At 34.9% G+C, this 118,876-nt stretch overlaps 3 protein-coding genes, 1 non-coding gene and 1 pseudogene across 6 annotated transcripts; 2 read left to right on the forward strand and 3 right to left on the reverse strand.

Moving 5' to 3' along the window:
- The first annotated feature begins 3,933 nt into the window (after window positions 1-3,933).
- On the forward strand, window positions 3,934-7,298 carry LOC140987868 (UV-B-induced protein At3g17800, chloroplastic). Its single transcript, XM_073456584.1, has 3 exons — window positions 3,934-4,140; window positions 4,771-5,051; window positions 6,285-7,298. The coding sequence occupies exons 1-3, from the start codon at window positions 4,009-4,011 to the stop codon at window positions 7,093-7,095; spliced, it is 1,224 nt and encodes a 407-aa protein (XP_073312685.1). The 5' UTR covers window positions 3,934-4,008; the 3' UTR covers window positions 7,096-7,298.
- Window positions 7,299-48,793: 41,495 nt separating this feature from the next.
- Window positions 48,794-55,090, reverse strand: LOC140988806 (cellulose synthase-like protein D2). 3 transcript variants are annotated; one of them, XM_073457877.1, is made up of 4 exons: window positions 54,768-55,090; window positions 52,654-53,547; window positions 51,171-51,978; window positions 48,794-50,723 (listed from the first exon to the last, which is right to left on the reverse strand). In XM_073457877.1, the coding sequence occupies exons 2-4, from the start codon at window positions 53,544-53,546 to the stop codon at window positions 48,972-48,974; spliced, it is 3,453 nt and encodes a 1,150-aa protein (XP_073313978.1). In that variant the 5' UTR covers window position 53,547; window positions 54,768-55,090; the 3' UTR covers window positions 48,794-48,971. The 3 variants fall into 3 exon arrangements, with proteins under 3 accessions (XP_073313978.1, XP_073313977.1, XP_073313976.1); XM_073457876.1 differs by having other exon boundaries at window positions 54,762-55,090; XM_073457875.1 differs by lacking the exon at window positions 54,768-55,090 and adding an exon at window positions 54,034-54,231.
- Window positions 55,091-65,232: 10,142 nt separating this feature from the next.
- LOC140988423 (uncharacterized) lies at window positions 65,233-93,769 on the reverse strand (annotated as a pseudogene).
- An 800-nt stretch (window positions 93,770-94,569) lies between these two features.
- On the forward strand, window positions 94,570-94,678 carry LOC140989094 (small nucleolar RNA R71). The gene has a single exon (XR_012177438.1). It is a non-coding gene; the product is annotated as a small nucleolar RNA R71 (small nucleolar RNA).
- Window positions 94,679-108,434: 13,756 nt separating this feature from the next.
- LOC140988181 (uncharacterized) lies at window positions 108,435-114,027 on the reverse strand. Its single transcript, XM_073457156.1, has 5 exons — window positions 113,378-114,027; window positions 112,157-112,193; window positions 111,672-111,908; window positions 111,491-111,538; window positions 108,435-109,022 (listed from the first exon to the last, which is right to left on the reverse strand). The coding sequence occupies exons 1-5, from the start codon at window positions 113,695-113,697 to the stop codon at window positions 108,552-108,554; spliced, it is 1,113 nt and encodes a 370-aa protein (XP_073313257.1). The 5' UTR covers window positions 113,698-114,027; the 3' UTR covers window positions 108,435-108,551.
- Between the last annotated feature and the right edge of the window lie 4,849 nt (window positions 114,028-118,876).

A 118,876-nucleotide genomic window follows, 5' to 3' on the forward strand; every position in this document is an offset into this window, starting at 1 on the left:
GAATCGGGTCTGTCCGGACCCATAGAAGAGAACCCCGATCAACATCTTCCCGAAACCCGAACAACTAAAACCAAGAGACCGAGTTGATTCAAAGTCGACGAAGTCAGATTGAGAGAAGAGGGGCGGCCCTGGTATGAGGTCAAGACCTCCCATATAAGTCTCGATTTTGGACCATCCATTAGAGATGGGTCGGGTATGCCCCATGGTTATGAGCTGCTCATCCCTGATTGGACAGACAGAGCCTGAAGGATCGTGTGTTGGGCACCAAAGGTGCTTCAAATACAATATTCTCCAAGAGCTGCAATAGCTCGTGTTCTAAAAATGTTAACACCGATGAATTAAATCGAGTTTGGTTAAAGCACCAAGTGGAAAATACTCGAAGAAATCTTTCGAGAAGAAAGCTGCTATATTTGAAAGCCTTTTAACTTGTGTAATCTGAATAACTGAAAAGCAAGTGATCAGTTCTAACATATATCAGTTTAGTTTCTGATGAAAGCTGAACTTACAGATGCTCTGACTGATCAAAACAATTTGAAAACAATAGTTAAACAGTAAAATACAAAAGATATGTTTATGACTGTTCGGAGACTTCAACTGCTCATACGTTATCCTTTCTACATCCTCGGGTAGGATACACTAGAAGACTTTGATTTAAACAACTCTTTGTACAAACTCACCCAGCTTAGGACTTACGCTACTGTCTAACCTGAACTCCTAACCTAGACTGAAGGCAACACCTTTCAGCCAATACTTCTTTAACATCTCTGTGTCAAAGACTACATACACAAGTTTAATGTCTTTTTGCAAGACTATAATTGAGTGGTGGTGGTGAGTAAGTGTGTGTGAGAACTGAACAATGAATATACCAAAATGTTTTCTCACACACTGAGAGAAAAGAGCTTCTAAACTAAGCTGATATGACTTTTTGTATTCCCTCTCGGCTAATTGCTTCTTGTAAGCTGATAAGCAGTAAGCGCGCCCTCTCTTCTTTTTCTCACTTCTTCTCACTCTCCTCTGCATTTGTTGATGATCTTGGTTCGTATTTATAGCAGCAAGATGACCGTATACCAAGACTCATCACATGTGATTGTTGCAGATTTGAATGCATTCCTTGAACTTTGTGTCTCGACTTTTCCGATACTCATTCAGGAACCTCTCGACTTTAATCTTTGCTGCAACATCCATTATTGTACTATCCATAGTACAGATGCTTTACCCAGTACGCACAGTTGGATTCCATTAAATAAACTTGTCGTGTTCTGCAAACTGATTGATTCCTAACTGATGCTTTGAACTGGTCAGTTGAACTGGTTCGATGAAATCAGTTGACTCGTCAGATGAACTGATTTCACTGATTCAGTTGAACTGGTTAGTTGAACTCTTCATCAGCTGGTCGGGTTTTTGAAGGTCTTCAGCTGAATCACTTATCAACTGATCAATCAGTGGAACTGGTTCTTGATACATCAGTTGGACTGATTCAGTTTGGGTAATCAATTGGCACATTCAGTTTGTTCTTTGAAAGCTTCAATTTAGGCTCGATAACTGATCAGTTAGAAGGCTAATCAGTTTCAGCTTCCTGTGCACTAAAGTAAATCATTAGAAACAAAATAACAAGTTTTGTTATCATCAAAATCAAGATTACGAATATGAAATATTCCAACAGAGCCCATATTTCTCTCGTGGGTTTTCAAATTTTTTATGTTGACCAAATAGAAAAGGGTCTCAGGTTTCCTGTGATCGAACTCATCCAAACAACTTGTGACTATTTCCAAATATGTCCGAGCTAGTGAGTCTCAACTCTTTTAATTCCCTGTTAGTCCTAGAGGTTTTATTTAAGTATTTCCAGGTATCCATAGATATTGGGAGTCTTCTAAATTTATTCGGATAAAAAAGACCAAAAACGGGCCGATTTTATCTTTCTATTTACCCCGAATACTAATTCTTGAAGGGGGAAATCAGACTCTCATAAAGGTTGGACCAATAAGTATTTTTTTGTGAAGTCGACCAAGCCCTGGATTTGTAAAATTGATTGGGTTATGAACTTTATCGTTCCCGACATCTTGGCTGAGCCGACCCACGAAAACCACTTTTGTAAACCTAGAATACAAAGCCGACTTTCAAAACACATAGCATGATGATTTAATTTATGCTAACATCCAGATCACACAACATGACGACTTAGAGCAAACTCAAACGTCAAAATCACACAACATAACAATTTATAAGTGAGAGGATACAACACAAATTGTGAGGTTTGCAAAAGTGGTTTTTGGATTGAGTACAAGAAATTCACTCTCAAAATATTTTAAGTTTTTGAGTGAATTTGGGAATTAGAAACATGGGTTTCTTTCTCTGGTGCATTGAATATATCTCTATTTACACCCTGTGTAGACTCTTTACACTCTGTATTTCATACACTCACAACTACATGTGTATGCTTGTGCGCATATATATCTGATATGATCTTCAATGAGTGTATTTATCGGGCTCGAGAGCTTAACGGTCAAAATTTCTTGATATTTGTGTCATACTATATGTATTTTCTAATTAATGCTCTTGTATTATTCGTCCTTGTGTCATTAATTATTCTGATCAGATATGCAATTATGATCGCTGGATAACTATGAATTTGAATACCACTTTATGAGGAATTTTTGTGATATTTTTGATTCATTTTTCTTCTGATAGATGATAAGATTACAAGCCACTTGCTTTAGCATTGCAAGATGTCAAGCAACTTCTCTGATTCAAATCTTTGAATATACTTAGAGTTCTTCTAAGTGTTGTGACTTCTGAAGATTGTTTGGATTTGATGATCTTCTATGATATGACTTTGTCTTTGTACTTTGATCTTCATTATTCCTTCTTCTAGATAGACTCTAATATGTATTATTTTTTGAGTATGTTGCACTTGCGCTGCTTCACTTCTTTGTGCATTCTTCTTTTATTCTTTTGATCTTATTAATAAATTGATTTTTCTTTGAGTTTTTATTACTTCATGAGTTTATATCATTTGTACGAGTGATACGATATTGTCGATAGAATATTTTATATAAGAATCACTCGTGTTTTAGCAACTTTTGAGTACTCTGATTCTGATAGACTCTTTGATCTACCAGAGTATTGAGGCATTGAACTTGTTATCTGATATGATGTTTTGAGTTAAGCTGCCCTAATCTTCTTGTATATGCTTGCTGCTCTTGATATATTTCTTGAACCGTGATCTTCTCTTGTTTATACTGCTCCTGATTAACTATTTGCTTATCTGATAACTTGATCTCGGATCTGATCTTGTACACATTGCTCTTGTTAACTAATAACTTCTCTGATTACTTGATTTCTGATATACTATTATTAACTGGTAACTTCTCTGATTACTTGATCTTGGATATACTCTTGTACATACTGCTTTTTTGTTCTTTTGTCTCGATGTTCTTTGATTGTTTCTACATCAAATATGTTATCTCAAAATGTTTTGCGTATTTTCAACATTAAAAACATGATCTTATATAACGATCTTACAATTATCAACAAATATGAACTCGTTTTTACCTATCAATGCCAAAACAATGGCTCGACTCAAAGTATTATAATCCGAACTTTTGAGGAGGTGAGAAACAAGACTTAACCACGAGTGATCTCTGTTTTGAAGGAAATAAAGACTACTTGAATCCTCTAGAATCGAGGGTTTCACTTGATTGTTAGCAACTTGTCCACCATACCACGTTAGCAAACAAAATCCATATTGGGAAAAAAAGACATAGAATTGAAAGAAGTTTTTATTTTTGTAATAAGTCTCTACGTTGAATAGAAAAAGATTATCCTTATATACATGCTACATAATTTGCTGAGGAAGTAAAATGATTTGCTGACTGGACTTCGGTAGGACTTCTAATTCATATAATATGCTTAATAGATTTTTGAGACTGCTGCGTATATATAAAAAAAATAAAAGAAAAGGAAAAAGGCCATAAAATATCTGCTTAACAAATTGCGGTTTGTGAGATAATGAAGATGCAATTCGCCGCCGTAATATCAGAAGTATCGGCGGTTCTTCCGCCGGCCTGTGGATGCAGGTCTCCGGATTTCAAGCATTGCAGGTCCTCGTTCGACGCCAAATCATTACTTTCGTCCTCCAGAGTAAGCTTTCTATTCTTCTTTTCCAAATGTCCGTGGTCCATTCCCTATCGACTCGATATCTCGTTCGTTGGTGTACTTTTGCCTTGTCTTCTATTTTGGTGTGATATTCAGTAGCTGAGGAGATTATTCATATTTTGTTACTATATCTTCTCATGTTATTCTGACGATTTAAGGCAGGGGGACGATTTTCTTTGCACCTGATGCAGAAGCATGTCGAAATTGAATTTTCTGTGAATCATAGCAAACAATATTGCTCATATTTGCAAGGAATTACTTTCTTGATTTGGAAAAACACGTGCACAATGTTTGAACTGGATATTGAATTGTGAAAAGTGGTGCCGCATTTTTGTTTTCTTTTTAATGATTTGAAGAGTGGAGAATAGAATTACGGGATGACAATCAGTACCTGGTATGGACAATTGAAATATGTTTTTTCTTAAAAGAGAAGCCAAGTGTCTCACCCTATTTCAATGAAATAGATGCATGATATATGGCATGAACAATGAAATTGCTTGCAAAAATGGTAGCTTTATACAAAAAAAGCCCCTTAAATTATGTTAAATTCCACGGTGATTCTTGTATTATTTGCATGATTCCAAAGTTCCAGTCTAAAGTATGATTTGTTGGTAGAACTACCCCTGCCCTTTTTCTGGTCCCAAGCTAGAGTTTCCGTCAGAGAAGTTCAGAACTCGAAGGTTCATGGTGAGAACCTCTGAAAATTCAGGAGGTGATTTGATTCCTGTGGCTCCTCTTCAGCTCGAGTCCCCTATAGGCCAGCTTTTGACCCAAATTCTACAAACACATCCACATCTTCTTCTGGTAACTGTTGATCAGCAGCTTGAGAACCTCCAGAGTCAAAGGGATGCACAAAGAGAGATGATTACATCATCATCGCAAGATCTCCTTAACAAGTATCTGTTACTTCTCTATACTTCTGTTGTGTCAATCCTGATGCTTAACAAAATGATAGTATTTCCATTGTTTGTGCGTATAGCCTGCCACATGCTTGATCATAAATATTATTCAGTAAAGTTGGGTTTTGTTGCCAATGTTATGATTATGCTTCTCTTTATTCAACAATCAAAACGGATGTACTTAGACCATGTACGCACTGGCCTTTAACCTATTAGGCCTGCACATGTGTATCTGGTCTTACATTGGTCTATACATGTAAGGATGTAGATATCAGCATCCTGAATTGACAGGTTTAAGGGAGTTTGAAGAGTTACTTATCGAAAAGATAAGTTTAATGTTTCGTACACAGAAGTTATTAGTTGAAAACAGTAGAAAGAAAAATGTAACTCCCTAAGCGCACTTTCAATTGTCAATCTCCTGCAAAAAGCTGACTAGTAAAATCCTGTGTTACCGTTCTTAGCCTACGTACTCATTGATAGCCAGCCTGCTTTTGTTGATGAAACTCCCATTGGCCAATCTTGATAGTTAGTCTTGCTTACGTGATCAAACTGAGGGTGAACATCCATTTAATTTGAAGTTCAGATAGTCTTTCTGGGGACGAATGAAGTTCATTGGTAAGTTTAATGTTTCGCACATAAAATGCAAACGATGTATGGCTCCTACTAAGCTTCAAAAAATGAAGTTCAGATAGTCTTTCTGGGGAAGATTTTCAGGCTTATTTTGAAGTTGGTATATTATAGTTTCTTAATGTAGAAGTATCTGTAACACTTTTCATGATGTTCCACCCCTCATCATGCATGTGTAGGGTTTGCCAGGTTAACGTGTATATATGGCCTGCTAACTAGTGACTAGAGTTAACTGAAAACAATTGAGGGATGTTTGAGACGGGAATGAGAAAAGATAAACTGCTAGATATCAAGCAGGAATTTATGTCAAGGAAGTATATGGTAGAATGTCCAACACTCCTGAAATTTCCTGTATTATACAAATAAACTTCTTTCACTTTACACCTTTCGGTTGTTTCAGATTAATAACATTGAGCTTTGCATTTGACCTGGTGTGAAACTATCAACATTATGTAAAATGATAATAATTCTTGAGGCCTGTGTATCTTTTCTAGCTTTCCATTCAGAAGTTGTGGAAAAAGATAGTGCAAAGGATTCATGTGTCATATCTGTAACCATTATTGCTTATACTATGAGTTTGAGTACAATCTTTATTAATTTTAGGAGAATTGCTGAAGTAAAGGAGAAAGATAGGAGGAAAACACTGGAAGAAATCGTCTACTGCTTAATCGTGCAAAGATTTGTGGAGAATGATATTTCAATGAACCCCAAAATAACTACTTCATATCCTGCTGGAAGAGTGGATATTTGGCCAGATCAAGAAGAAAAGCTGGAATCTGTGCACTCTCGAGAGGCATTTGAGATGATAATTAGCCACCTGTCTCTTGTTCTTGGGGAGCGTGTTATAGATTCTGTAGATACAATAGTACAGATCAGTAAAATAAAGCTTGGCAAGCTTTATGCTGCTTCAATTATGTATGGGTATTTTCTAAGAAGAGTCGACGAACGTTACCAACTCGAGCAATCTATGAACACCCTTCCTGAAGGTTTTGGTGCAGGTATGGTAAAATCAGAACAGCCAGCATCAGAAAAGCAACTCTTGGATCCCGATTCATTATTAACCATCTATCCTGATGATGGTGATGGGGAACGCATTGTAGAATCTGGCACTGAAGAAAAAACATACAAATTGAGATCCTATGTGATGTATTTGGATGCAGAAACACTTCAGCGGTATGCAACCATAAGATCTAAAGAAGCACTATCTTTGATTGAAAAGCAAACACAGGCGTTGTTTGGAAGGCCTGATATTACGGTTACACAAAGTGGTACCCTTGATGCATCGAATGACGAAGTTGTTTCTCTATCATTTTCTGGACTGACATTGCTGATTCTGGAGGCTGTTACATTTGGATCATTTCTATGGGATACAGAAAGTTATGTTGAATCCAAGTACCCCTTCATTAACAGCTAGAGAGGTATTTTTTTATTTTCAAGATCTTTGGTGATTGCGGGTGTGGTAATTTTGGTGCTTTGAAGTCTGCAATGTCGGGAAATAGATGTATAGCTAATTCAGGCAGTTGTAATTTCTGAAAGTTTACAATGTTCATGATGGGGGAGACGAGTTTGATTTCAGCTATGGGCCGTCAATCTTTTTTATATTATTTTGCAAGTTTATCTTCGCTTTGGTGAAGTTACCGACATCTAATATCGATGTATGGAGCGTACCAGGAAAAAACGTCAATCTCACAAAATTAGTGACATCGGGGATTAAAAAAAATGATGAATAATGTAAAATGTGCTTTTCTTGAAATTCTGATTAAAAAGTAATTATTTAGATTGTGTTTGTCTACGTGGAAGATAAGATTTATTGGGAGAAAATTTAGGATAAATTCTAGAAAAATTCTCAACCAGAAACTTGATTTGTTGTCCAGTCGCAGAGCATCAGCAAATTTTAATTTGCAATCCCTCGCACACAGTGAAACTTATTTTCCACTCCTTGATAGACAGAGTTACACCTTTGCCCATTTAATTAATCATTCTTCTATCCTTTATCGTCCGTAGGTGGGGTGTTCAAATTTCGGATAAAACCGAAAAAATCGAAAATCCAAACCGAAAAACCGAACATCGAACCGAAAGTCGAATTTTGTAATCGGACATAAATGTTAAAACCGAAGTTTATTTGGTTCGGTTTTAGATTATATATGTCAAAACCGAAAAAATCGAAATTACATTAAATTAATAACTTTTTTATATTTTTACTTATATTATATATTTTGATATGATATTTAGTGAATGAAGAACTATTTTGAACAATTTTTAGTTGATTGTTATTTGTTTAATTAATTTAAACCTTATAATCAAATATTTTACTAAGAAAACGTGTAGAAAGTTAACATATTATATTTTACAATATATTTATATTATTAATTTAAATAATTATACCAAAATCGAATTAACCGACCGAAATAAACGAACTGAAGAAAAATGGTTCGGATATCGGATTATATATTTCTAAAACCGAAATAAAAAATCGAAAATCGAACCGAACCGACCGATGAACAACCCTAGTATTCACTCTTTCCTCTTTCCTCCCCCAATTTCCCCTAATTATTATTTTCTAAATTCACCTCTCCTCTTTCATTGAACACCCACACTTTTTTCTTTCATTTTTCGGAATGACCCACACTCCTTTTCTTAACTTGAGAACCCATGCGAGAAAACCCACGGCTAAAGAGCCCACCCACCAACGGCGTTTCTTCATGGAGATCTTGAAGAAGAAATTTATATGCTCCAGCCAGAAGGTTTTGCGAAAAAAGCCAAAGAGAACTTGGTTTGCAGGTTGAACAAATCTCTGTACGGTCTCAAACAGGCGCCGAGGTGTTGGTACAAGAGATTTGATTCCTATATCATAAGCTTTGGATACAACAGACTGAGTGCAGACCCTTGTACGTATTTCAAGAGGTCTGGTGATGGTTATATCATTTTGCTGTTGTATGTGGACGACATGTTGGTAGCAGGCCCCAACAAAGATCAGGTCCAAGGATTGAAGGCACAGTTGACTAGGGAATTTGATATGAAGGACTTGGGACCAGCAAACAAGATTCTAGGGATGCAAGTTCACCGAGACAGAAGTAACAGAAAGATTTGGCTTTCCCAGAAAAATTATTTGAAGAAAGTCTTGCAACGCTTCAACATGCAAGATAGTAAGCCAATTTCGACCCCTCTTCCTGTTAACTTCAAGTTATCCTCCGAGATGTGTCCTAGCAGTGAAGCAGAGAGGATGAAGATGTTTCGAGTACCATATGCATCAGCAGTGGGAAGTTTGATGTTCGCTATGATCTGTACAAGACCGGACATTGCTCAAGCAGTGGGAGCAGTTAGTCGGTATATGACGAATTCTGGAAGAGAGCATTGGAGCACTATCAAGAGGATCTTTAGATACATTAAGGGTACCTCAAATGCTGCATTATGTTATGGAGGAGCAGATTTTACACTCAGGGGCTATGTCGATTTAGATTATGCAGGTGATCCAGATAAGAGGAAATCTACTACTGGTTATGTGTTTACACTTGCAGGAGGAGCAGTAAGCTGAGTTTCAAAACTGCAGACAGTTGTGGTGTTATCTACAACGGAGGCAGAATACATGGCAGCTACTCAAGCTTACAAGGAGGCAATATGGATTAAAAGGTTATTGGAGGAGATCTAGCACAAACAAAAGAATATTCCTTTGTTTTGTGACAGTCAGAGTGCCTTGCACATCGCAAGGAATCCAGCCTTTCATTCCAGGACGAAACACATTGGAGTACAATTTCATATAGTGCGAGAAGTAGTAGAGGAAGGAAGCGTGGATATGCAGAAGATCCATACAAAGGATAACATAGCTGATTTTCTGACCAAGCCAGTGAACACTGATAAGTTTGAGTGGTGTAGATTCCCAAGTGGTCTGGCGGAAACGTAAGCAGCAGGGAATGGCAAGATTGAAAGGATATGTGGAGATGTGTTTGATTCTCAATCAAATCTCCAAGTGGGAGAAATGTCGGCAAGAATAGTTTTAAATGAGGTGGGGACAACACAAGTTACTATATTTTCGTTCGATTTCTTCATTTTTCTGTGGTTTGTGCTGTATTTTTATATTTTTGGTTGTTTCTTGTTGATTAATGGTAGTTTTTCAATTTGTATTATTTATTCTTCTAGTTGTGTTGTGTTCTCTTCACATTTGCAAGTTTATATGTGATTTGCTTGTGGTTTCTTGATGAAGTTTATCGTCGATTTGCCGCTGTTTTTAGTTGAATTTATTATTATTTTTTCGATTTGTCGCAATGTGCTAACCAACTTACTTTTCAGGACCTTCACTTGATGTAACAAAGGAAATGAATATATAAAAATCAAAAAATGGAAGGTTCTACTGTAACGTCCGAAAATCAGTCTATTACGAAAATCAGTCTACGTAAACTACATGAATGAAAATTATTTAAATTACTTGTTTATTTTATTCAATTAATTTTAAATGCTTAAATAATATATTTGATATGATTAAATGTTAAAATTGCATGATTTCATGAAATTAAGGATTTTATCCAGATATTCGATATTAGGCCGGGGAAAAGAGACCGGAGACGACCAAGATTAAAATATTTTTTGATAAATGTTTTTAAGGCTCGATAATATGTTTAAATAGGATTAAAATTTTCTAAAAATACTGGAGTCCAAATTATTTCACGAGTCGAGCTTATTTTATCTGGGAAGTTGATTTTAGTCAAATGAAAGACTTTTATGGACCCGAAAGTTATTATTTTTGAAATCGGTTTTTGTAAACTTTTATTTTATAATTAATTGGGCCTTAATGGATCTAATTTACCTAGGATTAATGGGCCTAATTATTCGTAAACCCAAATCTCAAAACCCTAACTTTTAAACCCTAGATTTCGAAAATTATAAAAACAAAACCTAGGGTTCTAAGACTCCTAGTGGCAGCCAAAACACACACAAAAGACACAACAAATTTTCAAAAAATTTGAGAGCAAAAAATCCAAGGTTTTCGTCGCCCGTTCGTTTTTTTTTCGAAACATGCGCCAACGATCGAATATTCGAGTGTTCTAAATGCAAAGACATGTTTCTAAACCTTTTTTTCACCATTCAAATCATATTATGCATGATTCACGTTTTTAGCATGAAAAATATATATTTTGAATTACTTGACGTTTAAAGGTTATTTTTTCAAATCCTTGACGTTTCTATGATTGTATGAGTCGTGTTATGAGTTCTAACGGGAACACTGACAATACAAGATGTTTAAGGAAGGGAAAAGTGTCGTGTAAGGGCATGATAAAGGCTGGACAGAGGCTAGAAGCGTGTGTGTGATTGGGACGATAGAACAAGGGTTTCTCTTGGGTTATAGGGGACGGCTACGGGCGACGGGACCAGGGGCTCAAATATGCTTGGTCACAACCCTGTGAGGGCTGTGTCCTAGGTCAAGGGAGAGTACTATCATGACTGGGCTCATGGACGCGCGAAGGAAGAAAGAGCCGCTGTCGTTGGAAGAGCTTTGGGGCTCGGTTGTGTGTAGGCTGTGTGCGTGGGAGTTAGACGGGCTCGATGGTGGCTCGGGTTTATAAGGGTCCAGGAGGGTAGGATAAGGTCTGGCCATGGTCTGGTCCACGACTGGCTCGATGGTGGCTCGGGTTTTGGAGGGGTGCGGTTTGGTTTGGGAGAGAAGGGTTCGGTTATGGCTAGAAAAAATAAGGGACTCGAACCGTGGTCCACGGGTGGATCGTGGTTCACAGAGGTATTTTAGCGATGAAAATCTTATGTTTAAAATTTGAGAAGAAAATATTAAGTTTGCAATTAATCCGGATTTAAAACGTTTCACGGTTTAGTTATTAAATAATTAAATCGAAAAGCTCGGGTTTACGTCTAAAAAAAATATTAGAAGTCAAATTTAAGCTTACATGATGGTTCGGGATAGGATTAAGTCAAGAAAAGTAAGAAAAAGTAAAAAATGGGAAAATATAATTTTTTATGATATATGCAAAGGCTGTACGATTTTCCCGAAAAATGCTATTTTACGATTTTTGGAAGAAAACGATATTTTTTTTATAAATAAAAGGAAAGAGAAAAATATTTTGAAGAATGTGTGTAACGCCCCAGATTCGACGACTGTCCTCATTGTTCCAATACGAGTCTTTCCAGCGTGCTTATGTCCTCACTCACACGCACCCTAGGAAACTTCCCAAGATGTCACCCATCCTAGAATTCCCCCAAGTCAAACATGCTTAACCTTGGAGTTCTTATGTGATGAACTACCAAAAAAAAGATGCATCTTATTGGTATGAGTAGTACATATCAAATCTTTTAAGCTCTCTTCAACTGTACAGTCCATTACATTGAACAATTTCGGACTTCCCATTCTTCCGGTGTAAGATCGGTTCATTCATGTTCCCTCCGCTTAGAAGCCTGCTAGGAGCCGCTCATTGTCCGTGCAACCTCATAGCACCGACGATCACCCCCCGCCCTCTTCGGTCACGGGCCTCAGATGCCCACCAGCTTCCGCTTCGTTCGTCCCCGAACCACACCGTACTAGGAGAGGTCGGCTCTGATACCAACTGAAACGTCTGTCCTTTTTATTGCTTAAAAGGTACTAGAAAATTTTTTTTTTACACTCAATTTTCGGCCTTATACTTATACCACATGAAAATATAAAATATTTTACCCCTTAAATAAACATCAACCAACTAGTATTTTAAAAATACAACCCATACTATAATCTCTCCAAAAACTTCTCGAAACATAAATAAAAAGTCGTAAAGTCCTTAACATAAATCATAAACATAATTGCGGAAAGCTAGAAGCGCTGATCCTCGGGTCGTGTGTACCTTCAGTCCAGTCAGGTCATCCATCAAGGCCTCCCATTTAATATCATAAACACCTGCATCAATCACACCTAGTGAGTCTAAAGACTCAACACACCATAATCTTGATAACAAGTAATACGTATAAAATCACATGCAACAGTGAAAAATACTTGTACTTAAAATATCGTTTTCATGAAGCTGCATAAATTTTAAACATGAACATTTTCGTAAACATTTTCATGACATGCAAACATAAACTTTAACCTCTTCCTTTTTCCTCAACATGACATAAAACCTTTAACATCATCATAAACATTTTCCTTTTCCTTTTCTTTTGTTGAATTCAGATAGTTAATTGTGACTTTCCTCAAACCTAAAAAGTCGAGGATCCATCTACATGTAACCACAATACTGGGCGGCGGGGATATCAACGACACTCTCACCCGTCAACTGAGCATTGGCCTATCCTCATCGAATAAAAATACGATCGTCGGGGCTCCCTCTGTGACCTTTTCCCATAAATGGGCTCCTTCTGGGGCTTTTCCCCTCACGATATTCCCATTCTTACTGTTACCTCATACCGTTACCTCATATCCTCATATTCGTAATAATGAAAACACGATCGTTGGGCTCCCACTGGGACTGTCACCCTCACGATATCTCCAACATCAATGAATTAATCACAATTACTTCACTTCCTTCAACGTTTACATTCTCATCACTTTATAAAAATCATGCATATAATTTTGTTTTTGAAACCAAGCATGCAACATGTCTTTTGAATGTCTTCCTTAAACCATAAAAATCCCATAGACATTTAAAAATCATAAATTAATCATGAACATTTCATAAACATTTAAAAATAATCATAATATCATAAAAACAGCATTTAGAGCACTGCCATGACGTTTACTAATTGTTAGGTGTAAAAAGACCGTTTTACCCCCGGACGTATAATTTTACGTTTTTGACTTTTTCTTAATTTTTTTGACTCTAACATGTCCCAAATAATTATTTAAGCCTACATGAATTTTCTCATATTTTTATTTAGCTTAAACCGAGAACTTTTAATTTAATCTTTAAATGTGATGTATTAACGTGTTTTAATCCCGAATTGAACCTAAACTTAATATAAAATTCCCAAATTTAAAACTTAGACTTTTAATAATTATTTAAGCTTAAATATAATTTTTCATAATTTTATAAAGCTTAAAACTAGGCTTTTCAATTAATTCGTTAATTAACGTTTCGTGCGGCGATTAAATCCTGAATAAATCCAAAACTCGTTATTTTGATCCCAAAATTTAAACATAACCTTTTTATGATTTATTCTACCCTTCCAAGTCATGAGCCACACCCGTGGACCCATGGATTCATTTTTAGCCTTTTAATTTTCGTTTTTGACCCCTAGACGAACACACCGAGCCATCTCCCGATTTACTCGAGCCATGCCCTAGCCACCTTGAACAGGGACCCCACTGACCAAGCCCAGCCCAGCCCAAAAAACCAGCCATGGCCCACTCAAAAACTTCCTGGAAGTCGACCTAAAATTCTGCACGTGTGTGTGTTGGTAGTGTCCTTGTTGCATTGGGACTCCTAGCCGCCTAGGACTCTACCAGCCCTTAACCACTGACCACCCATGACCCTAACCTTCCCTGGAACACGCCCAGACCATAACCCAGACCAACCCAAGCCCCTGGACGTGAGCAGCAAACCACTGAACCAGTGGAGCATCCTCACGCGTACATGCTTATCATGCTTCATCATGTTCCTACTCGACCAGCAACCAACCAGGCCGCACCAGCCTCTGCCCAGACCCTTGTGCACCTTCTTATGACCCTAAGGACCTACCCTAGCCCAGCCCCAAAGCCCCTGGTCGAGCCACAACCCCTGCACAATTTGCTGCCAACCTGCGCAACTTGATCACCTCAAGCTAGGACTCCTCCCCAACCCCTGGTCTCGAGTCCTAGCCCTCATGGGTCTCTTCCTAGGACCTAACCACGCCCCTAGCCAATCCCCAACCAGCCCTGGCCAGCCCCATGACCCATGCAAAACCAACGAGCCCCTAGAACCATAGCATGCACACAAGGCCATCCCCAAACTCACGGTTGTTCTTTGATTCTTTGCCTACGGTTTCCAGTGTATTTCCCTTCAACAATTATCATGATTTGGCTATAACCCATACCATATTAATACCCTATCCATGGCAGCCCCTTAACAACATAATATTCATGATTTTGGATCAAATACATGCCTTAAAAATTCACATATTATGCAAAAACGAAATTGTTTCATGATGCACTTGTTTTTCATGCAAAAACTCAATTAAATAAATACTATGGTGTGATAGATGATTGAAAGAAAGAATATGGTGTGCCTTTGCGTTTTAAACGCACGATTTAAACGTTGACGATTGAAGAACGACGACGAAGAGACGACGGCTTGAATTTTCCTAACAATTAACAATGCTTTCTTTGTTGTTTTCCCAAACTTTTTTCTTGAATTGGATGTGTGTGCCGTGACTTGAAGGGAGAGAAAAGAATTTGAAGATTTGTGGGGTGTGGGATTTTTTAGGAATTATGGGGTAGAATTACATATTATATAGTTAATTAAGTTACTAATTAAGCTTAGGCCCATTATTGGATTAATTAGGCCCAAATAATCTCATTAGTGCTTAATTAAAATATTAAAATTAATTTTGCTTGAATAAGTTTGTGAATTTATTAGCCGGGTTGCCAAAATGTTCGCGTTGTTTTTAAAAATCCAACACCGATAAAAACTACGCCCGTTGTATAAAATCATCTCAAAACCCCATATTTTCAAAAATAAGAAAAAGCATCACCCTTAATTTAAATAATTAAAAACAATTAACCAATAAAAACATTTCCTATTTTTCAGCCCTCGGTCTCCGTTCTTCGATCGCAACTCGAATAACCCTTAAAATTACATTTTAATGTAACCATGTAGAAAAATATATTTTAAACATGCAAATATGCACAACATATTTAATCCATGCAATTAAAACATTTAATTAAAATACAAAGGAATTTAATAATTGCATGCATGTGGTTTGCGTGGACCTTCAAAATTTTCGGGGCGCTACAATCTTCCTCCCTTAAATTGAATTTCGTCCCCGAAATTCGCTTATCCTTAATAACCCAAAGTTTAGACTTAGTTCTAGTATCCCAAAAATCCACGCTTCCACTACGCTACTCTGATAAAACTTAAACTCTAGAATGTCCTTACGACTCCTTGATTCCAATTAAATTTTCCTTCTAAATCCTTATTTTACAAATTGAAACTTAAAAAGACCCATAATAACTTAGTGTTGTTACTATTATAACATCGAATTTCAATTTTTCTTACGATTCCCAATATAAAAAGATGGATGACCATACTCATCGTATATTATTTTCCTTATTTTTATACCCAAAATGTTCATCAACCTATGAAATTTCAATCTTAAAATCCCAAACGCGTCCGCTAACACTTAGATTTTCAAGCCTAATATCGATTCGTTCTTAACAACCCTTGATTAACATTTCTTATAACCTTATAACCCAGATATCCCAATGTTCTTAATATTCTTAAAAGTCTAAATCATCGAGAATTCTTATCATTTAACTCATTCAATTCTCTCTTTTTGCTAAACTAGTCCCCAAATTCCAATTGCAAAATCAATTCTTAATTTTCTCAAAAATTATCCAATTGGTCATAAATTTCGAAAATCCTACGATTAACCCATAAGTTCTTGGCATTCTTAATTTCCTTCTACAGTTTTCCCATAACATAATTTCGATAATTTTAAACTTATTCACCCAAAAATCAATTCTCCTAAACAATCTTACATTTCATCAAACTTAAAATTCCAATTTATACATTTTATTACTTCCAAAGATAATCGCAGTCTTTGAATCATTATTACTTATGAGTAATTCCCAAAAATTAATTCGACTAGTAACCACGAATCATAAATATTTTTTTAGAAAATCTACATGTCCCAAAGAAATTCATAATATTCATTATTAACTTATGGCCCAAACAGTTGAATTTCAGTACTAAAACCCAAAAATCAATATAGTCCGATTCCACCACAAAGATAACATGCGTTGAAATCAAATAATTTCATATTTCATATCGTATCACGTATAAAAATTCTAAAACATATAAATCATATATCGTCATAATACTATTAAACATGTGACGTAAACATATAATTCATATAATTATGCAAGTAACATCATAAAATCATATAAAACGTGTAAACTTACAAGTTTGAGGCTTGACGACTCATCTTTCCGGCGCGGATGGTGGCACAACCCTTTACAGGACCTTTGCTCTGATACCAACTGTAACGCCCCAGATTCGACGACTGTCCTCACTGTACGAATACGAGTCTTTCCAGCGTGCTTATGTCCTCACTCACACGCACCCTAAGAAACTTTCCAGGAGGTCACCCATCCTAGAATTGCCCCAAATCAAGCACGCTTAACCTTGGAGTTCATATGTGATGAGCTACCGAAAATAAGATGCAGTGTTTAATTAAATCTTTTAAGCTCTCTTCAACTGTACAGTCCATTACATTGAACAATTTCGGAATCCCCCTCCTTCCGGTGTAAGATCGGTTCATTCATGTTCCCTCCGCCTAGAAGCCTGCCAGGAGCCGCTCATTGTCCGTGCAACCTCATGGCACCGACGATCACCCCCCGCCCTCTTCGGCCCCGGGCCTCACAATGTGAATTGACTGTGACACAGAGGATAACATGGAGATATCGTGAGGGAGAAGGCCCCAGAAGGAGCCCAACGATCTTATTTCCATATTTGGCCACGACCCAGTGACGAGAGTTGCTGACGCGCCTCCTCTAGGTACTTGGTGTACATAGACTGATCAGTCGACCAGAGGATGAATGATAAAAGATAAAAGATAGTCAATTTCAAAGATCAAACTTCACCCAAAATGATATATGATGAGGCAACGATTTATGATGTTATATGCTAAAATAATTTACGAGAATGATATATGCTTACGAGCTTTAACGCCAACGTATTTTATTAAAATATTTATTTCAAAGCTGCATGTGTCTGTATATGTATTATTTGCTACGTATGGTTAAAATGTGCCGAGTCATTAGACTTACTAAGTTTGAATGGTCGCAGGTGAGGATGAATTTGAGGGAGACGTTGACGCTTGAGTGGATCGGACCCGACAATACACTCTTGATGGACTTTTCTTTTCCGCATTAGTTTAAGATTTAAAATTTTAAAGTAAAGATTTTGAGATTTATTTATTTAAAGATTTTATGCTTTATTTTGAAATTTAGTCGCTGGATTATTTTAAAATTGACGTACGATTTTACGGTTGTCGATTTATGGATTTTTTTTTGTGCATTTGAGGTTTTTTTTAAATATTAATTTTTATGTTGAATGGTTTTGAAGTTAGAGGAAAATGTTTATATATATATAAAAATTTCATAGTATTTCTTTAAATTTTAAAGTTAAAAGTAAGAGACGTTTCATCTATACTCATAGAATTCAAAAATAAAAACATGTAAACTATGCAATTTGTGCTGTTTTTTTATTGTCGTTGCTTCCTCTTCGATTTATGCTGGTTTTTCATCGAACTGTGCTAGCCTGTCTTCGAATTATTCTTGTTTTTCTTCCATTTGTGGTGTTTGTTTAATTTACAGAGATTTCAACAAAATACCTATAGAACTAGTATTTTTTTATAACACATTATCATATATCTTTAATGTGTTAAATGGAGAGTATGGATTTCTATGGACTACTTTGCATTATGTTTTCTTCTATTTGTACTATTTTATGTGAATTATCTCTTTTGTGCATTTGGTTTTAATGAATAATTTTTTGTTCGACTAATTTTTTTCTTATGCTTTGCATTTTGTTTCTTTGTGGTGTTTTTGTGTTACTAAGTTCGATGATACATGTTGTTTGGACGAAGTTTAAAAGTTTATATTGTCTTAGGGAAGGACATTGTCGTCCCTTTCATATCATTCAAGTTTTTTATCTTCCTTGGTTTGTCGCAGAGAGCCAACCTACAAACCAAGACCTTGGAACAAAATCAATTTTTATCAGACTATTTTGCAGGGAAGCTTACCAAAGCCATGAGGAAGACGATATCTGAAATCTCTTGCTATTAGCTGAATCGGATGATGAATCGCAATTGGATGATTTTGTTAGAATGTTTATTTTGTTTGCGTTTAATTACATAGTATTTCCGATGAATACCTATTTGACACTCCGATTTGCATTTTCTATTGCATTTTCTTACATTGATTAGTTGCCGAATTTTTTTTGCATATTCACGGGGAGACTCTGCAGATAAATTTCTATACGATAAATACCAAGGGAAAACACATTACTCTTCTCGCAAACTCATGTCTAAATTTACTGAGTAAGAGTTAGGAAAACAAGTCCTCACCATAGTTTTTATATACCAAATACAAGGCAATAAAGATGTAATAATTGCCATGAAATAAGTTAAGTATATATCCGAGGAAAACCACATCACTCTTCATGCAAACTCATGTCTAAATTTAATGAGTAAGAGTTAGGAAAACAAGTTCTTATCATAATTTTTATCTACCAAACACAAGACGATAACGATATAATTTTTGGCACAAAATAGGCTACTTCCAGCATACATTCCTATACATTTAGCATATTTCGTATCCAAATTAGTATATAAACTGAGAATTTGAGCATATATTATGAGGAGAACCACTTTACTCTTCTTGCAAACTCTTATCTAAATTTAATGAGTTAAGAAAACAAGTTCTTACCATGATTTTTATCTACCAAATACAAGACAATAACGATATAATCATTGGTACAAAATAGGTTAATTCCTGCATACATTAATATAAATTTATCATAAGTCGTATCAAATTTGGTACATAAACTGAGAATTGGAGCATATATTTTGAGGAAACAACATCAGTCTTTTTGCAAACTCTTGGCTAAATTTAATTAGTAAGAGTTAGAAAAACAATTTTTTACTATGATTTTTATCTACGAAACACAAGACAATAACGATATTATTATTGGCACAAAGTAGGTAACTTCCAACATTCATTCACATAATATTAGCTATTTCGTATTCAGTTTGGTACATAAACGGAGAATTTGAGCATATATTTTTAGGAGAACTACATTACACTTCTTGCAAACTCATATCTAAATTTAATGAGTAAAAGTAAGGAAAACTTGTTTTTACTATTATGGTTTCTATCTACCAAACACTATGCAACAACAATATAATTATTTACACGGAATAGGTTAATTCGAGCATACATTAATAAAATTTAGCATATTTTGTATCCAATTTGGTACATAAACTGAGAATTTGAACATCATTCTTCTTGCAAACTCATGTCTAAATTTAATGAATAAGAGTTAGCAAAGAAAGTTCTTGCCATGCATTTTTATATATCAAACAAAAGGAAATAACGTTATAGTTATTGGCACAAAATATATTACTTGCAGCACACATTCATATTCATTTACCATATTTCGTATCCAATTTTGTGCATACACTAAGAATTTGGGAATACAATTCATATTCATTTACCATATTTCGTATCCAATTTTGTGCATACACTAAGAATTTGAGCATGTATTCCGAGGAAAACCATATCACTCTTCTTGCAAAGTTATGTCTAAATTTAATGAGTAAATGTTAGGAAAATTGGTTCTTACCATGGTTTTTATCTACCAAACACAAACAATAACAATATAAATATTGACACAAAATAGGCTACTTCCAGCATACATTCCTATAAATTCAGCATATTTCGTATCCAAATTAGTGCATAAACTGGGAATTTGAATATATATTCTGAGAGGAACCACATTACTCTTCTCGCAAACTCGTACCTAAATTTAATGATTTAGAGTTACGAAAACAAGTTCTTGCCATGGTTTTTATCTACCAAACACAAGACAATAACGATATAATTATTGGCACGAAATAGGTTAATTCTAGGATACATTAATATAAATTTAGCATATTGCTTATCAAAGTATATATTCTGAGGGAAACCATATCTCTCTTCTTGTAAACTCGTCTCTAAATTAAATGAGTAAGAGTTAGTAAAACAAGTTCTTACCATGGTTTTTATCTACCACACACAAGACAATAACGATATAATTATTGACAAAAAATAGGTTACTTCTAGCATACATTCATATAAATTTAGCGTATTTCGTATTCATTTTGGTACATAAACTGAGAATTGGAACATATATTTTGAGAAGAACCACATTACTCTTCTTGCAAAACGCATGTCTAAATTTAATGAGTAAGAGTTAGGAAAACAATTTCTTACCATGCTTTTTATCTACAAAACACAAGACAATAATGATGGTGGTTTCCCTAAGTATTTATGCTCATATTATCACGTTAAAAACAAAAATGCAAAAAAATTTAAAATGCAATTTTTTTTAATCAATGTAGCATGGATACCTTAAAAATTGCTTTTTTGAAGTATCGAATACGGATACGACACGGATACGAATTCGACACACGGATACGCGTGTCGGATACCTCAAAATCCGTGTCGTTGACTTTGTTTAGGGTTGACTAGCCAGATACGTTTTGGACACGGCGAGGACACGCCATGGATACGGTGTGGATACGTTTTTCGGATACCTTTGGGCAAAATTGCAAATATTTAAAAGTTTCAGGGGTTAATTAAAAAAAAATTTTCTAAGGACTACAAGAAAAATAATTTAAAATAAATTGGGCTGGACTTTTAAATCTCTAAATACTTTTGTCCGTCTCTTTCATTCTATTTCTACTCAATACTAAATTTATATAAATATAAATATAAATATATATAATATTTATATATATTTTAATGATTGTCGTATCTTAGCCGTATTGAGTCTTATATATTGAAATTTGACGCGTCGTCGTATCCGTATCGTATTCGATACGATACTCGTACACGTATCCATGCAACATAGGTTTTAATTTGTGTCGAAATTAATTTATTTTATGCCAAGCATTTAGTTGCTAGAGTCTTGTGTTTAGTAGACATAAAAACAATTGAACAAATCATATGTCACTCCTTCTTCTCTAGGGAATGATTCACTTAGAAGATGAACAGTGAAAATCGAGAGGAAAAGAGATTTACTGAATGTTCACTTCATATATTTATAGGCTTCGATCCAACTGTCGAAAAATTGATCAGTTAGCTATAACAATCAGTTTTCCTTTAAACATCAGCTTGCTTCAGTTCTAGTAAGGCTAAGTTGATCGGTTGTTCTCATGTATCAGTTTCCTTTACTAAAATTCAGTTTGGTTAGGATATAAATTCTTTCATAATTTCAAGAAATTTTTTAATCATCCAAAACATTAATTGATCCAACAGTTAAGAGATATAAGTTTGGGTCAAGACGATGTGGTTTCCTTCGAAATTTATGTTCATATTTTCATGTTATATACCAAATTGCAAATCAATTATACTGCAATTATTTAATTTATATCGAAATTAACTTATTTTATGTCAAGTATTTAGTTGCCAATGTCTTGTATTCAGTAGATAAAAAACATTATAAGAAGTAGTTTTTCTAAACCTTACTAATTGATAAGATATATAAGTTTGAGTCAAGATGATGGTGGTTTCTCTCAGAATTTATGCTCGTATTCTCACGTTATGTACCAAATTGCAAATAAATTATATTGTAATTGTTTTAATTTGTGCCTAAATTAACCTATTTTATGCTAAGAGTTAGTTGTTAGTGTCTTGTGTTTAGTAGATAAAACACATGATAAGAAATAGTTTTCCTAAACCTTACTCAATGATAAGACATATAAGTTTAGGTCAAGACTATGATTGTTTCCCTTAGAATTTATGCTTGTATTCTCACGTTGTTTACCAAATTACAAATAAATTATATTGCAATTGATTTAATTTGTGCCGAAATAAACCTATTTTATGTTTTATGCTAAGAATTTAGTTGTTAGTGTCTTGTGTTTAATAGATAAAATACACGATAAGAAATAGTCATCCTAGACATTACTCATTGATATTACATAACTTTGGGTCAAGACGATTGAGGTTTCCCTCGGAATTTATGCTCGTATTCTCACGTTATGTATCAAATTGCGAACAAATTATACCGTAATTGTTTTCATTTGTATCAAAACTAACCTATTTTATGCTAATAATTTAGCTGCTAGTGTCTCGTGTTTAGTAGATAAAATACATGATAAGAAGTAATTTTCTTAAACCTTATTAATTGATATGACATATAAGTTTGGGTCAAAACGATGGTGGTTTCCCTCGGAATTCATGCCCATATTCTCACGTTATGTACCAAATCACAAACAAATTATATTGCAATTGCTTTAATTTGTGCCGAAATTTACCTATTTTATGCCAAAAATTTAGTTGCTAGTGTCTTGTGTTTAGTAGATAAAAACTTGATAAGAAGTAGTTTGTCTAAACCTTACTCATTGACAAGACATATAATTTTCCTTTGATCAAGATGATGATGATTTATCTTGCCAATAATTGCATTGAAAGTGTCTTTTGTTTGGTAGATGAAAGTCATAGTAAGAATTTGTTTGCTAACTCATACTCATTAATTAGACATATGTGTTCGGGTCGAGACGATGGTGGTTCTTCTTGAAATATATGCTCATATTTCACGTTATCTACATAGGATATGATTATATTGTAATTGTGTTGTATTTGTGTCGTAATTCACCTATTTTGTGTCAATAATTACGTTGAAAGTGTCTTGTGTTTGGTAGATGAAAATACAATAAGAAATTGTTTTCCTAACTCATACTCATACTGGAATTGTGTCGTTTTTGTGCCGGAATCCACCTATTTGTGTCAATAATTAAGTTGAAAGTATCTTGTGTTTGGCGCCAATACTGAACACTATTAGAGTTTTAACAAACATAAAACATGAAAAGATACTAATCACCCAATTGCAAACAAGCAAATTGTATTATTAGAGCATTAGTTGCAAATATACAAATGATTCTGAAGGGAAATAAAATTTCCAAGTTTAAATGATATATTGATTTAAATTATTTCCCCAATATCCTTTTCCTTGTTGATTTGATTGATTATATATTTAATATGATTTTGCCTTTCTTAGATAATGAGACATTAATTCAAATATATTCGAAGATTTGTTATTTGTGATAGAAGATTGATGAGATATAGTATTAGTGTTTAAAAAGAGTTTATTCCTATTAAAACTCTTACCTTCCTTGTTATTTAGGTTTCTTTGTGGAGATAAAAGTCTACATTTATAAATAAGAGACCAAGGACATCATTGAAGCTCTCAATTCTCGATCACACATACACGCACTTGTGCACATTGAAGATTTCAGTGAAAATATTCTGCAAGGACGTTGCTGTTTCAAAGTGTGCTGTTTCGAGTGTTGCCTTGAATGTTGGGAACATCTGCAGACAACATCCGTAACGAAGTTGGCTGAAGATCGTTTTCGTGGATTCCCTTTTGGCATCACGTTTTTTTGCTTTCTTGTTTTAGTTTTTATTCTGGTTATGTGTTTTAGAAAACGTTTGTTTTCTCAACTTGTTGAGAAAATTGATTTTTGTTATAATCACTAGTGATAGGTTTTTTGTGTAAACGATTTGGTTTTCTAGTGATTAATTTTTGCCATAAGGCACCGCACAAGTATTTATACTTGTGCATATTTAATTTTGTCCATCGATTTATTTCAAGTCAATTTGTGTTATAAAAAGTTTCCACTGCATGAAGATGTTGTCCGAGATGTTGTAACATCTGGCACAATATTTATTTCTGACAAAACAAAAATTTACTACTTTTACTCTTATTCTGATATTTTCATTATTTATTGGTATCTGTCGGACAAAATAATCCTTACAAGTGGTATCAGAGCTAACTCTTGACATATTAAGTGCTGATTCTGGTTTGTGTTTTGTTTGACAGAATTATTTGAATGGACACATCACTAGCAAACGCAGCACTTCGACCACCAGTCCTAGATGGTACAAATTACAGCCTATGGAAGGTCAAAATCAGATACTACATAAAATCCATAGATGAACGGGCATGTTAGCGTGTCATCAATGGATGGACTTCACCAAGTGTGACAGATCAAGAAGGTGACAGCCTGCCAAAACCTGAAACTGACTGGACTGCTGATGAGGTGCAAAACTCGAACTACAACTCAAAGGCCTTAAATGCTATATTCACGTCGGTTGACATGAACATGCTCAACTTGATCACAAACTGTACGTCTGCTAAAAGTGCATGGGATATCCTCCAAAGTCACTGTGAAGGTTCTGAAAGTGTGCGGCGAACCAGATTAAGGATGCTCACTTCCAAATTCGAGATGATGAGAATGGAAGAATCTGAAAATATACTAGATTATGATCGTCGCCTACGGGAAATTTCTAATGAGGCGTTCAGTCTTGGAAATCCTATCTCAAATGAGCGTTTAGTCAGCAAGGTCCTTCGCTCTCTGCCTGAAAGATTTAACATAAAAATCTGTGCAATAGATGAGGCCAAGGACACTTCTCAGATGGCTTTGGAAGATCTTATCAGCTCACTTCGCACTTTCGAGATGAACACGGACAAGCAGAAGAAAGATAAGGGGAAGACAATTGTATTCCAAGTCTCGAATGACTCTTATGATGATCTTCTTCAAATATCCAAGGAAGTTAATGAATCAGATCTTTGTGAGGACTCTATCTCCTTTTACACAAAGAAATTCGAGGATTACCTGAAGAGAATCAGAGATAAAAAGAAGGATGCACAACCCACGAAATTTCCAAGTCTTCCTGCACCTGAAAGACCACAAAAATTCCCAGCCAAGCAAAAATTTCAACCAAAGAATGAAGGCAAGGGACAATACAATTCAAAGAGGTATGATTCGGTGCAGTGTAGAGAGTGCAAGGGCTTTGGACACTATGCCAATGAATGTGCTAACAGATTGCGGAAAAATAAAGGATATAATATGTCCTTAAGCGATGAAGAATCTGATGAGGAGGAGAAATCTAATGATGAAGATAATCACACCTCCTTGACTGCACTGCTGACAGAAAAACACTGCCTACAAGTGAACTCTTTAGATGTTGCCATAGGTGTTGCCACACCTGGTCGCAACATCTGCAAAAATTCAGTCTGCTTAAAATCTGCAACTTCTGAAAACCCCAATGCAGATGATGACTTGGATAATGATGGTGAAGAAATCACTCTTGATAGTGTCCAAAAGCTTTTATGAGGAGTTGTATGCCGATTGGACTAAAAAAAAACAAGCTTAACTCAACTCTCATGAAAGAAAACACCGAACTAAAAGCCGTGGTTGCCAAACTTGAAGTAATTCTGAGCAACAAGGACTTAGAGATGGGCAAGATCAAGGATGAGCTTCAAATAGCGACTGAAACATTGACAAAGTTCAACTCGAGCACGTCTAAACTTGAGTCCATACTTTTGATGGGAAGAGATGACAAGAAAGGCTTAGGTTTCAAAGACAGTGTGTTTGAAACTGGTGAATCATCAAAATCTCCTGTCTTTGTGAAAGGAAAAACTGAAACATTCACACCGCCACAAACTACATCTTCAACTAAAAGCTCTTCACCGAAAAGACAACATGCTACACATACTCCTAAGAAAAGAAAACGCAGGTATGTTTGCCATTACTGTTTTAAGGCTGGACATATCAGGCCATATTGTTTTAAACTCAGGGAAGACCGCATGAATCAAAAGGCGAGTCGGATGTTGCCCCGAATGTTGCACAACATTTCCCGCAACACCTGCAATCATCGACCTACAGTAAGACAAATTTGGGTCCCAAAGGTAAAAACTCACTGTAATGTTGTTTATACTTCACTGAAAACTAACACTGCAGGTCATTGGTACTTTGATAGTGGAAGCTCACGCCATATGATAGGATCACGAGAATATCTCATCGATTATGTTGATAAAAAAAGTGATAGAGTGACCTATGGAGGGGGAGCTAAAGGAAAAATTGTCGAGAAGGGCACTTTGAATGTTGAAGGACTACCTAAGCTCCACAATGTGCTTCATGTTTAAGGATTAAATTCGAATCTTATAAGCATAAGCCAATTGTGTGATAATAATCTACTTGTTAAGTTTGATAAACATAACTGTGAAGTTTTCAATGAAGCTAACAAATGCATTATGACAGGTACAAGGTCCCCAGACAATTGCTACCAAATAGGTGAAGAACTTTCATGCAAACATGTGCAAATCACCGAACTTGACCTGTGGCATCAAAAACTCGGACATGCAAATTTCAAAACCTTGAAGAACTTAAGTAAGTACGATGCAGTACGAGATATGCCTAATCTTTCATCTGGAATACCATACGTGTGCGGAGATTGTCAAAAAGGAAAGCAGACTCGCGTGTCGCACCCAGTGTTGCCAACATCTGGGACAACACGCTGTCTGGAATTACTACACATGGATCTTATGGGTCCTATGGAAGTTGAAAGCCTCGGAGGTAAAAAATATTCCTTTGTATGCGTTGATGATTTCTCACGTTTTTCATGGGTTAGATTTATTAGAGAGAAATCAGATATCTTCGATGTATTCACAAATTTGATCAAAAGAATCACCAACTTCCACAACTTGAAGGTAAGAAAGATCAGAACTGATCACGGTAAAGAATTTGAAAACATTTCATTTTCATCCTTCTGTAGCAGAAAAGGTATTTCACACGAATTTTCGGCACCAAAAACACCACAACAAAATGGCATTGCTGAACGTAAGAACAGAACTTTGCAAGAAATGGCAAAGGTGATGCTAGCTTCAAAGAATATCTCAAAGCGTTTTTGGGCAGAAGCCCTAAATACAGCATGCCATATTTCGAATAGGGTCTATTTAAAAAGTGGATCAACCATGACTTTTTATGAAATAATCATGGGAAGAAAGCCTAACCTTAAATATTTTCATGTTTTTGGCTGTGTGGGTTACACCTTGAATGACAGATATCAACTTGCTAAGTTTGATTCAAAGAGTGACAAGTGTTTATTTTTGGGTTATGCCACTAATAGTCGTGCTTATCGAATGTTTAACTTAAGAACTAGAACTATTATGTAATCTATTAATGTTGTTTTTGATGATTGTGCAGATCTCAGGAAGAAAACTGCTGAAGATGAAGTTGAAGACCTTCTGGAGAATCAAATGCCACTGGGAAATACAGATGTTGTCCCAGATGTTGCAACATCTGGCACAACATGTGAAAATGAAGTTACTAACTCTCAAGAAGATGATCACAGCGATGATGAGGCAGTAGATGATGGACCGAACATTCCAAGCAAAATTCAGAGGAACCATCCATCATCTCAAATAATTGGACATATGCAAGAAAACGTTCAAACCCGTGAGACAGAAAAAGTTGATTACCGAAAAATGGCTGGACTCATATGCATGAGCTCTTCATATTCACAGGTTAGATTTTCATGTTTTGTATCCAATGTCGAACCTAAAAATGTTGATGAAGCCTTAAAAGATGAATTTTGGATTAATGCAATGCATGATGAGCTTGAGAAATTTGTTCGAAATGTTGTTTGGACTTTGGTTCCACCTCCTGACCATGGGAATATAATTGGGACAAAATGAATTTTTAAAAATAAAACTGATGATTCGGGGAACATCATTCGAAACAAAGCAACGTTGGTCGCTCAAGGGTACACATAGGTTAAAGGAGTTGATTTTGATGAGACCTTTGAACCTGTTGCCCGTATTGAGTCAATCCGACTTTTGCTAGCCATTGCATGCTCTATGAAAATCAAACTGTTTCAAATGGATGTTAAAAGTGCATTTCTGAATGGTATCTTGTGTGAAGAAGTATAGGTTAGACAGCCTAAAGGATTCGAAGATCCACATAATCTTGATCATGTGTACAAGTTGAAAAAGGCTCTCTATGGCTTGAAGCAAGCACCCCGTGCTTGGTATGGAAGACTGACTGAATACCTACTCGAAATCGGATTCAAAAGAGGTGAGGTAGATAAGACTCTGTTTATTCAAAAATACAAATGTGAGATCCTTATTTGCCAAATCTATGTTGATGATATTATTATCGGGTCTTCATCCCAAAAGCATGCAAATGATTTTGTTGAATGCATGTCTACTACATTTGCAATGAGTATGGTTGGTGAATTACACTTCTTTCTTGGCTTACAAATCAGACAAATGCATGATGGCATCTTCTTGTGCCAAAGTAAGTACGCCAAAAATCTGATAAAGAAATTTGCTAATGAGAACACCAAGCACATGAATACACCCATGGGCTCAAATGAAAAATTATCCAAAGACGATGCTGCCGAAAATGTTGACAACACACTATATCGCAGCATCATAGGAAGTCTCTTGTACTTGACTGCTAGCCGACCTGACTTAATGTTTAGTGTTTGTTTGTGTGCTAGATACCAATCTAATCCTAAGATTTCTCACTTAAAGCCGTAAAACGTATCTTACGATACATACCCGGAACCATTGACTTAGGATTATGGTATACACGCGAAACCAACTCTAATCTAGTAGGGTTCTCAGATGCTGATTGGGCTGGGGATTTAGACGATAGAAAGAGTACTTCTGGAGGATGTTTTTATCTTGGAAATAATTTGATCGCATGGCATAGTAGAAAAGAGAACTGTGTGTCACTTTCAACTGCTGAATCTGAATATGTGGCAGCTGGAAGTGGTTGCACTCAACTTTTGTGGATGAATCAAATGAACGAAGATTATGGATTAAAGAGTGAACCCTTAGTTATGTACTGTGACAACTCTAGTGCGATTAACATTTCAAAAAATCCAGTACAACACTCTCGAACAAAGCACATTGACATAAGACATCATTTTATTCGAGATCTTGTAGAAAAAGGATTGATTCGAATGGAGTTTGTCGATACAAATAACCAACTGGCCGACATATTCACCAAAGCATTAGATTTTGAGAGGTTCTCCAATCTTAGGAAATCTCTCAGCATGTGTTCTGTTTAATCATTATTGGATGTTGTCTCAGATGTTACAACATCTCAGACAACATCTACCATGCATCTGCATCTTTAGAACTTAGACATACTGCATTGCATTCATATTGTGATATGCTGTGTTGAAACTGTGTAGCATAATTTTCTGATGCACTTACAATTCCTAGTTATCTTTTAAACATCACAACTCTACATACAAACTTAATCACAAAAGAATTGAAGAATGGTCACTTAACCGTAACCAATGTGACAAGTAATCCAAGAAAAATTTGAAAAGTTGTGATTAAAATCTTGGGTCTGTGATTAGAAGACAAGATGAAAAAAGCTGCCTAAAGTAGCCCAATGAAGGCTAGACTTTTAGTGCAGGAGCTACCCTTTTTAAATGTTAACACAGAAATAGAAGAAAATGGAAAAAGCTGCCTAGAAGAGTCCTTGGAAGACTGTTCTTCTAGTGTGGGAGCTGTCACTTCTATGTTCAGAAAGTTTACAAGTTAGTGTGAAGAAAAACTGAAAATTGGTTCTGGAATTGTAGGTGGTGTCAGAAGATGTTGCCAACATTTGTGACAACACCCCATCTGTACACATATCTCATATTTGTTTTCATGTTCTATTTAAGCTGCATTCTGTTATTAGGCATCCATAAGTCATGCATAAACATAACATAGTGAATATTGTTGGGTCATAAGGATATTCGTATTTTTTTAACAAATGAAAATTCTATAAAAATCCAATTTTTGCAGGAAATTGAAATCATGTGCTCTATAATGTTAAGTGGAGCTAAAATTCGATGTGAGTTTTATCTCTGGATTTTTTTTAAAGTAATTGCTCGTAATTATCAAGATAATTTTTGAAGATAGTAACGGTTAAATTTTGTATACCCGTTTCTTTTTACCGTTGGACTGAGTCAATTACTGATATTGCATGTTACCGTTGCACTGTAGGCTTATGTTTATCCGTTTTGATTTACATAGCCTAAATTATCATTATTGGCCTAATTGTTTCTCTAATTTCCTTGCTCGCAAATTTTTCTTCTACACTTTGCTTTTGAAAAGTTTTGTTTCTCACAATCTAAACAATGGCAGGAAAGGGTTTCGATCCCCAAGATATCCGCAGTCAAATGGGTCATACAGAGGATGTTGCCCCAACTCCCGCAACATCTGATGAAACAACCACAGCTCCGCATCTCCAAATCATCCCGGCTGTTCTAACCCCGGAACCGTTGGAGGTTATTGCTCCAGGAGAACCAGGGAACCCAGTAGATCTTGATAATCCTCCTATGTTCAGGTTTCCAAATCCACCACAACCACCAAAGAGATGATCAAAGAGACAAGCTGGGTATAACCCAGACCATACGCCTGGCAAATGTTTTCGATACAAGGGCCAGCCGTCCACTCGCCCATCATTGATTGATCCTCCTGAATCGTCAGGAGATGACTCGAATGATGGTGACTATGAATTTGTGGCTCGCAATAAGACTGTCCCTCCACCTAAGGACAGTAATACATCCAGTGAAGCCACTGAATCTGATGAGGACGCACCACATGTTCCTCCACCAAAGCCCTCACCGTCTACTGAAGAGGAAATCACGTTGGCCCAGTTTATGGCCAACTTGAGAAATCAAAGAGCTGACACTTTTGATGCTACCGGTGCACCCCAAGAATCGGGAGGTTCTACTGAATCTAGCAGTTCTACTGACAAGCCTTCTGAGGAAACTATGGTGTCGGAAGAACTGGGGTCTGATGAACAAGATGTTGCCGAGGATGTTGTACACATTGAGGACAGCACTGACCTCAGTGATTATGACTTGGAGACTGCCATCTCTACTAAATTCTACACTGAGCACGCAGTTGCTCAGTGGCCTCTTTATACAAATCACGACTTGATTGAAGAAAAGAACGTTGACACTGATGCCTTTGAGAAGCAAAATTTGATTGCTTTTCTGAAACACTGCTCTCTGCTCTCCACAGTCTCAGCAGTCTCACCGTTTAGCCGATGGCCTGTGTTAGAATTTTATTCAAACCTCTCACCTGGAGTAGGTAATGCACGATCTGCGAAATATGGGAAAGTGCTTGTTCGGAACAAAGTCCTTGAGTTCAGCCCGAAATCCATCAAATCTCATTATCAGACTCCTGCCGCGGATGAGGATGGTCTTGATCCAGACATTCATCTAGTTACGTCCACACTCACTGGGGGCCTTGTGACTCACTTTCCAAGTCATCCACAGAAGCTATTAGCTAGCAGCGAAGTTATCTTCATTCTACTCAGTGCTTCACAAGTTGTCTGTTCGAAATTGGACACCCTCTACCAATAACACTGTTGTCACTCGACACCAAGCAATAGTGTTGTACTCCATTGGAACACATAGGGGCTTTAACTTTGGGAAGTTAGTATTCAATACAGTGCTGCAGTATGCTGATGGTGGACTTAAAGCATCTAAGCTTCCATTCCCTAGTCTAATATATGGACTACTTATCTCACAAGGTTTTGTCAGGGATATAAATGAGCAATTATCTGACCTTGGTGAATCTTTCAAGATTGCTCCTGCATTACTCAAGGGAAATCGCAAGATTGACCTTCCTTGGTCTTCATCTCCTTCAGTATCACCGCCTTTTGCAGTACCTCCTGAACCCCCAATTACTCATGCTCCTCCACAGACCACTGATTTCATCAAGCTCACTGTTCCTGAAGTACAAGCACACATTGATCATGCTATGGCCAAGATTGAACAAGCCAAAGCTGACATTGCCTACTATGAAGATTTAGCTGCTCACTTCAAGTTACTTCTGGACGTAGGTATTGATCAAACAGCAGCTGGTCCATCTGGGACCAAAGAAAATGATAAGGAAGAAGAAACAGATGAAGGGGATGATGAGGATGGAAACTAAGTATCTTTATGTTTCCTTGGTTCCTTGTTCTGGTTTTGTTTTTTTGTCTTATTTTGCTGATGTAGCGGTTTGGGTTTCTTTCTGTCTTGATGAACTGTAAATGAAATGGTGCAGGTGTTGTCTTAAGTGTTGCCAACAATTCTAACAACACCCGTACTAACAATGTCTTATTCAGGGGGAGTAAATCTCTAACTCAGGGGGAGATGAATTGAGCATGTCAAGTATTAATGGTTTGATCTCATTTTGTCCAAGAAAGGCAAAAAGGGGGAGATTGAAGGGAAATAATATTTCCAAGTTTAAATGATATATTGTTTTAAATTATTTCCCCAATATACTTTTCCTTGTTGATTTGATTAAATAAATATTTAATATGATTTTGCCTTTCTTAGATAATGAGACATTAATTCAAATATATTCGAAGATTTGTTATTTGTGATAGAAGATTGATGAGATATAGTATTAGTGTTTAAAAAGAGTTTATTCCTATTAAAACTCTTACCTTCCTTGTGGTTTAGGTTTTCTTGTGGAGATAAAAGTCTACATCTATAAATAAGAGACCAAGGACATCATTGAAGCTCTCACTTCTCGATCACACATACACGCACTTGTGCACATTAAAGAATTCAGAGAAAATATTCTGCAACGACGTTGCTGTTTCGAAGTGTACTGTTTCGAGTGTTTCCTTGAATGTTGGGAACATCTGCAGACAACATCCGTAACGAAGTTGGCTGAAGATCGTTTTCGTGGATTCCCTTTTGGCATCACGTTTTTTTGCTTTCTTGTTTTAGTTTTTATTCTGGTCATGTGTTTTAGAAAGCGTTTGTTTTCTCAACTTGTTGAGAAAATTGATTTTTGTTATAATCACTAGTAATAGGTTTTTTGTATAAACGATTTGGTTTTCTAGTGATTAATTTTTGCCATAAGGCACCGCACAAGTATTTATATACTTGTGCATATTTAATTTTGTCCATCGATTTATTTCAAGTCAATTTGTGTTATAAAAAGTTTCCGCTGCATGAAGATGTTGTCCGAGATGTTGTAACATCTGGAACAACATTTAATTCTGACAAAACAAAAATTTACTACTTTTAGTCTTATTCTGATATTCTCATTATTTATTGGTATATGTCGGACGAAATAATCCTTACAGATTCAATGAACATTAGTTAGTCAAGCTAAATCTGAAAAATATCCACATACGTTCGTCAAGCTACATTTGAAAAAAGATACTAGATAAAATTATCCAAAACACCAACACATCTAAACATCATCTGATTTAAATAATAATAAGAGATTTTCAGAAAGCGTATTCCTCATGGCTTTGATATACATCCCTTTAAAATAACATGATAAAATTTTTGACTTCATTACGAGGTCTTGGTTTATCGGTTGGCTCTAATACAACAAACCAAGGACAATGGAGAACTCGAAAGATGTTAAAGGGATGACAATGTCTTTCCCAAAAACAAAGGAGGAGGAGGAGCCTTTGAAACTCTTTAATATCACATCAGCTCTAGCATTGTAGATTGAGAGTTTAACAACTTCAACCATTAACCCAAAGGAGTATTTATGATTCTTGTTTGTTGTCTCTCATTGAGTTTAGGTTCAAACTTGTTCATTACTTTTATAAAATAAGTAGAAGAACATCTTGGAATTTTATCTTTTCTGCTCAGCATATGAGCCTCATTTTCATCAAAATTTTTTTAACAATTTATGCATAAAAGAAAAAAAAAATTTAAACAATATCACAAAAACCAATTCTAATACAACATAAACTTTTAAATTACATACCTACAATATGTACTATCAAACTTAACAACATAAAAAACACCACAAAGAAACACAATGCATAACATATCAAAAAAATCGAACAAACATAAGATTATTCATTAAATATTAAATATACACAATAGTATGATATAAAAAAAACTACATGTATACCACTTTCCTATACGTCTTTTGTTAAAATTTCTATAAATTAAACAAACCAGCACATATCGAAGAAAAACTATAATAATTCGAAGACAGACCATCACATTTCGATGAGAAACCAACATAAATCGAAGAGAAACTAGCGAAAATAAAAAAAACTAGCACAAATCGAATACATAAACTACATAATTACTACACCAAAAAAAAAAATTATACATGCGTCTAAAAAACCAACGACACTATGAATTAGTATTGAAATTGATTATGGCGATTATCAATGTAGGTGGATGTAATAAAAGTGACCCAACAGTGGTTGCTCATTAAAATGCATTAATGATGATTTCATAAGAAAATAAATTGTCGATTTTGCGGTCTGAAGTAGTACTTCATTCTCAACACCAAGAAATAGGAAGAATTAATGGTACAAGTATTTGGTGTATAAGGTTGGGGTAGATTTGATACGCAAAAAGAAGTACCAAAAAGGTTGTCGCCCTCTATGGTGTTAAATTGGTATATGCATTATTGTTGTTTCTGTTACCTTAAAAATTGCTAAAAATCTTGCTTATAATAATTCCATTGGGTGTGTGATTTTTTTATTTATATGTTTTACCTGTTTTTATTTTTAGTCTACAACCTCCTATTTTTGGCTTGTATATGTTTATTTTCCTCGTTATTATATGCCGTGAAGGTCGTGGGAATCAAGTTGGTCGGCACATAGCGACAAATCGAACAAAGAATAATGCATTCAACAACAAAAAAAACAGCGGCAAATCTAAGATAAACTACAGAAAGAAACCACAAGAAAATCATACATAAAATTGCAAACGTGACGAGTACCTAACACAACTTGAAGAAAAACTAATATAAATAGAAGACTTGGGAAGTTGGTGAAAAATCTCCAATCAAAACATTTCTTTGGGTTTACTTCTTACCTACAAAATTGTGGTACTATGTCATACAAATTGTGGTACACTTAATGTGGAAATGTGGTACTAAAAAAGTAACCAGAACTTAACACAAAAAAAACGACGAGAAATCGGGAAAAAAAGTAACTTGGAGAAAAAAACTCACTGCCTTCGTCTCCGATGTTGCTTCGGCTCGTCCTTGTCGTCACATGTGGATGTGTTCTTTGGCGGTGGGTTTTCTCGCGTGGGTTCTCAAGTTAAGAGGAGAAGGAGTCGTGGTTTATTTCAAGAAAAGAAAGAAAAAAGAGTGGTTCTCGTCCAAAGAAGAAGTAAAGACGAGTTCAAAGAGAAGAAAGAGAGACGTTAAAGAAAAAATAATTATGGGGGAGGGAAAGGGAAGTGCAGATCGGGAAGAAGGGTAGAAGAAATGGAGAATGGTTCATTGAAGGGGTAAATGTGTAAATTGATCCATCAGGAAGTGGAAATAAGCTTTTGTGTGTGTCATGGACTGCAAATCAAAATTTGTTGATATAGGGATTGGACAACAAATCAAGTTTCTAGTTGGGGATTTTTCTACAATTTGAACAAAAATTTAATGGGGTAAGTCGTTCTTGCAGTTTAAGGAAGGAAATAATCAATTAATTTTCTCTTTCGTCGACAACTATTAAAAGGAAGAGTAGGTTTCTGATGAAACAGAGCAACCCGATCCATACCCGTGATGCGATCTCATAAGAAGTTTTGTATAAAATGAATAATAATTTAATTTAGCAAAATTTAAATCTTTATCGAAGGTTTTGACAATGTTTTTGTTGGGTGCAATAATTGTCTTTATTTGGTAGAGTGATCGAACCGTGGTGCTTGAGCTGCTGTGCGATTTAAAAGATTTGAGTTGCACAATTACCACCAGCTATAGCTTTTGGTAAAGCGGTAAGCACTCGGTCCAACAATTGGTATCAGAGCCAAGATCACGGGTTCGATTCTCATTGATTGCACAGAGTGTAATTATTGGGAGGGAGATTGTTGGGTGCAATAATTATTTTTGTTTGATAGAGTGATCGAACCGTGGTGCTTGAGCTGCCGTGCGATTTAAAAGATTTGAGTTGCGTCATTACCACCAGCGTAATTAACATCAGCTATAGCTTTTGGTAAAGCGACAAGAGCTCGATCTTATATTTTTTCTTGGTAGATTGATATATTAGCCACTTTTTTATGTTTAAGCTTGAAAATATTGAAACAACCAAGTCAGAAGTGGGTCATGATTAGAGATATCTTTGTTTTTGTATAAAGAAATCCCAAATTTCAATAAAACTCGAGTGGTATGGGCATTTGTTTGACTCGAGCTCCACGGTCCAACGAGGCTTCTTACCCGTTTATAGCAAATTTTGTAATAGTTTAATAAAATAAAGTAAGAAAAAATGAGTTTGTGAAACTTACAATTTCTTTTTTTAAATGCTCATATGACGTGACTTGCTTAATATTTTTTTAAAAAAAGCAAGTCACGTCATCTCAGTTGGCGTGATTTGCTTAATAATTTTTTTTAAAAGTAAGTCACGCCATTGAATAGGCGTGACTTGCTTAATTTTTTTTTTAAATAATTGCTGGACGCTCATGGTGGAAGAATTACAGTCAATAATACATTCATCTTTCTTTTCTTTTACAAAGAAGACGCTAAAAAAATTTTTAATTAAGGTTCACTTGTTAAAGTGATGTGATGTATCACCGATCAGTACTAACATGACGTGTTTTTTATCTGAAAATTTGCTTATATATCATTTGCATTCGTTTCAAATGTATTATTCTTGTGTTTCTATCATTCTTCATTTCTCTGGATTTAAATGTATCGTTAGTGTTCATTCCTGTGGATTTTCGTTCGATGTTTGATCAAGTAATTACACTTCAGCACATGAGGTTTGTATGCTTTAAATTAAGTTTGTCCTTCAATGTTTGATTAAAACTGTTAATTTATTTATTTGTCGTTATATATTTGCAGATAAAATTTTGATTTGAACTTCTATTTGAGGTAAGCGTTGATATAAATTAATTTACTTGAGTATTCGAATATAAATTATGAATTTATCATAATCTTACGTTTCAAATTTATGATTAAAATGCTCAATTATATGTTTCTATGTATTATTAGTTATTCTTATTATTAAAGATAACAACAATACTTAAAAGTATAATAATTATTATTTTTATTGTTTTATATAGGTAGCATATAAAAAAAATTAGTATAACAATTAATTTATTTTACACAAATAATATAAATGTTCTTATTATAAATATTGTTAATTTTGTTTTTAAGTACTTAAATACAAATAAATATTACAATTAATTTCATTTCTTATTATTTTATTTGACATGCGTAGTATCAAAACTTATTATTATAAAAATTATTATTTGTAAAATTATTGACTTATAAGATACAATTAAGAAATACAATTTTTGTATTTTAGAATAATAATCAATTTTTTTTTAGAAAATAATAATAATACTTATGTTTATAATTATTATTGATATTGTTGTTTTATACAGGTAGTATATAAAAAATTAAGTATTACAGTTTTTGTTATTTTACACAAGTAATATAAAATTTATTATTATAAATGTTGTATTTTTGTTCTTAACATATTAAACACAAAATCAGTTGTATAATTAATTTATTTTATTATTATTTTATTTCACATGTGTATAGTGAAAACTTATTATTATAAAAATATTATTTTATTATCATTAACTTGTAAGATACAAATAAGAAATATGATTCTTTATTTTAGAATAACAATAATACTTATAATTGTAATTATTATTGTCGTTGTTTTATTTAGGCATGTTATAAAAAAAATAAGTATTAAAGTTGATTGACTTTACACAAATAATATAAAATCTATTATTATAAATATTTTTTTGTTCTTAATTTATTAAATAAAAATAAGTAGTATGATTTTATTATTAACTTTATTCGTATTTATTATGACCATTTATTTATTTTACAGAATTAATATAAAATTTATTATTATAAAAAATTTATTAAAAACATATACATTTAAATGATTTTACTATTAATTTTTTTCCCTATTTAGTATGAAATTGATTATCATAATTATTTTTATTATTAATGATAATAGTAATATAGTAAAAAAAATTTAGCATTATCATCATTATTATTATAATTTATCCTAATAAAAATGAAATCATATGTAAATTAATTTTATAGTGTATTATTTTATGATATTCCACATTTTGTTATTCAATTGTAATTTTAAAAAAATTATTATCACCTTTTATTTTGTGTGACCTATTGAATTTTTTTTTATAAGAATGGACAATGTGCCGGTGCTTTTATTCGTAGGTGGTAATGTTATTATAGGATATCACACTGTAAAATATAGTACCACTGCGTTGAGGGCAAAACGAATACCAAGATCTATTAATTTTAATGAATTGAAGAAATAGTGTACCGTCTGACTAATATTGAAAGTTCAATTAAATTGTCAACAAAATATTCTTACATGGATAAGTCACATTGTGTAGAAGTGCATCTTGACATCACTGATGACAAAAATTTACAGTTTATGCTGGATTCTATTAACGAAATGTGGTGTATTGAATTGTATANATTAATGCTGGATTCTATTAACGAAATGCGGTGTATTGAATTGTATATCAAAACGGATTTCATTGAGCATAATGTACATGTCGATGTTCCTGAATCATACATTCCATGTATAACTAAAGGGTTCAATTCGATGAGATTTAATGATGAAGCTGATACTTCCGCTGCTACTTTTTTCGAACCAATAGATGAAAATCGATTTAATTCGGATGATTGGACTGGGGGATGGAATCGGTAATTACTAACATCATAGAAGAAAATGTTAGTTGGCCTATTTCCGCACGAGGATGGGATTTTGGTGCAAGAGGATGGTACTTAGTTGACACAAATCATGCAGGTTTCGATTGTTCACTGAGTGATCATCCTACTGGATCGGGTCATGTATTGATACTTTTCGTACCTGATGAACAAAGATCACGTGAGGCGCGCAACTTTGAAAAATAATAATGATAATGATAATGAAAATTTATCATAATAATGATAATAAAAATGAAAATAACAAAATTTTAATGAGGCGTGCAACTTTGAAAAAAAAGTTTAACATTTTTTTAAAAAACAATAATGATAATGAAAACTTATCATAATAAATGATTTTCAAATTTCTTTACAAAGATTAGTAATTACAAAAAATCACGTAATAATTAAAATTGTAAAAAAAATTAAATAACACGACAAAATTAGTCTAACATAAATAATAAGTTCATTTATAAATTTAATATTTAACATAAATAATTTATGTTAGCATACATATCTTAATATAAGTTGGAACAAAAATGTACTTGCGAAAACAAAAAAAAACAAATTAATAAAAATTTGCAAGAAGTGAAAAAATAAATTCAAATATTTATGAAAACTTACCGATGAAAAATATGAAAGAGATGAATGAAGTGAGACAATGAAGTATTCAATTTATAGAGAAAAATATATGATATTATAATGAATTCAAAATTATTAAAGCTATGTTGCAGCTTTTAATGCATGTACTGAGGCGTGCAACTTTGAAATAATTAAAGCAAGTCATTTGTATTATTATTATTATTTAAAAAAAAGGTAAATCCAAGTCACGTCTATTCAATTGGCGTGACTTACTTTTCAAAAAAATTATTAAGCAAGTCACGCCATATGAGATGGCGTGAGTTGCTTTTTTTTTCAAATATTAAGCAAGTCATGACGTCATCTGAGATAGCGTGACTTGCATTTAAAAAAAATAGTAAGTCACGCCTTTTGAAGAGGTGTGACACATTACTTTGACAAACTAATTTTTTCTTACTTTATTTTATTAAACTATTATAAAATTTGTTGTAAATGGTTAAAAAGCCCTATTTAACGCATATCGAGCTATTTTGAGCCTAGATGATAACAATGAATTGTTCTCTATATCTACAAGTGATCCTATTTTTTTGTTTTAATTTTGTTATATTAATTTAAATTTTTTATAACAATTTTTTTTATTTTAAATTCAAAATTTTGGATAAAAATTAAAGAAAATATTTTATTAGTTTTAAAATTTTTGAAAGTGGACAAGATAGTAACAAGAAAATGCATAAATTTACCAAAATAGATTTTTATTAAGTGAAAATATATTATTTTATAATTTTAAAGGGGTATTTTTGTTATTTTAAAAAAATTAATATGATATAAAAATTAATTATTTTAAGTGTCTCAAACTTAATAATATAATATGTATAGTTTATTGTTTAAATTATTATTAAATATATTTAAATTTTAAAAAAATTAAAACTACATAAAATTAAATGATATTTGATAGTCATGTAATTGTGACCTGGCCCAGACTCGAGGGAATGCAGCCCAATAGCTAGAACAAAGGACACATATTAAATCTAATTAAGATTAGAGTAGGGGTTTTATAAGCCATTTGGAGTCGAACTCATGACCCACTACTCGGGGAGGGAGAAAGCACAATAGGCCCAAGCATCCGAGCATGTTTTGGTAGATCACCCAAATTATGGGAGCACCAACTCGAAGGTGATAGAGCCCATGACGTCCATGCGTAACCGACCTGATCACCTTGGCTCAGATGTAATTCCTCGATAAAGAGCATGTCAAGCAATTTATTTCGGAATAATCTATCAGTTGTCTCGAACTCAAACAAGTATGACGGTGAATAAACTCCTATCCATATAAAAATTTGGAATAAATCTTATGTGATAAGGAAATAATCCCGAGGAAGTCTAGATATACAATTTAAATACATAAATTGCCAAGATAAGATAAGATCAACACAAGTGTGACAATCAAGATAACTTGCCATACTATTACTCTTACCATACAAGGTACCCAGTTCCGACTCTATAAATACCAGGTACTCTCTTTGGCTTGATTCATTCACTCATTGTTTTTATAACAATATTATATTCACACTCTTAAGTTTGCTCCCCGGATTGACTTAAGCTTTGAAAGGGCTAAACCAGAAACACTTCTGGTGCCCCCTAACATTTGTTCATCCGTGCAGGAGTCAGTTTTGCTATATTAGCTCGGCCATATCCAGATCGGTCATCTCCTGACTCGGACGTCTCTGCTCGGATAATAGTAAAACTACTAGGAACATGGAAGTATTTGGTTCACCAGACCAAACTCGAGCCACGTGAAATTTTTGACATCATCAATTGACATCGTCTTTGGAAAATTGAAGAAACAAGAGATAAGATGATGAGGGGTAGAGGAAGACGAGATGGTAGAAGAACCGTGGCCCAAATCGAGAAGGTGAAAATGAAAGGAATGTTGATCAAACTCGAAATCGCGAAAATAATGCCTCACTGCCTCCTCCGCCCAGTTTCGGTATGGCTTAGATCACCCAGTTGATCATTACCACTATAGAGCAAGTGTGGCACAACGACTAACCAAAAACCCTCCTCCGAGTCAAAATGATGTTACAGAGGAGATGAGAAGACTTAGAGAAGAAGTGCAATAATTACGGGAAGCTAGGGTAGGACCCCTCCACCTCTGCCGCGAGCATGAGAGTTTGTGGGTGTATCTACTGAGATTCAATGCAAAAGTGGTGGAAGTTCCCTCTGCCACACCAAATTTGTTGATCTATATTTTTATCCAAGGTTTATGGCTAGGGGACTTCTTCAATTCAATGGTGAAAAAACCTCCTATCAACTTCGAAGGCTTACTGTCCAAGTCGAAAAAATACATCAATATAAAGGAAGCACAGACAGCTCAGATGGAGGATCCCAAGAAAGCTCCCCGGCCACAAAGGGAAGCCCGACCATAAATCTTTGCAGCTTGGCCTACACAAGCCAACCCGACTTCTTTGCTCGGATAATTTGCTACAAATACTCAATTGAAAATGAGAAAATCCCGGGCTTTGGAAATTTGTGAAAAAAAGCATCTCATTCAGAGACCACGAAGAAGTGATAAGGGTACTCAAGCACCACCATTCGACAAGTACGGTGATTTCCAAAATGATTATGGCCATATCATTGATGAGTGCGAATATTTGGCAGAAGAAATAGAGCACATAATTCAAAGAGATTCGGGCTTGAAATATTGGCTCGCATCGTAGAAGATAATCGGCTGCCCAAGCAATCTAGGGGAGAAAAGAATTGTCGTGATTGGAGGACGCCATAATTCTCGAGGCAGAGACCCCAGGGCCCTGCCTAAAACAATCCTAGGCCACCAACCCACGCCCCACCTCCCACTCCAAGAGTTATAAATATAATTTCTGGATGAACTACTGATGAGGAATGCTGTACAGGGTACGCTGTTGAACCCGTTGGAATGATAAACTTGCCCTTCTCCATGGGCCAAGGACACGTGAGAAAGATCCGAATAATCAATTTTGGCGTAGTCTAAGCCCCTCTGTGTGCAATGTTATACTAGGTCGTCCCACCATGGCAAGCTTTATAGCGGTAGCCTCGGCCTTCCATTAAAAATTTAAGTTTTCGGTTGGGAACACTATCGAGGAAGTCAAGGACGATTAGAGAATAGCTCAAAATGCTATATGGAAGAAGTTCGAATGGAGCAAAAATGATCAAAACCGAGCATCCGAGCCAACAGAATCCAGGGGGATGCAATCACTTGAATTTGATCGAGGAGTATGCCCAAATAACTACTAAGGAAGAATGCGAGGAGACAATTATACTTGCTCCTTCTGGTGCAGTTCGAATAGCCAAAACTCTAGTCGAGCCCATAAAAGTTCGTTTGCTCAGATGGTTGTAAAGAAACATAGATATCTTTGCGTGGTCAGCCTCTAATCTCATTGGTGTCCGACCAAAAACCATGGAACATACCTTAAACGTCTTGATTGACGCCCAACCTGTAGCACCAAAGAGAATAAATTTTGTGCCGGAAAAAGACGTCTTCATAAGAGGGCAGGTGGGAGAATTATTGAAGCTGGCCATGTGAAGGAAATACAATTCCCAAGTTGGCTATCAAAAGTGGTACTCATGCTTAAGACTTCAGGAAAATGGAGAATGTGAATGGAATTTTGAGATCTTATCTGAGCCTGCCCGAAATATTGTTACCCCCTACCCGAATCGATCAGCTGGTCGATTCCACTGCTGGGCATAAACTGATGTGTTTTTTGGATGCCTGCCAAGGGTGCCATCAAATCCCTTTATCCTAGCAGGACAGAGCTAAAGTAAGTTTCATCACATTAGAGTGAACTTTTTGTTATGTTGTCATGCCTTTCAGGCTCAAAATGTTGGGGTCACGCATCAAAGGATCATGGACAATGTCCTTAGGAATTAATTTGGTCGCAATGTGGAGGTATATGTGGATGACATTCTGGTCAAGACAAGAACAGCCAAAGAGATGATCACCGGTTTGGAAGAAACCTTCTCTACTCTTTCGAAATTAACTCTTGAAGTTGAATTTGAGCAAATGCACATTTGGCGTGCAACTGGCAAATTCTTGGGCTAAATGATTACTCGAAGGGGTATTGAGCTAATACGGCAAAAATTCAGGCCTTGGTCACCATGGGATCTCCTAGAAATATTAAAGAAGTGCAAAATTTGACAGGCCGAATTGCAGCATTGTCCATATTTATTTCCCTATCGGATGATCGGGCCCTTCCCTTCTTCAAAATCCTACGAAAAGCGTATAATTTTGAATGGAGCCCAAAAAGTGAACAAACTTTCCAAGAGTTGAAGACTTATCTAGGTGAATTACCTGTCCTAAACAAGCCTACTTGGGGAAAAGTGTTATATGTTTATTTGGTTGTCACATCTCGAGCGGTCAGCTCGATCCTAGTTCGATAGGAAGGCTCGTATCATCAACCAATCTACTTTGTCAGTCATGCTCTGACGGGAGCTGAGCTTAATTACACTAATAAAAAAAAATTGACTCTAGATCTTGGAGTCATGACTCGAAAATTAAAGTCGTATTTCTGATCACCCTATCATTGTTGTAATGTTCAAAGTCAACCCACGTAAATCACATGCATGCAAATGATTTAAATTACTTAATTGTTTTATTTAATTTATTTTAAATACTTACTTGATGTATATTATATGATTGGAGCTCTAATTGCACGATTTCATGAGAATTTAAGATTTTATCCGAATATTCGATAATAGGATGGGGAAAAGAGACCGTGGACGACCAAGATAAAATATTTTCGATAAATATTTCTAAGGCTTATTAATATGATTAAAATTTTCTAAAAATGTTGGAGCTCAAATTATTTTACTAGACGAGCTCGATTTTATTCAAGAAGCCGGTTTTAGTCAAACGAGGGACTTTTAAAAGCCCAAAAATATTATTTTTGAAAAACAAATTTTGTAAAATTTTATTTTACAATTAAATAGGTATTATTGGGCCTAATTTACCTAAGATTAGAAGGCTCAATTATCCCTAAACAAAAAGCCCAAAAACCTTAAACCTTTGACATGCGATTTTCAAAAATTATAAAAGAAGACTTCTAGGGCTCCTTGGACACCATTCAGTCGAAATTCACACCACACACACAAAATTTCGAGATTTTGGGAGAGAAAATTCAGAGTCGTTCGTCTCCCGTTCGTCTCCCTTCGCAACCCACGCCAACGATCGCATATTCGAGCGTTTTAATACGCAAAGGCACGCTTCTAAATTCTTTTGATACACCATTCAAATCATAATATGCATTTTTTTTTACGTATTTTAGCACGAAAAATATTTGAATACAAATCGCTTAACGTTTTGATGATTATTTTTAAAGTTTCAATGATTTTACGACTCGGTTGTGAACGCTATGAATTCTAAGGGACATGTTGCCATCATAAGATGTTTAAAGGATGGAAAGAGTGTTGTTAGGCACGAAACGAGGGCTGGACAAGGGTGGAAGGGAGACGTGCATGGCTGATGGTTAGAGGCTAGGGTTTCATGAGTTTTGGCTCATGGTGGGCTCGGCCAAGGGGAGGCAGCACTGTGGACTGGGACCAAGCCCTGTGTGGTTGTGGCTTGGAGGGGTAGGAAGAGTCCTAGGCAGGCTGGAGAGTTGGCTCGACAAGGGGGACTCACACGCAAACCCTAGGGAAAACGAGGTCTTGCACGCGTGGCTATACGGGAAGGGGCAGGGTCGCGGGCTGGTTAGGGATGGTCCAGGGATGGCTAGGTGTGCATGGAGTCAGTGTCTATAACCGAGAAGAGTCCTAGCATGGCTAGACTCCTCATCGCGCAAGGAAGTGAGGGAAGGCTAGGAGTCTTGCGCCTGGGCTTTTGCGTGGGCTGGGGCTGGGTGTGCTGGTCTAGGTCGGTTTAGCTAGGGGTCAAGGGGGTACTGGTAAGGGTCTGGGCTTGGGTGGCTCGAGCATGGCTCGGGGTTTTTGGAAGAAACGTGACTAAGTTAGGGTTAGGGCTCGGGAGAGGCTTAGGAAGTAAGAAGGGTTCGAACCGTGGTCCACGGGGGTTGATCCATGGTTCGCGAGTGTAGTTTTAGGTACGAAAAATTTATGTTTAAAATTTGGGATTAAAATATTTGAGTTTGAATTAATTCGGTATTTAAACGCTGTACCATTTAGTAATTGATGAATTAAATCAAAAAGCTCGGGTTTACGTCTAAGAAAAATATAAGAAATTAATTTTAAGCTTATATGATGGTTTAGGATATGCTCGAGTCAATAAAGTAAGAAAACGTCAAAATCGAGAATTTTAGGCTCCAAGGGTAAAATGATCATTTTGCGTTCCGGATAGTACGAAAGGTATGGAAATGTCTCGAAAAATCATAACGCATGCTAAATGATATTTTAAAACATTTATGATGAAAATATGGGATTTTATGATTTATGCTAAAGCTGTGTAATTTTTACTGTTAAAATGCTATTTTATAAATTTGGAAAGGACTTGATATTTTATGAATAAAAAAGAAAGAAAAATATTTTGAAGGATATGAATTGACTGTGACAAATATGATATGATATATGATTATTGAGAATATCGTGAGGGAGAAGGTACCATAGGGAGCTCATTTACGGGAGAAAGCCCTAGATGGAGTCCAAAGATCGTATTTCCATTTTACGGCGGTACCTAGTGCCCGTCTCCATGCGCAATGGTGAGCTAAGACTGATCAGTCGACCACATGATACAACTAGTCACTTTCAAGGATTAAACTTCACCAAAATGATAAATGATGGAAAGCTTTATGATTTGACGATTTATGATTAATTTTATGCTTACAAATTTACACTAGTTTATTTTAAATAAAAGTATGATTTTTAATGTATGTACCTGTATATATATTATTTGTTACTCATGTTTAGAACGTGTTGAGTCATTAGATTTACTAGGTTTGAATGTTGTAGGTGAGGATGAAATTGAGGGAGGCGCTGATGCTTGAGTGGATCGCGACCGACAGTACACTCCCGAGAGACTTTATTTTCCGCATTAGCTTGATAGTTTTTTGAAATAAAGATTTTGAGAATGATTTATTTAGAGATTTTTATGCTTTATTTTGAAGTTAGTTTTGATCATGTTATTGCTTGGTTTAGGATTTTTGTTATTTGACGATTTAGAGATTTTTATGCACTTGAGATTTCAAATGTTAAATTAATTTTGGATTTTTGGAAATGTTGAGTTATGCAAGTTTCAAAAAAGAAAAAAAAATAGTAGCATTTCAAAGTTTAAAAGTAGTGGACGTTTCAATTGTGCTCACCAACAACATTTTGGAAAGGATCGCCTCTCATCCAGATACTTCAGGAATACTGATAAAGTAGGTAACAAGACTCAGCGAGTACAATGTAATGTTCGAGCCCCGAACTGCTACAAAGGTCCTGTCATTGACCAAATTTATAACGAAAGCTATTCAAATAGATGAAGATGAGTAGTGAAAATTTTAAGTGGATGGATCTTCTTGTCACTTGGGCACCAGGGTCAACATTCACATGATCTTGCCTTGGACGAGGAAACAAATTTAGCCATCAAGCTAGACTTTAGAGCATCAAACAATGAGGCAGAGTACGAAGCTCTCTTACTCGGACCAAAGGCCACCCAGAATATAGGAATTTCTCGAGTCGTTCTCTACTCGAACTCACAACTCGTGGCTCGGCAAAGTAATGAGAATTTTGAAGTGAAAAATGACAAAAAAAAAAGGCAATTATTTATTGCAAAGCGCGAGTGATCATAGCCACACAATTAAAATTAATCGGACGGTAGCTGGAGTCCGAGTCATCATCTCGGGAAGCGGAACAGTCGTAAGATCAAGGTCATCCGCATGCACATCCAATGGTTGAATACAAAATGACACAGATCAAGGTTTTGATTTAAAAGATCCAATTCTCGACTGCCCATTATGAAACTAAGCAGATGCAAGCATGAAAGAAACACAATTGAGGAACAATAGGATTTTCATGGGTCGGGTAAATGGATCAAATACTTGGCCTAAAATTCATACATCTTTTAGACCAAAGGAGGGAGGTACTATTGATAGACACATAATTCTGACCCGACCCGAACTCGAGAATGCAAGCCAATTAGAGTATCGACCCATTAGCTAAAACAAAAGGCTCATATTAAATTCAATTAAGACTAGAATAGGGGTCCAATAAGCCATTTGGAGTCCAACTCGTGACCCACTGCTCAGGGAGGGACAAAGCACAATAGGTCCCAATCATCCGATAATGTTTGTGGATCGGCCAAATTATGGGAGCACCGACTCGAAGGTGATAGAGCTCGTGCCGGCCACGCGTACCCGACATGATCACCTCGGCTCGGGAGTAATTCCTCGATAAAGATCCGGTTAAACAGTTTAGTTCGGGAGTAATTCCTCGATAAAGTCTTATCCATATAAAACTTTGAAATAAATCTTCTATGATAAGAGAAGATTCCCGAGGAAGTCGGGATATACCATTCAAACCCGTAAATTATCAAAGATAATATAAGATCACCACAAATCAAATATTCAAGTTAACTTGTCATACTAGAACTCTTACCATACAAGATATTCAGTTCCAACTCTATAAATACCAAGTACTCTATGTGGTTTGATTCATTCACTCATTGTTTTACACAAATACTATTATATTCGTACTATTAAGTTTGCTCTCCGGACCGACTTAAGTATCGAATGAGCTACACCGGAAACACTTCAGGTGCCCTTAATGTTTGTCCATCCGCGAAGGATTCAGCTCGTCTATAATTAGTTGGGGCATATCCAGGTCGGTCCTTTCCTGACCCAGATGTCTTTGCTTGTATAATAGTAAAACTACACGGAACGTGGAGATACTTAACTCACTAGACTGAATCCAGATACGTGAAATTTTTAGCATCATCAATATTTATTAATTTCATCGTCAAATCCGTTGGTTTCTTTTATATTTAAAGCTCAAGATAATTTATTCATTCGAATAAAATTCGAACTCATCCGAGTTTGAGCTCAAATACCGAAGTAACCATCAGTCGAGATCAAATTCCGGTGACATTTCATCGAGTCGAGCTTGAATAAACCCATCCCGACAGTACCAACCTTGAAAAGGCAACTCATAAATCCCCTTATCATTATCATACAAATGCCAACAGTCGTCCAGTCCTAACATCTGAAATATGCTCAAATAAACAAAAAAAATAAAAATTAATGAATAAAAGTTGACTCTACATAAAATCCCTAAGAATCACAAAAGAATGTATACTTTGTCTTTGCCTCAAGGCTTGGAGTACAGACCATACAAAACAAAATAAATGATAACATCTCCTGACCGATGGTCCAGACGATTTTAGTCTCCCTAAGAACTCATGGAAACTGAAAAGACCCTCCGATTTCGTTACTCCCGGCCGGTGGAGAAATCGCAACCCAGAGAAGAGAAATTGTGATCGCTATAAGTCCTGACCAGACAAACACGATAGTCGGTGTCCGACCTCTTCGTCCCATCAACCCTTTAGCGAATGGATACAAATGAGCTAAAACCCAGAAGCTAAAGAAAACGCCCCCAAGCAAACGGCTCCACTGTGGGATGGCACTGTAAATCGTCCTGCTAACGCCCACCGCAATAGCAATCAAGTTTGTTATCATGATAGTAATGGGGGGAATCATTAGAGACGACCATTTTAAGATATAAAGATCAGCAAAGTCATCGTCATTGTCATCTCCAACGGATTTTGATGTCAGTGTGAATGAAATTTCGATTCCAGCCACCACCTTCAGTAGCCCTTGTAGAACAGCAGCAAGATGAGCACTTGTTCCTCCGATCAACCAGAATTGCTCATTCCTCCACCAGTCTTCGAGATTTATACCGGACCACTTGATTTCGAGCACAGCTAACATGCAGAGAGTTAAGGTAATTACAAGAAGGTAAGTCAAGAATGTGACGTTTAGAGTCTGGACAATGAATTGACCGGAGAAGAGTGACAATGCTGGGAGGAAACAGTAGACAATCAGAAACAAGGATGTAAACGGATAGATGCCCACATTAAGATAAGCCACCCTTTGTAGAAGTTTCATCTTAGGACTAGCTAGAAATGCATTATTTCGTGAAAAGAAGATCTCAACTGAACCTGTGGCCCATCGAAGCACTTGATGAAGCCTGTCTGTCAGGTTAATAGGTGCAGTTCCACGAAAAGCGTCCCTCTTGGTGACGCAATATATAGACTTCCACCCTCGGTTGTGCATGCGGTATCCTGTCACCACATCTTCTGTCACTGAGCCGTAAATCCACCCCACCCGATTGCCCCATTCGGTTTTGTCTTCATACCAACAGGAGATGACACTGATAGCCTCTGCAACAGTGGATGCATCAAGAAGTTCTCTTGGAATTGTTAGAGCACCAGGAGGTCGTCCATTCTTCACAGCAGGATGATCTGCGAGTGGTCTGCCTTGAAATTCTGCAACTGGAATGGAATCGATCAGGAAACTCGAGTTACCAAACCTTTTAGAGAAAAGAGAAGGATTCATTTCCTCATCATCAGGATCCCCCATTCTAAGTGCTCGGTGTTCCTCGGGTGCGGAAGAAATCGATGCACTTTTCTTCCGACGAGCGAAACAACAGCTGCAACAGCCAGAATGATCTTTTGATCGAGGCGGGTCAAAGCCATAAAGTGCAGTCCGTCGAAAGAGGCACCCAGTGCCTACATAAACAGGACCCTGAAGCCCATCTAGAGCACGCATGTTGACATCAAAGAATACTGTATTGTGATTTGCATAACGGTCGGATGGATCTATTCCCTCAAATCTTTGAGGAAACTGAACATAGCAAAGTCGGTCTCCGCCGCGGTCCATCATAAAACACATGCCTTCTTTCATTGCCTGAGAGTTGTAGATGTAATGATCACAATCAAGATTTAATATAAAGGGGCCATTGGACATAATTGCTGAGGCTCGAACCAATGCATTCATGGCCCCAGCTTTCTTATTGTGATCGTAGCCAGGTCGTTTTTCCCGAGAAACGTACACTAGCAAGGGGAGTCGGATATCTACTCCAGTAAAATCAAGTGGACTGCTGTCTTCAGTGCCGTGTAGAGGTTCGTCGCTTGGAGGTTTCAGCATTACCTGCAATTTACATAGCCCAAACAACATCAAGACCAGTAAGAACTACCAGGTCAAATATCTTGTGCGGTAAAACAAGCAGGAAAACTATTAAGCTATTGCTTCAGAAGTCGTAAAAGGATAAATAAAACGAACCCTTAATTTGTTCCAAAAATCAAACACAGATCCACACTCTACACATGATGATGTCACAAGGTGGATCAGTTTTACAAGGAACAGTGAGATTCAAGATTGACTGACCAAAATTATTGACAAAGTGCACAATAAAGCACAAGTAAAATACTGAAAATGCTCTGACCAAGTACAGAAAACAAATGAAGGAAAGTATTTCTCAAAAGAAAAGAGGGTCATCGGGAAGAACTAAGGGATTCCAGACTAACAATTGATACCTCCACCTGATAAAGATAATTAGTCAAAGCTTTTAACATCCACCAGGTTTTTTAAAATTACCTGTATGATTCCAGCATGGTCACCTTTAGAGTGTTCGGGAGCAGAAACCATCCAGGTGCCTGGCCAATGTGTCCCGTCTGCCATCCATGTTGCTCTAGAGGCCTTCAAGGGTTCCATTAGTTCATCATCAGTGGCCTCTCTCCGAAGCTTCATGGCCTTGATTTCTTCTCTTGCGTTATAAGCATCTGAGCGACGACGAATTGAATCAGGAAGTCCATTGATTCTAACCTTGAACTCATCATACTCACGTTTAACCCTTCTACGATCCTTCACAAAATCCGGAAGCACCTTGTTCTTAAAAGGGTCTTTTTTCAAGGAGAAATAAGATTCAGGATTCCTGGGTTCAATATCATGTTTCCGACAAAATGGCACCCATAAATTAGCGAAACTTGCAGCTTCAGCCATAGCCTCAAATGTCAGGAGGGCACCTCCATCATCAGAAACATAGCAAGAAAGCTTCTCAACAGGATAATCCGCTGCAAGAATGGACAAAATAGTGTTTGCTGTAACAAGTGGCGGTTCCTTTTCGGGATCAGCTGTGGAAACAAAAATATCTACTCCTGGAAGATCAGATTTTCCGGTGGGATTAGCAGGACTTGGATTTTCAAATTTTTCTTTCAAAACGTTAAGATCAGTAGCACGATTAACAGGGCAGAGCTTAGGAAGCTGATCAAGCAACCATGAGAAGGCAAACCAAATCTCACAGATAACTGACATCAACCACAGCCATCTCGCATCCTCGTTGGGGTTGCTGACTCTCCAATGAAGAAATAATCCAAGAACAGCCATACGTACAAAAATCAAGAGTCTGAAATTGTATAGTTAAAGGAGATTCTTGTCAGTCTTTATCACGCTAAAAATTCAAACAATACAGACGAGCTAATTCACTACATTAAGAATAACAAAAGAACATCTAGAGGAGAAAGTTTCCAAAAAAAAATTTAAAAAGTAATTGGTAAATTTAATTCATATGGACCAGACAAATACACACAAACAGAATGGATACGTTTACAATATTTTAGACATCATCAAGACATCAACACAATCCTTCGAAGTCGAAGACATGTACAAACAAAACTTCATATAACCCATAAACTAAATTTTTTAACTGCTTTTTTAATGCAACACATTTTCATAATAGACATTCCCATAACCACATCATCAGCAGATTAGTCTACCAAAGCATCAGCACACATTATTTTTCATCGTAAATATTTTGATATGAATCCTTAGCACAGTGAAAGCAATAACGACTCAACAGGTAAGTCCTGCTAAATGACACTTGGCCAACTTTTAAAATTTCACAATCTTCCCAATATTTACATCACCTTCGTATTTACCTCCATTGTACCAACCTAATTATTAATTATTTACCTTCAAATGCTCACTCTACATCAGATTCAGATATCAATCTGATTTTTTCCAAACAAAACAGAATCGCAATAGTAACAGCATTAACAAGAATAAAAGGAAACATTGTTACCGATATGGACTGAGTACACCAGCTGGTATCTTCAATTTACGAGTGAGTGGCCTCCATGGCTTGTTAAGAAGTTCAGGAGGCTCACCAGACTCACTTTTGTCATCCACAAATCCTCCATCCTTTGGCCAAATGGCATTGCCGTACCCATAAGTTCCCTTAGTCTCAAACAACCATCGATTATTATCAAACTCCACCCCTGTTTGGCTCCTCGCCAACCCCGATTGGCTCCTCATCATTGCTGATCTGTTGGCCGATTTCATCAATGACAACCTCCTCTCCATCTTTGACATGCCAACATTTGACGGAAGAGGCAATGGCTGACCAGGTTCCACTGAGCTTGTAGGAATTTCAGTATTCTTATACGGTTCTTTACATCCCGGACAGATCCCATCAGCAGTCTTCACTGAGTCAATGAAACAATCTCTACAAATCTTGAAATCACATTCACATGGAAGAAGATCTTCGCCCCTCTCATCACTCATGACTTTCCCATCACAGCCAGGAATCGAACATGAGGAACCTTTTGTACCAGCCATCTGTGGATGGTTAGTTTCGGATTCAATCACCTTATCCATCAAGTGTGCACGGGTAACACTTTTATACCCACCAGTAAACAAAGAACTTGATACATACTGTTCCTCAACCCTTTGTGATATCGGAGGATGATCCACCACCCTCATTGACATTGCCGGATCCATAGGCTGATTATCAGGTGTAGGTGGTATATGTACTGTATACTCCGAGAATTCAACACCGCTCATCTCACTATCAAGACTATCCCTCGACAAGTTGACATATCGACCTGATGATGTCCTCCTCGAAAAGGTCACAGTTGGGGGAATTGGACCCCTCCCAGTATTTGGATCAGAAGGTTTGAAGGATCTTCCTGCCATTCTACCGATATCAACAGAAAATCTTTTACTTGTTAACAAAACCTGAAACTCAAAAGAAAATCATAAAACAAAGAGGGAGTCTATTAATTCGATAGAAAATTTAGAAAAACAGTAATTGTTTCACAAGAATTCGAATTCAAATTCAAAAGTATTTATTCTTATTTTGCTAAAGCACACTTTTCGAGAAGCCCCATAAATTTTCAGTTTTGCATAACTTTATCTTTAACAGAAAAGATCAAGTAAAAGACAGAATGGTAAATGGTACTGTAACTTGAAATGAGATTAAAATATATTCTTTTTATGCAAAGTCGTCTACTTCTTTTAGACAAAAGGAATAAAGAGCTACTGCTTTTAAGGCCAAATTTCAAATCCGCTCCACTATTCTAAAGAAAAAATATACATAAACTAATTAAGACTACAGGAATAAGCACCTATAATCTTCAAAAAGTGGAATACAGATGAACGTCACCAAGATCACACACCATACCTTCCGAAGATCTAAACTTTCAAAGAATCCCAACAAATCTTGAAACCAAAAAACGTCTTCGAACAATGAAAATCAATTGAAAAATTCCAATCAGACCATGGCCGACATATATAAGATAATCAGAAAACGGGTATGGAGATAAAGGATCAATAGCTTCCCATCTACTACTCAGGCTCCCAATGCTTAAATAAAAGAGACCTGTCCATATAAAATCAAAGACACGGCCTCCCAAAGACGTGTAAGAAACTATAAAAAAAAAAAAAACAAAAAGTAATTTAATAACTCGTACGTTCACACACATACAAATGGTAAGCTACAATATAAAAATTACAATATAAAAATAATAATTACAACGGTAATACCAAAGGTATCGGACAAGGTCTATATCGTCTTCTCATACAAACATTTTCTTACACGCTAATGTCATCAAAACAACTATTAAATTAAAAATATACATATTTACGTCTTTGTTATTGGCAAAAAGCATTGATGAATTCAAAATCCAACCCAAGACTAGGTAGCAATGATAAACTAGCAACTCGTCACCAAACATAATTTACCAACAAAGCCGACCAACTGAAGAAGAAATCGTCAAAGCACATTTCAGTACCCGACTAGCATTTTTGTACATAATAAATACCAAGTCAAAAAAATTTGTGCATCAACCACATCGTCACTAAAAACTGGATTAACAAACACAAAGATCTGAGCATTCCAGTTGAATCTACCTTGACTAAAGAATATTTAGACAAATGGGCTATAGTAATTCAGCACAAAACCAATTTTCCTCCCTTGATTTGGGCAGTGTATGCTAAAAAAACTCGAAACCCAGATGGGTTTTTCCGAAAGAATCTGTAACAATGAGGATGGACGGCGGATTTGTATTCTGCTGTTGAGTGCTGTGAATCTTAAAGTACAATGTAAGGAAAAATTTTACTTTGGATTTTGTATAAAAACAATAATTAAAACTGTGTGTTGATAGAAGAGTAGAAGACGAGACGGCGAAGATTAAGGTGACGGACAAGAGAAGAAATATAATACGCGGATATAGGGTTTTTCTTCTTTTTTCACGATTATTATGGGAGGAATATTATAAATTATATATTTAAGTTATTTCCAAAACAAATCAATACGATAAAAAAAATTAAAAATAAAATAGGTTATATTATAATTTTCTATATTTTCTTAAATTTTGTTTAGCTTTCACATCGATTTTTCTCAGTAGTTTTAATTAGGGGTGTTCATTGATCGGTTCGGTTTTCGATTTTTTATTTCGGTTTTTTCTGTTTTCGGTTTTAGAAATATATAATCCGATATCCGAACCATTTTTCTTCGGTTCGGTTTTCTACCAAAACGGTTCGGTTTTTTCGGTCGGTTAATTCGGTTTTGGTATAATTATTTAAATTAATAATATAAATATATTGTAAAATATAATATGTTAACTTTCTACATGTTTTCTTAGTAAAATATTTAAATATAATATCTAAATCAATTAAACAAACAACAATCAACTAAAAATTATTCAAAATGATTTTTCATTATTCATTAAATATCATATCAAAATATATAATATAAATAAAAAATTATTAATTTAATGAAATTTCGGTTTGTTCGGTTTGTTCGATTTTGACATATATAATCCGAAACCGAACCAAATAAACTTCGGTTTTAACATTTATATCCGGATTATAAAATTCGATTTTCTGGTCGGTTCGGTGTTCGGTTTTTTTCGGTTTGAATTTTCGGTTTTATTCGAAGTTTGAACACCCCTAGTTTTAATAGCTATTATAATTTTTTTTATTATGATTTACTATAATTTTATTATAAATAAATGATTTCTAGTGATTAAATTATTATGTCTATGCAATGCTTGCCCAAATAGCTAGTACAGATAATTTTCTTGCCAAATTATCATTTTTAGTCTATGAAGAATCAAGTATAACCATATTAAATTTTTTTTTTTTTACTTTAAAATATGCGTATATAGGAGCATGAATTTGTAGTTATTTGCTATTTTTGAATAATTCATGTTCAAATTTTAATCCGGAATTTCAAGGATATTTTAATAAATTACATGTGATACAATTAGTAAGCTAAATATTGATTTTGGGATACAAGTGGTATTCTGAACTGGCTGTGAACTGGCTGCAATATAACTGCAGGTTCTCTCTGTTAGTCTGCCTTAGCCGAAAGACTTGACTTTGTTCAAACTCTTTTGAGAGCGACTCTAATTTGACATAGTTGCAGTACTTTTGCTTGATATCTTTTCACATCATTTTTACGCACTCAAAATATAACAAAAGTTTAAAATTTTTGTTTCGATATTCAAAACATTCATTGGATTTCGTGTGAATCTAAAAATTCATAAGGTGTTTAGAATGATTAGATTTTGCGTATATAACACAACACTAACTCCAAACTATTTTGGTTTTTAAACGGATATAGTCTTTATTGTATATCAATTCAAACCGATCTGCCGCATTTGATCGTCAAATTAAGTCCACAATAGGAGACTGAATTTCTTGTTTGGATCGCACTAGAGATCACAAACAATTTATGTGTTGATACTTAGACACCCGAATATGTGATGGGCAAAAGTCGAATTGAGATGAAGGAGAGATTTTGTTGTGTATTTTTGTGTCTTGTGTTGTGTGTTATTTGTTATAAATATTTGATAACATATTTATTAAAATACACAATTCATGTGTCACTAGGATTCCTAATCCTAGTGTCCTTGTTACTCTTAATTTTTATTTGATTATATCATATATTAATCAAGTTTTGATAATACATGATATATTTATATACTCACCTTTATATCTCTATATGAAATATATATTAATACATTTATAAATGCACATATGCTATATGCATAGACATATGATTTAAAATTAAATAACTATTATTTAATTTCATTGATTAACTTATTAGAAACAAGCAGTTCCACTTTCTTTACTCAATTAGAAATTAAACTAACTTTCACTTGTTTTATCCTATGTAATCAACATATAAACTCTTTTATAAGCATTCTGTTTGATATCTATCAAACTACAGTTGTCGAATTCAACTTCATGAATTTGACTATCTCAACGGGAATACAGAATCTGATACTTATGTTGAAACGTACACTACTTTTTTTATATATATAAATCATAAACTCGAAAATCACTAATAAAAGTAACTTAACATTTTCATATATCATAATAAATTAACAATTAAAATTTCAAGTGCCCAAAAACCTCTAAATCGTCAACTAACCAAAAATCCTACATCGGTCTTTAAAAAGATCAACTAACAATAAAAAATCCCTAATAAAATCATTAACAATAATCCTTTAAATTTTTTTATCTAACAAGCTAGTGCGAAATATAAATGTCCCTCGGAAGTGTATTGCCACACTCGATCCACTCAAGCGTCAGCGCCTCCTCATATCATCAAATCATGCAACACTCAAACCTATTGAGTCTAATGACTCAGTATGTTCTAAACATGAGTAACAAGTAATATATATATAATCACATGCAATAAAATCATATTTTTATTTAAAATAGCTTTTGAACATAAATAAATCGTGAATCGTAAAATCATTTAATCACAAAGCTTTTAATCATTTATCATTTTGGATGAAGTTTGATCATTGAAAGTGACTAGCTTTTATCCTCTGGTCGACTGATCAGCCTTCAGCTCCACATGGCCCATGGGGGTGGGCACTAGGCTCTGCCATGGAAATACGATTGCCAGGCTCTCTCTGAGGTCTTTTCTTGTAAACGGGCTCCCCCCACAAAATTGTAAGTTCAACGTTCTTTCTTAAAACGGATCCCCCACATATCATATATCATTTTTCACATTCACATCCCTTAAAATATTTTTCCTTTTCTTTTAAAAGTATAAAATATCATAACTTCCAAAAATAGTATTTTAACAGTAAAAATTGCACAGCTTTACCACAAATAATAAAATATCATATTTTAATCAAAGTCATCATTTTAAATCATTTAACATGTGTTATGACCATTCGGGACGCTGTCAAGCTTTTACGTATTACCCAAGTGTAAAATGACCATTTTGCCCATCGACGTAAAATTTCACGATTTGACTTTTTCTTACTTTTAATGACATGAACTTATCCCAAATAATTATTTTAGCTTAAATCTAATTTTTCATAATTTTATTGAGCTTAATTCAAGGTTTTTCATATAATTCGCTAATCAATTATTCGTGAGGCGTTTAAATCTCGAATAAATTCAAAATTTAATATTTTCATCCCAAACTCTAAACATAGACTTTTTATTACCTAAACTACCCTTGTGAGCCATGAGCCACCCCCGTGGACCCATGGTTCGAATTTTATTCATTAATTTCGAGATTTTGACCCTTAAGAGAACCCATCGAGCCATCTTCCTATTTTGTTGAGCCACGATCGAGCCACCTCAAGCCAGACCCTAGCCTACCCATCTCGGTACCCTCTTGACCAACCCTGACCCTTAGAACCAGACCCTAGCTCCTGCACGAGCCCTGCACCGAAGATACAAAGATGCGCGTGTGAGGCTTCTCACACCTAAGACTCCTGGTGCCCTAGGACTCTTCTACTCGAGCCACCACCGAGCCCAACTGACCTTCACCAACCCTGGACCATGCCCAGACCCAACCAAGCCCAGCCCAAGCCCCTGAACCCACGCACGAAGCCTCCTACTCGAAGAACAGCAGCTGCGCGCACTTCCTCTCCAACAACTACGATTTCCTTCTAACTCCAGCCACCACGGGCCACTGTCAACCCAGCCCAAGCTGCGACCCCTCACCACCTCCCTTGGACCCTGTTGGACAAACCGCAAGTCTCCCCTCTCCCGTACCAATCCAAAGCGTGCATAGGGGAAGAGTCCTAGTCCACTAGGACTCTTCCATAGCCACTCCCTCGAACCCTAGTTGCCCTAAGACCCAAACTAGCCCTAGATCACGACCCTGGACAAGCCCTGGCAGTGCACCAGCCCACAAAGCCGAGCTCCTAGCACCCATGCAAAACCCATAAACCCTTGGCTCTACCCTCCAACATGCACAACCCCTTCCCAGCCATGCCCAACCCTCTTTTATTCACTTTTACGACTCTTTTCCGTCCCTTAAACACATATTATTGGCAGCGTGTCTGTTGAATTCATAACGTTTTTCATATAAGCGTAAAATCGTCAAAGTTTTGAAAATAATCATTCTACCGTAAAAATAATCAAACGTCTATATTTTTCATGAATAAACAATTAAAGCATGCATATTATGATTTGAATGTCACGTAAAAGGGTTTAGAAAACGTGTCTTTTCGTTTTAGAACGCTCGAATACGTGATTGTCGGCGAGGAAGGACGAACGAGCGACAAAGAATCCTAGATTTTCTCCCTTTTTAATTCTCAAAAATATGTGTGTGTATGTGAGTGTGTATTTTCAGCTGCAATATGGTGTCAAAAAGACTTAGGTATCTTATTTATAGATTTAATTTTGCATGATAATGGGCTTTGGTTTTGGGCTTCCAAGTATAGGAGCCATTGGGCCTACTCAATTTAGTTAAAGTGGACCCAATAACTCTTATTTAATTAAAACTTAAATGTTTATAAAATTAGTTTCCAAAAATAATATTTTTGATATTTTAAAAACTCCTCGTTTGCCCAAAACCGGCTTCCAAGATAAAATCAAGCTCAACTCGTAAAATAACTCGAACTCAAACATTTTTAGAAAAATTAAATCATTTTTATTCATATTAAGAAGCCTTGAAAATATTTAGTGAAAAATATGTATTCTTGTCTTGGTCGTCTCTGGTCTCCTTTCCCCTGCCTATTATCTAATATTTGGGTAAAATCCTTCAATTTCATGAAATCATGTCATATAATAATTTAATTATGCAATCATACCTTTAATCATATGCATCAAGTAAGCATTTAAAATCAATTAAATAAAACAATTAAGCAATTCAAGCAATTTGCATGCATGTGGTTTACGTAGGTTTGGTTTTTCGGACGCTACATATGTGACCCTCAATAGTTCATGGTTGCAACTAGTTGCGGGTTCACATCCCCATGTGATTTAAAATAACATTTATTCTTATTAGAGCTTATCTGATGTGATTTAAAATAACATTTATTCTTATTAGAGCTTATCTTAATTAGGCTCATTTTTTTCATTAATCCTTTGATCAAGAATGTCAGAACTAATTTTTGATCGCACCCATCGGATCATGGTAAGAACGTCTAATAAAATCGCTCCATGATCCCTTAGGTATCACTGATAGTGTCTATAAGAACCTTAAGTTATTGTTAGCGTATAGTACGGTCCCTTCAACTCATATTTCCCTATCGAATCTGCAACCACTAGTATATCGAGAGTTGTGTATGAATTCGATAACGATGTTATGTATCTTTGAATAATAATAGTGAAATGACATTTGCAGCTGAGATTCCTCACACCATCATCAGATCACATAAGATATCTTCATTCTTAAGCAAAGGTGAATTCCCGAACTACAATGCATTTGTTCCTACGTATTGTGAAACTACACCCAACCTCACCACCTTATGACCTTTAATAGAGTCAGTAAACAGATCAAAGTGCATGCTAGTACGTGGAGCCTCTACGTTGTCCCGGGTCTAAGGACTAATTGTTAACCATAACCAAGCTATTCCACTTGATAAATGATAACTACTTGGATAGTGCGATGGAGGATTGTTCAGTACATCATAATATGATTACTCATCTCTATGAATGGACATCTCTATGTCCTTACCAATGAAACATGGCGTTTACATCACAGATGTTAGTATCAAGCTCGAGCGACTTTTAAACCAAGCATACAACATATCTTTTAATGTTAACGTTTCATCATAAAATTCCGTAAAAATTTAAAATAATTATATTAACATATAAAACACCATTCATGACACAGCCATGACGTTTACTATTTTCTAGGTGTAAAATTATCGTTTTACCCCTAGACGTAAAATTTCATGATTTTGACTTTTTCTTATTTCCGTTGACTCTAGACTATCCCAAATAATTATTTAAGTTTAGATAAATTTTCTCATATTTTTATTTAGCTTAAATCCAGGGCTATTTAATTATTCTTTAATTGTTAATTCGCAAAGCGTTTAATTCTCGAATTAATTCAAAATTTAATATAAAATTTCCAAATTTTAAACATTAAATTTGTATTACTCAATCTACCCTTGTGACCCATGGACCACCCCCGTGGACCCACGGTTCGAGCCTTAAGCATTAAAACCACATTTTCGAAACCTAAGCTAAAACCCTCGAGCCAACTTACATTTTCCACGAGCCGTGCCTGAGCCACCCCGAGCCAACTCCTGACCAGACCCTCTAGGACCCTTTGGACCCACTGGACCAACCCTAGCTTGCTGCAGCCCCTGGTGTGAAGGACCTGAGCCGCACGACTAGAAGAACAACTAGGAATCTTCGGTAACCATGCTAAGACTCTAACCATCGCGCCAGCCCCTAAGCCAGACCCTCGTGCACCCTCTCAGGACCCTAGAGACCTAGACTAGCCCAGCCTAACCACCCTAGCTGAGCCAAAACTCCATGCGGACGCTGCACAGCCCATGCGATGGCTTGGGAAGATTCCTAGCTTGCTAGGACTCTTTCCCAGCCGATGTGCTCGAGTCCTAGCATGGCTAGGACTACCTCCCTAACCCAACCATGACCCAGCCCAGCCCTGGTCACACCCAAGCCGAGCCATGCAAGGTTTAACCCTTTGACCGAGCCCTTGATACAAAACCATGTTAATTAGGTTCCAGCTTGTTCCAAGTTCGTGTGTAGCTTATTACGTGCATCCTAGGACTCCTCAAATCATGTAAAAAGTTTCCCTTTAGATCCCTAATCATGGCAGCCCCTTCATGTAAACATATAACATGATTTGATGCCAAAAAAAACATTTCAAACCCATGTTTTGCATAAAACGAAAATAATAAAAAGGGAACATGTTTTTTCTTACAAATCATGTTTACATACATATTGTGATGTGATAGATGAGTAAAAGAAGAAATATGGCATGTCTTTGCGTATTTAACGCACGAAAATCCGTTGACGATGCTAAGAACGGCGACGAGAAAACCTCGGCTGAATTCCCTTGAAAAATCGAAGCTTTCCTCTTGGAATATCTCGTGTGTGCAGTGAATTATTGAGAGAAAAAGAGTCCTTGTGGTTTGGGTAGGGGCGTGTACATTAAATAGAAAAGGGGTAGGGTTTGAGCTTAATTATTTGATAAAATAATTAGTGTGCAAGCTTGGGCCCATTAGTAAATTATACTAGGCCTAATAAGCCCAATTGTGCATTTAAAAATTATTTTGTTTAGAAAAATTCGTGAAATTATTAGCCGAGTTGTCAAAACGTTCGTATTTTTGTTGAAAATCGCATACCTATAAAAATTACGTATCGACGTATAAAATAACCTCAAAACTCCTTATTTTCAAAAATAATCAAAAGCATCAACCTTATTTTTATAATTAAAAACAATTATTTAACAAAATTATTTTCCATTTTTCAGCCATCGATCTCCGTTCCTCGATCGCAACTCGAATAACCTTTAAAAATACATTTTAATGCATTCAAGTAGGAAACTATTATAAAATCATATCAAAGTATCAAAATAATCAATTTAGCAATTAAAATAAATTAATTAGCTATTTTCCATTTTCCCTAGATTTGCATGCAGTTAACTGGATTACGTCGTCTTAATTTTGGACCTTACAGTTGTCTTCACATCCATCCGCCATATTTCATAGTCATATCATGCTGCTATGACTAGAAATATCCTGATGGACTTGAACATTGCGACTGGAGAAAAGATTTCTTCATAGTAAACACTTTGTCTTTGACTATATCATTTTGCCACTAATCTTGCTTTGAAGTTCATTATCTTTCCATCCACCCCAAGTTTCCTTTTATAGATCTATTTAATTCCTATGGGAATGATTCTCTCATGTGGATCTACTAAGGACCATAGTTGATTCGAATACATGAAGTCCATCCCGAACTGCATGACTTCGAGCCATTTAGATGAATCGGCATCAGACAATGCTTCTTTGAAGTTTTTTGGATCACATCCAAGAATGAGCTCATCTTAACCTTCTTCAAGAAGCATGATCATCCTCTTAGGCAGCCTTGAGACCCTTTCGGATTTTCTAGGAGCTTGTGTTTCCACAACTAGATGTTGAGGTGTGGGTTCTATTATTTAAGAAGTGGGTGATTCCCGAATATCTTCGAGTTCTATCATCTCGCGTTTTCTATCCAATAGAAATTCATTCTATAAGAATGTGACATTCCTCGAAACAAACATCTTTTTTTTCATTAGGATCATATAAATAATATCCAACAGAATTCTTCGAATATCCCACAAAGTAGTACAAATTGGTTCTACTATCCAATTTGTCTCTGACTGCCTGCTTCACATAAGCAGGACATCCCTATATTCTTAAGAAATAATATTTCAGTGGTTTTCCAATCCATATCTCATATGGAGTTTTGTCTACTGCCTTTGTATGGACTTGATTCAACAATTGTGCCACTGTTTTAAGAGCGAATCCCCAAAGGATGACAAAAATTTAGTGAATCTTATCATAGAGTGAACCATGTCTATCAATGTTTGATTATGACATTCTGACATACCGTGCAACTGGGATGTGGCAGGAAGAGTCTACTGTGAGAGAATCACATTCTCTTTAAAATAGTCTTGAAATTCAGTACTTAAGTATTCTCCACCTCGACCAGATCAAAGTTTTTTAATATTCTTTCCTAACTGTTTCTCTACTTCAACTATGAATTCATTGAACTTTTCAAAGGCTTCATATTTATATCTTATTAATTATGCATATCCATACCTCAAGTAGTCATCAGTCTCGTATTAACACTTAGTGGGCCACACACATCTATATAGATCAAATCTAACAGATCATGTGCATGTTCCACTTTCCCTAAGAAAATGGCTTTGGTTATCTTTCTTTTCAGACATGACTCACATGTCTCTAGAGAATCCATATCTGACGAGTCAAACATGCCCTATCCCACTAGCTCGTGCATCCTTATTGGGGAAATATATCACAGCCTTGTGTGCCACAAGTGTGCTTGATTCAGACTATCTTGCTTTTTTTTATTTGTTGTTGATATCATATTTACTTAGACATGGTTGGTTGGAATATATTTTATTTTTAACTTATATAGATCTTTTTGTATTTTGCATATTCCAATTAAACATCTATTCTTGTAAATATTGCAAACACTTTTAGCAGATAAACAAGAAAATACATCTTTATCAAGTATAGAAATGAAAATAATATTTTTAACCAAATATGGAACATATAAAACAAATCCCAAAAACAACAGAAAGTTATTGTATAATATCAAGCAAAGGTCTCATGTGGCTCTTGTAGCAACTCTTGCTTCATTGCCCATCCTCAGTAAGGTTTTACCTTCTCTTAGCTTTCTACTTCTTGTCGTCACTTGCAAATTATTGTATAGATGAGATCTACATCCAGTATCTAATATCCAAGAAGTTGAATTAATTGAGACATTTATTCCAATATAAAATTTACCATTGCTAGAACCCTTCTGGGCAAAATGTTCTTTGTAATTGCGCTTCCAATGTCTAGGCTTCTTGCAATGGAAGCAATTATCTTCTATTTTATCAGGATTTGTGGGCTCTTTAGAAGTTCTTGGAGCCTGGTTCCTACTTGGTTTGTTTTTCTTTGAAGGAACAGAACATTTCTTTTCCTTCTGTTTTGGGCCTTTCTTTGTCCCCGACGAAGAGTCCACGAGGAAAATATGTTTTTCCTTTTTGATGGTAGCTTCATAACTTTTAAGCATGTTGATCAACTCTTCAAGGCTGGCCTCCAATTTGTTCATATTGAAGTTCACTACAAACCCATCGAACGACGATGACAGCGAAAACAGTAGAATGACAGTGGATAATTCATTCGGAATAACAAGGTCCAAGCCCACCAACTTCTCAATAAGCCCAATCATCCTCACACCATACTCATAAATCTAGGCCCCTTCTCGCAAGCTTGATGTGCCTCAGCGGACGTGTTTGTTCACCATAAAGCTCTTGCATGTGACCGTAAATGTCAGCAGCATTTAAAGCTTTCTCAAATCGCCTCTGCTACTCGTTTGACATATAAGTCAGCATATAGCTCTTAGCTTGTAGATCATGGTCCTACCATTTCTCAAGATTATCAAATTCCTCAGCAGGGGCATTGGCAACGTCCTCTTTTGGAAGAGCTTTTTTGAGCACATATGTTATTTTCTCGTAGTTTAAAACGATTTTTAAGTTTCTCAATCAGTCGTGATAGTTAGGTCTGGTTAGCTTGTTTCGATCGAGTATAATAGATAAAGTATTTCGCGACGACATCTTAGGTATACTGAAATGGAAACAGAATAAACATTAGTTACTATTTTGAAATATTTTGTAAGACATAAAATATGGACATTTTCTTTTATGAATTATCTCCCACTATTTTGACATTTTCACCGCCCTATGATGAAAACGAAAAATCCAATTTCTTTAGTGAGTACGTAAGGCCAAAATGCTAAATTATGATACCGAATAATGTCACCCAATCACAATTCCAAAAGGTAAAGTTCATTTATAACTCCTTGCAACCCTTATGTAATTTTGCCTTTTGTTTAAGGAGTGCCCAATAATATGATCCCCTTCCTCTTTACGTGTCGAACCTGACTAATTAGTGTTGAATCTTAGTGCACGGTCACCATGAGATCCCCCAATAATATGAACCAAAGTCATGGTAGTTTCAAGTAGTTCACATCAAATATGTCAGTGGAAGTAACAACTTTCCGACTTCTAGGCCTCTCAAATAATATGATTCATGCACTGACAGCAGGTAGCATTCATCATGCAACCACCGTTGATGGAAGGCAAGGAAATATTAAACTTTCTTCTAATTTTTCTTTTAATGGCTTGATTTAAATTTTAGATCTTATCCAAAATGAGAAATTTTATTTTAAAAATTTGTCTCATCATTAATTTTAAAATATTGTGTCACGTTTGTTTGTAAGTTTGTCGGATTCATTCAACTCTTATTATTATATTAATAATAACACACATGCTGATTATTTTTAATTCATCTCATTTATTATAAATAAAAGATGATTGATAAATGAGAGCTAATTGATTCATGTGAGCCATATATGGATTCATATCCAAACTTAGGTAAACGCAGGGATGTAAATACAATATTACATAAGCTTCAAATATTTTGCATGTCATCGATTTTCAAAATCTTTTAGAGTATCTGGGCCCACCATCCTCAAATTTTGATCTCTCATTAAATCTAATATTTACATTAAATTTTCATGACTCATAAGGATACAAATTTAGGGGTGGAAACGAGCCATAAACCTGGCCCAATTTTAATAATTATCAAAAAATTAAAATAACATGTAAAATACCCTAACACATACCTAGCAAATTAGTCATGCACTTGATCATTCTTTTATCATCTAATATCAAATATTATATTAAGTTCATAATATCACATATTTTCAACTAATCATTTATCTCGTAAATTATCAATAACCGCCATAACTAATAAGTTAAACAAACACTTATTTAAACAAAATTAATTAATTTATTTTAAAAACAATTTTTTACCATAAACAATTTAAATATCATTCTAATTATTTATTTTGTGAGAAAATTCCATAATTGCATCAAAAATTATTTTCGAGAGTTGATTTGATCAATTTTCATAAAATATCAATTTCGACCAAAAAAATTTGAAACTTTGAAAAAACACCCTAGACTCCCGAAAAAGAGTCCTATTCGGACGGGACTACAAGAGACTATATCGAGGAGCCTACCCGAGCCTTTTACACACTTTCCAAAGAGTTCAGGCACGACGATTGCCCACTGTCCGAACTGTTCAGGTGGCCTGTGCGGCGGTCACACTGCACACAGCCTTGCCCATCCCCTTTAATTTTTTTTTGAAAATTTGCGCAGGCAGTACCCACGCGCGTTGCCCAGAACTTTTCCAGGTAGCCGCGAAAATTATTATTATTTTTTTGAAAAATTAAATTTTAAGGATGGTTATTTTTCAGAAATTTCAAACACAGTTAGTAATAATAAATTCAAGACGATTTAAATAAAACGTCACAAGATTGAGAAAAACATGTCTTTGATACCATTCTTGGAGTACCGTTTTCTCGCACTCAAAGCGCAACGGAAGTTTAAAATTTTTGTTTCGACATTCGAAATGTTCTTCGGGTATCATACGAATTTAAACATCTATAGGGTGTTTAGAATTATTACCTGTTGCGTATATAGCGTTAGCTCCAAACAATTTCGATTTTTAAATAGAGATAATCTTTTTTGTATATTCCATCGAACGGATATCCCTCCTTTGATCGTCAAATTAAGTCCATCATCAGAGACTGAATTCTTTGTTTGGACCGCACTAGATATCACAAAAAATTTATGTGTTGAAACTAGAACGCCTGAATTTAAAAAATCCGGGATCAATGTGGCGGAAACGAGGCGACAATGAAGGAAGTTATCGGCCAAAATTCTTTCTTCAAAATTATGTGATGGCCGAAAGTTTTATTGAGAGGGAGGAGAGATTTTGTTGTGAATTTTCGTGTCTTGTGTTATATGTTATTTGTTATCAACTTTTGATAAGATATTTATTAAAACACACAAGTCTTAAGTCACTAGGATTCCTAATCATAGTGTCCTTATGACTCTTAATTTTCATTACTTAAATTCTCATTTAATTATACCATGTATTAATACATCTATACATGCACATATACAATATGCTTAGACATATTATTTTAAATTAAATAACAATTATTTAATTTCATTGATTAACTTATTAGTTAACTGATTTAGATTCCTCTAAAATATTTTATGAGAATTTTTTACATATTAGTAGTCACTACCACTGTTACTATTATTTAATTAATAAATTCCAAAATCACTAAAAATAATTGTGAACTCATTATAATCTCGATCGACGATCAGATAATTCCGATGAATCAATGATACAAATCTTGTTCATATAGTGAAAATCGAAAATTTCGAAAATCTAAATTTCTACTCATCCAATTTTGGCAATTGCCAGTTTTGGTGAATGAGAACAGGTGGTTCCACTTTCCTTGCTCAATTAGAAGTTAAGCTAACTTTCACTTGTTTCAACCTATGGAATCAACTCATAAACTCTTTTGTAAGCATTCTGTTTGATCTCCATCAAACTACAGTCGTCAAATTCAGCTCTTTGAATTTTGACTATCTCAACGAGAATACAAAATCCGATACTTGTGTAACTCTCAATGATTCAGGGATACAACTAGCTGTGGGTTCATATCTCCATGTGATTCACAATAATTTTTATTTTTTCTTGGGCTTAACTTAATTAGCATCATTCTTTTCATCATCCTATTGATCAAAAATGTTAGAACTCATTTTTTATCGCACCTATCAGATCATGGTAAGAAAGTCCGATAGCATCGCTCCATGATCCCCAGGTATCATTGTTAGTTTCTGCAAGAACATTAAGTTATGTTTATCGTATAGTACGATCCCTTCAACTCATATATATCCCAATCGAATATGAAACCATTGATATATCGAGAGTCGCATATGAATTCGATAACAATGTGATGTATATTTGAATAATAATAGCGACATGAAATATGCAAGTGAGGAAGCACCATTCCAAAATGCACAAGTCTTATTCTGGCCAGAGATTCCTCGCACTATTAACACATCATATAACATAGGATATCTTCATTCGTAGGCAATCGGTGAATTCCCAACTGCAATGCATTTTCTCCTACGTAATTCGAAATTACACCCAACCTCCGCACCTATTGACCCTCAATGGAGTCGGTAAACAGATCAAAGTGCATGCTAGTACATAGAGCCTCTACGTTGTCCCAGTTCTAAGGAATAATGGTGAATAATCATAACCGTGGACTATTCTACTAGATAAATTATAATCACTTGGATAGTCCGAGGGAGGGTTGTTCAGTGCATCATCAAATGATCACCCATTTATATGAGTGGACGTATTCATGCCCTTACCAATGAAATATGATGTTTGCATAACATATGATAGTCTTAAACTCGAGCAACTTTTATCCTAATTTAGACGGCTAATTCGACTAGAAACTTACTTAGAATATATATGGTACGCTTCCTAATGAGTTTCATGATCTTACGTTCAGATACATATCTCATGGTATCTATTATATATTCAAAGATTTTATCTATGCAACTTGCATTAGTGCACAAATAAAGTAAATACCATAATTGGATAAAACTGTAAAATATTATTAAAATAAATATTTTTTTTACATGAGAGTCAATAAAGCTCAAGCCACGAGTTGGCTCGGTGGGCATCTACTCTAACACCTAGATCCTTTGGTTATTCATTTCCATCTATTTCTCGCAAGAGGTCTTTGTTAATTGAAATTATTTGAATTATAGTATCATCACTTATTCTTATGTTGACTGTCCTTTTCGAATACAAGAAGATATAGATGTTCATTAAAAATAAGGTATGTATTTTTTCGTTTTTATTCCTTCATGTTAAAAGACATAGCTAACCTACTACAGAACCACTTGAAGGATGCCTAAAAGCTTGAACAGTGAGCTCCGACGTATTCCCTTTGACGCTCAAGTCAAGTACCAACAATTTGCATAAAATAGAAGACTAAGAGCTCAAAGAAAAAAAAGGTTGAATCCCTTTACCGGCAACATTACCTAGACCGAGCTCGCTACTACATTCAGTAAGCATTTCATTACCTAGACCGAGCTCCTTGCGAGATCTGTCCAGATTGCCCTAAGGTTTGGCCTGTTTGAGAGCTCACCCACAAGGCTCATTGCTTGCGCTACAATTATTAACTTAGTTGGGATTTTTTGCTAGGTAGGGTTGACCTCTGGTTAAGTTTATTGGGCCCGTTTTGTTTGGACCGAGCCAATTTCACTGTGGGATTCCCACTGAACTAGATCATGAGAATAGGTCAGAAGAAGTATGTGGCTCGGAGGTCGCAACGATCATAAGATTGGGAGAAAGGCCAAAGCCTTTCCCGCCTACCCCAAAATTCATATTTTGAATCTGATGGGAGGCTCATTAATAGCGTTTAGGTGAAGGTTCATATTTCGAGGTGATTCTGGAGTGTTGGATTCATCCGGATCAGATGGTTAGAATATGGGGACCTCGCTTATAAATAGAAGGCCACTCCCATGCATTCTACACTTTTCTCAACTCTACTATTAGCTCAGCTCCCTACTATCTAGCTTCTTATCTGGACAACTCGATATGTCTTTCTCCGACCTATTCTCCTAAAATATTTTTCTTGCTTTCATTTCTTAAGATAGAATAGAATGTCCTAAGATTCCCACCCCTTAGTAATTCTATAAGCCTAATCCAAACAGTCAAGGAGTTCGTCTACTTGGATAAGGAGGTCGGTATCCCCTCGAGGTCTCCTTGACCTGATGTAATTTTCCTTGCAGAGGACCAAGAATGAAAAAATTTAGCTTTGCCTCGATTCTACCTTCTCTTATCTGAATAGCTTATAGCCCAGGTGTAGGGAAGGTATCATGATGACATCCCCACTCTGTTGGTCCCACGTGCGGAATTTGAGATAATAAACCCGAAAATAAAGAATAACCTGGACACCGAGATTTACGTGGAAAACCCCTAAAAATTAATATGGTAAAAACCACAGGCAAGATGAAAAGAATTTCCACTATAATATTTTGTGGTGTACAACTCACTCTCTGTGTTTCCAAAGAGAACACACACTCTCTTAATACAGGAGAACAAACACCTCACAAATATTATAGAATGTTATAAGATGAGAGAAAACTTGAAGAAGGGATGATTTGAAATAAAGGAATGAGGCACCTATTTATAGTCGAATTGTAAAGTGTGAAACCGCGTAAGAAAAAACGCGTCACACGTCTTTCTTTTGAAATTTCATACACGTGCCTCATTAATATTTTTGTCGGTTTGTCTATTCTTCTGCCGACATTTCTCCCACTTGGAGATTTTTTGATTGAGAATAAAACACATCTCCACACATCCTTTCAATCTTATCATTCCCTGCTGCTTACGTTTCTGCTAGACCACTTGAGGATCTACACCACTCAAATTTATCAGTGTTCACTGGCTTGGTCATAAAATCAGCTATGTTTTCTTTCGTATGGATCTTCTGTATATCCACGCTTCCTTCTTCTACTACTTCCCGCACAAAGTGAAATTGTACTCCAATGTGTTTTGTCCTGGAATGAAAGGCTGGATTCCTTGCGATGTGCAAGGCACTCTGACTGTCACAAAACAAAGAAACATTTTCTTGTTTGTGCCCGATCTCCTCCAATAACCTTTTAATCCATATTGCCTCCTTGCAAGCTTGAGTAGCTGCCATATATTCTGCCTCCGTTGTAGATAACGCCACAACTGTCTGCAGTTTTGAAACCCAGCTTACTGCTCCCCCTGCAAGTGTAAACACATAACCAGTAGTAGATTTTCTCTTATCAGGATCACCTGCATAATCTGAATCAACATAGCCCCTGAGTGTAAAATCCGATCCTCCATAACATAATGCAGCATTCGAGGTACCCTTAATATATCTAAGGATCCTCTTAACAGTGCTCTAATGCTCTCGTCCAAGATTCGCCATATACCGACTAACTGCTCCCACTGCTTGAGCAATATCCGGTCTTGTACAGATCATAGCGAACATCAAACTTCTCACTGCTGATGCATATGGTACTCGAGACATCTCTATCCTCTCTGCTTCACTGCTAGGACACATCTCGGAGGATAACTTGAAGTTAACAGGAAGAGGGGTCGAAATTGGCTTACTATCTTGCATGTTGAAGCGTTGCAAGACTTTCTTCAAATAATTTTCCTGGGAAAGCCAAATCTTTCTGTTACTTCTGTCTCGGTGAACTTGCATCCCTAGAATCTTGTTTGCTGGTCCCAAGTCCTTCATATCAAATTCCCTAGCCAATTGTGCCTTCAATCCTTGGACATGATCTTTGTTGGGGCCTGCTACCAACATGTCGTCCACATACAACAGCAAAATGATATAATCATCACCAGACCTCTTGAAATACGTACAAGGGTCTGGACTCAGTCTGTTGTATCCGAGGCTCATGATATAGGAATCAAATCTCTTGTACCAACATCTCGGCGCATGTTTGATACCGTACAGAGATTTGTTCAACCTGCAAACCAAGTTCTCTTTGCCTTTTTCCGCAAAACCTTCTGGCTGGATCATACAGATTTCTTCTTCAAGATCTCCATGAAAAAACGCCGTTTTCACATCTAGCTGTTCTAGATGTAGGTCAAACACCGCACACAATGCCAACACTACTCTGACTGTTGTAAGTCGAACCACAGGAGAAAATATCTCATTGAAGTCAATTCCTTCTTTCTGAGCATATCCTTTTACCACCAAACTAGCACGATACCGCTCCACTTGGTTATTGCCATCACGCTTGATCTTATAGACCCATCTGTTTCCAATAGCTTTCCTTCCTCGTGGTAGTGTAACAAGATCCAAAGTTTGATTCCTGTCTAATGCCTCCAACTCTTCTTGCATTGCTATCATCCACAAGGATACAACCAAGCTTTGAGTAGCCTCGTTGAAACTCGATGGCTCACCATCCTCTGATAATAGACAATATGCAATATTGCTTTCAGTGACATAATCTGAAAGCCAACCTGGTGGTCTTCTGTCTCTAGTTGACTGCCTCACATTGGAAACTTTAGACTCAACATGTTCTTGTTCTTCGTGCTCTGGTACTGCTTCACAATAAACTTGACCTTCGTCTGTCTTATTTTCCACCTGAAAAATAGTAGTTTCTGAATTCGGTGTGCCTTTGTCTCCCTTTACTTTATCTTCCTCGAAGATTACATCCCTGCTGATGACAAGCTTGTGAACAGTAGGATCCCACAAGCGAAACCCCTTTACTCCATCAGCATATCCTAAGAAGATACATTTTCTGGATTTTGAATCCAACTTCGATCTTTCTTGCTCATTGTACAGAACGTACACAGGACTTCCAAATGTATACAAATGAGAATAATCTGTCGGCTTCTCGGTCCACATCTCCATCGGAGTCTTCAGATCAATCGCCACTGAAGGAGAACGATTGATAATATAACAAGCGGTTTTGACTGCTTCTGCCCAAAATGACTTTTCTAGACCTGCAGTCCTCAACATAGCTCTTGTTCTGTCCAACAAGGTTCTGTTCATCCGCTCCGCCACTCCATTCTGTTGAGGTGTGTAAGCCGTCGTAAACTGTCTTTTGATGCCCTCATGTTGACAATATGCATCAAATTCGTCACTGGTATATTCTCCTCCATTGTCAGTCCTCAGACACTTGATTTTCTTTTCTGAATCAAGTTCAACCCGCGCTTTGAAATCTTTGAAGATCTGGAAAACATCTGATTTCTTCTTGATTGGATACACCCAACATCTCCTAGAGAAATCATCAATGAACGAGACAAAGTATCTCGCTCCTCCTAGGGATACAACCGGTGCTTGCCAAACATCCGAATGAATCAGCTCCAATATGCTTTTGCTCCTGGCAGTAGAAGTGCCAAACTTTAATCTGTGTTGTTTACTGGTAACACAATGCTCACAAAAGGGTAGTGACACTTTTGTAAGTCCCGGCAGCAGCTTCCGTTCTGAGAGAATTTTCAACCCCCGTTCTGACATATGCCCGAGCTTTCTATGCCATAACACTGTTAATTCTTCTCCTGAACCATTTGATGCAACAGCTAGTTCTGCCTCTTTGTGTGTTTCTCCCAAAAGTACATACAGATTTGCAGCAATCTTTTCCGCCTTCATAACCACAAGCGCACCCTTCACAATTTTCATGATCCCGTTCTCGATCCGAGTTTTGCACCCGATGTCATCCAATTGCCCCAAGGACAAAAGATTTTTCGTCAGTCCTTTCACATGTCGTACCTCCTGTATGGTGCGAATGGTGCCATCAAACATTTTAATTTTGATAGTACCGACCCCAGCGATTTCCAAGGCATGATCATTTCCCATGAATACAGATCCTCCTGAGACTGGTTCATAATGATCAAACCATTCTCTCCGAGACGTCATGTGCCACGTCGCTCCTGAATCCATAATCCATGTGTCACAAAATTTGTGCCTGCCTTCTGCAACAGTTGCTGCTTCGCTGAATAATATTTCACCACTGCCTGAAGTACTGGCCACATTTCCTTGAGAACTTTTTTCAATACTCGTACACTCTTTCTTGAAGTGCCCTTTACCGCCACATTTAAAGCAGTAAATATTTTTCTTCTTACTTCTCGACTTTGATCTACCTCGTCTTTGGCTCCCACTGGAGTCACGGTCCATAAATCTTCCTCTTATCATCGGTAAAGCCTCTGCCTGCTTCGATGTTACCAACCTATCTTCCTTATTCTTGCGCCGGCTTTCTTCGCCGAGAACCGCAGTTAAGACATCATCGAATCTTAGAAAGCCCATAAGAATATTGTTGGTTATGTTGATGATAAGTTGATCATATGAATCTGGTAGACTTTGAAGTAGAAGCTCTGCACGTTCATTTTCCCCTATTTTATGCCCCATGGAAGTGAGTTGGGCAAATAGAGTATTTAGTGTGTTGATATGGTCGGTCATCGATGAGGATTCCGCCATCCGAAGAGTATAAAGCCTTCTCTTTAGGAAAATCATGTTGTGTAGGGACTTGACCTCGTACATCTTTGTCAGAGTATCCCAGATAACTTTGGCTGTTTTTATCTCAGAGATACTTGACAATACTTCGTCTGCTATAGCCAAATGTAAATTGGCAACAGCGTTGTCATTCATCTCATTCCACTTTCTATCATCTGTAATCTCCACCGGTCTATCTCCAATAGCCGCCAAGCAATTCTCCTTTCTTAAAACTGCTTGTATCTTTATTTTCCACAGTATAAAATTGCTTCCGTTGAACTTTGCTATCTCGTACCTTCCTGCCATTATGTCTATAACAATTTTAGTAGATTGGACAAAATAATCCCGCCTTAAATAAAAAATCTCAAAAAATCTTTTCTGATGTGGAAGATCAGTCTAGGCTGCAACCACAGAGCATACTCAGACTTTTAAGAAATTTTAAACCAAAGCTCTGATACCACTTGTTGGTCCCACGTACGGAATTTGAGATAATAAACCCGAAAATAAAGAATAAACTGGACACCGAGATTTACGTGGAAAACCCCTAAAAAATATTAGGGTAAAAAACACGGGCAAGATGAAAAGAATTTCCACTATAATATTTTGTGGTGTACAACTCACTCACTGTGTTTCCAAAGAGAACACACACTCTCTTAATACAGGAGAACAAACACCTCACAAATATTATAGAATGTTATAAGATGAGAGAAAACTTGAAGAAGAGATGATTTGAAATGAAGGAATGAGGCACCTATTTATAGTCGAATTGTAAGGTGTGAAACCGCGTAAGAAAAAACGCGTCACACGTCTTTCTTTTGAAATTTCATACACGTGCCTCATTAATATTTTTGTCGGTTTGTCTATTCTTCTGCCGACACACCCAACTTACAGCCCTGATGACCATGAAATTATCCCCTCCTCCGAGTATCACCCTTACCTACCTCGTTTTGATTTCTGATCCTTCTATAAATACCAGCCGAAAGTCGGACCCTACCTTCTTTAGACCCTTCTTTCAAAATCTAATACAGCTCTACAAAGCCCATTTTGGTCAGATATGTTGGGAATTAATTTTCTCGTGTCCAAAACACAAAGGAAGTTTTAAAATTTTTAATTTGACGTTCAAATAACATCTTTGGATACTCATATGGTATGAACGAAAATAAGCATTCATAGGGTGTTTATGAATATACCTTTAATGAATAAATCAATTTGACACCAATTAAATACGGGATTGACGGAGATAGCTCTTGTAGTATTATATACAAACGATCTTTGTGAAATCTTCTTTCTTTAATCTTCATTCAAGTCCACGACTAGAACATTTGGTCCTCTTCTAAATTGCAATAGAAAATTTAAAAAATATTTAACGTTGAGATCAGAAACAAAAATATAGATCAAACCCTAAAATAATTTTGAGGTGACTGAAATTTTGGAGAGCTTAAGAGTGGAATTTTCGAAAATCATTTGCGTGGAGGCAAGGGTTTTGTGTCCCTTTTTAAATCATCAGTCCTTGATCTAGTTCCTTAATTGTAAATTTAAACTTCTTTAATCAAACATTATTGGGCTTAATTAATTTGACTAGTCCAACTAGTTTAATTAATTAATATTTCAAAATCCATTAAGAACTTTCATTAATTAGCATGTTGTACTTGTGCTCCTACAAGCCCATTATGCATACTTCCATTATATTTAATTTAATCTTTTATAAGCTAAACCTTTGAGTTTAATATTTTAAACTCTCAACTTTCCATAAATTCAAATAATTGAATGTATTCTCTCCAAATTTTGATTATCATAAATTCAACTCTTTGAATTTTCTATCTCATAATTTTATATAAATTCAACATTTTGATTTTATTGTCTCAACAAGAACAAAATATTCAGTACTTATGTAACTCTCAATGGTTCAATTATACAGCTAACCGGGGGTTCACAACTTTTCGTGGTTCAGGACATTGTCCTTTATTCGGGATTACCCTAATTTACTACATTCTATGGTACCAACATTTGATTATGAGAATGTCATAAATCATTTTTTGATTAAACCCATTGAATCATGGTAAGAGCGTCTAGTAGCATCGTCCCATTATTCCCTAAGTATAACTGATAGTGTTTGCAAGAACCAATCGGTTATGATTAACGTACAATACAGTCTCTTCATCTCATATATCCTGATCGAATCTTCAACCATTGGTTCATTGAGGGTTGTATATTAGATTCGATAGCTATGTGATACATTCATGAAGTATTCATAGTGCTATTGCAAGCACAACTAGAGAACTCTTGTCCCTAATGTACATCTTACATTCTGGACAGAAATTTCATGCACTATTATTTCGCTAGATCACATAGAATATCCACACCCAAAGGTGACCGGCGAATTCCCGACTACAATGCACTGCCTGCTACACATGTCGCAATTGCACCCAACCTCACCACCTTGTTACCCTAGTGGAGTCGGTAAACCAGTCAAATCACAATCCTAGTATGTAGAGCCTCAGTGTTGTCCCATGTCGTAAGGACTAATGATGTACAATCATTACCACAGAATTTTCCTCTCGATGAATGATAACCACTTGGAATGTACAATGGAGGGTTGTTCGTTACAATCATCATATGATAACACATCTGCATGATTGAACATCTCTATGTCCTTATCATGAAACACAGTACACAATATCAAAGATGCTGGTCTCAAGCGGCCTTTATCTTGTTTTTAGGCGGTTAAATCGAATAAGAGCGAATTTAGAATATACAGTGTTTACAAATGAGTTTCAAAATCGAATTACGTTTGATTTGTATTGAAGTATAATCAAGGTCTTTATATATGTCGATTGCATGAGTATACAGATAAAGTAAAACGAAACTATGAAATAAAATTTTTATTAAAATATAAACTGTTTATTACAACTGAGTCAATAAATTCCTTAGCCAACCGTTGACTTACAGGACATCTACTCTAACAAGGTCGCACCTAATTTCTTTAGGATGTTCATTGGAATGTAAATATTATTCAGAGCTCTCAACCTCTCCATCTCCAGTTTTATTCTTTACCTTTTCATGTACCTCAAAAATACAAAGGATGACACGTATTACCTTACATCTAGCCCCTTACACAAGTTCTTGGACTATTGTCCGAGTAATGTAAAGCATTGGAAACACTTTTATTTTTTTACTAAGCCTCTCAAGGTGTTGGTAGGATCGAGTTCTTGCCACCTTGGTTTTTTCATATGATCACATCGTATTGATCGACAGATTTGATTTGAGTTTACGATGTCCTCACAGATCAACACAAGGCATGATTATATCCTCGTTTACACGCTTCTTAAGAAAAATTCTTAGGGGAGTCACCCATCCTAAAATCATTACAGGTCAAACACGCTTAACTTTTGATTTTTAAAGTTATGGACTTCGGAAAAAAATGCACTTTGTTGGTATGAGTAGTACATATAAATTCTTTTAAACTTTCTCTAATCTGGTGTGGGGGATCAGTGTGGTTCATTCAATTTCTCTTCATCTAGAAGCCTCGTCATGACTCTAACGTGTCCGTGCTATATCTTAGCACTGATGATAACTCCCCACACTCATCGACCCCAAAAGGCACTTGTCCAACAACTTTAGCTTAGTTCATCCCCTCAAACCTTAGCAGGCTAACCACTAAGGTTCAATTGCTCTCCTTGGTAAGAAAAATTAGTTTAGCCCAACACAAAGCCTAGGATTGCATGACCTAATGGAAAAACGACCCCTTAACTTGGAAGATTATATATTGGATTTATTTCCAATATAATTGGTGTTGATGAAAATGGAAGATCATATATTGGATTTATTTCCAAAGCGACTAAAAGATGACCAAAAGGATTAAACTTTATAATCTTTGAATTATTTAGTTAAATTACTGTTGGAATATTTCATGTTCGCAATCTTGATTTTTTTGGTTAAGAAAACTTGTTATTGTGTTTCTAACATATTTACTCACGTGTGAAGTTGCAAACATAAGAAGGAAACTGAAACTGAATTTCGCCAAACTGAATTTCTGACGAGTTTTGGTATTATGATGATATCTCTCAGCTGGATAATTCAAATGACAATCCGCCAATTTAACTGATCATAAAACTCAATTTGAAACAAGTTTTATTTCACGTCAGTTTGGCAAAATCAGATGTTATCTAGGTCAAACTGATCGCTGAATGACTGAACTGATTGCACGAAAACAGCAATCAGTTGCATATGAGCAATTGCGGTATTTTGGTCATATTTATCAGCTCATTTATTAGAATGACGCGATTTAGTATGCGTTGGAACGATAAGACAATTATCTATAAATCATCTTCAAAAGTCAAAGTCTAAATCGAAGCTTAAGATACTGATAAATAACGATGAATCTAATAGTTCAGTTACACCAGCTGAAATTGAACCAGTTGAGCAGCAAACCAACTGAACTGAACCGAACCAGCTGACCAGTTGAGCAGACCGTAACTAAACTGGATCAGTTGAGTAGACCAGAACTGAACTGAACCGGACCAACTCAAACTGAACCAATTGACCATTTGACCAGCTGACCAATTTAGGCTCAGAAAAAGTCCAGCAAGGTAAATTTGACCGTTACAATTTTAGAAACAGTACATAAACTTTCCAAACGGTCATATTCTTGTGTCTTACTTATATATCATTGTTGAAGCCTATAAATACGACATCCTGAAGATCAAATAGGAGCTTTTGAAAGGAATTCAAAGAATTGATAGTTAGCATGAAGAAATCAGCTAGCTGAGAGGACAAGCCCTTGTGTGAGGATACATTTGATATGTTCACTGTAAAGGATAAATTCCTCACACAGAATCACTCACACATATACAAGAGAGTTGGACTTCAAAGATTAGTTGAGTGAGTCTTTACACAAATACTTTAAACTTGTGTATGTAGTCTTCACACAAAGACGTTAAACTGGTGCGGCCTGAGAGGTGCTGCCTTCAGTCTAGTTGAGTGCTGGGAGTTCAGTTAGACAATATTGTAAGTTCTAAGCTGATTAGGTCTGTACAAAGTGTTGTATAAATCAAAGTCTTCTAGTATATCCTTCCCAAGGAAGAAAGGGTGACGTAGGAGCATTTGAAGTCTCCAAACATCCAAAAACAAATTTGCATTTGTTTATTTATTACATTTACTTATCATTGCCATTTTTTTAAAGATGTATTGTTGAAACAATTTATGTGTTCTTCAAATACTAAAATATTGTATATCAAGTGTTTGATAAAATGTTTCAACCAAAATATTTTTACTCATTCAACTTGAATACATTTTAAATGCATTAAAAATATTTAATCGGCTTCTACGAAAGATTATTTCGAGTGTCTTCCGCTTGGTTTGATAATCAAACTCGATTTAATTCATCGATGTTTAATATTTCAAGAACCGAACTATTGTAGATATATGATAATCCCCGAATCAATCCTAACAATTACATATTTACCTTTTTTTTCATACAATTAATTACGCATTCTACCCAACATTTTATATGTGTTTTATCTTTCCATTAAACAGTTTTCTCTGTCCAAATGTTTCTTGGCTAAAGTTTATCATATCACTCTGGTTCGGTTGAATGATAATTATATTTTTATCTTTCCATTATGGTTCGTTTCGGTTTCGGTTTCTAACGGTTTTTGTTACAATTTGAATCGATTTGAACTAAAACGTATTCTTTTAAATTTAAAATTTTTAAAAAACCACTAACGATACTAGCTTGAATTTTACATTAACCGTTGTGCAAAATACCTAAATCGTATTAAATAATCTTCTAAAATATCGAAAATTATACTCCATTTACCAAAAAATTTTAAAACATCAAAAAAATCTAATTTTTCTTATAAATTTTGATTGAATTTATGCAAACCTTCTTGCAATTCTATTAGATACTTGATTAAATTTATATGCATAGTAGTAAAGTATTGTAGCACCGATAAATAAAAAAAACAAAAACAAAAAAAAACAAGTATTGCAGTACTTGAATGAAATAGTTTTCTCAGAAAACAAATTTTGAAATGAGTATTCAATTAATGTCTTCTGTGCATTTAAATTCTAAAAAAAAAAAAAACTATTTTTTTTTTAATTATAATGAGTTTTTTTACTCTATCTTTTGGTTTTACTTTTTATTTGACTTTACAATTTAGAGCTGAGTTTCACTTAGTTTTTATATGTCATCAGGATTTGAATTTGTGATCATCATGTTTCCTTTTTTATAATTATAATATAGTAATTATACAGGGTAAGTGACATGTAAGAGATTGGTGTTTGTGAAAAAACACCAAATTATATGATGTCATAAGACTAAAATTGGTGATAATCGGTCGATTAGTTTGAACTAATAATGATTCTGTTCCTTTCTGTTGTCAAAAGTCAAAGAGTTTGGTCATTTAAACGAAATACGTATTTATATTAAAATTTTTAAATTAAATATTTGACTAATATTTTAAATTACCCTTATATATTTAATTAGAGTAAGTCTTTCATAAGACGATCTCACGGATCTTCATTCTTGAGACGGATCAATCATGTTCATATTTACAATAAAAATTAATATATTTGACATAAAAAGTAATACTTTTTCGTGGGTGACCCATATAAAATATATGTTTCACAAAATTGACCCGTGAAGCCGTCTCACAAGAGTTTTTGTGATTTAATTAAGCGAGTACAATGTAGATGCATTACAGCGAAAATACTAAATTACCTCTTTTAAGGAATCCCATCAAATAACACTCAACTAATTTTGAAGGAAATAACTTTCATGATTTATATGAGAATAATCGTAAAAAAATTTGAATTATTTATTTGCTGAAAATTTACACTAATATTTATGTTAAGATTAAACACTTACAGCTAGACCAAAAGTTATAGCTGTTAGTCAAGAAGCAATTTTATTTCTTTATAGTTGTTGCAGCGCAGAGTATACCTACTTAGGTATTAATATGTCGGGCTGTTAGGCCCATGAGTCCGGAGAAGTGCGTGTCTATCTGATGGTGCTGTCTCATATCCCTTAGATATCAGTCTTATCCTTTCTCTACCTTCGGCCCTGTCCCCATCAGAGATAATATTACCCATTAAGATCTGGTGTCACTCTTTTACGGCCCACATACAAAACCATATCAAGCGGCGTAACGTCAGCAGCTTGACGTATGAGAACTTCCCAGGAGGTTGCCCATCCTAGTACTACTCTCACTCATGCACGCTTAATCAAACATCCTCCCTCACCAAAAAGTAAAGAAATATGCTTCTTGGGAGACTTGAACTCATGATCTCGTTTTGATACCAATTGTTACGATCAAGCGCTTACCACTAGGCCAAAAGTTATAGCTGTTAACCAAGACACAACTTTATTTTCTTATACTTGTGGCAGCGCAGAGTGCACCTACTTTGGTGCTAATGGGTCGGGCTGTTAGGACCATGAGTCCGAGGAGATATGTGTCTATCTGCTGGTGATGTCTAATATCCCTTAACGATCAGTCTTACCATTTCTCTACCATCGGTTTTGTTCTAAACAGAGACAATATTAGTCGTTAAGATGTAGTATCACTCTTTTACAGTCCACTTAGCTAACCAGATCAAGCGGCACAACATCAACAGCTTGACGCGTGAGAACTTCCCAGGAGGTCACCCATCCCAGTATTATTCTTACTCACTACAAGAAAAATGATTTTCCGCAGCACGTCATCAACAGCGTGCATTAAAAGCACGCTGCGAATATTACTTTTAACGGCGTGCATCCATATGTGCGCTGTTAATATTATTGCACTTGACAGTATTAACAGCGTGCATTAAAAGCACGCTGCGGATAGTAATATCCGCAGCGTGCAGTTATATGTGAGCTGTTAATAACTTATGCAATTTTCGCAGCGCACAATAAAGGCACGCTGTTAATAATATTATTAACGGCGTGCATGTTTATGTGCGCTGTTAATAGTAAATCATTTTTTTTAAAAAAAAAAAAAAAAATTTTAACGGCGTGCATATATAAGCACGCCGTGGAAAATGGGTGCGCCATCATTTAGCGACGGTTTATTTAACCGTCGCCGATTTAAATTTAGCGACGGTAGTTTTTATACCGTCGCTATTAGCGACGGTTTTAAATAAACCGTCGCCGATTTAAAACTAGCAACGGTTTAAAATAACCGTCGCCAAATTTAGCGACAATTAAGCATTAATCGTCGCTATATTTAGCGACGGTTTTCTTATACCCGTCGCAAGGTTTTACATCGGCGACGGTTTATTATAAAACCGTCGCTAGTAGCGACGGTTTAAATACAAACGTCGCTAATAGTCTATAAATATCCGCATTTCCTTCCCATTTCTTCACAACACTCAGAATTTTTCTCACGATTTTAAGATTTTAGTTTCGATTTTAGGATTTTAGTTTCGATTTAGTGTACTTTTTTGTTTCGATTTTTACTTACTTTGTAAATATTATTAAAAATCACGAGTATTGTTATTAGATTGTAAGTTTTTTTAAAAATTTTATTAAATTATAAAAGTAAATTTTTTTTATTTTAACGAAAAGATTAGCGACGGATTATGAAATCCCGTCGCTAAATGTATCGACAGTTTTAAAACCGTCGCTAAACTTAGCGACCGTTTAAAAACTGTCGCCTATAAATTTAGCGACGGTTATAAACCGTCGCTATTAGCGACGGCAATTTTAAAACCGTCGCTAAAATTAGATTTTGCATTGATTATTAACGGCGTACATTGCACGCTGCGGATAATAGTATTAACGGCGTGCACATGCACGTCGCGGATAATAAGATTAACAGCGCGCACATGTACGCCGCGGATAATCTTGAACTTTCAACAGCTTTGAACTTTGCAGCGTGCAATGTGCGCTGCGAAAAGCCATTTTTGTTGTAGTGACTCATGCATGCTTAACCCAACAATTTATCAACTCTAACGGTAATGGGAAAACAATTTTCTTATTTTGTTCAAAATTATTAAAAAAAATCCAATTTAATTTAAAATTGAAAAAACTAAACAAAAAATAAGAACAAATAAATTAAAATGTTGATGTTCATGCACATATATATATCACATGAGATATAACAACAAACGCAGAAACAAAACACGAACATTGTGTAAGTCGAGGTTAGAGTTGAACTATATCTCTTTAAAATGAATATTCACCACACACGGTAGTTAAGAAACATGACAATCGTCTCATAAGATATAATGATTTATGTCTTATAATAAAGAGCACTCTAAATCACAATACTGAACGAACAACATATTCTTTTTGGACCCCTCTTTTGAAAAACTCGAAACTTCACTCAAATGTGTGTTTGAACTCTATAATTTTCTATTCAAGTTTTGAGTTTAAGTAATTCGTTGTTACGAATTCGAATATAAGATTTGATTTCTAAAAAATTAGAATTAAGAAATAGATCTTAGAATAAAACTCTTTTCACTCTTGGCTTTCCATACACAAAGCAAAACTTTCATTTGGGGTACACATGGCACCCGCGTGGAACATGTGGCTGGCGTCCACATGTCCGAACCACACAGGCATAATTTGTTCACGTGGCACTTGCCTTCTTTCCATGTAACACAAGTGTGGCGCTTTGATAAGTGCAAGAAATGCACTTAATTTATACAAGAAATCATTTTGAATTATGTTAGTTTCGAACAGAATTATGTGTTGTTGGTTTTTTTTGAATGTCATCACAGGACTGGAGAAAAAGATGTACATGAAGTCACAATGATGCAAGGACAAACAAAAGATCGCGCACATCCATGCTAGAGTGCGCGTACCTGCGCGCAGCAGTGCAGCAAAGAAGGCCAGAAATACGCGTGAGGCCACCGCGCGCAGATGTGGAGCACAACGGCAGAAGCTCACGCACGACCGAACACGCAGGGCAGACATCGCAGAACTACAGAAGCTCGCGAGCGGCCGCGCGAGTACACGCACAACCGTGCGCACAACATGAACACATGCTTTCCAGAAGCATGCGCACAGCCGCGCGAGAACACGCGCACCCTTGCGCAAGAGGAGTGAAAAATCCGAATTTCAGCGGCCACACGAGAAAAAAAAGAAGAACCCTAGGTCACAAAACATGGGAGACAACCGTCCTCGGGAGAAAATCCAACGAGAGACGAGAACACACGCACGAGACGAAGAATCGGAGCGCAAAGATTGATCGCAAAGATGGAGAACGACGAATCTGAGGACAGAGACGCCACTTCTTATTTGTCATCTAATCTTTCGCTTCTTTAATTTCTTGTGTTGCAACTTCTAAACCTTTGAACATGTATTGTTTTTGTTTAGATTTCGTTATGAACTAATGTTCCATTCTAGAGGGTGAAGTAACTTTGTTGATACGATAACTTTGACGTGGTTGTTTATATGATTGAATTCCTTTCTGTTAGATTGTTTTTCTAGTTTTTATTAGACTGCAATTTACTGGCCATAAATGGTTTGTTATCTGATTAATTCTATAACTCGGGAGATGGACTAGGATTATAGATCATTAGAGACATATAGTTGAATGTTTATATCGTTTGGAAGGCGTATAAATTTAGCAAGGTCTAGGTAAGATCATCGTTTGCATTTATCTTTTAAGCTTAGATTCTTATTAGGAATGTTTGAATCAAAACTTGAATGATACAATTTATTCGTCACTTGGGAAAGAAGGAATACATCAATTAAGTGTTATTGGCATTAAATAACTGAAATTCATGAATATAAATACAACCAGGAATAATTATCATGAAAACTAAGTGAAATAACTCCTAGAGATATTTTCTCTCATTATATTTTCTCAATTCGGTGATTTGATTCTTATTTACTTCCAATTAGTTCGTTTGACGTAGACCAACACTTTTATTGATTTTTTAAATAAAGTCGTGACTATTTTAATTACAAACACTGATATACATTTATTTATACACTCCCCGTGGTAAAGATACTCTACTTTCATGTATTAAAACTTAACAAACGTGCGCTTGCGAGCTGATGCGACTTTGATTGTTGCACTCCCAAGAGCAAGTTGTCCACAAGTAGTATAATTCAATGAGTCCAAATATCGTATCCACAAGGAAGCTAAGGTAATTACAAGTCCACTACAATGTCCTTTTGTTTTTATCTTTTTCTTTAAATTGTTAGAATCTTTAATTAGTAATTTATGGTTGTTCAAATTTTAATTTAAGTAGTTGAGATTAGAGGATCCACTCTTGGTATTTAAACAAAGTTAACATTAATGAACATTATTGAAATCCACTTAAAAAAATGGTTCCAATATATTAAATAATCATATTTATATTATGTTATAAATTATTATCTTATAAGTATATAATATATACCAAAACTTATCATTGTTGTCAAGTATTTATTGTTCTATATATATATTTGTAAATACTAAATCAAAGTTCCCACTTTAAATGGTTAGTAAAACAAAACAAACATTTAAAAGGTACCAAAAAATTAATATTATGATATATTCATATATAATAAATCAAGACATCCACTTTAAATGGTTGGTAATACCAAACTAACATTTAAATGGTACCAAGAAATTAATATTATGATATATTCATATATAACAAATCAAGACATTCACTTTAAATGATTGGTAATACCAAACTAACATTGAAATGGTTCCGAAAATTTAGTGTAACATATAACAACAATAAATAAAAACTCTCAATTATAAAAAAAAAGTATAATAATATTTAAAGAAATAAATATAACAAAAACAATAAATAATGATTAAATAATATAAAACATAGATTATTACCTTTTAATAACCTTATTATCGTACTAAGAGTTTCACATTTTCATCTCAACCTTGGGAAGTTAGATACTCATTATTCAAAGTATAAAACTTTGAATATGAAATTAACATGCTAATTATATTTAAATGAAGAAATAAAGAAAAAACAAAGAGAGAAATATTATGAACTCAAAGGTTTGTTCATAGAATGAGGGATATCCCAATACATTACAATGCACCCCTATTTATAGGCAAAATTGAGGAGACAACCACAAACAAAATATAATTTTTTTTACACATAAGTCTTCATTGGTGTTTCAAGAATTTATGTTACCATATACATCACTTTTGAAAATCTTCCCATCCGAATTTTCTTTTCCACATAAAACAAAACATGTAGATAATTGAGTTCTTTGAATTGTGATATTTTTTTTTACCATTTGACCAAGTAATTTGAGAGATATGGTCAAAATGCTAGAGCATGGTAAAACTGTCACTCCTTTGGTAACTTTATTTGTTGCTTAATTTGATCTCAATTTTGAGAATATTTTTATCTCATGCTTTTCGCCAATATTGTAGATATTATCATCAAATTTCTACAGGTCCAAGAATCATCTTAATCCCATTTGCAACGCCAAGGTTATTTTTGTATTATCTTAACTGTAAAAATAGTAAAAACTTATAATTACACAACAACTTATTTTTTATACAATTTATTATAAAACATATAATATTTAAAAATTTAATAAAACAAAAACTATAAATTTATATTATAAAACATTTAATTAATGTACAATTTTTATGTTTATCACACCCCCAACAGCTTATTGCTAGTGCCTAGCAATTTACGCGTTAATAACAATACAAAACATATCGATTAATTTAAATAGAAATGAAATCAGAAATATCCAAGTGTTTAAATTAAATTTGAAAACTGTCAAAGTTATATCAAGATCATCATAATTATAATTTATGAAATAATCTGAGCTAATCAATTCAAAGCTTATTTTCGGGTAATTAAATGTACATGACCTCCAGAAATTCCTAGTAAGAGTCTCAACTCCATATCCTCACAGGTTAATAAATGTTTCAATTCATGGGAACGATTTCTCTCATGGAGTTGGAATACAGATAAATGCTCAGGAAAATGGTTTACAGAATGCAGACAGACAAACGAGCCAAACTAATCAAAAGATAGAAAATCCATTGATTCAAAATCTAGTTATTCTAATTATATATTTTTTTCCTGATCTTTTTTTTCATAATATCATGGAATCAGACTAATTTTATGCTCCTTGACCACATATTTATTTAATTTTTACAGTATATTTCCCTCTTTCTATTTTTTTTCTTTCTTTTCTTTTTTTTATGAGAGATAATTGGGTAGTAGCATATAATTTTTAAAATTACATAGATCTTCAACATTTTTTTTTTCACTTTTTTTCCAGGAAATATCTATTTTTTTTTCAAAATAAGAACTCAAGATCTAAAAAATAGATAGCCTCTCTAATGATCAATAAAGGCTCGAAAGTTGTTTTCTCAATCCTCTCCACTCACTCACAAAATATGTGTGAGTTTAAAATTTTAGGCACTCTTATAAGGTATATATTGAGCCATATACTTTAATAACTGATTTTATCACAATAGTTAATCACTCAAAAAGATTTCATAAATCATATTTTTAAAGTGATCAGAATATTAAAATTGACTTTTTTTTCAAATAAAAATTTAAACATCCTTAGATAGATTAATACATTTTCTAATTTAAACCTTTCAAACATGTAGTGTATGATATTTTTGCAAAAATTACTAAGATACAAACAATAAACATGGTTTTATTTTAAAATAATATTTTTTTAAAAATTTTTTTTTATAAGTTTGTTCTCCCCCCAATCAGAACATGACATTGTCCCTAATGTTAAAATAACTATTAATAAAGAGTACATAATGAAAGAGATATCACCTGTAATTTTATTGAAGATAACAAACAGAAACAAACGCAAACCAACCCACGACTTTTGAATCAATAATCCAACTTTCTTTTCTTACTGCTTGATTGCGACCAATTGATCTTTATTATCATCGGATCAGGCTTATGAACAAAAGCTTCCGAATCATCAATTAATTGGTCGGCAGTCGAAGCACAGATAAGCATCCGTCGTGAATTTTCTGAAATGAAATTCTGTTCCACAACTTTATCAAGAAATGTCAACAAACTATCATAATAATTATTGATATTCAACAAGCTCACAGGTTTATTATGGATATTAAGTTGTGCCCAAGAAAATGTGTGAAAAATTTCTTCTAATGTACCAAAACCACCTGATAGTGCAATAAAAGCATCAGAATTTTCAATCATTTTGGTGATTCTTTCATACATAGAGGAAACTTTTAATTTTTCCCCAATCGTAACACCTGTAATATTTCATTCAGCTAAGGCTATAGGAATAATACCCAAAACCTGACTACCTCCAAAATGAGCAGATATTGAAACAGATCTCATTAACCCAATATTACCTCTCCCATTTACCAAATGAATTTTTCTCTCAGCCAATATCTTTCTAAGATTATTCGCTGCTTCTACAAACACTTTATTTTTTCCAGGACTCGACTCACAAAATACACAAATATTTTTCAAAGTTTATGCAGAGGATCCAGCCATGTTTTTTCTTTCTTTTTGGTCTACGAAAATAGAGAGAAAGATGAGATATTTTATAGGGGTAATATGTTATCATGACAAAACTATGGATCACAGTTGTAAGCATAATAAACAGTAAAAACAATAATGACACGAATGCATATAAACAGTAGTGTGATTGTGGCTCACAATTTTCCTTTGGTTTTACGTCAAGAAATGGCTTCAACGCCTGCTATGAGTCGAGGATATGCTTCCCATCCAATTTTCTTATAAATTGGCAAACAGAGTCTTTTTAGTCGGATTCCCAAGACTATTACGATGACGCTCATCTTGGAATTGGTTCCATAAACGGATAAATTCAATATGGACGTGTCCACTAGAATGCGTCTCAAGAGTCAATAAGATGTTATCTAAAGACTCCTTACTCAGCCAATTCTTAATGAAACCAATTTTATCTTCTCTGTTATTGGAAACACATCCCAAATATCTGCATCGTTTGTCACAAGTCCATCTTGCACACTTTTGACAAACTCCTAACCTTTTGGCCCTTCGTTTTTTCGCATAAATGCTTTTTCTTAATCCAGTCAAATACCAAATGAGGAATGATTGTGGAACTTCTCCTCCTAATCGGACCTTAACTTCTATTACAAGACGAATATCTTCTGGAAATTTTTTTTTTGCATTAGCAATCTCAATCTTTCACACCTACCTGCATAAATTTTTCTTAGAACATTTTCAGAAACAGAGGGAAAATATTTAAAAAATTTTAAATGAATTTCATCCATTTTGAAAAGAAAAGAAATGATTTTTTTTTAATTTTTGTATCAGCAATTGTGGGAAACTGATTTAACCGACTATGAGAGTCACGGAGTAGCGTTATCCGCCATTTAACCGGGAAAATAAAAAGATTAAGGAAACCTCAAATAAAAACAAACAAAATTAAATACAACACAAAAAAAAATATCAAGGATCGGAAAGAGAAATAAACTCTTCTTGAAAGATTTCATTTTCTAAAAATGGTTTAAGCCTTTGTCAATTTACTTTAAAAACTTCACCATTTTTAGGATTTTCAATGTCCACAGCTCCATAAGGATACATATGCCTTACAACATATGGGCATGTCCATCTTGATCGTAATTTTCCTGGGAATATGTGAAGTCGAGAATTATAAAGCAAAATTTTTTTACCAATCTCAAAAGATTTTCTAAGGATTGTTTTATCATGAAATGATTTGATTTTTGCTTTATAAATCCTTGAATTCTCATATACGTCATTTCTGAGTTCATCAAGTTCATTAAGTTGCAATTTGCGCAATTTGTTGGCATCATCCATGCTTGAATTAAAAGTTTTGATCGCACAATAAGCTTTAGGTTCTAATTCAACAGGCAAATGACAATGTTTTCCGTAAACCAACCTATAAGGAGACATATTCAATGATGTTTTAAAAGCTGTTCGATATGCCCAAAGTGCATCATTAAGTCACAGAGACCAATCTTTTCTATTTGGGTTAACAGTTTTTTCCAAAATTTGCTTTATCTCCATATTAGCTAATTCAACTTGTCTATTTGTTTGAGGATGATAAGGTGTAGTTACTTTGTGAGTAATACTATATTTTTTCATTAATGAAACAAATGATTTATTAACAAAATGAGTTCCCCAATCACTTATCATGGCTCGAGGAATTCCAAATCTACTAAAAATATTTTCTTTCAAAAATTTGATGACAATTTTATGATAATTTGTTCGACATGGAATTGCCTCTATCCATTTGGAAACATAATCAACTGCAACTAAAATATACAAGTATCCAAACGACGGTGGAAAAGGTCCCATAAAATCAATTCCCCAACAGTCAAAGATTTCAATTTCAATGATAGGATTCAAAGGCATCATGTTTTTTTTTTTAAATCACACCCAATTTTTGACAATTTTCACAGATCTCGCAGATTTCGTTGGTGTCTTTAAACAAAATGGGTCAATAAAATCCACATTGCAAGATTTTTGCAGCCGTTTTCTTTGAAGAAAAATGTCCTCCGCATACTTCTGAATGACAAAATTTAATGACACTATTTACCTCATTGTCGGGTATGCAACGTCGAAAAATTTGATCTGGACAATACTTGAACAGCTACAGGTCATCCCAATAAAAGTTTTTTACCTCATTCAAAAATTTTCTTTTATCTTGGGAACTCCATTGCGATGGAATTTTTCCTGTCACGAGAAAATTTACTATGTTAGCAAACCAAGGTGTAGTAGTAACTGAAAATAGATGTTCATCAGGAAAATTATCATCAATTGGTGTCATTTCATAAGATGATCCTATTGCTAGTCTCGATAAATGATCAGCTACGACATTCTTGGTTCTTTTTTATCTTTGATCACAATGTCGAATTCTTGGAACAACAAAATCCATCGTATCAGTCGTGGCTTTGCATCCTGTTTGGTCAACAAATATCTAATAGCAGAAAGATCAGTGAACACAATAGTTGTTGATCCAATCAAATAAGAACGATTTTATCAAAAGCATTTTGACATTCTTGAGTCCACTCAAATGCAGTGTCTTTTGTTAAGAGGTTACAAATGGGTTTAGAGATCAAACTAAAGTCATTTATAAACCTTCTATAAAATCCAACATGTCCCAAAAATGAGTGAATTTCTTTAATGGTTTTTTGAGGGGGTAAATTGGCAATGACATCAACTTTTGCTTTATCAACTTCAATTCCATGAGATGATACAACATGTCCCAAAACAATCACAGAAGTAATCATGTAATGACATTTTTCTCAATTTAAAATAAGACCTTTTTCCTCGCATCTTTTTAAAACTTTTTCCAAATTTTCAAGACAATTATCAAATATATTCCCAAAAACAGTTAAATCATTCATGAAAATATCAAAACAATTTTCAACCATGTCGCTAAAAATGCTTAACATACATCTTTGAAATGTTGCTGGGGCATTGCATAAACCAAATGACATCCTTCTGAATGCAAATGTTCCAAATGTGAATGTAGTTTTATCTTGATCTTCGAGTGCAATGACAATTTGATAATAGCCTGAATATCCATCAAGAAAACAGTAGTAGGAATGACCTACTATTCTTTCTAAAAATAAATACAAAAATGGTAATGGAAAATGATCTTTTCTAGTGGCGTCATTTAATTCTCTATAATCAATACACGTCCGCCAATTAGATGGGACTCGACTTGTTAACAACTCACCTTATTCATTTTTTATTACTGTGATGCCATATTTTTTTGGAACTACTTGTGTTGGACTTACCCACTTACTATCAGAAATAGGATAGATAATTCCAACATCAAGTAGTTTGAGAACTTCAGTTTTCACAACATCTTTCATGTGTGGATTTAATCTCCTTTGTGTTTGTTGAGATGTTTTAGCATTTTCTTCTAAATGAATTTTGTGAAAGCAAATTAGTGGATTAATGTCCTTGAGATCTTTTAGTGTCCAACCAATTGTATTTTTATGTCTTTTAAGCATATTAACTAATTTACCTTCTTGATCACTTGCTAATTTGAAAGAAATTACCACTGGATATGTTTCATCTTCTCCAAGGAATGCATACTTTAATTCTTCTGGCAAGGGTTTTAACTCCAATATAGGTGATTCATCTTTGTTCTCATATTTTGCCTCAAATTCTTTCTCCGATCCTTGTAACGAGTGATACCTGATAAAATCATCAAGATCAATTTCAATATTTTCTTTAACAGTATCAATTGAACAAATATCTAATTGGTCACGAGTACTCCCTTCTTGAATGTTTTCTTCCACAAGAGTTTCAATAAGATTTTTATCTTCACTTTCATCTCCTTTGTCATGTGGTTGCTTACAAAGATTAAAAACATTAAGCTCCAAGGTCATGTTACCAAATGACAACTTCATTATTCAATTCCTGCAATTTATTAGAGCATTAGAAGTTGCTAAAAATGGACGATCCAAAATTACAGGAATTGCATTACAAGGTTCGATAGGTTGTGTATCTAAAACTATGAAATCGATAGGATATACAAAGTTATTAACTTGGACCAACATGTCTTCTACCATACCTCTTGGCACTTTAACAGATCTATCGGCAAGTAAAAGTGTTATCGAAGTAGGTTTTAACTCACCTAGATTGAGTTCTTGATAAACTGAATATGGAAGTAAATTTACATTAGCTCCAAGATCAAGCAAGGCTTTTTTAATCTTTCGTTCTCCAATAATACATGAAATAGTAGGACAACCAGGGTCTTTGTATTTCAAAGTATTATTATTTTGAATGATTGTACTTACTTGTTCGACTAAAAATGCTTTCTTTTTCACATTCAATTTTCTTTTCACATTGCACAAGTCTTTCAAAAATTTGGCATATAATGGTACCTGCTTTATTGCATCTAATAAAAGAATATTAACTTTTACTTGTTTAAAAATATTATATATATCAGAATTCAAATTTGATTTTTTTGTATTTTTCAATGCATGAGAGAATGGTGGTGACACTGTCCGTTGATCCTCTTCTTCACAAGTTATGGGTTCCACTTCCTTACCCTTTGGAGTTGATTTATCATCATCTTCACAAGGTTCAAGAATGGATTTTTCCACAACCTTACCACTGGAAAGGGTAATAACAGATTTTACCTGATCCATCGGTTGAATTCCAGAAGTTCCAGTTTGTGAATGATGATCCTTGGGATTAGGTTGTGGTTGTGAAGGAAATTTACCTTTTTCATGAACATTAAGTGCAGATGCAAATTTAGCAAGAGTATCTTTCAAATCTGTCGTGATTTGAGAAGTTCGAGTATTGATAGAATCTTGCTTTGCAATGAAAGAATTCAATATATCTTCTAAGTTCTTTTTAGGTAGAAGAACATAAGGTGCATAATTTTGAAAATTTTGTTGACTTTGAACATGTGGTTGTGAAAATGGTGCAGCATTATCATTCCTCAAACTAAAATTTGGATGATTTCGTCAACCTGGATTGTAACTTTGAGAAAATGGTTCAAATTTTGGCCTTTTGAAATTGTTCAAAACATTGGCTTGTTCATGGAGACATTCTTCAAAAGAAGGCAAAGTGGGACAATCTTTTGTAGAATGATCACTTGTATCACAGATGTGACACGCAATTCTTGAACAGATTTTAATTGAGCATTCTTTTTCAATTCAAGTGCCTCAACTTTGCTTGCCAAAGAGGTAAATCTGGCTTGAAGATCACGTTCATCCTTGAGGGTGTAAATACCTCCACCAGATGTGGGAGATTGGATCTTGTTTGATGGTTCGATTGTACCTATAGTGTCCCAATTTTGAGCATTTTCAGCTAATGAATCAAGATACTCAATTGTCTTGTTTGGATCTTTATCTTCAAATGTTCCATTACACATAAATTTAACCATTTTTCTATCTTTAGGTGTTAAGCCTTCATAAAATTGAGAAACAACTCTCCAATTTCAAAACCATGATGTGGACAAAGATTAAGAAATTCTTTATATCTATCCCATCACTGATAAAAAGTTTCTCCTTGTTTTTGAGTGAAAGTTCTGATTTGCCTTTTGAAAGAATTTGTTCTATGAGATGGAAAAAACTTTTTCAAAAATTGTTGTTGCAATTCATCCCAAGTTCGAATGGATCTTGATATAAGATTTTGTAGCCAAATTTTAGCCTTATCTTTTAAAGAAAAAAGAAAAAGCTTAAGTCGAATGGTGTTCATGCTACTATTTAGATAATTATATGTGTTGCACACTTCTTCAAACTCTCGTAAATGCATGTATGGATTTTCATAATCTAAACCATGAAAGTTGGGTAAAAGTTGGCTAATACTAGGCTTAAAATTGAAATGAGATGCATCAGGGGGGGAAAAACTAGACATAAAGGTGCACTAGTACGTGTAGGATTCATGTGTTCTTCGTCTATCATGATCATGTTGAGATAGAATTTCATCTTCCTTTTCTGGGATGGGTTCTTCCGCCATGTTTTGTGAAAATAAAGGGTTATTTTGAATGAGTCGACCACTAAGTGTACGTGACCAAATGCCCATGCAAATGCAAAAGAAAAACACACAAAAGCAATAAAAATTTAAAGAAAGAAAAACAAACTATAAATAAAATTAAATAGATTTGAAATTAAATTATACTTCCCAGGAAACGGCACCAAAAACTTGATGCTACTTTGATTGTTGCACTCCCAAGAGCAAGTTGTCCACAAGTAGTATAATTCAATGAGTCTAAATATCGTATCCACGGGGAAGCTAAGGTAATTACAAGTCCACTACAATGTCCTTTTTTTTTATTTTTTTCTTGTTCTTTTAATTGTTTGAATCTTTAATCGGTAATTTTTTTGTTCAAATTTTAATTTAAGTAGTTGAGATTAGAGGATCCACTCTTGATATTTTAATAAAGTTAAAATTAATGAACATTATTGAAATCCACTTAATAAAATGGTTCCAATATATTAAATAATCATATTTATATTATGTTATATATTATTATCTTATAAGTATATAATATATACCAAACTTATAAATGTTGTCAAGNNGACATTCACTTTAAATGATTGGTAATACCAAACTAACATTTAAATGGTTCCAAGAATTTAGTATAACATAAAGCAACAATAAATCAAAACTCCCACTTATAAAAAAAAGATATAATAATGTTTAAAGAAATAAATATAACATAAACAATAAATAATTATTAAATAATATAAAACATAGATTATTACCTTTTAATAACCTTATTATCGTACCAAGAGTTTCACCTTTTCATCTCAACCTTGGGAAGTTAGCTACTCATTATTCAAAGTATAAAACTTTGAATATGAAATTAACATGCTAATTTTATTTAAATGAAGAAATAAAGGAAAAACAAAGAGAGAAATATTATGAACTCAAAAGTTTGTTCATAGAATGAGGGATATCCCAATACATTACAATGCACCTCTATTTATAGCCAAATTTGGGGAGACAACCACAAATAAAATATTATTTTTTTACACATAAGTCTTCATTGGTGTTCCAAGAATTTATGTTGTTATACACATCATTTTTGAAAATCTTCCCATCCGAATTTTCTTTTCCACATAAAACAAAACATGTAGATAATTGAGTTGTTTGAATTGTGATTTTTTTTTACCATTTGACTATGTAATTTGAGAGATATGGTCAAAATACTAGAGCATGGTTAAAATGTCACTCCTTTGGTAACTTTATTTGTTGCTTAATTTGATCCCAATTGTAAGAATATTTTTATCTCATGCTTGTCAACAATATTGTAGATATTATCATCAACTTTCTACAGGTCCAAGAATCATAATCTCATTTGCAACGCCAAGGTTATTCTTGTATTATCGGACCTATAAAAATAGTAAAAATTTATAATTACACAACAACTTATTTTTTATACAATTTATTATAAAACATATAATATTTAAAAATTTAATAAAACAAAAACTATAAATTTATGTTATAAAACATTTAATCAATGTACAATTTTTATATTTATCACGAGCGAAAAATACGCAACAAGTTTTTGGCGCCGTTGCCGGGGAGTGTCAAAATTTAAATTTATATCAGTACTGTTACCAATTAGTCTAAATTTTAATTTAGAGTTATTTTTGTTTTATTATAATAATTATTGATTTGTTCATTTTATCTGTTTGATAGTGCATGCGAAGATTGCAAAGCCCTGACTTGCTTATCTTTGATCCGGAGATCTAAAGAACTGCGCGAAGTCTAAGAAAAGATAGTAGAGAAGAGATCCAAGCAATGGCCAAAAACAGAGAGAATGACAGACATAACCAGACAGAGGCAATACCTATCAGATATCACTTCTGACCAGTGATCAACACTCATTATTCTGGCACTGCTCGAGGGAACATAAATGCGAACAATTTCGAGCTAAAGCATGCTCTGATAAATATGGTTCAACAGAACCAGTTTGTTGGAACCGCTACTTCAGATCCTCACGTGCACTTGAGAACTTTCCTGAAGATTACTGATACGGTAAAGATTAATGATGTTCCTGATGATATTATTAGACCGCGTTTGTTTCCGTTTTCTCTCAGGGACCAAGAAAGAAGATGATTCTAAACTCTTCCCTTGGGAAGCATCACGGCATGGCAGGAGTTGGCAATGAAGTTCCTTGCTAAATATTTTCCCCCTGGGAAGTCTGTACAGTTGAAGATTGAGATCAGTACTTATAGGCAGAACGACTTTGAGCAGTTGTATATGGCATGGGGAATATACAAGGAGTTGTTGAGAAGGTGCCCGAACCATGGTTTTGAAGACTGGGTACAAATCGAATTATTCTACAATGGTCTGAATGGGCAAACAAGAGGAACTGTGGATGCAGCGGCTGGTTGCACGATCTTTGCCAAATCTCATGTTCAAGCCTATGACTTGCTTGAGCAGATGACTATTAATAGCTACCAGTGGTCGTTTGAAAGGTCTGGAATGAAGAAGGCAGTTGGAGTTTATGTTGTGGATACTATTACATCACTCACTACGCAAGTACTACTCACATTATTGTGTTGTCTCTCCCATTCTCGTTTGAAGGTTTTATAGTGAATTTCAGTATAAGCAAGCTCGAAGCCATCTTCGAAGAGTTGGTCAACATGCTTACTACATATGAATCCACAATCAAGAAGGATAAACCTATTTCTTTTGTGGGTTCATCATCTAGGATGAAGAAAACAACACAAAATAATGGGAAGAAACGTTCTGCTCATCCAAAGAAAAACAAGCACAACAAGAAGCCTACTCTGAAGCCCACTCAAGGGGCAACAAAACCGACAAGTCAGAACAAGTTTGTTTCATTAGAAGAAGCCTGGTGATAAGAGAGTGATATAAGTTATTATTTTTCTTTTTGATTTTGCGACTTATAGGTTTATCCAATAAATGAACCGACTTGAATTATGAGATCGTTGACACGAGATTTTCGAATAGAGATATACATTTCATATTTTTGGTAATATTTGAAAATTTTCAATTTCTAATATTAATCCGAAAAATTATTAAATCGTACCGAAATTTGTTATTTTTGAATATTGTACGAATTTGATGAAGGAGAAAAAAATTTAGTTGGAGTATTTGGAATTATTTCTAATTTATTATAATGTAGAATTTTAATTGTTGAATTGAAATTGTTACATTGTTTTTTCGGTTGTTATTAAATTGAATTATATATTCATATTTTACGAGAGATAAGCTATCTTTTGATACGAAATTTTAATAGTTTAGCAGATGTTTTGATATAATATATTACTTGAAGTTAATTTTTTAAGATGTATTTGATGTTAGTATTTTGAACTTAAAACACCGAGATATTAATTGTTGAAAGATGAAGATTTATTATCGAGTTTTATATTTTGTTGAATTTATTGTTTTTGGACTATTTGATGTTGTATATTCCGGCTTTTATGATTGTGTAAGTATGGTGATAATGATCTAATAATTATTGTTGAATTATATACATAAGTCACAAGACTTTGGATCAAAGAAATAACCAGTTTATATATACTCGCTTATCAGGTATGTCATGGCGTACGAGCATATGTTTTTATTGTTTAGTATTAATGAATACTATTATGTTGAATGAATGTAAATCACCTGGAATTCTATTTTGTTGTTTATTATTGTTGATATTGATGTTTGAGGATCGTCGAGTTGGTTATGATGTTGGAGTATTGTTGATGTGTTGGATGCCGGTTATTGGCCAGCGATTTGATGTTTTTGTTGCAGTAGTATGGGAGAGACATATTTTTGTTGTCGTTTGTCACTGTAGTAGAAGAGCGACATATTGTTGATTTTGTTTGTTGCAGTAGTAGATGGCGGTGTATTGTTGACGTCGTGTGTCACAGTAATAGGGGAACGACGTTTTTTGATATTTTTTGTTGTGAAATTAGTCGTCTTATAGACAGAATGAATGAATGTTCAGATAGTATGAATGAGTTAGAGAGTGTTCATCTCATGATTTCAGTGATCTTATATTGTTAATATAGATGTTATGTATTACTATGATGATGTTGTATATGCTCACCCTTCAAGGGTTGTTTCTGTTGAACATGTTACAGGACTAGTGTTGGGATATGATAGAGATGAAGGACTAGGTGTGTCTAATCAAAAAAGTCTTGTAGTTGATAGTGGAGAGAGATAATATAGTTTATTTTCGTACTATGTGTTGTGTAATGATTATACTGTATCTGATATACCGATGTAAATAGAGTGTTGATTGAACTATTTTATTTTATATGCATGTAAGGTCCAAAATTAAGACGACGTAATCCAACTGCATGCAAATCTAGGAAATATAAAAAAATGAGTAATTAATTATTTTAATTACCTAATTAATTATTTTAATTACCTAATTAATTATGTGACATACATGCTTATATGTTAATTATAATTTTATTATCATCATGTATAAAACTGTATTTTTAAAGGATTATTCAAGTGACGATCGAGGAACGGGGACCGAAGGCTGAAAACGTAAAATGTTTTTATTAAATAATTGTTTTTAATTATTTAAAAAAATGAGTGTTGCTTTTTAGTATTTTTGAAAATAAAGAGTTTTAAGATGATTTTATACGCCAGGACGTAAATTTTATCGGTGTTGGATTTTCAACAAAAAAATACGAGCTTTTTGGCAACCCGGCTAATAAATTCACAAATTTATTTAAACTAAAACCTTGTTGATATTTTATTAAATACTAATTAAAAATTAATGGGCTTAATTTAGAGGCTTAATAGGCCTAAAAGCCTTGAGGTTGATTAATTGATATATAAAGTGTTATTTTAACTAAAACCCTACACTTTTGCAATCAAATAATCGGCCACCCACTTTCAAATTCTGAAAATACTCTCTCAATTCACACCATACAACACACACGTACATCATATTTATTGAAGAAATTTTCAAGAAATTGCCAAGGAAGATTCAAGCCAAGGTTTTTTGATCCGTTCTTCGACGTCGTCAACGAATAATCGTGCGTTAATTACGCAAAGGCACGCCTATTTCTTTCTTCAAACCATCAACACATCATATTATCTGTTTATGCGTGAAAAGTTTACAAAAACATGACACTTTCTGAATTTTCGTTTGATGCATGTATCATGAACTTTTCGAGTATGAATTTCAATCCAAATTGTGTTGTTTTGTGCATAAAGGGGCTGCCATGTCTAGGATATGTTAAGGTATAGTTTTATATGAGTTTTAGACACCTATAACACCACCGAAATCATCACATACGAATCTGCATGCAATTTTTGTCAAGTTACTGTCTTGGAACCAAAAAAAGTTCGGTCCTTGGGTTGCAGGGGCTAGGGCTCGGTTGGTTGGTTCCAGGGGTTGGTTAAGGTCACTAGGGAGTCTAGGGAAGAGTCCTAGCCAAGCTAGGACTCGAACAAAGGGGCTGGGAGGAGTCCTTGACAGCAAGGACTCCTACTCGAGAAAGCCGAGAGGGGCGCGCAGGGGTCTTGCTTCGTGCGGGCTTTGGGGCGTGGTCCAGGGGGCCAGGGCTGGGTTGAGTCGAGTTCGTAGGGTCCTTAGAAGATGCACATCACGTTGGTTCAGGGGTTAGGGGCGTTGGTAGAGTCCTATGAGCTTGAACAAGAGTCCTTGTCCAACAAGGAACTCTCGGCCAGATTAGGGGCAACTTGGGAGGGTTCGGTTTTGTGGTTGGGCTGGGCTTCTTAGTGGTTTAAGGGACCAGTAGGCTAATTTATGATGTTGGTCAAGTTTTGGTTCAACATGGTTCGGGGGTAACTCGTGAAAATCGAAAGTTGGCTCGGGGTCGAAATTCATGTGTCAATTAGGGTTTTTAAAATATGAAAAATTGGAAAACGGCTCACGGGGGTCGAGTCATGGTCCATAAGGGGTAAAATAATATAAAAAGACTAAATTTAGAATTTAAGAATTTTATATTGAAGTTTGGGATTTTTCGGAATTAAAACGCTTTCGAAACGTCTAATTACGAATTAATTAAAAAGTCTAGTTTTTAAGCTAAATAAAATTATGGAAATTTTAATTTAAGCTAAAATAATTATTTGGGACATGTTAGAGTCAAAGAAATCAAGAAAAAGTCAAAAACGTAAAATGGCACGTCCAGGGGTAAAACGGTCTTTTTACACCAGAAAACTAGTAAATGTCATGGCAGTGTCCTAAATGCTATTTTACATGATAAAATGATTATTTTCAATGATTATGAATGGTTATGGATTTTTATATGTTAAATCATGATTTTTAAATGTTCATTTATTTTTATGGTTAAATTAATTGGACATCTAAAATATATGTTGCATGCTTGGTTTCAAAAATAAAAACGATACATATATGAATGATTTTTATTAAGTGATGATGACATGTTGAAGGATGTGAAGGGATTGTGACTAACACAATGATATGTTGGAGATATCGTGAGGGTTATGGTCCCAGTGGGAGCTCGACGATCGTATTTCCTTGGATACGGATATGTATATGTATATGATGATATATTAATACGTAAGGCCAAGGCCCAGTTGACCGGTGAGAGTGTCGCTGGTGTCTCCGCCGCCCAGTACTGTGGTTACATGTAGATGGATCCATCGCCCAACACGTATATGAAAGTCACAATCAACGATCTGAATTCAACAAAACACGTATATGAACATGAACATGAATATGTATATGATTATATGTATATGCTTATGATGATACGAAAATGTATATGATCTTACACGTTTATGAAAATGTTTATGTTAAAGTTGATGCTTTATGATGAAAACGATATTTTAAGTACAAGTAATTTTCACTGTTGTATGTGACATGTATTACGTATTACTCGTTATCAAGGATATGCATGTAGAGTCTTTAGACTCACTAGGTGTGTTGATGCAGGTGATATTAATGAATATGATGTTGGAGGCCTTGAGGGGTGATCTTGCTGGACTGTCGGTGCACATAACCCGAGGACCAGCGCTTCTATTTCCGCATTTAAGTTTGATTTTAAGTTAAAGATTTTTACGACATTTTAATTATGCTTTTGAGAGCTTTTTGAGAGGTTTAGTATGGGCTACACTTTTCAACATTTATTGCTTTTTAGGTTGGTAAAACGTTTGATGATTTTATGCTTTAAAATATTTTCCTTCGGATTTTTCAAGTACTAGTTGGATGTTTTATTTTAAAAATGGAGCAAAGGTATTTTTGGTATATGTATATGGAAAGTTCGAAAATTTGAGGGTTTTAAAAAAAAAATTCTAGTACTTTTTAAGAAAACGAATAAGCAGACGTTTCAATGCACTATATTATTATGTAGTCGAAAGGAAAATTTATAAATATTACGTCACATAATGTATGATAATGTGGCAAGGTTTGAGGCGCCACAACTCCTCAACTAAATGGTGTATCATAATGTTGTAATCGAATATTGATAGACATGTAGGATCAATGATGAGATTTATTGAAATGTCGCAATCTTTTTGAGGATATGCACTTGAAACAACGACAATGCTATTGAACAATGTCAATACAAAAGCAGTGAAGAAAAACCATATAAGATACGGATGTGTGAGCCTCACAAATTATTCTTATCTAATAATATGAGGATGCCTAGCTTACGTAAAGTAGACAGTGGAAGATAAATTGGATAGTAGATCTATTTTATGCTTCTTTGTGAGATATCCAAAGAAATTAGTTGGATATTACTTCTATAATCATAATTCGCTCGTAAGCAAACTTCTATTATCATAATTCACATGTAGACAAACTGTGAATCCCCAACTACAATATATTTGCTCATACCTATTTCGAAACTATACCCAGCTTCAACATCTGACGACCTTCAATGAAGTGGGTAAATGGATCAAAGTTCATGCTAGTACGTAGAGCCTCTACATTGTCCTGAATCCAAGGACTGATAGTATACAAACATAACCACGAATTATTCTTCTCGATAAGTGAAAATCACTTGGACAGTCCGAGAGAGAGTTGTTCAGTGAATCATCAAATCTGTATGAATGGACATCTTCGTGCTCTTATCAGTTAAACATGGTATTTACATCACAGAGTTAGTCTCGAACTCAAGTGAACTTTATCCTTATTTTAGGCGATTGATTCGACTAAGAACATGCTTAAAATATATGGTACGCTTCTTAATGAGTTTAATGATCTTACGTTGCGAGGTTGATCTCATGATACCTATTATATATTCAAGAAATTTATCTATGCAGCTTGCATAAGTAAACATATAAAGTAAATTTCATAATTTGATAAAACAATCAAATATTATTAAATTAAAGATCGTTTTTACATTAGAATCAATAAAGATTAACCACAAGTTGGCTCGCTGGGCATCTAATCTAACATGTCGTTGATCACCAATTTATGATTCGTGTATATACATATAGTTTTGAATACTCATATTGACGCATTGGGCGATTTTGTTGCTCATGCCCTTACTTTTATCTTGGGCACCCTAGTCCCACAGGTGAGGACTCATGTTGGACGGGCTAGGCTGACATGACAGTGGCTAGGCAAGACCTAGTGTTATCCAGAGATTGTACGACAGTTCAAGACTTAGCATTTTCGTTGTATCACTTGTAATATGAGATTTATTCACTATTTGAAATTTAAACTCCAATTATCTTGATGATGGTTTCATTATGTTTAATTATGCATGATATATATGTTAGTGTAGACGGCCTGCCTCCCTCTTCTCTCGGTGAAATGAAAGAACAAATGAATCTTCCATTTCAAATCTGAATTGGAACACACTCGAATGTGAAAACCCTTCACTTTTCAGATGCCCTAGCACTCGACTTACTATCCTGTGAAATGGGGTGGTGCCTAGGCTGCACCTCTTCTACATTTTCGTTTCTAGGCCATTCTTAGTCCATTGGAGTCGTATACCGGTGGATATCAAATTTTCAACTATTTTAGGAAGTATAAATTAACTTCTGAAGGAATGGACTCAAAAATTTATTTAAAATAATTAAACTTTTGATCTCGATCGTGCGAGTTACTGCATTGGACTTGGTCCAACTTGTTTCAATACTTGTGTACGTATTATTTTACTTCTAATTTGTATTTTACTTGGTATATGGTTCCAGCAATTTTTATAACATATTTAAAATCATATGGGATAATAATTTTTTTACCTTTAAATCTCCTAAATTATCTCAAATAATGGCCAACAAGAGTCGGTAATTTTAAGATCTTTTAAATCGTGTCTATCACCGTCCATTAATTCTCCTTTATTTGATTTAACTTTTAAAATTATAAGAATTTAATTAATCAAATCTTAATATTTTTCATTTAGATTTTAATAAATCCAGAGGAATTACAAATATATAATATTATTGGTTATGAATGAGGCTAAAAGATGAGGTTTTTCTTCTATTTTTTACCAAAAATTTGATGAAATATTAGGAATATTTCGTGTATCATAATATTTATTATTATTATTTCCAGAATTTGGCAAAGTATATTCCATTGGCAGGTAGGTGGCATTATTAAACATGTGGATGTGTATGCAGATTGCAGCCGAAAATGGTGGAGGAATGTTGAATCACGAGGCGTGCCATTATTTTATTTATTTTATTCTTCTTGATTGCATGCATAATTTCTTGAATATTTAATTATTTAATCTTGATAGCAATTATTACTAGTAAAATATTATTTATGATGCATAGTTCTTTAGACATTAGTGGTTTTTAATTCGTTTCAATTATCGTGCCTGCATGTTTAAAAGAATTATAAATAATCATATAATTATTATCATCAAGAAAAATTACCTAAAAAGAAATTCAAATTTCATTTCAATCAAGTGCTATTCCGAATTTCAAAAATTAGTTGACCCTTGTGTAGCACGGTTTTTTGATTTTTTTTTTATGTAAGTTTTCAAAACTAAAATTATACGGTATATAGTAGTATATGCATAAATAAGGAAGATAATAAATATAATATTCAAAATATTCGTAGCTGATGATATAAAAAAAAATGAGGTGAGTAAATGTCACGTTTCCAAACGTTTTCCTCAAATTCCAAACTTAATATTTTCTTCTCAAAATTTTAAACATAAGTTTTTCATTCCTAAAATATCCCCATCAATCATGCACCAACCCCCATAGACCAAGGTTCGAGCCCCATCTCTTTTTCTAACCATTTTCGAACCCTTCCTCTATTCCTAAGCCACGCCCCTCCAAAACCCGAGTCACCCTCGAGCCAGCCTTGGACCAAACCCTAGCCCCTTCCTAGGACCATACTGGACCAGACCATGACCAGCCATAACCGTGCACAGACTCCTCGCCTAGCCTCCCAAAAGAACCGAGCCCTAAACTTCCATCCATGTGGCCGCAACTCCCTTCGTTCGTCCATCTGCGAGTCCAGCCATGTTAGGACTCTTCCTAGCTAGGATGCAGCCCTCACAGGGTCTTGACCATGCATGATCGAGCCCCTGGTCCAGCCGTCCCATAATCCCCAAGAAACTCTTGAAAACCCTAAGTTCTAGCATCACCCAAGCACAGCTTGTTTTGCATATGACCATCCCTCTTCCTACCCTTAAAATACTCCTTTTTCAATCTTTTACTGTCCCATAATGGCAGCATCGAGGGATGTAAATGAACCAAAGTGTTGGGCTATTCGAAGCTCGGCTCGATAAAAAGCTCGTTTGAGTTTGTTTGTTAATCACATCAAACCAAGCCCAAGCTCGATTTTGAGCTCGAAAATTTAATCAAACCAAGATCAAGCCTAAGGATATTCGACTCGTGAGCTCGCAAACATGTTCGATAATAGGCTCGCGAACTCAAGCTCTGCTCGTTTAGGTGGCTCGTAAGCTAGAGCTCTAGCTCGAGTCGTTTAGGTGGATCGTAAGCTTGAGCTTGGCTCATTTGTTGAGTTGACAAATAAAAATATTAGTACTAATGTCAATGGAAAGAATTGAATNCTAGAATATACATTATATACATCTAGAATATTCATTAAATATAGTAGATCGAAGACATCACATCATTATGAAATGAATTCGACATAATTAACTTAAATTATTGATTAATGTCAAATGACATATCAATTTAGCATGTAAAATTTTTAATTAACAATAGTAAAGTTACTCAACTTGTATATNTAAGCTCGATTCAAACTCAAACTCGAGCTCAATTCTATGCTTATCGAGCTCGAAAACGAGACGAGCTCAAGCCAGGCTTGTTCAACATGCTAAACAAGCTATTAATGAATCAAGCTCGAGTCTGGCTTGATTAACATGCTAAACGAGCTTTTAACGAGTCGAGCTCGAGCTTTTCTCGAGCTCAGTAATTTCAATACAAACCGAGCTCGAGCCTGATAATAGAAGCTCGAATCGAGCTTGAGCTCGAGCCTCAAACAATCTTAAACAAACCAAGCTCAAGCCTGATACTGTTTGATTTGGTTTGGATCGTTTACATCCCTAGCAGCATCTCTTTAGAGGATAGTACATATAGGGGACTGATATTAGTAAGCTATAAAATTCATAATTTGTTTAGTGCATCATTCTGATACATATTTATTTTCGATAAATAAGAATATTTATGTTTATATATGTTATTTCTGTTTTTGTTGAAAAAATTATTTTAAAGGTTGGAATGAATTCCCTTGATTTTTGAGCGATGATCATATCAATCTCACACTCACCCTCCTCTCAGATAAAAATGAAGATCAATTAAAAGGATGATGAACAAACTCAGTTTTGGGGATGGTAAAGAAAGAGAAGACCACTGTCAAAGTTTAATTTTTATTTTTGATTTTCATTATCAGTTTATTTCAAGTTGTATGCTTCCGTGTTATAATTAATGTTTTATATTCCGCTGTTGTAAAACATTCTGTCATGATTTCATAGTTATAAAGACAATGTTTCTATTTAATAATAAATAAAATGGTTTAGAAATTTTGTACTTTTGACATTTGTTGTTTTGCAATTATCTGATTGTGAAATGTCAGATGTCTCCCAACCCCGATCACGGGACCTGACAATATATCCATCCAATCAGCTGAATTGATTTGCTATCTAGTCTATGAATTGTGCACATTATGAAATTTTTTAACTACTTTTGTCATAATCAAAATTAAGATTGCCATTGTTTCCATAACACTCGCAACGACTATTAAATATCTGATTGATAAAACCATAACATTAAATCATGGGATTTGATGGAATATTTATTGATAAATACCATTATTTTCATACGCTTGGTAAAGCGAGAAATATAACATATTTTATATTTGGAGAGGATATTATTAGATTTCATTTATTAAATAATGAAAATTGTTGCAAGACCTTGGACTTGTTGGAAATTGAAATATAAAAACAAGAAAAAATTATTTTCCAAAATTATATTTTATTTTCACATTCTTAATATGTTAAATAATGCACTTTTTGTTCATTTACAAATCATTATTTTAATTTTAATCAAAAAATTATTCACATCCCTTTGTTTTCGAATATGAGATTTAAATCTATAAATGACTTCTTTTTTTTTTTTTTCTCAATTTCAACCAAACATACAGAACGAAGTACAAATTTAAAATTTTGTAACTTTTAATCCATATAAAATCCAAATTCAAAATTATTTTTCTTCCACGTAAACATGATTCAGTGCTAGGGTAAGCAATTGGTTAAAACCGAACTAAACAAACCAAAATTATTTTTCGACCAACCAAACGACGGTTTTTCCATATTTAAATCAAACAAAACGAACCAAATAACCAATGTTTTTTTTTTTAAAATCTAAAAATATTTAATTTTAACAGAAAGACTAAATATTTTATAATTTTATTTAAATTAAAGCATTTTAATTTTTTTATTATACAATATATACTATTTATTGGACGATATAGCAGGTGGATGAAACTTGTAGGTTTTCTCCCTTATCATCAAGTGTGGGTCATACCCAAATTTAAAGCCAAGGTCCAAACGAAATTCATAATTCCACCCAGATAATTTATTTTATTTTTAACAAAAATCTTACCCGGTTTAACTGATTTTTCAAATCCAAAATCCGAATCGAACCGATTTAGCTGTTTTTTCTTAAAAAAATTAACTGATTTTTCAAATCCAAAACCGAAATCGAACCGATTTAACTGTTTTTTTCTTAAAAAATTAACTGATTTTTCAAATCCATAAAAATCTATCATTTGAAAAAATCATTAAAAATCATCAAAAAAATCATCAAAAACTCTGAATTGAATTCACCCCAACCCAATAAAGCAAGAAAATTTCCTTTCAATAACAATGCATGAAAGTTGAAAAAGTAACCACCGCTATAAAAGCAAGCAGAATGGCATTGTACATGATTCAAAATTCTAAAACTAGTCAATGTCACAAACTACTCAAACATCATTTCAAGGATCATCTCCAAGTTCCACCAATCTGTACAAAAATCAAACAATTCTTACTCTTAATCTGAATCTCGTCGTATACCCACCATTCCGTATCAGCAGCATGAACATTTAGCTCCGCACAAACATGAGCACAATGTCAATCCGCAAGTGCATTTCATGCACTGCCATGTACATCTTGTGCAGCTTGGTTTGAGACACTCGGGGCACTTTGGTCGCCATATTGTGAACTTTGGCTGCCAGTTTGGACATTTAGGCCGCCACCAGCAACAATCTGTGCATTTAAGATTTGGACACTGGGGGCATTTGGGACGTCCTACTCTAATTTTACAGCATTTATGAGTCTTTCTGTGCAAACGAAGTGATTGACGAATCTTTTTGAGTCGAACTGCAGTGGTTATGTTCTCCATTTCTTGAATGAATCTGCAAAGATGCCGGATGTAATCTGGATAAAGCTCGAGGTTGCAATGTCCACCTCCCTTAATCCACAAGGGCTCATACGGTTCCTTGGCCATTTTCCATAAACCATTGCCGTGAAGCCAATTTACCACATCATCCTCTGTTCCCTGTAAATTGCGTATACAAGCCAGAGTAGTCAAGGGTGGATCAGAATTTTGAGAAGATCTACACGAGTTATGGTATAAAAATATATGCATCACTAATATCCAGAAATTAGGTTTAAAATGAAGACTACCTCCAGGCCCTCGAGGGATCTGCCTTTGGGCAAAATACCACATGATAAAAACACAACTTTGAGTGGATTAGAGTTTATAAAGTCTGAACAATTGTAATCGTAAATAAAATCAGATTCTTACACTATTAATTTATGATTCTAAGTTTATTCTCCTCGTCGCGTATAGTGAGGTAAAATGAAAATAAGTTAATGGCTTTATAACAAAACAATAGGGTTACAACAGCTAATCAATGTTTGAACATTGGCAGTCACCTCAAGATTTCAACTTATTGTTCAGAGGACATGTCGTGTTCCTACTGAAATTTATTTCTTGATGATTCTCATAGTATTAAGAGCCCATAATGGGTGCACCCACGTCAAACCACATCAAGTCTCAGTCTCTGCACCTACAGATATGCCAAGGCATAGAACTACAGTAATGCGACCACATTGACAATTAAGCAAGTGTAGTGATGGGGCTTAAAGGCTCAAGGCACATTTAAACACAGATGAAACAAAAGAATCATATAATTTAGACCAAATCCAATGCAAGAGTCATTCTTGTAGGATCGATCGCATAAGGCTTTCCAAAACAAGTTATAACTAATGGTAACGGTGCAACTCCGATATTTTAAACCGTACACTAGTCCAAGCACTACATTTCGATTGTTCTCCTAGGAGAGACAATTATTGATTTCCAAAAAGCTCTCTCCCAACAAATGTATTCCTTGCAAAAAAATTGAAAGCGTGACCTTAAGTATTACATCAATGGTAGAATCAAGCGTTTTCCTTTCACCAAAAACTAAATATAGTAGTAATGAAACAACTCAATCTTTTAAATCGTACATCAGCACATGCGTCACAATTCAATTCCTCTCCTACCAAGGGTAATTATTGTTTCCAACAGTTCATACTTTCTTATACACCATAAAGTATTTGTTTCATTTTAAAATAAATATCAGATACTATATAACAATTTTTTCCCATACATCTCAACTGTAAAAGATAATTCCTTGGTTTGAGTTACTACGAGGGGTTGTGTTTTGAGCCTAAGCTCCAAGGCACGTGTACACCTAGCACCTTTAATAAACCTATTGTATTTACCATCCTCGAGAACATAGAAGCAGACAAGAATTCATAGAGACAAAACCAACGTGATGTGGCAGCATGAAACTCCAGTATTTTTATCAAACATAAAATTGGTATCTCATATAGACGAAGGTATAAGTTCATAATATCTAAAGTGTGAATCATGTAATCGTCTATTGGACCTAAAAATTAGTACTCAGATTGCTACTGAAACTGGAAAGTATTCAAAGAACTTCGTTTTTGTAGCATTGTAACTGCTATTTCTTCATTCCATCAAACACATGCATGCCTCAAAAATTCTATTCTAATATTATAAAAAAGACTTGTAGGAGTACCACAGCTCACAAATTTTCTTGGATCATTCTTTCGAGCAAAATAGCAAATTCAAACAAAATCATCTTGATGAAAGTAATAACCATACAACAGGAACTAAAATGCAACAAAATTCCAGTTTCACCGGTGTACCAAAAGCGACACCAAAATACAACCTGCTAAACCTTAAAAGGTGTTAGAAACCGAAGAATGTATTTTGATACCAGATATCATATTTGTAAAGATTGTGTGGCTACAGAACATTTCCTACCATATTTACTGTCATACACCTACATAAATAGTTGATAATTATAATTTTAATTAATAGAGATTGATAATGAGTCATAGACTTTTAGCCCTCTAAGCATTGTCTCATAAATAAAGGCCTTTATGCCCAAACCCCATACATACTATGTTGTTGGCTTGCATTATCGGTTCACTACATATCTATCATTCAAAATTCGACAAAAAGAATATATATTGATGAAGTCATGTGACAAAGGAAACATCCTTTCATGACTTCGTACACATTCACGCGAAAAGTTGAAAGGAAGGAGAAAGATACAAAATTATAATATATTTTTTTTATTGGCAAAATTTGTAGTTTACATAGCAAATGATGACAATTTGGAAACCTGTATATGTTTTCTCTCCTTTTACGCAAACAAAACTGTGCAAGAATTTTTTCCCGCAGGTTTTGCACCTGAGTAGTAACACTCGGAATTTCTTCTTGCAGAGATTCTTAAATACGGTAATTCTACATTCAGAATGCACCGTTAATGAAATATCGGCTCCAATCAACCTCTAAAAAATGTCACATACTTGTATCTTTATGAATACCATATATGGATGAATGTGTCAAGTGCCAACACTAGTATATATCATAAGATTCATTGCCGAAAGTATTAATGAGTGATTGAAAATTCAATTCAAATGCTTGTAAATGGCAGTAGCACTTACATGTATGACGAGAATAGGACACTTCACCTTCCGAATTTTGTTTATATTCTGTATTTAAAGATGAAGTCACCAGCTTAAAAAGACAATAACTAGAACTTTCAGATCTCAAATTCAGAGTTAATTATATTATTAGAACCTATAGAGTACATTATTTTTCTCTCCAAAAGTTAACTCTGCTGACCTTATAAATATCACAGCAGAGTGAGAAATTCACATGACACAGCACACGAAGACCAGAAAGAATGGCACTATGCAGAACAACGCCTCTCAACCTCGGCAATTTAGCTGCTAAGTGCAATGTGGGGCCACTTCCAACAGATTGCCCATATAAAATTAAATCTTCTTGGCTAATCCCGAATTCAGTTTGAAGGCACTCGTATACAGCTTCAATGTCCGCATATGTATCATATTCGCTCGGCTGGAGGCATTCCAGAAAGAAAGATGTTCAACTAGGAATTTTTTTATCGAAATCAAATATCAACCATCACCTAAACATCAGTATATGCACAAATTTTGCTTCAATATGTGTCATGTGTGAGCAAGAACCCATGGATCTTTTTTTTCTTTTTTCATATTTGTACTTAAAAAATGATAAAAGACAAGCTACAATTTGTCATATGAAAAGTTAAAAATAGATTAAGATAATCCTGGTAGCTCGAAGTTTACCTTACCAGTAGAAGCTCCATAACCAGAGTAGTCATACCTGCATAACAGAAACAAAATGGAGTGACATTATAAATTGGCCGAAGAATTAAATTTTCGAAAAACTCATTCCACTTATGCCGTATTAATCACCTCTCTCACCCAAGAGCTCAAGAAATAACAAATATACAAGTCCAAAGCATGATACATACAAATTAATACGAAAATAAGTGGCCTATACACCAAAAACTTCAAGTTCAATATTCTCAATAGCTATGAATAGGACACGACTGTGCAGGATTTAAGTTTCAAAAGTCATAGTATCTGACTAAAAAACTATTAAATGCACATGGGCAATCAAATGAACATGGACAGAGTAGCATGAAAGTATAGATAAATGTCACTGCCAACTCAACCCCTCCCCCCCCAAGAGAAAGCAAAAAATAGTGTAAAATCTTTCTAACATTTAATGAGTGAGTCACCACAGACATATCCAAAACCAATAGCTTTCAAACAATCTGAAAAGGAAATTATATGGTTGGAAAATGACTGGCAACAATATAAAATTATTACTCTCTGAGACTCTATATAGTTGTAAAAATGAAATATCCATTGAACAATCTTCATATTCTTGAAGTTACTGAAATTTAAAAAATGCAACATGCTTAGGATGGATTGCCACTGTTTTGAATACAATCAATATACCAGATCACAGATCTGAGCCTATAACATAAGAACAAGAAACATAGAATCTCGACTCCAAAAGAACATGGAAATTTTGAAACCTTTTCACCCGAAAGAAACAAGGGAACCTTAAGAATGCATGACTCTGAAGTAGAGGAACCTTTACCAACTCATGAAGATTTTATGTATCCACTTCTATAGTGTCGGGGATTTACACTGCCCAGAATAGAGCATTTTGTACATCAAAAATTTTCACATCATCGGAAAACAAGATTGATCCAGATTACTCTGGAATCATCTTAAACAAACTAGAAATCATATCAAAAAACCGAATAAAGGAAAAAGGAACAACCCTATAGGCTGTATATTAAAAAAAACAGCCTTTATAAATAAATTTAAACTACCTATCCGGAAACCTACGAATCGGTAAGAAACCCACGTATTTTTGCAAGTAAAACAAACAAAAAAAAAAGACACTTGGGTCCAAAGATCTCTAATTTTTCCACTATGCAGGAACCCAGAAAACAAAAAAGAAGGGGAAAAAAAGAGAGAATGACAGACCCGATTAGATTAACTCTAAGATTAGCTTTAAGCTGAACAAATAAGTCATAGAGCTGGCCAAGATCAGCAGCATTTCCATGAGAGTACAGAACCGTAAGCCTAGCGTAAGGATTCCTCAAATAGAAAGCTACAATCTTGTTACCCCTTTTCGTCTGAATACACAACACATCGAGCGAAGAATCATCAATGGCTATAGGCAAACACGAAGCTGTCGACACAGCCACCAGTTTTCCGCCGTCCCTTTTCTTGACCTGGTAAGTGGGTGGCGTTGGTGGAAAGAACGCAAATTTCGAAGCCATCTGAGAAACTAAGCACCCCATTTTCAACAAAAGAGAGAAAAAAAACAGCCGCAAAATCACTCCTCCTCTTGTAAGAATAAGAATATCGGTGACAGCCACCAGAAATCGAGTTGATGACAGGAATGTGTAAAGATTATAATCATGAATGCATGCGTGTGTGCTTGGCGAGTTAAATGGAGGAATGTGGGTTGGTTAAGGGAGGATGAACGAGGTGGGGCAGTGGGCGTCGTGCTTTTCTTTGTTTGTGGATGGGTATTGGGGGGTGGTGTGTGAGAGAGAGAGAGAGGATTGTGTGTGTTGGGGCTAAATCTGTGTAAGAGATGTGATCATCGAATCGTATGACTGTCTGGTTTTATGGTGTTGCGTGTTTTCGTGTAGTGTGGCTGAGCAGAGATGTGGGGAGTGCACGGACGCACTCAGAAACAAGAAATTTGAAAAAATTATATACTTTTTTTTATAAAGACATTTTTTTCTAAAATTATCATAAAGTAGGAATCTTGTATTTATGATTCCACCATTTAAAAAAATTAGGAAAGAGATTAAACTAAAACTTCAAAATTATAACATATATGTGTCACTAAAGTGTTCATCTTCGAATTAGAGGTGTCAAAATCCGACACGATCCACCAACTCGACACGGTTCAACCCGGAAAAAATCAGGTTTGGGTTTGGGGTTTTCGGGTTCGGGTCAGATCGGGTTGGGTTGGGTTGGGTTCGGATCAAACCGGATTGACCCGAAAACTTTAATTTTTTTAAAAAAAATATAATTAATAAATACTGCCTACATTTTTATATATTGCATGTCTGAAAAAATATTTATTTTATATTTATATTATAAATTTTCATAATTTAATATTTATTTTGAACATTTTTTATTTTTTAAACAATTGTTTATTTGATTTAGTACATATAATTTATTTTTCTACAATTAGACTTTTAAATTTAAATCACATATATGAGGGAGATTTTATTATTATGTGTTTAAATTAAAATATTGGTGTTATTTTTTTTTGAATTTTATTTTTAAAAAAAATTATAAAAAAAATTCAAAATCAGGTTACACGGGTTGATCGGGTTGAGAGTTTTCGGGTTAGCTCGAGTTCGGGTTGGACAATTTTTGAATAATACTATTGCTCAACACGACCCAATCGACCCGAATTGACACCCCTACTTTGAATGATACGGAAAATTTTTAATACATGTGAGGATTGATTTCCAAAGCCAAAACACATATAGCATCGAGTTCATAAACTGGGTTGAGTATTGTTCTAACAGCACCAGAGTGGTCCAAATAAATATAGAAGTTGGAGAGACCAAGCTTCAAACATAAGTCCATTCCACATCGAATTGCAACACAGCTTTGCACCATGTACAGTACTTGGATGCCTAATAGCTTAAGCATGAGCTCCACAGATCACCCCTTTGATGAGGTAGAGTTGGTTGCCAAAAAAGATTAACAAACTGTTGTATTTCACTCCCTACTGCAACACTAACCAATTTGGAATTCCGCATGCTGTCCACCAGCGCATACATCCATACCAATCCAAATGCATCATCATGTGGAACGCCTTCAGGTTGTATCAAAACAATTCATAATGGATTTTAATGTAATGGTGATCGTGGGTGGAAAATTTGCAAATTAATAATCTTCAAATACAGTTGAGTATGTCATTTTCTTAAATAAATAGTTGACTAAAGTTAAAAAACAAAATATCCCTGATGTGATGTGGGTGAGAGTTCATACAACTGAACAAGATATATCTTTTTCATAAATATATCTTTTATGTTTTAATAATTTAAGAACAGGAGACTGTCATCAGCAAAAACAAATGGGAGATAGACGGGCAAGATGGAGCAATCCGCACCCAGATAAGAGCCGACGGTTTTCTAGAGATATGAGAGCCGAGGACAGGCCATGAGCACAAAAGACAAAAAGGTAAGGAGATTGCGGGCTTCCTTGTCTCAACCCTCTACTAGGAGAAATATCCCCAACCAGCTGTCCATTTAAGGAAAAAGAATATCTAACAGAGGTCACACACTACATAATCTTCTCAACCCAAGCCGGAGCAAATCCCAGCCGAATCATCATTTCTTCAAGAAAGCATCATTCAACTCGATCATAAGCTTTACTCATGTCAAGCTTTAACGTTGCATAACCTTTCTGCCCCTTTTTTCGATTTTTGATCCAGTGTAAAGTCTCGAAACTTAGAATAATGTTATCAGAGATGAGTCGTCCTGGTATGAAGGCACTTTGGAACTCATTCACGGTCTGTTGAAGAATAGGACTGAGCTTCTCGCTATATTAAAAGCGCTCAACATTTCTAGAAGACATAATCTCCGGCTTCATCATATCTCATCGGACTCTCTTCTCGCCGTGCAAGCAGTCTTGGGGAAGAAAAGAATCTCAGTTATGCCGGGGCTCTAGCACTAGATATCAGAAGTCATGGAAGTCTCACTCTTAGTCATCCTCGGCGTTCTGCGAATTGTGTTGCTCACGCCATCGCATCTTTTACTTCTTCGTCTCATTCCCCTTTTGTTTGGGAGTGCGGTTCTTTTCCTTTTTGGTTGATTGATCTTGTAATAAAATACATTTTCCGTTATCAATAAATTACAATAGTTTTCACCGTAAAAAAATAAGGAAAAAATTTGATCTTCGGTTCTCAAACATATAAAATTAACCTTCGTAAAAATATGATAGAAAGATAACATATTAAAACATAATTTCTTTAGTCCTCAACTTGTGCCATTATTTCCTTGTTACTTTTATGGTCATTTAAAGTATAATAATAATAATAATAATAATATATTACCACGTGGGTTTCTGGTGGGCTTGTAGCAAAACTCCAAATCATGCTGAATATTTTAAATACATAAATAATAATTAATTAATAAAACAAAATGAGGCATTTAATTGATATTTTTGGAAGCATTTGGTTTACGAAAAATGGGGAAATCTGAATTGATAGTTTTGAATAAAAATCGTGGAGGGTCAGGTCAGCATGTCACACTCGCTGTCTGTCGTGGATAGTACAAGTCTATTAATTAATGTAATAAAAGAGGACATTTTCCTTCTTTCGTAATGAGATAAAGAAAGGGTTGCTTCTCGTACTCACACCACTCATTATCATACTTGACTCTCGGATATTTCAAATAATGAATGATGGTTTGAATATTATTTGAATAAGATTGAATTGAGCTATATTTTGGTTCGGTTAACTTATAATTTTAAAAATAATTTATGGTTTGCCGTTGTAAGTTAGTTGTAAGTTATCGAACCGTAACATATCAATTCCAATAAGCTAGTAACGATCAAATAACAATTTTAATTTCTTCAGCCTGAAAATAATATAAATAAGCCAAATGATGACACACTCGCTAATAAAACTAGAATAATTCAACTAATTCTTAAAATCGTTAAAATTGAATTTATTTTGGTAAAAATCGAATTTTAAATATTGAACTTCATCCCAATAATCCAAAAAATTCACCCAATTGCGTAACAATTCCAACAATTCTCAAATTCACGTATTAAATCAAATATTCAACTAAAATTATCAAATAATATTACGAATTATTTATTTTTCTAACTTTTCGAATTGTACGATTTATTTAACTAATTATCGCACCAAAGTAATCTCAAAACTCCAATATTCAACATATTAACTATAATTCTCCAATAAACGAACAAACTAGTTCGATATACAAATTTCGGGTTGAAGATTTATACTTCACATGCGTCCAACGATTAAACCTACAACATAAACCCGAATTATACGTCAATGTATCGCAATTCAATTGACGAAAACAATTTGAATCGAAGTGGTAAAAAATCCAAAACCTAGAAACTTGTATTTGAACAAGGGTTGTAGTTTTTGAGCTCAATACCTCAAGAATCAAAACTTAATCTAGCAAGTGGCGGTATCGAATCGGAGTCTAAACCAGAAATTCTCCGGAGATGGTGAAAAACGGCTGGAATTCGCGAGTACAATATCTAGAACGATAGGAATGTTAAGGCTTTGATTACCCATTCAAGACATCAAATCAACCAAAGAAACAAAGCTAAACTCTCACCAGAAATATAGAACTTGCGTGCACGAGTGAGTTAGAACAGGGGATCGGCTGGCTTCTTCTTCCGATTCAATGTAAGAAAAGGTGTTGGAATTTATTAATTTCAAAGTTTGACAAACTAACTAGTAACCGATCAGAAGATCTGAACTGAACTGATAACTAACTGGTAAAGCGTAACTTAATTGAATGAGACTTAGCAATTTAATGGAACTAGTAGAAATGAAGCAAACAAACTAAAGTTCTCAAATTATTTATTAAAGTCTCAGACTGATGAATCGAAGATTGTCGAACTCATACCAAATTTGAAGAAGTGAATGTGTTATTCGGTATAGCTTAATCGAAAACTGAACTGCAACGTTCAAACTGAAAGACATTAGTTAGAACTGATGTAGTTCAGCTGAACTGATCAGTCTACAAGTTTAACTTCTGATCAGTTAGCCACATCATCAGTTGCAATTTGAATCTCAACAGACAAACTGACAGTTCGTACCAAAGCAGAACATTATGATACATTGTACCTCTGTAAGAAAAATTCATCTACATGGACTAAAAGACGATTCAACTGATATTAATCATTAAATACATTCAATATGACAGTTGGAATCGAAGATTATATATAGCTAATGAGTACAGTTGAAGAAAGGGTTAACAAACAATCCACAAACAATAGTGACGACAAGATCAAATCAATTGCGATAAACTTTTGATTTTATTCAGTTTACAAATTGCAAAACTTAGCTCCCACTTCATTGATTTATTCGTAGCATTTAGGCTACTCATTAGAGCTATTCAAGTATTAACTAATAAGTGAGGAAAAAAGCTAAGAGTTTCAGTTTGATATTGTTTAAGTCCAACTGTGGGTTATTACAGTTCTTTGTAATCAATCAAAATCTTTTAGTGAATTCATATCCTTGAGATATAAGGGATGACATATAAGCAGTTGAAGTCTCTAAACATCTATAAAACTCTCTGTGTTAATCATGTTTTTCATTGTATTATCACGATATCATAACCAAAATATTCAATCTATCCTTCAGCTTGTTTTCGCACTACTATTATTAGTTAACTGATCGATATAGACATACAAGATTTCAGTATCAGTTCCTCAAAGAATTGATTTATATTCGAAAAA

Source organism: Primulina huaijiensis, chromosome 11, assembly GCF_012295235.1.
Source record: "Primulina huaijiensis isolate GDHJ02 chromosome 11, ASM1229523v2, whole genome shotgun sequence".
NCBI classification, from domain to species: domain Eukaryota; kingdom Viridiplantae; phylum Streptophyta; class Magnoliopsida; order Lamiales; family Gesneriaceae; genus Primulina; species Primulina huaijiensis.

Excerpts from the sequence above, each read along its gene's own strand:
- LOC140988806 (XM_073457877.1), bottom strand. The coding sequence starts at position 53,546 with ATGGCAGGAAGATCCTTCAAACCTTCTGATCCAAATACTGGGAGGGGT. Across the intron at positions 51,979-52,653 it reads GGTGTACTCAGTCCATATCG|ACTCTTGATTTTTGTACGTA; the intron begins GTAACAATGTTT and ends ATACAATTTCAG. Across the intron at positions 50,724-51,170 it reads ACCATGCTGGAATCATACAG|GTAATGCTGAAACCTCCAAG; the intron begins GTAATTTTAAAA and ends TGTAAATTGCAG.
- LOC140987868 (XM_073456584.1), top strand. The coding sequence starts at position 4,009 with ATGAAGATGCAATTCGCCGCCGTAATATCAGAAGTATCGGCGGTTCTT. Across the intron at positions 4,141-4,770 it reads CATTACTTTCGTCCTCCAGA|AACTACCCCTGCCCTTTTTC; the intron begins GTAAGCTTTCTA and ends ATTTGTTGGTAG. Across the intron at positions 5,052-6,284 it reads TCGCAAGATCTCCTTAACAA|GAGAATTGCTGAAGTAAAGG; the intron begins GTATCTGTTACT and ends TATTAATTTTAG.
- LOC140988181 (XM_073457156.1), bottom strand. The coding sequence starts at position 113,697 with ATGGGGTGCTTAGTTTCTCAGATGGCTTCGAAATTTGCGTTCTTTCCA. Across the intron at positions 111,909-112,156 it reads ATGGAGCTTCTACTGGTAAG|CCGAGCGAATATGATACATA; the intron begins GTAAACTTCGAG and ends GAATGCCTCCAG. Across the intron at positions 111,539-111,671 it reads TCTGCTGTGATATTTATAAG|AATATAAACAAAATTCGGAA; the intron begins GTCAGCAGAGTT and ends CTTTAAATACAG.